Raw genomic sequence first — 125,518 nt, forward strand, 5'->3', positions numbered from 1 at the left:
GGAATGCTAGATAAAACACTTTTAATCAAAATCAATTTACCTCCCTTCGAAAGATAGTTGGCTTGCCACATTGCTAGCTTCCTTTCGACTCTTTCCACTATCGGGTCCCAAATAGCCACCCTCCTATAAGGGGCCCCCAGAGGCATCCCCAAATAGGACGAGGGAAGACTAGCCACCTGCCATCCCAATGAAGCTGCCAGAAGAATTGCATACTTAACCAACCCGACCGGAAGCACCTTGCTTTTCCTCGTGTTAACTGGAATACCTGACATTGCTTCGAAACAACAAAGCAAGCCGCCTAACCTCCTTGTCTGATCTATGGAGTCATCCAAGAGGATTAACGTATCATCTGCAAATTGGAGATGCGCAATATTAATCGTGCCGGCTCCTGCTGAGAATCCTGGAAAAAAACCATCCGCTACCCCTTTTTCCATCATCTTTCCAAATGCTTCTGCCACTATGATAAACAAGAAAGGTGATATAGGGTCCCCTTGTCTGAGGCCTCTCGTACTCCTAAAGAATCCGTGAGGCGTTCCGTTTACCAAAATCGAATAAGAGGGGGACGTCACACACGCCATAATCCATGAGATCCACTTCCTACCAAAGCCCATCTTTCCCAACATAAATTCCAAAAAAGGCCAATTGACACGGTCATAGGCCTTCTCAAAGTCCACCTTGCACACTACCCCCGCTTTCCCAGATTTCAATCTAGAGTCAATGCACTCGTTAGCTATTAAGACTCCATCTAAAATTTGTCTCCCCTTGACAAAAGCGCTCTGATTACACCCTATAATTCCTTGAATGACCCCTTTTAATCTTTTGGCAAGGATGCTCGTGATGATTTTGTAACTAGTGTTCACCAAGCTGATAGGCCTCAGGTCTTTTATATCTTCCGTTCCCACCACCTTTGGAATTAGAGCTATGAAGGTACAATTGGAATCACGATCTAGTGCACCCTCTCTAAAGAATTCATCAATTAGAGCCATGAAATCACACTTGATGACCTCCCAGCAAGTTTTGTAAAATTCCACAGGAAAGCCGTCAGGACCCGGCGCTTTGTCACTCTTCATGCTTGAGATAATATCCCAAACCTCATCTTCATCAACGGGTCTTTCTAACCATTCGCTTTGTAACTCAGAGATTCTATCAAACTGTAACAAATCAGGTGTCGGTCTGTCATTTGCTCCTTCGGTGTATAATTTCGAATAAAAGTCTACAATCCCCTTAGCAACCCCTTCTTCCCCTTCCACCCATTCCCCATTCACGCACAACCTCGTGATGTGGTTGTTCCTGTCTCGAGCATTGGCCATACAATGAAAGAATTTCGTATTACCATCCCCTTCTTTAAGCCATCTGATTCTGGACTTTTGCTTCCAACTGATCTCTTCTAAAAGTGTCATCCGTTGGTACTTCTCGCGGAGGTTCAGTCTCGTTGTCCTGTCATGTGTCGAAATCGGATTCAGCTCTTCCCTACGATCCAGATCTTCGATTCTCGCAAGAATATCATTTCTCTGAGTATCCACCCTTCCGAAAGATTCCTTGTTCCATTCTTTTAAAGTCTTCTTTAAAGCCTTTAACTTCTTCCTGAACACTTCCCCTGCTGTTCCTGCAAACGAAAAGCTCATCCACCATTCGTTTATCAATTCTTTGAATCTATGGTGTTTCAGCCACATCAATTCAAAGCGGAATGGGATGGGGCCCCTAGTGAAAGGCCCTGTTACCAATTGAATAGGGCAGTGATCAGATATCGGGTTTGGGATAGCCGTCTGAGAAATCTGACAAAAGATCAAAGACCAATCATGTGAAACCAAAAATCTATCTAATCTGTTGAGGGTGGGTACAGCTTGATGGTTGGACCAAGTGAAGCTTCTACCTTGAAGTGGAATGTCCATTAGGTTGTTTCGATTCACGAATTCCCCAAATCTTTTCATCTTTGTTGTTATCCTCGATCCTCCTTGTTTCTCGCAAGCAAACCTAATGACATTAAAGTCTCCTCCCAAACACCACGGACGGTTCCAAAAACTGCCCACGTCGTCTAGCTCTTCCCAGAATTGCTGTCGCTCCCAGTCTCTAGTGGGACCGTACACCCCCGAGAAAACCCAACTGTCTTCCTTCCCTATACAACGACACAATATAGAGACAGAAAAAGCTCCCACTAAATAATCATCCACCTCGATCAACCTCTTATCCCATAACACCCAAACGCCTCCTGCTGTTCCGTTTGCTGTAACGTGCTTCCAACCAAGGTTTCTCCTACCCCAAATGTCACGCACTACCACCCTATCCACCTGGTCCAATTTCGTTTCTTGCAGTGTGACGATGTGTGGTTTGTGAGATTTTATTATTGCCTTGACCGAGGCCCTTTTGGCCCTATTATTGAGACCGCGCACATTCCAAGAGAGAAATCTAATCGACATTAACTACCTTAAGTTTTCTCCCGCTTCTTAGAACCAAAGATGGACCAGCCTCAACCATAGCCCCTGACTTGTGCAATTCCTGAACCTCCTTAGCTAACCTGACTCTTATATTTTTCGTTCTATTGTCATCCGTCGTGTCTACTCCCTTCCCTTTACACAGACAGTCTTGCTGTCCTGTCTCTTCTTGGTCCACCTCTTGTCTAAGAATTAAATCCATCTCATCCCGTATACTGGCTTGTCCCTCTCCTACCGGCTCTTCCTCATCGATCACTGTGTCATAGCAGTTACCAACCTCATCCCGTTTCTTGAGTGCCAATTCGAACAAAATGCCCGTTCCTTCTGACTGTCCTTCTTTAGGTAACCCAGCAGCCCAGCTGAGCTCGCTCAAATTCCGTAGGATCCAGTCAGCTAGAATTACTACTGTCTGGTTCTTCGATGTATACTTTCCCCAGCCCCTTGAGTTCTCTCCATCTACCATGGCTAGTGAATATGTATCCGATTTAGTAGCCAATTGCAATACCTCTTCTGTGGCAAACCTGAGGTGTTCTTCTCCAACCGCCAAATCCCCACTGCCACATCCCTTTGTCCGAAGATTTGAGTTTTCAACGGTCTGAAGTAGTTGTAAGAAACTTCCCTGAGCCAAGGTCCCATGTTCTCCACATCTCCATACATCTGTTAGATCTTGTTGCGATTCCACATACCCTTCTGTTTGAGAACCACCTCCCAGTAATCGATTACTCAATGTTGGCTCCTCTTGAATCAGTGCCATGGCTCCCTCTATGGATGGTATTATCTCTGCAATTTCTCCCTGACAAGCCTCCTTAACTGGAGCTCCAGCCCCAACAGTGACCGACTTCATCATGTCTTGTATTAGTTCTTCTTCTGAAAATTCATGGCTCAAAGGTTCTCTCTCTACCCTCTCTTTGTCGTTGCCCCTTGCTGGAGACCCCTCTCCTGGGTTTAATAATCTATCTCCTGTGTTCAAATGTCCCCCTGGGCTAACTAATTGAACTAACTCAAGAGTGGGCTGAGGTCTTACCTTTAAGCCTGTTGGGCCGTCTAGATTAGGTGTTCGATCCAACATTCCTACAGGCCGAAGGGAACTTGCTTCAGTCGGTGTAGGAATTGCTTGGATAGATGACTGACCTATCTCGCAAATGGGCTGGATTGGAGAAAGTGGGCCATCTGTCCTAGAGATCAGATCCACCTCGAACTCATGCTGAGTATTGAGCCAATATGCTGATGGGCTGCATGGCCCAACAGATTGTTCCTTCTCGCAAGAAGGCCTTTTCTCACCCACGGGCTGTACAAGAAGATCACACATAGTTGGGCTATCAGGCCCAAATGCACGATCCAACTCGTGGAAAGCCTGTGCGCTGCTCCAGCTAGCTTGAGCCGATTCCACCAAGTGACAACCCAACTGCCTCGGCTCAGCCGATGTACCATTTAGGATGCTAACCCCTGCTGTCCCTACCAACTCAGCGCAGAGACCATTAGAAAAGCTGACTTTGCTTGCTCCACACTCTATAGCAGCCGTCTTCCCTTTCCTAGGATCTGACGGTACTGCTTTATGTCCATTAGAATTGGCCAACACTATAGTGGTGTTAGCTGCAATTGCATTAAAAGATTCTGACATCATTGGGCCTGCTATTCCCACCCCTTCTCTACTAATGCCAGGCATCATCTTCTCCGATCCATCCTCCCTATCCTCATGCAGATTGATCCCCACTGTCACCATTCCATTTCTTGCTGGAATTTCAATCCATCTGGGTATGTCAATGGCCCTCTGCCTTACCTTGATTCTAGCTACTGTGAGATCGACCAAAGAGCGAGTACACTCCTTAACCTCAATAAGGCCGCCTAGCATATCCCCGATGAGATTAAACGACTTCGATTCCCACCTATGGAACGGGAGCCCGACAATATCTATCCAAGTTCCTTCCTGTGACCAGCTCCCAGCAAAACTATTACAGTTGGCAAACCACGTTCTCAAGCTAACCACAACATCCAGGACCTTAAGTTGTTTTAGATTTTTGAATACATCGAACTCTCTCCTCTTTCGGCACACAAATATTCTCTTACTAGTCCCACACGGTTTGAGGATAAGTTTACTAGAGTTCGGGACTTTGGAGTTAATCACCCTCTCTACTTCTTCCCAGCAAACCAAGTTCTCCCCCATTTCGCAGATGATGGCCCACCTCCAAACACCAAAACTTTCTGTTGTGTCATTCACAATGGTGGGATATGACTGTTTCTGAAAAGCATTCATTCTCTTACCAGGCAAAAAACTCTCAGTAGCCTCTCTCCTCCAAGGACCTATGTTAGCAACTCCACCTCTACTTAAGGCCGCCCCAAGGTTCTCCCATCCTAAGCATTCGTCTCCTTCGGGGATCAACAATGAAGGATACCAACCTTGCCCTGAATATTCCGAAATTTTTAGAAATCGACCATATTCATTCACATAACCTCGAGCCATCTTACAGTGCCCCATATCCGTCGATTTCTTCCAAAACACTCTGTCTACTTTCCAGCTCTTAGCCTCCTCCAATGTCTGTGCCAACCACACTCTTTCTTTTTCAAACAGCACAAGCTCTGACCCTCCCTTATCTCTTCTTTCCACTACCCTTACTGCTTGGTTATTCTTCACCCAGCATTGTTGAATCTCGAAGACCTTCTGATCAACTTGAACTAACGTAGCCCTCCCCACCAAAGAATAATTTGTGCGTCTCCTTCCTTCCGGCATGCTTTGTGAATCTAAAATAAGTCGAAGCTTCTTCTATACTCTGTTATACCCTGTTTCCCCTGTTTTGTTGTTAAGTCTGCTCGACTTCGTCTCCCGGATAGGATGCCTTGGTCGGAGAAGCGAGCACTTATCGAGAGTACTATTGTGGAAATGGGTCTTCAAGATTGCTCTGATACAGTAATTGGGAATTGGCATTTACGTGGGATTAGTGGAGGAGAGAAGAGGAGAGTCAGCATTGCGCTTGAGATCCTTATGAGACCCAGATTACTATTCCTCGACGAACCCACCAACCGTACCATTGATGTTGTAGTTTGACTTACTCCTATATTTAAACGATTGGATGTAATCGTCTTGATGATACGGCACACCCTCAAAGGTTGATATGGGCTATTAGGCTAAAATGTCTTGTCCTTTATGGCTTTGTAGCGTGTGTTTCTCAGGATTGGCCAATTCTAATTGAGGTCTGGGCATTGTTATCTCCTAGGTTGAGGAAGATCGATCTGGGCCCTTGAATGGGTACTAGATACTTGGGACTCAGATCATGGATTAGGAGGATCTAGCCCTTTTTGTTGAATGTCTAAGATGAGCTGGCCTTTAATCTAAGCTATCTAAGGCAATTAGGATCAATTAAGATTGGGGATTAGATGACTATATAAGGTTTGAATTTTGGCCATTAAAAGTACGTAGTTGAGAATAACTGGAACTGGTTTTTGACTAAATTTGAGCTTTTGGTTGGAAGAATTAAATGTTGCTCAATTGGCCCGGAGCATAATTAGTAATTCTTTGAATAATTTGCAAAGTATCTCCGAATTTTTCGAATGATACAAGAAATGATTAAAAAAAAATCGAAAATTTCTACCGCTAGATGGCTTCCTAGTTTTAGACTCAAGTGCCCATCCCCACTTGCTCACTCCATAATATTAATATCATCATGCTCAACATAAGTCTCATGTAGCATATTGATCTCGTAAAATTCATCTCATAGACATAATAAAAATGCAATCATGTAAATCATATCTAACACCATCTCATAAATCAAGAAACAAAGAAATACCTAACATTTATTCATTTTTTTATTTGTATATACTAAAAGACCTGATGGTAGATCCTACCTGCTGCGAAACTCAATTTCTTCTATAGAGCTCTTTGATCTTCTCCAGTTAATTAGGAATTTTGTTCAAGACTTTCGCCATTTTGATCATTGGTTAGATTGAAAAGAATCATAAGGAGAAGTGATAAGAAGAAGGGCCAATGAAGGTAAGTGTATGTGTGTTTGTTTGAAAGAGCGATAGTTGGGAAGGTATAAAAATAGGGTTGAATGTCCATGTCACACTCTCTCTCTCTCTCTCTCTCTCTCTCTCTCTCTCATGAGTCTACCAAGCTCTAGATTTATTTTCCGTCTAAGGTCCATTAATTAGAAATCAAAATGGAATTGGATGGAAATTCCTCCATGGCACAATCCGAGTTGATTTGATAAGGAAGAGGAGGGGTTCGAGTTTGCCTTCAAAATGCCCCTATTATGGCAATGACAAAGAGACCCTTGTTCATTTGTTCTTCGGATGCGAGCTAGCAAAGTCAGTTTGGAAGTTTTTCAGGCTACTATTTTTTTATTCTTGTATTGCTTCATCAACGTTGAATATGTTGATGCCATGGGGTATTTCCTCCTCTTCTCAGTTGGGTGTGATTAAAAATATGATTCCTTGAATTCCTTTATGGTGCATTTGGCTCCATCGCAACGCTTTGATCTTTGAAGGAGGGGCCCCTTCTCCTCAAGTCTCCTTCTATTGCCGAAAGCTTGAGGAGCTTAATATCTCCATAAGGTTTCCCCCTCCTAAGAGAATTATGATGTTTTGTTGGGATAAGCCCGAGACTGGCTAGTTAAAGCTCAATGCTGATGGTGTTTCTAAGAACAACCCTGGTGTTTCTGATGGAGTTGTTTTTCTTAGAGAGCTGATATTCTAACTAAAAAGTCTTCACTCAATCAATACTAGGCTGATGTGGCACGTACACATAACAATAATTTTTCTTCGGGATACACAACTGTAAATCCCCATAACATAATGCAGTTGTGTATCCCAAGGAAACATATCTATGATTCCCGTGCCATATCAGCCATGTATTGACCGATTGAAGACTTTCTAGTTAGAAAATCAGCAATCTTTTTTTAAAACAGATAAATAAACAAGGAAATGAAATAAAATACTTTCTTACTTACAAGGAGAATTACTAAAACTATCCAGTTAGTTCCTTTCCAAGGTTTTCTCTTATCTTTCCAATTCATTCTTCAAAGTACTTCTAAATAAATAAAGGATTTTGTTAACGTGTGCCCTTAGTGCACACGTTAAAGTGCAATAACTATACCTTGAGAATAAGCATCGATCTGAGGGTCTTTTGATATATTAAAAAAAAAAAAACATTTAAAGGCATTTTCAATACAAAATCCAATTTCCAAAGTGTTGTTATTGCATTTTAACATGTGCCCTTAGGGCACAAATGAAGAAGAACATAAATAAAATTTCTTCGTGACTAACAACTATCAAAACAAGTAACTAAACTTAATATTCAAAGTTTCAAACTTAGGAGGAAAACGAGGGACTTATGACATTTTTCATAAATTTGGGACAATATGGGACTTTCCCTCTCTTTTTCTAGCTCAGTAGTCACTCGCCTAAAAGACTGAAATGCCCCTCACAAAGAGAAATTCCAGTATTCCACTTTATGAGATTTACAAGCATCCCATGACATTAAGCGAGTAATTGACCCTACAAATTTTTGTTGATGTTGGGCCCACCCAATCAATGTATAGGGGCCACGCACATTAAGTAATAATTTAAAGCTATAAAAAATAGGTTAAATAATTACTTAAATATTACAAAACAGTCCGCACAATTTCTGTCTCAGAAATTTCCTAAATTTCGATATTAGAAGAAAAATAATGTTTCGAGTAATTTCTGTTATTCTGATTCCAAATTCCTTCATTTATAATGTGTCCCAAATGGCAATTATCTAAAACAATCATTACCAAGCTACCATTGGAGTCATCAAAGTATTTCGGATTGTGTTTTTCTGTTTCAAGTTCATGGCCTTAGGTAAATCTTTATAGAGTCAGATTCATTATTGATCGTAAATGATCTTAAAAGCGCAAAAAATCCCTTGGAGATTGGAGACTTTCATGAAGAAAATTACATCTTCCATGGCCATAGTAAATTGGAGGGTCCAACACTCTTGGAGAGAAAGCAATTCGGTTACGGATGCATTAATTAGCTAACTTTGCCATTACAAGTAGATCTTCCAATTTTATAAGTTCGGCTAATAACCTCCCCCTAGTAGTTAGTGTCTGCCGGGAGATAAGTTAGCCATGCCTAAAGTGAGAATTGTAAATTGAAGCAAATATATCAAAAACATTGTTGGTTTTTTAATTATTTATCAAAAAAGTAATAATTTTTAAAAAATTACAAAAAAATGATTTAAGACGTTGGATTTATGCCTCCACATTTTTTTGGATTCCAAAATGCCCTCAAATATCTAAATCGACCAACAATCCAACGTTTCTGTATAAAATACCGAGTTACGCTAGCAGGACTATCTTAATAAGATTTGAAATCTTACTAATGGATGTTGGACCCACATGATTTACCAAATTGGTAATCCAACACCAGAGACATATCTTTCATTGAAATATTGATGTTAAAACAAGAATATCAAAACGGAAAATCATTTTTGGACTTGATTTGAGATGTTGAAAATGGACAGTCACCGAATTTCTAAATTTAAATTAAAATACAAAGGTGAAAAATAACTTTTTTTTGTCCTTTATATCCAAAGTATTTAGAATTACATTTTGTACGTCCCTGTTGCATCGGATCATGTTTTTCGATGCCACGTGCAGTGGTAGTTTGGAAACTTTCTTTACTTGGTGTGAAAATAATTTTTTTTAAAGAAATTTAAAATGTGAAAGGAATAAAAGGCTGGACCGTCCAACGATATCAAAAGACGTTGAACAGTCCAATGTATTAAATCTTTTTTTCATAATATTTTAAAAATTAGTATTTTTTTTATAATTAATAAAAATAATAATCCTTTCCATTAAGCAGTAAAACATAAAGATAAAAAATTCAAATTCAATTAATTAAATCTAATACGCGTAGAACAAAGCTACAACATTTGTCTTTTCTACATGGGTTGGTGCATTGGTTCATTCGTAGGGCTGTTTCTCATTTTGGGGTCAACTTTATTGGGCGCTTAAAATGGTATTAATTTGACTGAGTTGCATGCGATATTCAAAGATTATAATATCTTCAAGTTTGTTATGAACAAAAAATTACTTTATGAATTAGGCTAGCATGACTAATTAGTAAGATTTCAAATATTACTAAGGGTCATTGGGCCCACATGGATTGTCAAATTGGCAATCAAACACTACATCCTTTTAAATTTCATGGAAAAACTTAGATTCTAAAGAAGAAAAAATTAAAATTTGTTTTTTTTAAGCTTGATCGAAGGTATTGAAAATGGATTGTTACCGAACTCCCAAATTTAAAACTAAAATACCACAGTTAAAAATAATAAAAAAATTCAATATATTTTTTTCAAAGTTCTTAGAATATTTTCCTTTATAACCTTGTGTCGGCTGATCATGCTTTTGGATACCACAGATTGATGAGGTTAGGATCTACTCTAATGTATGTTAAGTAACAAATTAACTTACTAATTTGAATTTTATGATGTGTATCCCCACTCGTAGGTTTGTTATTAACAAACTTGATGAAAGAAGGTTTGGTGAGTAACAAAAATCATAAAGTAAGGTTCCTTGGAGTTATCAGAACTCCAAGAGAGTTTTTGTAATAAAAATGTAACAATTGGGTAAAAGCCTGAAACGGTCCAAGAGATTTCCAAAGTTGAATGCTGACTCAGTGGTAAGGTGGTTAAGGACATCAAGTCTTGCAAACAAGTTGATTTATATTAGAGTCGTCATTTCTGACTCCCCCCTCTAACATACTCCCCTATCATGGCATGTGCAATTGTGTATATCAAAGAAAAATCTATGGTTCTGACACAAGACACGTCAAGGGTGTATGTTAGAGGGGTGTCAGTCATCATTATTCATTATATTATGATTGTAACAGGCATTATTCTCATTTGCAATATTATTTTAGAATAATGATGAATGCACGTGATAAATCATATGTCGTTTGTACGCGGTTGATGCGGCAAAGGCCCATAATTGTAGATCTTTTTCTTGTGTATCCAGAAGAAAAAGATCTATGGTTTTGTGCCTTTGCCATGTCAACCGTGTATGATTTACCGTGTGCATTATGTTGTGTATGTGAACACCTTTGTGAAGCTCACTTAATAATTTGATCTAACATCTATTTGGTGTTTCACCAAACATCTTATATGCAACATCTTTCAAAACCTTATTTGATAATGACAATGAAGGATAAACCCAACTAATAATAGCAAATGCAAAGAAGATAAATAAACACACAAAGAAAAAATAAGAACACAATACCCATAATACAAAATTTTACGTGGTTCACCCAAAAGCTACGTTCACGGAGATATGAGCATTGGAGCTCGATTTCACTATGAAGAAAATGGAACAAATCTATACAAGAGAACACTTCTATCACTTAACTTCACCTTCTTCTAGATCTTAATCTTTCCAAACCTCTCAACCTCTCCTCTCTTGGGTTTTCTCTCTTTCTCTACTCAATTTTTTAGAAAAAACTTAAAATTAGAGTTAGACTCCCAATAAAAGGAAAAAAAAAAAAACAAAACTCCATCATTTTAGAAGCACCATAAAGTGGGTCACTTAAAAAAATTACAAGCCCAACCCAAAATACCTTGGCCTAATTGTTTCAAGCCATACTTCAACACATTCATCACGACTATTTTTTTATTATTGATAAAGTGTGGTCCAATTAAACACACCAGCTTACCAATAAAATAAAATAGAACAAATCAACAAGCAAACTAATTAAACTATAACTATTCCATACCTTAGTTGGTGTAAGTCTTCAAATTCAATTAATTAAATATAATAGGTCTATTAAACTAAAATTATACCTGCCTAGGTCATTGTGAGTCTTCAAATTCAATTAATTAAATATAATAGGTCTATTAAACAAAAAGTACACTTGCCTAAGTCGTTGTGAGTCTTCAAATTCAATTAATTAAATCTAGTAATTGTAGAACAAAGCTACAACATTTGTATTATCTTCAACTGGTTGACGCAATGGTTCATTTGTTGTGTTTTCATTTCGAGGTCAAATTTGTTGGGTGCTTAATATGTTCAGTTGCATTGATAGATACAGGGAAGAGAGATTTATAAAGAGAAAGAGGAGGTTTCTTTTGAATTATACAAGAAAACAAAATGGAAGCCAAGTTTGCAAGGATGAGAAGATGATAAAGGGCAAAGTTTCTCCACTCAGCTTTTAAAGTACTCCAAAGTGAAGCTTGGAAATTCCATTGCTTTTATACTGTTCTCTTTACCAAAAGGGAACCCGTTTGGGATGCTTCAGATTCCACTTTAGGCAGGTATTAGATGTGCTTCCACTTAAGTTTGAGTCGGGATTTCAATTTACGTTCTAAACTCTCTTTTTACCCAAAAAGAGAGCTTCTGTTAAGACACCAACTTTTACTTATAACCATACAATGGCCATTCAAGCCCCTCGTTGGCCACCCATAAGGATTTATCGTTGTTTACCTCTATGTGTGGTTTGTGGGCTATTGCATGTACTGGGGGATTTGGGCGAGATATGGAGTTCTAAAAGGCCAATTGCCTCGCCCCTACTAATCTGGCCTACAGTTCCAAAACCCCATCATCAAAATACATATATATATATATATATATATATATATATCTATAGGGTCAGGTTCAAGGGTCATATGAGAAAACATATGATAAAACTTTCGACGGTAAATAAAATTTTAAAATATGGGTTAGAAATTTTGGATTGAGCTGATTTTTTGTGAGGATGATCTCTATGATGGAAAGATCATCCAAAAAAAAAAATCAGCCCAATCTGAAACTTCTAACCCCATTAAAAGTGATTTAGAATGTGGACCGTCGATTTTTTACCAATTTTTATCACAAATTTGTAAATCACTTTTGATGGATTTAGATGTTTCTGATTGAGCTGATTTTTTGTGAGCATGATCTTCTCATCATAGTGACCATCCTTGCAAAAAATCAGCTCAATCCAAAACCTCTAACCCTTACTTTGAAAAACGAAAGTTTTCTCATATGTTTTCTCATATGGCCCTTGAACCTGACCCATATATATAACCACTCTATATGCATATAAGCGTTTAATTTCATAAGGATAGGTGTCTTTTAAGTAAAAGTTCAGGTGCCAATAGAATCTATCTTTAAAAAGAATTTATAACCCTACTTCCATGAAAATCCCCATAACCCTAGTAAAAAGCAAGAAAATTCCTATAACCTTGATTTACATAATAAATACTTATCTTTTACATAATAAATGTTAAGGTATTTTAGTTTAAGTCAAGATCCAGAACAGTGTGCCATTCCTATAGCAAAATAAGGTGTCTACGTGACAAGTGTTTATTGGAAAATAAACACATTGGGCTGCTTGCCATCTCAAAAATCGGCTTGGTTAGGAGCCCTATGTCTTAAACTACTACTCAAACACACCACGTAGACGTCGCTTCTATGCTATAGAAACAGGATATCATTCTAGATCCTAGCTCTTTTAGTTTTTGGATGTAAATAACTTGTTTGTTAAAGGCATTTATATAAACAACTATTTAATATATAAAAGACCATTATATCCTTGTTTTTGTTACTAAAAGACAAGGTGTGTAGGGGTATTATTGGAAAGTGAATGTGATGGAATATTACCCATTATATATATGATCATGTATTTTAATGTCATTTTATTAGTGAATCGCAGCACGCTAATTCATTTGACCTTGATTTATATAACAAATACTTATCTTTTACATCATAAATGCTAAGGCATTTTAGTGAAGGTGCCAATTAGCTAGGTGGTGAAGGTTTGAAGAGAGTTGATCCCATGAGTGACCAAGGTTCAAACCCTGGTGAATCCACTTTCACCTCCATTACTCATCTCATGTTTCTGCATACACAACACTTCTCGAGTGTGGTTTCCAAATTCACATTTTTTGCAACATCACTTCCCTGCTTCTTTTGATAACACTCCATTCTCTTTTAAATTTGCAGGTTTTGTTCCTCCAATTAAAACAGAAAGGACAATTATAGGTTTGCGAAAAGCAACCTAATTCACAGAGAGTTGACAATGGACACAGATAATTCAGTCCCAAAATTTGGCCACAACGTTAGGAAATGGTTTGAATCCTATGTAGGTTTCTGCAAGGCTGCCATTTTCATGATGGGTAATTGGGACAGTACCTTGGCATTTTTATTTTTTTTTATTTTTTTATTTTTTACCTACTATGATACCTGAGCATTTGAATCGTGTTTTTGAGTTCTAACAACTTAAATTGGAACCCAAAGAGAGCACAATCTATAATTTGTTCAAGGGAGAAACTACAATTAATGTGGCTGGTTTGAAGAGTGGTTTAATTATTGGTATTGCATCTCTACTGTAGGTTTAGTATTCAGTTACAGCCTAGTGGAGTATGGTTTTGTGTTTATCATTATAACATACTTCGCGGACATCTTGGAAGCTACACTGCCAAAAGCTGTAAAACTAACGAACATAAACGAGGGGTTAACTGCTATGATGATGATGCTCAATGCTCACATTGCAGATGCTTATGTAGGCCGTTTCGCCATGGTTATATTCTCTACTGTCTCCTATTGCATTGTAAGTTCTTTCACTTCTTATTTTCCTTTTTAAGTTTACCAAAACTCAAGTGAGTAAACAATTCTAAGGCATATAATGATACACAGGGAATTATTCTATTATACATCCTAGAGTTAAATCGGCATAGAAAAGCGAAGAAATTGCTCCTGTTCATGGGGTTGGTCTTAATTGCACAAGGTGGAGCAAATCGCAAACCCACATTTAAAGCATTTTTCGCTGACCAATTTGAATTCAAGGATGATAATGTTAATGAGATGGAGAATAATGAGGATAATAATAATGAGAGTCGAGCAGAGTTCCGGGCAAAAGTTTGGTGGGGCTGTTTCTCTTTCCTAGGCATCATCATCGGCACCTTCTGCATCTCTATGTCTAATATGACTTGGGCAAATATCTATAAAATCTCAGCATTAACCACGGGGATATCTTGTTTTGTATGCTTCTGTGGTTTTCCTTATTACAACTGCCGCAAACCAACTGGGAGTCCATTCACTGTTGTTTTTCCTGTCTTCGTGGCAGCAACATTGAAATGCCGTCTTGATTACCCACTCGACTCTAGCCATTTCTTTGAGAAAGATGGAAATGTATTGAGGCTTCCACGAACCCATCACTTCAGGTTTAGTGTAACATACCATTATCTCACTAGCTTGTACAAAAAAGATTATAGATATCACTTTTTAAATGATATCCATAAGAGTGATGTTTATTCTTCCGATGAAAAAGTGTTCATAAAAGGGGGATTTTAGACATCGATTTTTCAAAAACTGATTTCTGAAGTCCTGCACATTCTGACACGATCCCTTCAACTGTGAAAATTTAAATGTCATTTTTTTTTTCAAAAATCGATGTCTATTTAAAAATATGTGATGTCTAAAGTATTTTTTGTAGTAGTAACGATGATCTATTCTCAGAACTCTATGCTCTCTCTATCTCAGAAAAGTAATTTTGATGGAATGCAGATGGCTAGACAAAGCTGCAATCATAGATGCATCCTCTCACTATACAGAAGAAGAACAGGAGAAAAAATGGAGGCTATGTACAGTTACACAAGTGGAAGAAACTAAGCTTCTATTGGGAATGTATCCAATGTGGTCAACCCTTTTAGTTTATAGTTTGGTGAAGTCTACAGGGAACACCTTCTTTATTGAGCAAGCATCATTTCTGAATCCTTCTATGGGAAATATAAAGTTCCCACTTAGCGGCTTCATGCTGATTATGTTCTTGTCGATGATAGGAGTCTCCAATATCTATGACCGACTTTCAAGAAAACTATCGGGCTCACACCAAAAACACATGAAAACAAAAGTTAGAGTGGGGCTTGGAATGCTCTCCTCAATAATTTGTTGCATGATTGCTTGGCGGGTGGAAGTGCGAAGGCTGGGCCTTGTTAAAACATACGATTTAGTAGACAATCCTGATGTGTTTGTACCCATGAGTATATTCTGGTTAGTTCCCCAATATTTCATGCTAGGTGCAATGGATGGGCTTGCTGAAGATGGCATACATAATTTCTTCTATTATATAGCACCAAAATCAATGAAGAACTACGGGCCTGCAATCAGTGATTGTGTGCTCGGATTCGGAAACTTCCTTAGTGTGATTTGTGTGTATGGATCAAGAAGCTGGTTCGGTGACACGTTAAATCAGAGTCGATTGGATAATTACTACATGATGTTAACTATATTAAGCTTTCTCAACTTGTTATTGTACCTCAAAATCTCGCCTACATACAAGCACCCTGGACCAGCAGTAGAAGAGGAGCAACCAACAATAGAAGAGGCAGCACTCGAAGAGATCATAGGTAATGATACAATATTGAATCTTGGAAAGCAGTTTTAGTAGAATTATGCAACATATTTGTTCTTCTTGTGTTACACATTTTTTTTTTTTTTTTTTTTTTTTTAACATTTTATTATTTCATGCTAGCTTGAAAAATATTCGGGTTAAAGTTTTAAGCACCATCAGCACCTGTTATGGTAGCTTGAATGTTCTATGGTTTAATATTTCAATGCCGTTATGACACCATGGTAGGCTCAAGGACAGTGTTAGTTCTAATCCATGAGATTCTGTTGGCTTTCAGATGTTGCTCCTTCGAATTTTATTCAAGAGAGGCAAATGGAAGCGCCTACTTTTTAGTTACATCGGGTGTTGGTTATAGTGAGCTTTCAGTGTTTCTACTTAGATCCAATTTGTATTTGATGACGGGCAGGGGGTAGTGAATCGAAACAACAATGAAGGGAAAGACAATTTAGAGCGCGGACATCACCTTTAGCCCATTTGTCTCTATTATTTTGTAAAGATTTTTAGTCTTAGGTAGAGATTTAGCTCCTGTTTTGGTTTGGGGTCGATTGGTCTTCGAACAATCCCCAACTTTGCTTGTATTTCTGCTTATTAGTAGCCCATATCTATATAGAATTATATTTCTGTTTTGTGGTGTGCAATTTCTTATTAGTAGTTAACTGGTTTTTGACTAAATCTGGTTGTTAGAATTAAATGTGGCTCAATTGGCCCAGAGCATGGTTAGTAATTCTTGGAATAATTCAACAATTATATCGGAATTTTTTGAATGATACAAAAATAATTAAAACTTTTGTCCAATTCTGCTTCTTGTAAAAATTCTCGATTTTTTAACCTTTATCAAATTATTCACGATTTATTCTTTTGCTGAATTAAATAAATCAAAAAAACTTTTTGTAGAGAGGTCTAAAAATTAATTTTATTGAGAATTCTTGTATGATGATATGATTCAAATCTAGATCTTTAATATATGTGATGAGATACAGCATGACATTGATATAATGCATCTCATGTACAATCAAACCCACGACCTCAAAGTTGCTTTGCAATGTGTCAAACCACTGAGCTATGCGTCTAAGCTCTCATGTACAATATTGATGTTATTGAATTAGTGAATATTGTACTGCATAAATAATTTTTCTCTATTAAATATTCCATTATCGGTCATTTTAACAACTTACAACTATTTGTGATTGAAATTGCATGCAATGACAGACAAAGAATCAATAGTTCCACTTATAGGTAATAGGTTAGCGTATATATGTCTATGAAAGATACTTTTGTATATAAAAATAGTTTATCAAAAAAGAATTATTTATGATTTTCTGTATTATCTATCAACTACTATTCAGTGGGAATTTTTGAAACATAGATATCTTGTTTAGATATTTATGTGCCAAAGTGATGAGTCAATGGCATGACATCATGAATATTAAACGAGGGAGAATGATTGGTTAGTAAAGAGAAAATTTTGGAGCAGTTTAAGTATTTTATTTTTGTGTTTTTCAATACACCTAGAATGATCATGCCATTGGCTCATCAGCTTCACGCATATATTTCGAAATAGCTAACTTTTGTTTGAAATTTTGAGAGCTACTTCTTAGCATTCACAAAACACAATACAGTAAAATTTTATATTTTACAACATTATACATACGAAGTACCAAGGAGTATAAATGATTAAACATTTTGCGAGTTAAGGTAAAGTGGTAAACGTACAAGAATCTTGACTTGAGAATATATTATTGAGAGATTTATCAGACAGACCTATCTGTTGCAATTTTATTACAAAACTCCCCTTCTTTAACAAGTTTGTTATCTGCACAAACCTTACTTTATGAATCATGCTTCCATGACTAAATTAGTAAGATTTCAAATCTTACTAAGGGTCATTGGGCCCACATGGATAATCAAATTAGCAATCTAACAACACTGAATTCTCACTACGTGAAAATTGGACAATTCAACAGAAAAAATTGACGGGTCAAGGCCCACGAATTTTAGAAACTGAATTTTGACGGTCTAGGACAATCGAAATTCTTGAAGTTCCCAGATTTGATGGCTTAAAGTTGTTGAATTTCTCTCATCCTTCATTAATTTGACAGTTTCAACCCGTCTAAAAAATAAATTTGACAATGAAAAATTTGACCCCTTGATCCGTCAAATTTGGGCTTTTTTCACTTTGTGTCTATATTGCATGTAAAAACTCAGATTCTACATAAATCATTAAAAGAAAAAAAAATCTTTTTGATCTTGATAGTAGATTTTCAAAATGGATGGATATCGAACTCCCAAATTTAAAATTAAATTCAACTGTGAAAATTAATAGCTTTTTTTCAAATTCTTTTTTTAACGTTCTTAGAATTTTGTCCTTCATAAAAAAAGAAAACTTTATCAAATGGACTATCAAGCTGATGCCGTGCAGAATAGCGATTATTCTGTAGGCTAGTTTCAACAGGAAATTCACAGAAAAAGAAACACAATAGGATCACCAAAAAAACACAGAGAAACACCTCTGATGTTCCATTCAAATTCTGCAATCTAAATCCTGCCAAAATCACCCCACAAGACGAACTATACAGCTGACAAATCGTTATTATCAGAATCTTACCAAAATTAGAAAAAAAAAATCCTCCTAGTCATGCCAAAATGAAATACATAAATAAAGAAATAATCTGCCAGAAATCTAGCCTAAATTGGATTTAGAATCACGTCCTAATTTAGGCAAAGATCACGACTACTTGCCATCTTTGCGCTGATCTGCCAACTCAAGGTATCTTAGAGCCTGCAATGTGTCATCTGACAACTCAGCATCATCATCATCTGATTCGGATCCTCCTGCATCACAAGCTAACACCCAAAACTTATGGATTATTTAGAAAGAAATCACACTATCGGAGTCTTTTAAGTAATTTTCCCTAATATGTAATTGATTGCCTAATTTACTAAGACCACTCAACCTATGTTGAGGATCTCTATCCAATGGTTGAGATGCTACAGATCCCAAAAAAAACAAAAATTGTCTCTAAAAAATATTAATTATATAATTAATCACTAATAAAAGTCTGTTTTGAGTCAGGCCAGACTGAAGTAAGATTTCAAAATCTTAAAAAGGATCATGCCATTGGGCCTGCATAGATTGTCACATTAACAATTTAACACCACAAACCCCTAGATTTCATGGTAAAAATCCAGACATTTCAGACTTAAATCCATGATTTTGAAAATGTTCTTAAAATTTTATTTTGTGCATCATTCTTGCATGTCGTGTTTTTTAGGAAGCAGATCCTCTGTAGCGCACGAGCACCCTATAGCTTAGATCCAAGGGATGAGAGAGCACCACATCAGCTATACACTTAGAATCCACACTTAAAATATTGGATGTTCAATAATCTTTCGCTTTCAAAGGCATGGATCTGAAGGAAATAAACTGTTTTTTGATTTATTTATTTTTTAAATCATGATCACAAGAAGTTGAGATGTTAATTTCTTTATCAAGATAGATCTCTCTCCTCCGTTGGATCTATGCTATAGGGTGCTACACGAACCATGTGCTACAGAAGATCTGCTTCCTATTTTTTAATGCCACGAGTGGTACTATCAGGAAACTTTCCTTACTCAGTGAGGAAGGTGTTTTTTCTTTTGTTTTCCACACTTAATATATTCTTTTCCAACATTTCATTGTTACATAGGTTAGACAAAACATTTTCAATCGGTGGGGGCGCTATAAGCTTTTTCCACCCTAAAAATTCAAGAGTCGTGATAAAGGGATCAGCTAAAACATGTGCAGTTTGTACGCGGCTGATGTGGCAAATGCACAAAACCATAGATCTTTTTCTTTGGGATGCACGAGGAAAAAAGATCTATGGTATTGTGCACTTGCCATGTCAGCCGCATATAAATCACATACATTTTAATGCGTCATTTTATCATTAGTCGAAATTCAATGATATGTTAGTGTGTAGCAGAGAAGAAACTAGATAAACCTAATCTTGTATTTTGCAACGGGTAAACCTAATATCACCCATTTAACAGGTGGGTCTTTCTAAAATACCTTTTTAAGAACTTGGAAAAAAAAAATTAAAAGACAAGTTGAAATTTGGGAGTATACCGCCGTCCATTTTCATAACCATGGATCAAGGTAAATCATGTGGGCCCAATGACCCTTAGTAAGATTTGAAATCTTGCTAAGTTAGTTAGGCTATCCTGACTCCAAATAAAATTATTTAAAATATTTTTAATTTAAGAAATTTATTTAATTTTTGAAAACACATAAATTATAGGGACTACAACAAATCTCTCTCCTCCTCCTGGGAAGAGAATGAAATGGAAAAAACTGATAAGAGAATACCAAATGCACATAATTTTTAATTTTATTTTATTAATTATATTATTATTATTAGTTGCGTTGGATCTACAGGTTTGTCTTGTTGTTGGGTTCGACTCTTGAAGTTTCCAAGAACCACGACCTTGATAGAGAACGATGGATACAAGACCAAAAAAAAAAAAATGGGAAACGCGCTTTGTAGGAGGACACGGTATGAGATGATCACAATACCTCTCTTCTCTCGTATTAAAAGGATTTCAAGTTCTCCCAACAAGTTTCATTCAAAACTTGTTCTTGATTTATTTCATTATAATCTCATTTTATTTTTATTTACTTTTTTTCCCGGGAAAGAGGTATCAAAGAAGAAAACAAGACAATCAGCCAATCCGCACCATCATATCTAACTGGATCTAATGCTAAGCTAGTTCAATTTATTACAGGTATATAAAACTTTTTTGGAATTCTGATTTTAATAAATGTTAGAGAGTAAGATAGGTTTAATTAGTATCAGTTTGATTTTTATGTTTGAGATCGACACTTGAAAATAAAAAATAGAGTCGTTCTACACTGCCTGCATGGCACACTGGGTCCACCACTGAGTTTACTTAGAGTGCACAGATAACCATAGATTCATTTTCTTGAAATATGAGTTAAAAATCAACGGTTCTCTATGCACTGCCAGGTTAACTCAGTGTCGAAAATAAAAACTAACACCTCGAACTTGTAAGGATTCAGATAACAAATTTGAAAATGAACATCCCTGAACCCTTGTTCGCAATCTCCCATTTAATTCGGTTTTTTCAATGAAAGTATTATTCTCTGGATTATTGAACTATTCTGAATAGTTCACGAATTTTAAGTTTGAAAAGAAGAAAATGTGATTTTTACGAATTTTATGACTTTTGTAACTCATTAATCAATCCTCAAATAATATTTAAAGATCACTGATTATATGTTTGCATAATAAGTACTAACGTACCATGTATCAGTAACCTTCAATGAATTGAAAGAATTCTGATTCTATAATTAGAGTAGGATTTCTTTTTCATGCGTCCCTTATCAAATTGTATCTTTGATCATTTGTTCCGAGGTCTTAAGATGTTGAACTTCTTTCTATTTTAAAGTTACAGGAAAGAAAAACTTACAGGTTTGAAGTAGCAATTCTTTTTTAAAAAAATTACTTGACAATGACCATAGTGAGCATTCATGAGCTTGGTTACACCATCAAAAGCTGGATCAGGTACTATGTAGGTTCCTACAAAGCTGGCCTTATCATAACAGGTAATCGGCTTGATATAATTGCTTTTTCCAACCTTCTATGATATCGACAATTTCATTAGAGATTTTTTTTGCTAATTAAGCTAGATAAATATTAATGAACAAAAAAATATAACATGAAAAGAAGGGGTAATGTGAAAAAAAAAATGAAAAAAATCGCACAGAACAAGAGGATTTACTGTTGAATTATGGCTTAAAAATCAATTAGGCCCAGTTCAAGTGTGTATATTGTTAGGTCGATCCAAGGTAATTTGGGTTGAACTTGGTACTTATGTAAGTGACTCACTTAGGTAGTGCTTCTAAAAAGGGTTTTGTTTTTTTTTTTGTAAGAAGTCTAACGTCAAGTCCAAATCTTTTCTAGAGAATAGTGTAGAGAAAAAAAAAAAACCCAAGAGATGAGAGGTTTGAGAAGATTGAGATCTAAAAAAAGATAAATCTAAGTGATAAAAGGGAGTCTTCATATCGATTTGTCCCATTTTTTTTATAATGAAATCAAGCTCCTACGTTCATACTTCCGTGAACGTAGTCTTTGGGTGAATCACGTAAAATCTTGTGTTGTGTGTATTGTGTTCTTACTCTTTTCTCTGTGTGGTTATTTATCTTCGCATTTGCTACTATTAGTTGGGTTACCCTTTATTTCCATTATCAAACAAATTCTTGGAAGGTGTAGCATGTAAGGTGTTTGGTTAAGTACTCAATAGGTGTTTGACCAAATTACTAAGTGAGTTTCACAAGGGTGTTCACATACACAACACATTCATGGTTCAAAGTCAATCTTAATATTATAGGTGTTTGACCAAATTACTAAGTGAGCTTCACAAGGATGTTCACATACACAACACATTCATGGTTCAAAGTTAATCTTAATCATATCTCACCCCTAATATATCAAACGTATAGACCTTTTCTGAATTGGGTAAAATAGACATTAGATTGAATCCAAGGGCTTGATTTAAACCTTATTCAATCTCGAACTCAAAATCAAAGGCACAAATCTTTTCTAAAGCCTAAACCCTAGCCCCAAACTTAATTACACCCTTGGGCATCGATACCTTTTATAGGCCAATTCCAAGTACCTCAAGACCCAATCAAAAGATAAAATCGCTTCAAAAATCATTACTAAGGCTCCAAAATCACAAGACATGTACAAAGCTTAGAAAAACTTCTCCAGGCTTAGAAATTCGTCCATCCTCCTAAGGGCCTCGACAAAACACTAAATACTGATCTTTTTAGCCAAATGCCTCTAAAAAATCATCAACCCCTTGAGATAACCCAAAGTCTTTTAAAATACCTCGACACTTTTTACTAAATAATAAAAAAGGTATCTGACAGGAAAATTAGGAAATTTTTGAGAATTGGGAGTTGCCACCTAATTTAGATGGTTCGACAGTGTGTCTACGTCCATGGATCAAAACAAGAACAATCACTATTTTCTCTTAAGTTTTACAGTCCTAGAGATCTCTATTTAAAAAGCCGGGGCTGCTAAAACACGTTTATCTTCCCCAAAATAGAAACCCCTAAAAATAGTATACAAGACATCTCACACACAACAGTATACCCATTATATTAATTACAAAATCGAATTCTGAAGTTGAGCAGACCCTTTTCTCTCTGAATGAACATGATCATTCTCCAAAATAAATCAAATTCAGAATTGAAGATCTGATTATTCTTTCTTCTAAAATCCATTGCAGTCAAATGCATATACTACTATTTGCCATCCCAAAATTGTTCCCTATGAACCAAATTTATCTTTTAGAGTATCCTTAGTTAATTTTATTCATCCAAGGATCCACATCCAAGGAAAATTCCCCCTACTAGCGTCTTACAAAATAGCAAAGAATCTGATTCAATGACTATTTTATCCATTTACACCAACAAGCTTACGACCTTAAGCTAATAATCTAAACTCCACCTCATTCTTTGAAGTTTTACCAAAGAGAAAACTGAAAGCTAGCAATAAACTTCCATATCGGAACCCCTAACTACTTCGCCTCCATCTCCTATAACTAGGTTCTTCAAGCAAGGTCCACCAATGTTACAGATGGAAGCGGAGTTTACATCACTCAATGAAGATCTGACTTGAGTCAACTTGTTGAGTTTTAAAACTTTAATTTCCAATACAAAGGGCATACTACAACCGATTTGTTGCTTTTAAAATATCGACTTAGTGGAATTGTCATGCATACCAGTTTGGGTGTCGTCTAATTATTTTTAATGCATTTCAATTGTAGGTATGATTTTCAGCTATAGCTTAGTGGAGTATGGTGTGGTATACCTCTTGATAACATACTTCATCGATTTCTGGGGAGAAACATTACTAAAAGCTGCAGCAATTTTGAATGTGAAAGAGGGAGTAACTACGATAATGGCAGTTCTTGTTGCTCACATTGCAGATTCTTACCTTGGTCGTTTCACCATGGTTATCATCTGTGCTCTTGCTTACATTATTGTAAGTTCTTTCAATTTCTTAAAACATATAATTTCTACTTTTTTTTTCTTGTTTGAAATGTATCGAACTTTCTAAGGCATCTAATATTATCACAGGGATTAATCCTTTTATACATTTTAGGGAGGCATCCACGTATGATTGCTGGGGAGTATCTCTTCTACGCGGGACTGGTCTTAATAGCGTTAGGCAGATCAAATAGCGAACCCACATTGAAAGCATTTTTGGCTGATCAATTCAAGGTGAAGAATAAAGATGAGAGTCGAGTCAATGCTCACATAAATGTTTGGTGGTGGATCTAAGGGTTTGTTGGCCTCGTGATCGGCACGTTCTGGCTCTCTATGAATGCTGATATTAGTTGGGCAACTTCATACAAAATTTCAGCAATAGCTATAGGGGTAGCTTATTTTACATTGTTGTGCGGTTCTCCTTACTATTCCTACAATAGACCTAGTGGGAGTCCACTCACTAATGTTTGTCGAGTTATTTGGGCCGCTACATGGAAGAGACATCCTGATTACCCTTGTCAGTTATACGAAAAAGATAATTTTGGAAATGAATTAAGGTTGCAACAAACCGATCGTATCAGGTTAAGTGTAAAATTCTTCTTATCTCTTTAAATCCATCGATCTCTTATTTTAATTCTCTCTAAAATGTAATTTTGATGGATTGCACCTGGTTACACAAAGCTGCCATCATTGAATCATCCTCTCAATCTCTACAAGAACAGCAACAAAATTGGAGGCTTTGTACAATTACGGAAGTGAAAGAAACTATACATCTATTACAAATGTATCGACTGTGGGGAACCTTCCTCGCTTATGGTTTGGTGAAGTCTACAGGGATCACCTTCTTTATTGAGCAAGGAAGCATTATGAATCCTTGGACTATCAACAATATAAAAGTTCCACTAATCTCCCTCTTTGTGATTAAGTTCTTCTCAAATTTAGTGATCTCCAATTTATATACGCTACCATCCAGAAGATTATCTCCATCAAAGGAAAAATATGCAGCCAAAGTTAGAATGAGGTTCGGTATGCTCTTATCGATATTTTGTTGTACAATTGCTTGGAGGGTGGAGGCACAAAGGCTGAACATTGTTACGAAACTTATTTCTACAGGCAAGCCTCCTGAAGAGCTTATAAATGCCATGAGCATGTTATGGCTAGTTCCCCAGTTTGTGTTACTAGGGGCGATGGAAGGGCTTGCAGAACCTGGCCTGGAGGATTTCTTCTATGATCAAGCACCTGAATCAATGAGGGACTACGGGCCACCATTCAACGACTGTATAGTCGGAATTGGAAGCCTACTTAGTGTATTTTGTGTGTATACCTCAAGAAGCTGGTTTGCTGACACCCTAAATGACAGTCGATTGGATAAATATTATAGGATGTTAACTATATTAAGTTTTGTCAACTGGTTAATCCATCAATATATCTCAACGACATACACATCCAATGAACCAGTAATAGAACAGCAACTGGTAGAGATCATTGCTGATGCTACAGCTTGAAGGAAATTTTGATAGAACTATGCAGTAAAATCATTTTTGTTGTTATATATATTTTCATTTTTGTAAAAGGTTTTGTTTGAACTTTTAAGGAGCAACCAATGTATTGGAGGATCATCTTAACTATTTCCTCGCATCGTTGTTTTTCCCCGTAACTTCCGTGACTGCTATTATATACAAAATACAACACAGAACCTCACCGATTTGTGTGGGGAAACTTTTTCAATATTTAAGCTGTTTTATGGTATCACAGCAGTAGAAAAACTCACATTTCTTTTCAATCCTTTCATGGCTGATCTCCACACTTCCTCAATGACAATGCAAACATCACACCCAACACTCCCAACTTCCAACATTTCCAAACTATTAAACTTGATCAACACAACTACATACTGTACAAATCACAGTTCTTACCTCTTCTTCGAGAATATGACCTCATAGGTTATATCGATGTCTCTTTGCCTTGTCCACCCAAATTTTTTCCCGATGTCACTTCCAAACAAGCCAAATTAAACCATGCTTATCTTGTCTCTGACAGAGAGCATCCACACCAAAATCGTTGGCCTGATACAACTTCCAAAGATGTTTGGACAGTTCTTGAGAAACAGTTCTCGTCTCAATCTCGGACTTGGTTGATATTACTTCGTCTACAATTCCAAGCAATTCGTAAAGTATCTCTCCCTATCTCTGATTATCATCATAAGATTAAGATCATAGTTGATCACCTTGATGCTGCTGATCACAAGATACCCGACAAAGTGTTTATGTTGTATATCCTCGTTGGACTTGATCCTAAGTATCATAATGAGAAAACTGGAAAATTCGACAGGCTTGGCCCAAGAATTTTAGAAATAGAATTTTGATGGTCCAGGGTCTTTGAAATTTTGATGTTCACCAAATTCAACGGCTTAGAACCGACGAATTTCTCCCATCTTCCATTAATTTGACGATTTTGGGCCCTAGAAAAAAAATAATTCAACAATGAAATATTCGACAGAGGTCCAAATAAAATATTAGACTATCACCACAACAAATTTGTATCTTGAGTAGCAAAATCTTTCTACCTCATCAACCAAACAATATTATTGCACAAATCATCATACAGTTCCTGAGCACTTAATTTTGTTATGGACACAGGCACGTACTGTGACCGCCACACTAATCTTGGTCAGTTGTGCTTGTTGTACAATGAACAAAACCTAAACCCTAATTTACCTTATGGCAATCTCCTTCACTTTTAACAACCTAAATAGTTTCATAAACCCTCAAAAACACCCATATCAAGGCCCACACATCTTCCATCCACCAAATTTACATAAAACCTAGCCCCAAGTCTATGGCCCATAAAAACAATAGAAAATTATATTTGTCTGAATGCACCTTTACATATTTGACTCCAAATGTATTTTCAAACTCCCATTCTGTTAAAGTATGGCTCAAAAATCAATTAGGCCGGATCCAAGTGTGTGTATTGTTGGGTCTGTCCAAGGTAATTTGAGTTGAGTTTGTAACTTATGTAAGTGGCCCATTTATGTGGTGTTTCTAAAAAGGGTATTATTCTTTTGTTATAAGAAGTCTAAGTCTTTTCTAGATAAGAGTGTAAAGAAAGAAAGAAATCTAAGAGAGGAGAGGTTGAGAGCTTTGGAAAGATTGAGATCTACAAGAAAGTGAATCTAAGTAATAAAGGGAGTCCTCGTATTGATCTGCTTCATTTTCTTCATAGTAAAATCGAACTCCAACGCTCATACCTCCATGGACTTAGCCTTTAGGTGAACCACATAAAATCTCGTGTTATAAGTAATAAGGTGTTCAACTAAATTACTTAATTAGCTTCACATGGGTGTTCATTAACACAACAAGTGGTATCAAAGCCTACATTATCTAGGATGTTTGAAATGACAAAAAATGGTACAACGATGACCAAAAGTTTCAGTGGGTTGAAGTTTGAGGTGAAACCATTTGATGAAAAATCAAACTTTACATTGTGACAAAAGAAGATGAGGAATATTCTTATTCAATAAGGACTTCATAATTGCACTCGAGGCATTGAAACAAAGTCGGAGAGCATGTCTTATCTTCTGAGAGTGTTATTGGGTATGTCGATTCTGATTATGTTGGTAATCTAGATAAGAGAAAATCTTTAACGGGTTACATTTTCACTTTTTGTAGTAGTACCATCAGTTGGAATGCAACTTTGCAGTTAACAATCGGATTGTCTACCAAGCTAAGTATATGGCAACTACAGAAGCAGTAAAAGAAGTAATATGATTGCAGGGCTTGGTTACTAATTTGGATTTGGAACAAGGTGTTACTACGATATTTTGTGAAAGTCAAAGTATCATACATCTAACAAAAAAACAGATGTATCATGAGAAGACCAAGCATATTGATATTAGATTGCACTTCATCCGAGATGTGATTGCTCAGGGTGTTATTGTAGTGAAAAAGATTGATACAACGAAGAATCTAGCAGATTTAATAACTAAGGTCATCTCAAATATTAAGTTTAAGGACAGCTTGAACTTGATAAGTGTTTGCAGTTCTTGAGGCCCTAGTGGGACAAGGCGAAAAAGATTTCTTTTTGGGAATTGAAGCTAAGTTGGAGATTTGTTAGGTTATGTCTTATATTCTTGTATATGGAGAGTTGTCGTGGTTTCAACCAGAATCTTTTGATGATCTGTTAACGACTCCGTTTAATTGATAATGTGTGGGGTTTCTCCATCATTATCGAGGGTCCGGGGGCGAAGCCCCCGAAAAAAATATTGGGCCCATTTGATTTGGATCCGACTAGTTTAATCTCTTTATAACCCTAAGTATATAAAGGGTAAGAGATGAACCCTTAAAGGGGTGAGAGAGATATATACGAGAAGCAGAGAGAAATTATAACTTAATTCTTTTTTGGTTATCATAGTGAAATCGTCGTTTTCTCCCATGGACGTAAGTCGATGCTTTGACGAACCACGTATATCTTGTGTCTTGTAAGATTCTCGTGTTCTTGTTGATTTATACTTCGGATCATTGGGTTTTTTTATCTAAGTCAATGTACACTACAAAATAAATGCTTTCAAGCCACGGTTCAAATAATTTAAACTCGTTACAAAGTCAATGAAAATCGTTATTTTTGTAGTGATGGAAATAACTTAAACTCGTTACAAAGCCAATGACCATGATATGTTGCGATATCTCATCACTACAAATCATGACATCTACTTTGTTTGATCGATAAACAATTGATGGTTAAAATTTTTACTCCATCATACAAGCATAACCATGCATCAAAATCGCTCAACATGGAAAGATTTGTTCCCTATTACTGGTTTGGGCTACCTTTCTTAAACTGAGGTATCTTCACACATTGGCCCACCTTACATGACAGCTTTGATTTTCTCGATTATTGAGAGTGTTTTAATTAGCAAATCCTAGCATATTAGGAAACACTCCGGCTTAAGATAAGATCTACGAGGTATAAAAGGAATAACAAGGCTTTTAATCTATAATGACTAAACTATCCTCTAAAAATACTATATTAAGCAAAAAACCCAATGGATATTTTCGGTATTTAGCTTAATCTTAGGCGGCCTACCTGTTTGCAGCTGTTATACTTATTGTTTGTTTTATTCGGAAAATGTTAATTACACAGCCAGGTGTTTGAATCTTATCTTAACCATCATTTCCAACTCATGGTGATTTTGTAATGTCCCTCCACTTTTTGGTCAATATTAGAAAATGTCCCTATGGGTTTTCAAAATGATGACATGTTCCCTTGACCTAGGTCTTCTTAGAGAGACAACCGAAAATACCCTAAATGCCCTCATTTGCCACCTCTAGCCGAAGAACCCTTGATTTTCTCTTCAGAAATCTATCATTTTCAAGATTACACCTCTAGCCTAAAGTATGAACTATTTTTACCAGCATAGCTAAAATAAATAAATAGATAAAGTAAACTATTTTGACCTATTCAATCCATTGTTCTCAAAGCCTCGTAGAAAACCCTTGATCTTTCTACCCAAAACTTTATCCATCTACTTCTTCAAAAATCTCATATTGTTCTTAAGGTTTGAAGAAGATAGAATCTTTTATGTCCTCAAGTTTTTCACTACTAAAAGCATATTCCAAAAAAATCCATCTTGTTGTTGAGGTATCTTCAAGGTGATGAATCTTGAGATTGAAGAAGGGTTGAAGAGGACTGATAAGAGTTTGAATATGAGGATATTTAGGCCATTTTAAATTAATTTCCCATAGAAGACCTAAGTCAAGGGGACAAGTCATCAGTTTGTAAACACGGAAGGTATCTCTACTATTTACTAAAACGTTGAGGGGGTATGTATAAATCACCCGAATTTTGCATTTCTCTCTTCCCGAGGACATATAATACCAGATATGACGTAAGCCCTAAAAACCATAATATTGCGTCGACTAATGATTTTTGAACTCAATCTGACGGAGGTATCTCATATTGTCTGAAAGAGGCAACTTTAGATATTTTTTCTCTATTTAAACCACTGAGACAAGCGTCTGGGACCCCTCTCTCTCTCTCTCTCTCTCTCTCTCTCGTTTTATTTTCTTTTTTCATTTTAATGGTGAGTAAATGTAGGTATTTTTATCCCCCATACTGTAGCAACAATATTGACCATTGATGTTCCTCGATTTTGAAATATTGAGGATCATCAAAGGGTTTGCATATCGGGGTGATGCTGCTAGTACACTACAGTAATATATTTTCCTTACTCATGTGTTCTTTCGTTTGTTTTCTCTTCCTTGTAGGAGTGAGTCTTGGAAAAAAAAAATTGATATCTCTCAAGCTAGCTAAAGCACAAGATCGATTATTTGGCTCAGTGAGATTGATCCAAAAAGGTGAGCACACCATGTATATCTTTATAGCTTGATGGTTAAACCCACTGGTCCCACTAGAGGCAGTGGAATTTGTTAATATCTATATTTCTAGAACCTTCCTACTGTTTTACTGCTGTTGTTTTCTTGTAAAAAATTAGGTTCAGTTAGTTGTAGTTAGTTAAAAGTAGTTCTTTCTGCTTTACCAATTTATCTTTAGTTTTATAAATAGCCTTGTAAGGCTCTGTAATCATTAATAATATAAAAAAATGAGAGACAAAGTTCTTCTCTTTGTGTCTTCTTCTTATATTTTTTCAGAATTAACAACAAGGGTTTGTAGCCGTCGGATGGAAATAGTACTCCTTGTCATCTGATGATCAATCCTAAGAGAACCCATCCCTACCGTTCGATATGAATCCTTGCTCAAACATTGAGTAATGGGCTTTCTTCAATGAAAATTGGGGCTTAGGGTTATTGCAGATAGTGGGTCTTGATATAATTTCTCAGTTTTTTTTTTTTTTTTTTTTTTGTATTTTTAGGGAAAATAACTGAACTCGAAGAAAGAGTAAGGGTCCTGGCAAACCAACTACTCTTTTCTTCCATTATTACTTACTTGATACCACAACAATGGAAAATCTACTCTCTTTTTTTTTGTTAATCAAATATATAAGCTTGAAGTAGATTTACTGTGTTCAATCGTAATGAAATCCATGCATGATACCACTTATCTCTATTATGGCATGAAGAAAATAGTAGCCTAGCCTTTCCATTGATGGAAACCCTAATTATTCTCCGACCAAGCAAAGCCATTGGTTAAAACTCATTGATTCGACTCGAAACTAGACTAAGTCAACTATTTCAAGGTGACGACCCCAAATCTTGATGGAGCCGGCACAAAAAAAAAACCTTCGAGTCTTTCGGCTGAGCCATCCCAAATATCCACTGAGTAGTTTGGCAATGTATAATATTTTGTGGAGAACATGAATAATTTTTTTTTTTAAATATTAAAATTTATTTTTAAAATATTTTTTTCAATGTATTCTTATTTGAATTATTTGAGTTGACTCGTGAGTTTTTGGTGACTCAATGGACATTTGAATCAAGTTTTCGAGTTTTAAAACTATGGTCCGAAGGATACATATCAAAAAAGAGCCTATGAACCCCTAGTGGCTAGGGTTGTCAATGGATCGGATCAGGGTTGATTTGGTACCGATCTCCAATCCAATAAGGATTGGATCTGGAACTGATCATATAGGGGTATCAGATCCAGAACTAATCCAATAGGTATCAAATCTAACCTTTATTGGATCTAGTTTTTTATCGGAACTCAATATTGAGATCCAAATCCGATCCATTAACAATCGGATCGGGCATGGATCAAGCCAAGCCCAAATTTATGTACAAATTCTAAATAAAACTTCATTCTTCTCAACCAGTATATAATATAATTTATATACTTTCTATCATATTATTGGATCGGGACATGGTTGATTGAGATCCGAACCAATAAGATATGAGATCGAATCCTTATCGGAATCCAAACCCAAAGTTATCAGAACAGATTGAATTTTGGGTCTGATCCAATCTATTGATAGTCCTACTAGTGGCCATGTTCCTCTTTGTCATTGAGAAGGACATCTATACCATTAGGTGTCGTTGGTCATTGTTGTACATCTTTTACAATTAATACAACTTTGCTAACTTAGGGGAAAAAAAAGTATTTAAATAGAAATTTTAAAAGAGTCGTGATAAAAGGACTCACCAAGTAGCATACCCAATCGACTCACTGACATGTAAAGTTTGGAACCGTAGATCTGTACGCCTCAGTATACACGATTGCACTTCCCCATAAAAAGTGTATCCCAAGGGAGCCATGTATCCCAAGGCAGAAAGATCTACAGTTTCTAACTTATCCACATCAATGAGTCGATTGAGTATACCACTTGGTGAGTCATTTTATCAGGACTCATTTTAAAATTGTATCTCTCTTTGGGCCATTACTGGAGCGAATATACCCAGCTCTGATTTTAACCCTATTCTTCTTATTAATTATCCATCTCAATTTAAACATTTCCACAACTTATCAGTACCAAGTCATTCAAGATTTTGAGCCCAACGTCGAAGATGTTAAAGATCAAATATCAGCTCCAATGAAAATTTATATTTGTTTCTCTTTCCAATTTTCCTTATTTAAAAATATATCAATATATTAATATAATTAATAATATAATAATAAAAATCACCCTCACCAAAATTATTGATCTCATTAAAAATAGACTTACTCCGTGCCAACACTAAAGTTGATCATGTAGTTGATATTACCTATCCTAGGTCCCTGGTCTACAAAAATATGTTACTTGAAGTGAATTGAAATTTAAAATTTTACTTTGCATAAAATATTTTCTCTTCCTCTCCCTCTCCCTCTCCCTCTCCTTCCATCTATTTATAAAGATATTACAAGCGGATGAAGTCTTTTGTGACCTATCCTATGTCACTGTCTCTGTAGTATATTGATGTTCATCAAGATTCTTCACATTATATATATATATATCTTGAGGACCATTGTCTAATGATGGCGCGGACCTTGCGATGATATTGCAATTGTTATGATTTCCTTGGTGTATTTTTTTCACTTTTATTACTTTGTGTGCAGGTGTGAAATTGTTAAGAGATAATGGAAGACACTAATAAAATGATGGAATTGGCATTCGAACCCAACCATGGAAAGGAACTAGATGGGTCCACCTCAATGGATGTGTCACTTGGCACTCAAGCAACAGAGAACATTTCTCCAACGTCCGATATGAAACCAAATTCAGATAATGGAAAAGCTATTGTTCAGGCCTCTTCCATTGAAACTAGTAAAGAGAATGACACAAAGACCAAGGGGGGTCATAAGCTAGAACCCGACATGGACCCAAGGCTGAAACGGTGAACACACCTTTCTATAAACTTGATATTTTTTTCATAAAAATGATGTTAAGGTTTTTTTTCCTAATTAATGGTTAATTTCTACATATTTAAATGAAAAAACTATTAATTTTTTATATGCATTTGCTTGAAGTATCATTTCAAACCGACTTTCCGCACAAAAGTCACGACTCAAAAGGCTAGAACGAACCGCTGAATTGGAAAGAAGTGCAAAGACATTACAGGTAATTTCTTTTATGTCTTTTGATTTTCTATGGTTGCTTATATTATTCCCTAATAATGGAAAAAACTTAAACATAGTTATTCCTCCATTTTCTTAATTAATCTAATATACACAGGCAGAGGTAAATTTGCTCCATTCACAATTTACTCACTACAACAACAGAAGAATGTTATTAGAGATGGAGAACCGCACATTTAAGGAAAGGCTAGCCCAACTCATGAATGATGCAGCATCAAGGGATGGTAAACATTTGCTCTCCCTTATTTTTCTCTATTATTGTTAAATGACATATTTTTTTCCTTTTTTGGCTATATGATTGGTTCGTCTTTAAATGACTAATCACTATATTTTCTTTTGCTAAGCAAGTAAGGTAATTGTATTTAGAGGGTGGAGGGATACAAATGTTTATAAGAGATGACTTTGTTTCATTCGGCGTTTGGAAGAAAATACATCATACACTCTGTTAACATATATATATATATATATATATATATATATAGGGAAATGTTCCAAAACTTCTAACCCCATCAAAAATAGTTTACAAAATATGGACGGTCCACGATTTTTCAACTTGTAAACTGGGGCTAGAAGTTTTGGAATGGGCTGATTTTTGGTGAGGATGATCTCCTCACCGTAGGGATCATCCTCACCAAAAATCAGCCCATTCCAAAACCTCTAACCCATGTTTTGAAAAATGTTTTGCCAAAATGTTTGTTGTTGAACGGAACCCTATATATATATGTGTGTAATAGATTGCTTGTATATATAGCTAAATTGACATTTGATTTATTAGCCTTGAGTCCCTCCCTAATTTGATTGTAAAAAGTTGTTTAATGGGAGATAGGCTTGGTCTCCTGCCCTTTCTAATTTTTTCTCTAACATATGCTTTGCTTACTTAGCAAATTAAAAAAAAAAAATTGACATTTTATTACTGTAAATTATTTCTTGGTGTTATATGAGAGATCTTATGGATCTTCCAATTTTTTTATTTTGAGCTTGTAAAGTACGGGGAATTTCTCTAAGTATATGTAATACAAATCTTTCTTGCTTAAAAGGAAAAAAAAAAAAAAAAAAGGATGCGAACTATTTGCAGGGTAATCAATGAAAGGACTCCATGTTCGTTATGATTATTTCCATGCAGAGATGAATAATCATAAAAAGTTATGTCCATTACGAAATTCCTAACAATGTCAAATGTAGACATAAAGAATTTCAAAATCTGTACTATATGTTGCAGATGACCATTTCACTTTTGCCAAAGTGCTATTTGTTACTGTGGTAATCATAGGCCATTTGTAGTGTATGTCATAGTTCTTTTTATCGATGTTCTGTTATATTAACACCTATTGGACTATTCATACATTTTGTCGATGATAAAATTTATTATTTTTACCATTTTTAGTAGTTCTAGTTATCCATCTTAACCTTTTTCAAATTAATGGTCATCTAACATGTTCTTTCTTGAAATATTTAGATCTATAAAACTTAGTTAATATTATGTTTGTTTCCTGAAATTTTCTCTTTAATTTGATTGTTCTATGTCGAATCACTTAATACTCAAAAAAGTATCCATTTTAGTCATCCAACACTAATTGTATGATATTTCTTTCTCAATGAACATAAGTGGTGAATAGCCCATATGATTATTTACAATAGTTTAGTGAAACTAAAATAGTTTGATGGGTTGATGTAGCTCAAATTGAACTGCTGAAGGAGGAGCAACAAAGACTGATCCATCTCCAATTGACTCAAGAACTCCAACAACCACAAATCAATAAAGAATGGATGGATGGATTTGGAAGCGTTCAACAACCAAACATCAACATGAACTCTTCAAACTTCTTTATGTGATTGACTGCTAGTTTGAATTATTCCGTAGCTTCGGGTCTATGGAATAGGAAGTCAGGATAGCTTATTCAATAATTGTTTAGTTGCTATGTTGGTGCAGCTAAAACTTTTTTGTTTGTTTGTTTATTTTGGGTATTTGAGACACCTTGAACTTGATAATAAACAATTTTCCTTGCTTTTATTGAACATGAAAATTCTCCTTCTACAGTAAAAATAATAATTTTTCTATGATGTTTTGAAGGTGATAATTAAAATGGAAAAATGCATGGTAAATAGATTGAAACTATTCTTTTTGTCAAATATATTTTAGACAAAATAAAATTCATATCTATAGGGCAGTAGATCAATGGTCTTCAACCGTCAGTGATGAATCCATTTGATCTTCCAATTTTTTTGTATTTTTAGCTTGTAAAGTTAGGGGTACTTCTGTGAAATTATATTGTCTTTTACGAAACTAATACAAATCTTTCTTGCTTATTAGCCAAAAAAAGATGTGGGCCACATGCAGGTTGGTTAAACAACTTACTTTTTATTACGAATGATTTCCATGGAGGGATGAATCGTCCTATAAAATATAAGATCATTATGAAACTCCTAACCCTATCATATGTAGAGAGTTAGATTTAGAGTATCTTGATTACTTTATCTTCTAATTGAAGATGGAAAATAGAACAACTTAGTAAGGAAGATCAAATCGTTTGCTGGAGTGGTGGAGAAGGCAAGCTAAATAGTAGTAGGCGAAACATGAAATCGACTGATCATGATGGTGAGGAAGCCTAAGGGAAGATTAAGTCAACTTCTGAACCTCCAAATATTGAAGCAAATATGAAGGAGATCGAAATCGAAACTACATTTCTCGAATGAACATTGTAAACATGGAATTGGAGAATAAAATACACAAGTTGATCAACAAAATATTGATCAACTGGGAGATCGAAATCCAAACTACATCTCTCGAATGAACATTGTAAACATGGAATTGGGGAAACAAAATACACAAGTTGATCAACAAAATATTGATGAATTGAACGAAATGAAAGTGTTCCTAAAGGAAATGAACTTCACACAATGCTAGAGATTTGGAGGAGCAAGAAAAATTAGATTACAGACAAATATGTAATTATACTAATTTGAATATTTTTTTTTTTAATTAGTTACCAAACATAAATATCATTATTCATTTATTTTTTATAAATAACTGTGGTGGGCGAAAATTTACTTTCCCATTTTGTTAAAAATATGATTCACTTGGAGAGTTCTTGTTTTAATTGGATTTGGACTCCTCATTAGAATGTAATAGGAAGATTTGGGAATTTATTTTTTTACCGTGTTAGAATTTTTTTTTTTTTTTTTTTTTTTTTTCAGAAGGGACTCTAGGCACTAATGAAGGAAAGGAAGATAGCTGGGGGAGAGGGTTGGAGTAGAAGAGGGGTTGTAAAATGGTAAAACCAGATGGGTAAAAAAGGTGACATGAAGTCCGAGCTTTATAATCAGAGATTTGTAAATGGAAATATTTGGAATTGAGATCGAATATTACTGGATTGACTCACTATGAATCCGGGGATGTAGTCCACGATTTTTACGATAAATCTAATAAAGAAAAAAAAAATTATGTTCTCTTCTCTTCTTCTTTTTTTCGCGTTTATGATTTTTGTTCTTTGGAAAGAATGGAGATTTGTAAGGGAGAAAATTGATGAGAAAGAGTACGGAAGTGTTACTCATGTGGTTGAGAAGGTAATGGTTAGGGTTAATGAAATTCGTTTTGTTTTATTGTCCTCCTATGTTATTTATAAATAAGTGAGATTGAAATGGTTAAAATACCCTCTCAAGAGGAAAACACTTGAAGCCCGCTTCAAACCCTCTCCAAGATTACATGTGGCATTTTCATAAAGATATTAATAAATTAAAAATTCCACATGTCTTGTAAGGAGGGTGTCTTCAAAATTTTGAAAGAGACCTAACTGCTTCAAAGTCAGACTCCTCTCAAGAAGAGTCCAAATTATCTGTCAGCTCTCTCACTTGTATGTAGTTTTCCATCTCACTCATAATTAATCCATGGACAGCGTTTATTCTGCGTCGTATACAATTTAAAATTCATTTGGAAGATACTTTGACCAAATGCATTTAATATTATATATATAACTATAACGTTCGAAGTGGGCTGATCTCTTATGAGGATTTTGTGAAGATGATCTCTATGGTGAGGAGATCATTCACTAAAAATCAGTCTATTTTGAAATTTCTAATCCCATATTTACCAGTTGAAGAATTATGGACATTCATTTTTAGTAAATCACTTTTGATGAGGTTAAAAATTTTGGAATGGACTAATTTTTTGCAAGAATGATCGTCTCACCATAAAGATCATCCTCACTAAAAATTAGTCTATTCCAAATCTTTTTGTCCGTATAAGACAAAACACATTATAGCTTTATAAGTAGTTTTATGTCTGCGGATCCTGATCCTATATATATCACAACGTTTATACATTACAGCTACAACGATAACAGCTCTAAGTCATTACACCGTTACAATGGTCCATTTTAAGCACTTTTCCAAGGACACCTCTCATTCAATGGGGACTGGCCATTATGCAATATGTGCATATTCTTCTTTGCATCTAGTTTAACTAATTAATTAAGGGTTTTGTTAATGTGTGCCCTTAGGGCATACACCTTGGGAATAAGTATTTAGGGGTATTTTTGAAAAAAAATATAATTAATTATTTTTAGGGTATCTACAACACAAAAAATCAAATTTTCAAGTGTATTTAATGAACTTTAACGTGTGGCGTTAAAAAACCCATTAATTAAGAAGGAGAAAATCTCTCATTCAAGATGTATAATTACGACGTTAACACCCTAGTCACCTTATATAATAATAATACCATTTAAAGTTAGTTGTCTACTTTCCTAAAAACCATTATACGATGTATTTTTTTAATGAACACTTTTTTTAAAAGAAAATTACCAAAACATTTAGGTATTGTACCAAAATTAATGAATCAATCAATTTTTTTAATATTTATGAAAATAGTTTTATGTTGAATTAGGGTTTTTTATTTTATTTTTACAAAAATGATTATCTGATATATAATAATTAATAAATTTACACTTATCCCTTTAGTTCAATGTAGATTCTTAAGAAGAGTAAATAAGTAAATCGCAAATGTGAACATACAATATATATAACCATCACTTGCGCGCACCACGACTAATCTCGGGGAGGAATATATGACCATTTTGATAAATTAGCAATTATGAAATCAAAACATATGATCATTTTCCTAATATTAAAAATTAAAAAAATTAAAAAAAACATGATTGATGCAGTAATTTGCCATTTTCCTAAATACCTTTTTTTTCAATTGACCACTCAACTTGTGCATATATCATCCACTTGCATCTTTTTTAACTAATTAATTGAAAAGGAAAAAAAAAAAAAAAGTCTTACATTCAAGAAGAAGGAATTATGAAAATAAAAATATGAAAATTAAAAAATTTAGCAAATCTATCATAGTAGACGAATATCTGAATGATTAAAATGTATTGTGTTTATAAATTTTTATTTTTTTCAACTTGGGATTAGAAAATGATGAAATATTCCTTTTTGTAATTTTTTATTTGGATTATTAAATGATAATAGTACGCTTAAGACGTGTTCAAAGATCTGGATGGAGCCAAATAGTAATTAAATAAGAAGAGTCCGACGCTTCTGAGCCAAGACCTATTCTATACAATAAATGGTCTTGCTCAAACCTATTCTATCCATAATTAATGGAACTGGTTCAATGCTTTTTCTCTTCATTTTTGACTATATCTTTTTTAAACTACACACTCATGACCCATTTTCTAATGGATCAGGTTCGGCTGTCAACGTCAGAAAGTCAAGACATTAATCTTACGTGGCTTACAAATTTTAGATTGAATTGATTTTTGGTGAGGATGACCTCTATGATGACGAGATCATTCTCACCAAAAATCAACTGAATCTAAAACTTTTAAATCTATCAAAAAAAGTTTAGAATTGTGAATCGTCAATTTTTTATCAAAAATTTGTAATTCGTTTTTAATGGATTTAGAAATTTTTTATTCAGCTGATTTTGGTGATGATGACCTCCTCAACGTAGAGATCATCCTCACAAAAAATCAGTTCAATCCAAAACTTTTAAATTATATAGGACAAATGTGTTGGCTCCCTAACATTGGTTGTCGAACGCCACCCTTTATTGATAATTCATTATATATATATATGAACTATTTGATGAAGCTAGGGATAGGGATTTTTTTAAATAACCCTAACTTTTGGGTGGTAGTTTATTGTCTAATAAGTAAAAAAAAAAAAATTTAAATACCCCCTCAAACCCTGTTCCCCTTATTATATTTTTGAAAAATGATTAGCTTTTACACTACCCATACATTGATGACTCGCTCTGAAGATTTCGAACACCAGTGATGGCTCCAACAATCCACTCCAATGATCAATGTTGTGCTCTGATGGATTTAATTAAACAATGTACTCAAACAAACATTAATTGAGGTGCATCAAGGTTTTTATTTTTTTATTCTCAGAAAAGATGATTCAAAACCAAGTTGAAGAAACAAGGCTTAATCATCCAAATCAAGTGGGTTTTCTAGATTAGAAGACACGCTTCAATGATTTTCAGTGTTGAGGTGCAACATTTTCGATTTCGTAAGCCTAGGGCAAAACGGTTAAATTAAAGTTTGGATGGAAAAATCAACGTACATCCTAGACGATTTAACTCGATCTATCTCGATGATTCAATAGTTGAGCTAATTTGTCATTTAAGTATGCTATATATGTTTTTTAATATTGATTATTTATACTTAAAATTTGTATTATTATTATTAAGGGTGTTGGCACCCGTTTAACCAAAAATGAATTAAAATCAAATCCTAAATTCTCAATGCACTGGATCCCTTTTTTCTTTACCTGATTTTATTAGGGACTAGAAAGAACTCAACCGAGAGGAACTGAAATTGTTTTGATCTTATGCGGCAAGTATCCAGTAGAATCACATGTTCGTGGATGTAATTATCGATGTACTCTCCTTGGGATCCATGTTTAGGTGAAAATTGAAATTAGGAAAGCGTTGGTTAGGTTGTCTCTGAAGCCTCAGTTCAAGCCCAATAAAATTTTTGGTCAATCAAAATGCAACGCCCAGACCCAACCACGCTTTAAAACTTGCTGCCCATGGTTGGATTAGACTCATAAATATTGAGTTGAACCTACCAAAGTATGTTGCAAATAACCGTAAAATAATCAAAATTTTCAAGTATGAGAGTTCTAGATCTCAAAGGCAATTATTTACGTAGTTGGCAAACTCAATTATAGATAATGGAGGATTTGTGACCGTAGGATGATTTTGCAGTTAATCACAATCAAGAACCTAGAAACTACCCTAAAGTAAAGGAAGTGTGTAGAGTATTATGTCATAGAAACATCAAAGGGACCACTTTAAGTGCAAGTACAAACTTCTTGACAGGCATGACAAAATTACCAAATCTGAGTCAATCGTTGCCAACGCTTCTTTTTCGATTCCAAATACATTCAATCCACATACTTAATCCTTAGTAGTAAACTATTGAAGTACCTTAAATAAAGTTGAACTCATTTTTAAAAAAAAAATGGTTTAGGCTATACTTCTCATCCATAACTCTAATGGATGCAATACAATGTTAGTGTCGTTTCTAGTTAGGAAGGCAATGCAGGTTATATTAGTCTTCGATGACTAGAAATGCAATGCATTGAATTTAGATGGATGCAACCCATTTTTTTTTCTTTCAAAAAATGAATTCAAACACTAAGATGAAATTCAATGTTGCATATTTGTTTCATTTGTTAAATATGAGTTCAAGCAATCAAATATTATACAATCCAATGTCGACACTGTGTTGTCGAAATGACTCTATGTTGACAGGGCACACCCAACGTGGAGAATTTTTTCAAGGCTAAATCCATGTTGACTAGAGCCTATTGACATGCACAAAACCATGTCAATAGGTCATCCAACATGGCACATCTGGTACATGGAGTTTTTCAAGGCAAAACTCATGTCAACATGAGCCTGTCGGCATGCATAGAGTCATGTCAATATATGCCAAAAAAATTGCCAAGTTCCATGCAGGTCGACAAGTGCCATCGTCAAAAGTTACCTGAGTCAATGAAGTTGCCGTCAAGTGTCCAAACACATTTTTATTTTATATATTTAATTTAAAGGTGTCCTCAGTAATTCCTGGCATATTAATAAAATTTCCTTAAGACTATGTTTGGATTGAGAGAAATGGAAAGAAGAGAAGAGAAGAGAAAATAAATGAGTTTCTCTCCATTTCTCCTGTTTAGATTGTTAAGTGGGTAGAGAAGAGGAGAGAAAAAAAGGTGAGTTTTCATTATCTCCAAAAATTGAGATAAAAGGAGAGAAAAACCCTTTTAGAATATTTTATAATGCCAACTTTGCCCCCAGATCTCTTTTAAGATATTTTAAATTTTCAAAGTTGTCTGAAGTTCTCTCCTTTTAATACAAAATGGTGGTGAGAAATTGAGTTTATCTTCTCTTCCCTTTTCTTCTCTTCGCTTAACGAGTTTCTCTTCTCTCAACTTCTCTCAATACTAACATAGCCTATGTGAAATTGATACTTACCTTAGATTATGATTTAAGAGAACAAATGATAATGATAATCTTAGAAGTACAACTCCATGAATCATATAGACTCTTTTAGGTGTGCAACAAAGTAGTTGTCAAACAATAAGGGTACGATGCTCCTAAACCAAGACCTATTCTATACAATAAATTGGTCTTGCTCAAACCCAGCCAGATTTGACCATCAATTATTAATGGAACTGGTTCAATGCTTTTTTCTCTTTTTTCTCTTCTTTTCTTACTATATTTTTTTTAAAATACACACCCATGACCCATTTACTAATGGGTCAAGTTCGGATGAAAGCGTTTGGGAGCCAACATGTTTGTCTTATGTGGCTTAAAAGTTTTAAATTGAATTGAATTTTGTTGAGGATGATCTTTATAGTGGCAAGATTATTTTCACCAAAAATCAGCAAAATCTAAAACTTTTAAATCCATCAAAAGCGGTTTAGAATTATGAATCGTCAATTTTTTTATTAAAAATTTGTAAACCGCTTTTGATGGACTTAGAAATTTCAAACTGGGCTGATTTTGGTGAGGATGACCTCCTCAATGTAGAGATCATCCTCACAAAAAATCAGTTCAATCCAAAACTTTTAAATCACATAGGACAAATGTGTTGGCTCTGTAACGTTGGCTACCGAACACCACCCTTTATTAATAGTTCATTATATATATATATATGGGTCCCGTTCGGCACCCTAAGTTTTACCACACACTTTAACAAACGCGTTTTGTCTTACATGGGTTAGAAGTTTCGGAATGAGCTGATTTTTGGGGAGGATGATCTCTATGGTGAGGAGATCATCCTCACCAAAAATCAGCTCATTCCAAAACTTCTAACCCCATCAAAATTGATTTACAAAAAATGGACGGTCCATGATTTTTCAACGTGTAAACATGGGGCTAAACATTTCGGAATGGGCTGATTTTTGGGGAGGATGATCTTCTAATCATAGAGATCATCCTCACCAAAAATCAGCTCATTCCAAAACTTCTAACCCATGTAGGACAAAAAACGTTTGTTAAAGTGTGTGGTAAAACTTAGGGTGCTGAACATTTCCCTATATATATATATATATATATATGGGGTAATTATTTGATGAACCTGACATGGATTTTTTTTTTTAAATAACCCTAACTTTTGGGTGGTAGTTTATATTCTAATAAGTAAAATCATATTTCTAAATGCCCCCCTCAACCCCGGTTCCCCTTATTATATTTTTTAAAAATGATTAGCTTTTACACCACCCATACATTGACGATTTGCTCTGAAGATTTCAAACTCTAGTGATGGCTCTGACAATCCACTCCAATGATCAATGTTGTGCTCTGATGGATTTAATTAAACAATATACTCAAACAAACATTAATTGACGTGCATCAAGGTTTTTATTTTTTTTATTCTTAGAAAAGATGATTCAAAACCGAGTTGAAGAAACAAGGCTGAATCATCCAATTCAAGTGGGTTTTCTAGATAAGAAGACGCGCTTCAATGATTTTCAGTGTTGAGGTGCAACATTTTCGATTTCCTAAACCTAGAGCAAAACGGTTAAATTAAAGTTTGAATGGAAAAAATCAACGTACATCCTTGGCGATTTAACTTGATCTATCTCGATGATTCAATAGATGCGCTAATTTGTCATTAAAGTATGCCATATATGTTTTTAAATATTGATTATTTATACTTAAAATTTGTATTATTATTAAGGGTGTTGGCACCTGTTTAACCATAAATGAAATAGAATCAAATACTAAAACCCCCATTCTCCGGATCCCTTTTTTCTTTACCTGATTTCATTGAGGACTAAAAAGAACTCAATTTATAGGAACTGAAAAAAAAATTATTTTACTCGGCAAGTATGCAGTAGAATCGCATGTTCGTGGATGTTTTTATGGATGTACTCTCCTTGGGATCCATGTCTAGGTGAAAATTGAAATTAGGAAAGCGTTGGTTGGGTTGTCTCTGAAACCTCAGTTCAAGCCCAATAAAATTTTTGGTCACTCAAAATGCAACGCCCAAACCCAACCATGCTTTAAAACTTGCTGCCCATGGTTGGATTAGACCTATAAGTATTGAGTTGAACCTACCCAAGTATGTTGCAAATAACCGTAAGATAATCAAAATTTGCAATTATGAGAGTTCTCAATGGCAATTATTTACATAGTTGGCAAACTCAATTATAGATAATGGAGGATTTGTGACCGTAGAATGATTTTGCAGTTAATCACAATCAAGAACCTAGAAACTACCCAAAAATAAAGGAAGTGTGTAGAGTATAATGTGGTAGAAGCATCAAAGGGGCCACCATAAGTGCAAGTACATACTTCTTGATAGGCATGACAAAATTACCAAATCTGAGTCAATCGTTACCGCTTCTTTTTCGATTCCAATTCCACTTTTTAGAATCATCGTTGAGCCCTTGAAAACTGTAATTATTATATATATTTTTGTTTATTTTTACTATAAAATGAACCAAACTATTTAATCAAGCTAACAAATCTAAGAAAATTGAAAAACAAAGTATCGCTTCTTACCCATATGCAGTACCTTCATTGTAGAATGACAAACCTCAAACCCAAATTTGAATTGATGGAACAAGTAATATTAATGTCCTTAACAACTACTTTGTTGCACACCTCAAAGAGTCTATATGATTCATGGAGTTGTACTTCTAAGATTATCATCATCATTTGTTATGTTGAATCAGATTCTAAGGCGAGTTATCAGTTTCATTAAGCAGTGTTTGGATTGAAAGAAGTGGAGAGAAGAGAAACTCAATTTCTCTCCACCGTGTTTGGATTGACTGGAATGAAATTGGGACAACTTTGAAATTTTAAATACCTTAAAAGAGAAGAGTTAGCATTATAAAATATTTTAAAAGGGCTTATCTCCGCTTTTGGAGAAAATAAAAACTCACCTTTTTTTCCTCTCCTCTTCTCTCCAATTCTTTTATCTTCTCTGCCCACTTAACAATCCAAACAAGTGAAATAGAGAGAAACTCATTTATTTTCTCTTCTCTCCATTTCTTTCAATCCAAATACAACCTTAAGGAAATTTTATTAATATTCCAGGAATTTCTTAGGACACCTTTTAATTAAATATATAAAATAAAAACGTGTTTGGGCACTTGACGGCAACTTAAGAAACTCCGACAACTCCATTGACTCAGGTGACTTTGTGTCAGATGGCACCTAGCAACCTGCATGGAACTTGGTAATTTTTTTGGCATATGTTAACATGACTCTATGCATGTCGACAGGCTCATGTTAACATGAGTTTTGCCTTGAAAAACTCCATGTATCAGATGTACCATGTTGGATGACCTATCGACATGGTTTTGTGCATGTCAATAGGCTTTTGTCAACATGGGTTTAGCTTTTTAAAAATTCTCCATGTTGGGTGTGCCCTATCAGCATGCATAGAGTCATTTCGACAACACAGTGTCAACATTGGATTGTATAATATTTGATTGCTTGAACTCATATTTAACAAATGGAACAAATATGCAACATTGAATTTCATCTTAGTGTTTGAATTCATTTTCTGGAAAAAAAAAATGGGTTGCATCCATCTAAATTCAATGCATTGTATTTCTAATCATCAAAGACTCTAATATAGCCTGCACTGCCTTCCTAACTAGAAACGACACTAACATTGCATTGCATCCATTAGAGTTATGGATGAGAAGTATAACCTAAACCATTTTTTTTAAAATGAGTTCAACTTTATTTAAGGTATTTCAATAGTTTACTACTAAAGATTTAGTATGTGGATTGAGATTTTTCATTTTTTTGACGAAATGTAGCTTTTTCTAGTGGGATTTAAGTTTTTAGCGATTGATTTTATAGCCTAAACTTTTCAACTTACGATTGCTTCATAATAATAGAAGGTGGTGCAATCAATGATAAAAGAGTTTGATGGAAAATATATTTCCTGTCTTTCTCATTCATTTTCAAAATCTTTATAGAATGATGTACAATCATGAGATCCTAAAATTATGGGACAATTACAAGCTAAATTTAAAATACAAAAACTGTACAATTCAAAATAGGCAACAAGTGATCAAGATAAGAGAGATTTTAAGAAAGAAATATAGGCGAGATTTAAGTGACATGAGTTGACTCTTTTGAGTCTTTTGATACTGATGGTCTTTGAGAAATCCTAGGAAAGATTTCCTCTCTTGAGTTATCACACCCCCGCAAATTGATGGGAAGATCCTGTACCAACAGTTTGGACTTCAAAAATTGAAATCGTAGTATACTAAGTCCCTTTGTGAAATATCGGCTACCTAATCAATGGTGTTGATGGAACTACTAGTTCTTGTGAACGACTTTTTCCCTAATACAATGGTAATCAACTTCTATGTGTTTGGTGCATGAATGAAATATAGGATTGAAAGGAAGAATAATGGAACTTATATTGTCACATCAAAGCACCAGAGGTGAAGATAGAAAGACAAATAAGTCTCGTAATAATTGTCTCAGCCAAGAAATTTCAGTTGTTACTAAGGCAAGTTGGTGGTATTCAGATTCTATGCTTGATTTGGACACAGTCCTTTGTTTTTTTTTAACTTAGGAAATAAGATTATTTCCTAAGTAGATGCAGTATCCTCCCGTAGAACATCTATCATCCTGATCACTCGCATGGTCTGAGTCTAAAAAACCTTGAATAGACAAGTTTCCATTTTGAAAACGACTACCATCAGTAATGGTTCCTTTGACATAACGCATGATACGTTTAACTATTGTCCAATGAATTGTAGTAAGCCGATGCATAAATGGGCAGACTTGATTCACTCAGTAGCTGAGATCAGGTCATGTGAGAGTTAGGTATTAGAGTGCTCTAACAATACTTTTATATTTTGACGAATTTGTAAGAAGTTCTCGTTTTATAGCAGAAAGCTTTTGACCACGAACGGTAAGAGTTGGCAAGGGTTTTGCGTCAGCCATTTTAAGACGAGTTAGTAGATCTATGGCGTACTTGACTTGAGATAGAACTAAACCATCCTTGGTATATTTGGCTTCGAAACCAAGAAAATATTGAAGTGGGCCTAGGTTCTTCATGGAGAATTTAGTATTGAGAGCATGAAGAAGTTAATTGATATGCTTTGAGCAATTACCTATGACAAATATGTCATCTACATAAATGAGTAGGTAGACAAGAATTCCATGGTTATTGTAAACAAATAAGGAATAATCAGCTTTGGACTTTGTGAAACCCAATTCAGCTAAAAAATCTGAAAACTGTTGAAACCAAGCATAGGGTGTTCGTTTCAAGCCACAGATTGAACGCCATAATTTGCAAACATAATTTAGGAAATTTGGATCTTCAAATCCCCATGGTTGCTTCATATAGACCTCTTCTGTAAGAAATTCATTTAGAAACGCATTTGTGAAAATATCGGCTACCTGATCAATGGTGTTGGTATTGAAACTATTTGTGATCCATGTTTCAACTTTCCCAAATCGAGATGAAGATACCACCATAGCAGCCAGTTTCTTTGTAGGTACCCGCCCTTCATAGGAGTAATCAAATCAATGATAGCAATTGATTGCAATATGACCCATGTGATGGTAGATTTGACAAAGAATCCGAAGTGCATTTGGACCAGTTTAAGATCCATGAGAAGGTTGGCCAGGTGGACCAGGTGATGGTAATAGGCGTGCATTATTGCAAGATGGTAACTGATTTTTGTTCATTGGAGTATATAAAGATGTAGTGGTTTGTTTAATAGAGAGAACATTGTGTTCCTTCATGCGCATTTCAACACTCAACAAAAGACTAGTAAGATCATCAAGAGAGACAAGAGTATCTTTAGTTTACATAGAATTAACAATACTTTCATAAGTATGACCATCACCATTTAATATCATTTCAATCAGTTCTTCATCAAGTATTCTTTTTCCAACAAGAGCAAGGCTACCAGCTATCATGTTCATCTTATCAAGATATTCAGTAATGGACGAATTACCTCTCTTGGTCTATTGAAGTTGAGTCTTCAATTGTAAAATACGAGTTCTAGACTGGGAAACATACCATTTCTCAAGGGATTGCCAGATATCCTTTGATGTAATGAAATGAGCAACAGTAGAGAGCACTTGTCGAGTCAAGGTAGAATTGATCCAACCGAGGATCTGTTGATCTTGCTTATGCCACGTACGATAGAGAGGATTTTCCACATAAGCTTCATTGGTACCCCGAAGATGCTGATTTGGAGATGGCTTTGTTCCATCAACATAGTCAAATAATTTGTTTATCTTTAAGAAAATGTAAGAATTGTGCCAACCATAAGGTATAGTTGGTTCAATCAAGTTTGATCGAGACCAACACAGAGAGATTTGAAGAAATTGTCGTGAAAGCGGATTATCAAGGATTTTTTTTTTTTTTTTAAAGATCATGAGTCAAAAACAAAGATCAAAATCGTGAGACTTTGGCTCAGATACCATAAAGGAGTTTGAAGAAAAATATATTTTCTATCTTTCTCATTCATTTTCAGAATATTTATAGAATGATGTACAATCATGAGATCCTAAGATTCTTGGACAATTACAAATCAAATTAAAAATACAAAAAATGTACAATTCAAAATAAGCAACAAGTGATCAAGATAAGAGAGATTTTAGGAAGGAAATATAGGCGAGATTTAAGTGACGTGAGTTGACTCTTTTGAAATCGATGGTCTTTGAGAAATCCTAGGAGAGATTTCCTTTCTTGAGTTATTAGAAGAAGGTGTTCTTAGAAAATTGATTTTTTTGAACTTTATTTTTAAAATTTGACCCACCCTTTAAGAAAGAAGTTCCGGTCAATATAACCTCTCTTCACTCCATAAGAAGATAGTCTCACTTTCATAGGTAAAGACTAATACCACCTTAAATAGAAGGAAAAAAAAAAAGTCATAATAATATGATGTCCCCTTACACCCTCATCAGAAAATCATAGATCATTTGCCTCGAGATACACAAGAAAATAATTTTATGATTATGCATATCCCAAGACAAATGACTTACAGTTTTGTAACAGGGACGTGTGTCAGAGAGAGTATTACAAAATCATTAAACTAAAAAAAGGAAAAATACTAAAATAACATTGACATATTTCAGACATGATTGACGTGGAAGTGTCTATAGAATCATAATTACTTTTCATCGAGATACAAGTGAAAAATATTTATGATTTTGTGCATGCCAATGTGAATGACTCTAAAAGAAAAAATATATACATGAGCTACAAAAGTTGAATGGTTCAACTTTCAAAAGTTTAGCCTTTCAAATACGCGTGTATATATAATGGTTTCTACTGGTCATCTACATACTAGACCACTCTTAATATATTTTGAATTTACTTATTAAAAAACCCCGCACGTCTGACGTCTCTAATAACTTCTCTGTCTTCCCCAACTCTACAAATAGGTTCAATAATTCTTTTGGTTGGTGTGCATTGAAGTGAGGCGTTGTGCTTTAATAATATATTGACACGTGTAAAGATTAACATTTATTTAGAGAGTTACTAATGCCACACCAATTCCTATATAAATCACATAAAGAAATGCACACAGTTGGTGAGAAGTTAGTAAAATTTGGTGTGGCAATAGCAACTCTCCTTATTTAATATGTGTGAGATTCAAATTTTATGGAAGTTTCGACCATTTTTAATTCATAAAGTACAAATCAAAGAATTAAAGTAGTATGGTTAAGTATGATACCACTATCATTCCAAGTTGGTTTGGCATCAGTGGGCCCAACGACTTTCTTGTTCACATTATTCAAATCTTTTTTCTTTTGTTCCGAATTTTGCACCCCTTGACTTCCAAGTAATAATTACGAAAAATTAGAAAACCACGAAACAAGAAGCAAACAAGTTTTAGATTTAAGGATGGGTGGTGGTGGTGGTGCAAGAAAAAACCTGGAAAATCAAATTAGGGTTTTTCTTTGTAAATTAGGGTTTCACTTCTGTATAATTATACCAACCTTTGTCACACTTTCTAGGGTTCTTGATTCTCGTCTTCTTCACTCTAAAAAGTCGAATCGATTTCATCACAGTTTTGAAGTATTTCGATTTTGTGTTAGGGTTTTGGATCTAATAGAATAACGGTAAACTTCTTTGAGCTAATTCTGTTTTGGGTTTGGATTTTTTTTTTTTTTATTCAATTATGAATTTTTGTTTCATTTGATGGTTGGATGTTAGGGAAGAGAGATCGAATTGGTTTCGCGATGAAATTTAGCTGCTTTGGTTCATTTCGATTGGGTAAAGAGAAGAGACTTCAATCTCCAGTCCCAACAGAAGGTAAGAATTTGAATGGATTTTTTTTTTTTTTTTTGTAAATTTGTTCTTATAATCAGTCTATGTAAGAGTACTGCATTTACAATTAAAATTGAAGAAATCGATATCGAATTCTTGATTGGTTTGAGTGTCATCAAAGGGTTTTCTTGATTGGTTTCAAGAATTTTAAAGAACCAGTTAGGGTTGGTAATTAGTGTAACCAAATTTCACCATTGCTTGATTTTCTCTGTAATTTACATACTCAATTAGGTGCAAAATTAAGCTATTTTTAAACAAACTAGATTGATTTTTTTTTTTTTTTCGGGAGCTAAGGGAAGTTTCAATTTGGTCTAATGGTTCAAATTGGTGAGTCAAAATTGTAGATAACCATTTGGATGGTGATTGATTCAATCAAAAGGGGTGCAAAGAATGGAGTTCCTCGCCTCTTTGGTGGACACCTGTCCATGAGGGTGTTGTAGTTACCATTAATCACTTACATGGACAGGTGGTAAACAAGGGCTGGAGTACTCCTTTTTGGTGTCTTACGTCAATGCCACTAACATTCCTTGTGCAATCAAAATGCCACTATTTACATTTGGCGCCCTTTTTCTTGTATTGGACATTACATGCTTTTCTTGGTCGTGGCGTCTCCTTCGGCCAGCATAGATTATTGACACTAGCCTTTTCCCATCGAAAGAGTTTAACTCTAGTTCATATAACATCTGGAATGAGAAAACAGGGTTGATAGTTGTGTGATAGTGTTGTCTTTCCTTTATTAATATGCAATTTATCATATTTGCATACTAAGGTACTTGTCTTCTGTTTTATCTATTTTTATGTGGTTTAGAGATCAGTACCGACAACATCAGGGTTTTTTCCTATAACATGTTGAGATCTGCAACAAGGAATTTCCATCCATCAAACAAATTGGGTGGAGGCGGCTTCGGAGTTGTCTATAAAGTGAGCTAATCACACATATATTCATCCCCTAACAATGTCTGGCCACATTTATATATATATATATCCTAATTTTGTAGCTTTCAATCTCAGGGAGTTTTAAGGGATGGAACCCTGGTTGCAGTTAAGTCTCTCTCTGCTGAATCTGCACAAGGAACACACGAGTTTTTGACTGAAGTCGACATGTTGTCAAATGTTACACATGCGAACTTGGTTCAGCTCATTGGGTGTTGTATAGAGGGAACTAATCGGATGCTAGTATATGAGTATCTCGAGAACAACAGCCTAGCAAATGCTTTACTTGGTAATGTATTTGAATATCATTAATGTGAAAACTATGCTTCTTGGGCAGCACAGAACAAACCTTCTTAGTTGGCATAGCCCTGATGGTCAAGTCAACAATAGAGAGATTTTATTGACACGCCCACTTTTGCTTATGCCAAGCCAATTCATTTGTAAATCACCAAAGAATTAGCACACATCTAGGGGTGGCATTAGCACAAGTTGGTGTGGCAATAGAAGCTCTCAATTTTTACTATCCCTGATAACTTTTTATATTATTAAATAGTTCTACTAATATCCAAGTCACAATGTTGACTGAATGGAGATTTGTATTTCAATATAGACAAATAGATTCCAAAATATGAATTTTCACTTGCAACTGACTTCTTACATGCCATTTTTAGGCCCAAAGAGTAAACAGATTGTTCTAGATTGGCCTCAAAGAGCTGCTATCTGCATAGGTACTGCTCAAGGGCTCGCTTTTCTTCATGACGAAGCACGTATTGTCCACCGAGACATTAAAGCTAGTAACATACTTCTTGATGGAAACTTGAATCCAAAAATTGGAGACTTTGGGCTCGCTAAACTTTTTTTGGACAATGTTACTCATCTTAGTACAAGAGTGGCAGGAACAATGTAAGCATACTTATTATCCAATTTTGTCAAAATTCCAATGCACGTTAACTTTTTTCCATATTATAACTTTTTTATTATTTATGTGCAGGGGTTACCTGGCACCTGAGTATGCCATATTAGGACAACTGACGAAAAAAGCCGATATCTATAGTTTTGGGGTGCTTATACTTGAAATAATCAGTGGCAGTAGTAGTAGTAAGTCGGCATGGGGAGAAGAGCTAATGCTTCTTCTTGAATGGGTTAGCTCTCTGAACCCTGTTTTCTAATTATATGGAAACCATTAAAAGGAATAAAGCCTAATGCTGAAATCCAAGGTTTAAAATCTTGTCCGAGACTGAGATTAGTCACCCGAGTCATCTAGGCATTTTTCACTAACGAGAAGGATTTACGTCATTTCTCAGGTTTCACACCATCTCTTAAGAAAAACGAGATGGCTTGAACAATATTTTGAAAATCTTGGCTGAGTCAGTTTAACTCGGCTAAATCAACTCGGATTTGGTATATTTTTGTTAAGATAATTATTTTTTATAATTTAAATATGGGAAAAGGTTGTATGGACCAAGGGACCATGTAGAACCTGGACTGAGGTCCGTATTTCGGCCATGTGGACTGCCCCGTTGGTCCAAATGACAACTCAGCCCTCTTGTTTGTGGTCTAGATTGGATTTGAAAAAAATAAAAAAAAGTTGGAGCTAGTTCTTGAGTTTAAAAATGGACAGCCATTGAAGTCGCAGATTTAAATTTTAAGCCTAATAGTGAAAAAAAAATATCTTTTTTTAATTCAGTTTTTTTGGGAGTTCATAAAATTTTGTGCTCTAGATACGTATGGCTCTTGATGGTATATTTGGGAACCACGTTGACATGTGGTCCATAGAGATAGATGGTCCTTTGGTCCATTCAATCCCATCTCCTTAAATATTTATTAGTTAAATAAAAAGTAATCTTGTAAGTTGTAAGTACTTGTTTTATAATCTACCTTATATTATAAATAAATAAAAATTATTATTAAAAGGTAAATATAGTCTAATAAATAATTGTAAATTGAGATAAATGATTTATCTAGCCCAAGACCAGATTATTTTTCTGAGACGAGATGAGACATTAAACCAACATTTGAAATCATGATAGCATGGTGACTTACCCCTAAGAAACGTATGAATCTCCTTGACTCAAAGACCAGGAAAATGTAAATAATTATTCCAACTTCATTTTCACTGGACCCTAAGAAATGTGTGGATCCCATGAAATGAAAGGGAGATCTCCTTGACACAAAGATCAGATTTTTTTGGTGAGGATTGACCCCTAACTTGGTCTCCTCCATGTTCAATTTGTTTTATTAGGGGGACTGACCTGGTTTCTTTGTTTTCTTAGGGTCCTAACTAAAATATCTTCCATGCCTAAATAGATTAAACTGGATTCTTGAAAGAATGTATTCTTGGGCACTATTTGGTGTAGAGGAATTGGTGGAGACCTCCAGATAAGAAAGAAAGTTAACAAACCTGGGTTATCAGTATTTGATAAGATTGATTTTGAGACCTGCTTTTGGCACCCCACCTTTTACTTATTACACCCAAATTTGAATATATAAAAAATCAGTCAATGGATGAGAATAAGTAAAAGTTGGGGTGCAAATAGAAACTCTCTCGTTTTTTTTTTTTTAAGACTTATATTTGTTAGGTTTAGGGTTTTATATGGGCCTAATATTAATTGTAAATGACTGTTGAAGTTGTTTGATTGAGTTATAATGCTTTGTAATGTTAATTGAACCGAACTTTTGTAATGTTTGCCTGGTATGGTTTAATCATTAACTAGGGAATGATAAATAATTTAAAAAAATTGAGGTGTAATAAAGTTGGGGTGCAAATAGCAGCTCTCTTAATTTTTGGCTTAAGAAATCTACAAAATTATGGGTTACAATCCCACCTGGAATACTTTCATTTGCTTGATATTTTCTGTTTCCGAACCAATAAATACCAAAATGAGAAGTCCCTCTCTCTCTCTCTTACATAGAGAATGTTTTGTTGAATTGTTCTGATTGAATCATACGGATGATATTACAGACATGGAAACTGCACAAAGAAGATAGGCTGTTGGACATAGTGGATCCAGTGCTGGTTGAGTATCCCGAGGATGAAGTGGTGCGATTCATCAAGGTGGCACTCTTTTGTACCCAAGCAGCATCACACCTGAGACCCTCCATGAAACAAGTGGTGGAGATGTTGTTGAAAGATCTGGCCATCAATGAGAGCACACTTACACAGCCTGGTGTGTACAAGGGCCATGGTAGTACTGCCCAATACTCGGCTGGTAGTAGTTCGCAGGAAGGCTCGACTTCACAGAAGCCTAAAAACAAAAGGTCGATGATTCCATTTATTGCTTCCACACATTTCAACAGCTCTTCTGAAAGCGTGACTCAGATGCAACCAAGGTGAGCCTAGACTGCCTTATGAATGGGTGTTAAAGTGCCTTATATTCTGTTTAGTAGTCTAATCTGACATGTTGGTTCGTTTTCTTCGAACATGTAAAGGTAGAAAGGATACCTTACACTACCCAAAGTTGGATTTGGATCGGTCTGTATACAATTTTAGTAATTGAGTAATTAAATATTCTTTTTTTTTTAATCGAAGTTGCAGGGTCCACCAATTGGTGAATGAAGAACTAGTAGGATGAGTTCATCACTTTTTAATCTTATACCCTTTCGAAGCATTTTTCTGCTGTTAATGTCTTAATTCATAATTCCAAGCATTTCTCTTTGAAGCAAAGTTGATTATGGTGGGAAATTTGTTGGTATTCGATCGCCTTATTTATTCTTATGATGAGAGATTGAATGCTCTCTAGTGTCCCTTTTTATGCTACGTTTCCAAAGCCAACTTCACTACCTCCCTGGATAAACAATGGTGGTCACGTCGTGTAAAAATTAAAATTGGTACTTCAGTTCAGAATGGAATATTATTAAACCACATTGGATCTGTTTCTGTTTTTATTCCAATCTACTCTTCGAGTATCTCAATTTGATTGGAACATTTGTCTCTAAAAATGAAAAAAAAAAAATGTGATCTCCTTCAAACAGGTTTTTGAAAAAATTCTCCCCTCAACTCAATATAAAAGAAAGGATATTTGTAAAAGCACTCCATGAATTAATAAGGGCAACTCATTCTATAGCTGAATTATTTTGTCTTATATAGGTTAAAAAGTTTTGAAATGAATTGATTTTTGGTGAGGATGATTTTTATGATGAGAAAATCCTTCTCATCAAAAATCTGTCCATTTCTAACTCCGTCAGAACAAGTTCAAGATCTGCAAATCATTCATTTTTTTTGTAAAATAATTTTGATGGGATTAGAAATTTTAAAATGGGCTGATATTTTATGAAACGTGTAACACATATAAGACAAAACAAATTCAATTCAGCCATGATGTAAGTTGCCCTTATTAATTTGTGGGGTGCTTTTATAATTACCCTCAAAAAATGAAAAAGTCTTCGTCAAACAGAGTTTATTTTGGTCGTCTATTGAAGCGTGACCCCATGTGTTTGATCCCCTATATTTACGCCAGAAAAATAGGCCACGTTTTCAAGACTCAGGTCTTGGTGGGTTGGTTCATTTACTTACTATAAAATTACACTACAAATACTCTTTCTTGACTCTAAAGTGCAATAAATACACTTTGAAAATTAAATTTCCTACCAAAAATACCCTCAAAAATTTTATTTTACCAAAAATACTCTCAAATACTTATTACCAGAGGGTACTTAATGCAGTTTAACAAGTGCCCTTAGGCACTTGTTAACAAAACCCTTCTGTGATTCTCGCTAGTTTGACGTGGACATGCATGCATAATCGTAGATGATTTTTACTCATATTGTGAGAAAACACATCTATGATTATGTGCACATCCCACGTCTGACTTGTGAGAATCGCAATAAATACTTCTTGTCATTTCGACATTTTCCTATATTTTTATTATAGTTCTGATTTTAAATTTACTGAGTGTTTAGGACGTGTAGGAAGATAAATTACCACTTCAGTTATATAGGTGTAAAGCGGGCCGGGTCAGGGTTAGATCCATGGGTTATATACAGTTATAAACTGCCTGATCCAATTCCAACTCTGGGTAGTAGAATCGAGTTGGACTCTTGGGCTTTGCACACCACCACTCTGATAAAATATTGAAGTTTAAGGTTCTAAGAGAGCAACCGAGCTACAGAACATGGACTGGAATCATAAGCACGTATGGACTCTCTATAAAAATAAGGAAAAATTACTTACAGTCCTGGGTGTTAACTTTTCTATCAATTTAGTTTTATCAAAATAGACCATTTAGTAAATCCTTCATTTCAAAACAGTCCCTGAGCCCTATTCTAGACATTTCTCATGATTGAAATGTAGAAATTGCCCTAATCATTTAAACTCACCATTTTTCATCTAAAAAAAATTAAATTAAATTTCAGGTATCCCGGTCAAGTTTTAAAGATTCCATTCCGATGAGAAGGATTTAAGAAGGAAGAAAAAGTCATTTTCAATGATTATTTCAATCATTTTGAAGATGTATATAAAAAACTATGATTTTTTTCAATTGTTTGTGCTTCCTTTTTACATGGAAATCGATCAATGATGGTTCTTTTGATTTCAAATCATCTGCGCAACTCGTTATGTCAAGTTTGAAGTAGATCTTTCCATATATTTTAGTTGGAAAAAACTCAAATAAATAAAAACATATCGATTTTATAACATCCAGGTAGACAATTTTTATTTTTGAGTACAATATTTTTATTGTCAATATTGACATTTTTTAAAACAAAAATTGCCAGTCTCACCAGTTTTAATTATTGTTGAATTTGACAATTTTTCTTAAAATGTTGATTTCTACAATAAAAATATTAAACTCAAAAATAAAAATTGTTGACCTTGACACGGTAAAATTGACTCATTTTTGTTTGTTCAAAATTTTCCAACTAAAATACATGGAAAGATCTACTTAAAACTTGACATAATGACTTGTGTAGATGATTTCACACCAAAAGAACTATCATTGATCGATTTTCATCCTAAAGCAAAATACAAATAATTGAAAAAATCCTAATTTTTAATACACACACATCTTCAAAATACTTGAAAAAAAAATAAAAAAATAAAAACAAAAATAAAAAACCCTTGAAAATGACTATTTCTTCTTTCTCAAATCCTTTTCATCATAATGAAATCTCCAAAATTCAACCGAGATGTCGGAAATTCAATGTTTTGAACGAAAATGATGAATTTGAACAATTTAAGCAATTTCAACATTTCAATCATGAGAAATGTCTAGAACGAGATTCAAGGATTGTTCTGAAAGAAAAGTTAATGCCAGAGACTATTGAGTAATTTTTCCTAAAATTAAGACTGACTTTGAAGAAAGTGGAACTGAGAAAAAAGATTGGTTTAGACAACCAATATCTTTGGTGTAGGGCTTTTGTTTGCTGTTATCCTGGGTTGTCAATGGATTAGGTCTTGATTCAACAGGAGCCTAATTGCTACCAATCTGATAAGAAATTTATTAGACTGGCCTTACCAAACTATCAATTTTAAGTCCATACCCGATCTAATTTTACTATATTTCTTCTTTTATCCCTTTAACCCATTTTATTATCTTTTTTCATCTCCCCTTTCTTAATAATAACTCTCCAACTTTATTATTTTTCTTCTTTTATCTCCAAAACCCTAAAAAAGAATAATAATAATAATAATAATAATAATAATAATACCTTTTCAACTTTTATTTTTACCCCCTTAACCTGAAAGAGGATGCTCGTGCCATAGGCATAGGCAACCTCTAGTTTATATGATAAAACACAATTGAACCGACTTTGCTAGAGGGGGAGGGTTTAATCGTTACATCCAACTACAATTTTTTAAGATTCACCCTACTCATTTTATTGTCTTCAGTTGTCTCCCCTTCAAATTTATTATCTTTCCTCTCCACTCTCCCCCTTCTTTTTTTTTAAATAATAATGCCACTAGTTGTTTATTTATTTTTGAACACTATATGATCCAATCCATTTGACAGCCCTACTTTTATCTGCCAACACGCTATTCATCTCCAAATGTCATCGTACACCAAGATCTAAGAAAAATGGTATTTTGAGGTAGTATTGAATACTGAATATTATCAACTATAAACAAGATGCCCTGCTTATCCTAACCCAGTTGAAGAGTTACACCAGAAAACTACTCCCAAATTCCACAACATGAGCACATTCCATGGGTTTCCACTTGAAACAGTTCACGATTTCCAAAACCACCACACACCATAACCATCATCTGTTTTGAATCACAGATAATAGAAAGATTAAAAACTTCACTTCAGTTCTGTGCAGGTTCAATAATAATCTTTTAGAAAAATATATGCAAAAAAAAAAAAAAACTCGAAGAAAACCGAACTCTTTAATTTCCAGTTACAGCATTTCAAGTTTGTATAAGGTAAGAGTTCATGATGCCTCATAACATAGATAATGAACCAGATGGAAAGGTCCGGCATGTACCTAACATATTCTAATAATAGTACAAAAGCCCATGAAAAAGACAACTTAGCAGCAATCAGTCATCTCCTTCAGGAAATTAATTCTCTTTCCAGTAAATTTCTGGTTGAGTTCCCAAGAAATTATAAAAGATGGATACATTAAGAGCGCACAAAGACAGCTTAGATATCAGGAGTGATTTACCTGCCATGCATGCCTGCAGGAGAGGATCGACCTCTCTCAATGCCGAGAAGAAGATCATCATCTAATTCATTCCCATCCAAACAAAGGATATTGTTATTGACACTCTGCTCGGAGCTGGCATTACTGCTTGTCGCAAGAGGAGAGTCTGAAACACTAAGAGTCCTGCATCTTGCTGGCCCAGACCTCACACTGTACATAGACGAAGCTGGAATGTTTGTCATAGATGGACGTAAGCTACCTGGAACACTTCGTCTTATATCCTGCTCAAATCAAAATGAATATTTATTATCACCTTATAAGATCACTCTATGAAACGGGAAACGTAAGACCCCTGGATAGTGCATCTAAAACACCCCCATGTGCACGACAGTGTGTGTTGCCTTGCCTTAGGTGTCAGACTTGCCTGACCTGTATATTTTTGTGTACAAGGATCATAGTCACAAAATTCTCCGAATTTTTCAAAAATTTCATAAAATTCTCCGAATTAGGGGTTAGCCAATTAATCAACAAATTAATCGATTATTCTTCAATTAATCATGTAATATGGTAATATTTTTACCCTATCATCTTCAAAAAAAAAAAAAAAAAATTCTCTTTAACATTAAAACATTAAGAAGAAGAAGATGGGGTTTTTAGAGAGGTTGAAGATATGGGTTTTGGTAAGAAACCCAAAAAGAAGTTTTGTATAATCTCTGAAATTTTTTCAATTTTTTTACGAAAATTTTCCGAATTTGGCCAAATTAACCAAATTGAAGACCCACCAAATAATTGAAGACTCTGAACTTTGTTACTATGACAAGGAGACCCAATATTTTATAATGGGATGAAATATTCAGGTGAACCGTATCCAGAAGCAATCCTTGGATACCTATGTCACATTGCATTAATATGGATAACAAGAGAAATTTTTGGATTTGGTTACCATGTGTACTTGCACGTTGGTAGATCATCCTTGTTCTACCTATCAGGTGCAGTTTTTTCCTTGCAAGGAAAATGACACAAGAAGAGAAGGGATACATACCATATGCCTCAGCGCCATATCTAATGATTTCTTTGAGAGCGTTCTTCCAAAACCTGAGCTATCAGGAGATGAAGATGATTTTCCCGTAGGGTTGTTTTGGCTAGAGTGTTGGTCGACTTGCTTCGGTGGTGCCAGTTTCCGCATGTTCACTACCCTCTCGACCATCTTTGTTCCAATTAAAACAGGACTCACATTGTCAATACCATTGGAACGTGTTCGAATAACTGCAGGAACAGAGCTCCCACTGCTATGAATGCTGCCATTTGGCGCCCTTCCTCGTGAAGGAGAGCACGATTGCCTTCTTGGTCTTCCATTGGAACCAGCTTCAACAGAAGAAGATCGAGCACTAGGTGCTCCAGGCCTACCCCTGGAGGCAGAAACTGGCCTTTCAGGCATTGATGTCCTTAAATTTGGGGGAGCGTCGAGTGAAAACCCAGGCATCTCTGAGGGCTTCCATGGTCTGGACTTTACCGTTGGAGAACAACCGCGAGATGGTACCGGATTTTTTGTTACTGTGGGACCCGATTTGATCACCGAAGATGACCGAACAGGAGGAGCAGACACATTAGATACACTTGATGGGGTTGACGGTCGTCGAGTTGGTGTTGATGACCTTGATAATGTCTTTGATGGTGGCATGATGGACTTGGATGATATGGTTGGCCTCGATGTTGGTGTAGAAGATCTTGCAGAAGGGATTGAAGATCTTGTTGGAGGAGCTGTGGGCTTCGACAAAGATAAGGTGGCCCTTGAAGTAGGCGTGGAAGGTCTCGAGGGTCTAGCCGTGGCTGGCAATGTGGGGCGTCCAGTTGGTGTTGCAGGTCGAGATGCAGTTGAACCTAGGCCACCAGATGATGAGGATCTGCGAGTTCCTACACCCGAAGTGTTCAACCCAGGGGACAAAGTTGGCTGCCTAGATGCTAAGTTGCCCCTTGAAGTAGGCTCTGCCTGGGAATTCGCTAACTGCACCCGCAAAAGATAAATGACTTTGCAACAATAATAGGCAATAACTCGAAAAATGCCGAACAGAAAATAAACAAAGACAATTCTATGAGCACCTCAAAGAAACATTACAAGCAATTCTCATGGGTTTTAACAGTACTGCAAAGCTGCCTGTTTGTCACTAATTACCCAAGAATAAAATGAATGGAATGGTTATGAATTGCGATCACAAACTACAAATGTAAACAAAAGAAACTAGATTGCAGATAGGATGACCACACCAACTGACGGGTTCCAAAATATCTGATAATTAAGACAGTTTTGATTCTCCAATCACAGTGACATCTTTCACTCACATTTTTTCCACCAAGACCATTTTATGAAACTCTTTGACCCCCCGAATTTGGAGTTAAGAGTATATACAATGGTCAAGTTTGTATGACAAATAGAAATGTTCAACTTTATAGACCACCCTACCAAATATCAAACAACATATAAAAGTATCAGCAGCTCAATTAGAGTGTCTGATATCAAGTATCAAGATTTTAAATTAGGTACAATTCTTACCCTAGATTTCAGTGAAGAGGGTCGTGGATTAGGAGTTCCAATCTGACTCATAACGGTTTTATGAGATTCCATCTCTAGAGAAGGAAAAAGAGGAGTGCCAGGTGGGGTCAAAAGCCTGGAAACAGAAACAACTCAATAAGTACAATGGCTAAAAACATATCCATTTCCACTCTTTCAGATCAAGCATGATACAAGAATATGAACCCGATATGATACATTAATAAGTATAGAAGTCTTGTTCAACTGTGTATATGCTTTCAATGATCATAGAAAAGCACTTCACCATCTTCAGCAGCAATAAGATATATTGAAATTTTCTTTTTTTGATAAGTAACATAGATTGAAAAGTTATTAGTCAATATTGTGACAATCCTCTCCTTGTAGCTTCCATATAGAAGTTTGTGGATATTTTGAGTGTTCACTGAGAGCCAATTCTAAAACTCTTCACAATGGAATGGTGTGATTCAGGAGGATGGTTGATCAATTTTGAGGGTTCTGTTTAGTCCTGCATGGATTTAGATAATTCACTTCGTAGATTTCTTTGTTTTGCCCCAATTGTGGAATGTAGAAGGAACAAAGCACTAGAAATTTCCAGGAAAAGCAACTTCCAAAAAATTCTTTTCAAAGGGGGTACAAGATGCAACATTTTACAAATGTTTTGGAAAAACCCAGACCATGGATCAAACTGAAAAAAGGGCCGAAATGGGTATATCCAGTACAATCAATAGGTCATCCAGGATAAACCCACATGTGAGATGATTTATAAACATCCTCATCATCTATGCCTTATCCCAAATATTGGATTATCAACATGAATTCTATTTAACCATTTCAAACTAGTTAGGGCCATAACTTCAGTCAAGGTCATCTATATTCTTACTGCCTCCACCCACATCACACTTGGCCTTCCTCTCACCCTTTTAGAAACTTTGACTTCCACCGTAGTGCTCAGCATCACTATTGACATTATTGGACTTTTTTGGACATGTTCTTTATCACTCCCTTTCAGAAAATATACCACATTGCATGAGGAAAAAAACCTCAAGGATGGAGCACACCATGTGAACCAACATCCCAAAATGAGGAGTCGCCATATCTAAGCTTAAAGATGAAGGACACAACTTTCTTTTTGCTGAAATGGTCCTCGCAGAGACTAAGTCATTGGAGACCACAAGGAGACCAACCAAGGATACAAAGAACAAGACACAGAACTCACCCCAAGTGACTACTCCAGATAAATGCTACAAACCCAATCTCTCAATTTTGGAAATCAATGTCACCATACACTTCAATCTCTCGATTTTGACTTCCCTGAAATTTAAGAAAATAAAAAAACTAACAACTCAATTGATCAAAACGTTGAGATCATTGAAGAGACGGGTCTTAAGAGGAGGCTTTTGTCCCTGTTAAATACTCAGATAACACAAGATTTGAACCAAGTTCCTTGATGAGAATTTGATCCAATTAGAAGTAAAACTCCCATACAAGGGGGTATAAGTGGATAGTAAAGAAAAGAACAACCAGTTGAGATTTCTAAGGTGTGAGTTATACTATTTTGAGGTTTTTTTTGTTAACTATATTGGGGGAATTTTCAGTCTTCAAATTATCCTATCCCAAAGCAAGGTCATTGAGACAGGAGATATGACCAATTCAGAAAGCATTTTGGGGTGCAAATTTGAGAGCAATCCTCCTACTCATTATATGTAACTTCCATTAGGTACAAACAATGAAGCAATAAGATATGCTATTTTCTTGTTATCTTATACACCTTGATAAGATAAAACCCGATAACGAAGAGATTCCAGAGGAGATTGGCTTCTTGAAAGAAGGTTTACTTGTCGAAAGAAGGGGAAGTTGACAAAGGTTAAATTACCTTAACAGTTAGTAAGTTTTCTAATATAGTAATCCTGTCCCTGTTGGGGTAGCCTTGAGATGGAAACATTGATAAGATATTTCATTTGGACAAGTGGGTGATGTCGGGGCAAGTTCCATTTGGAAAAATAGGAGATATGTAACCCTCTAAGATGAAATTTGATGGAGAATTGGAATCATGTATCTTAAAGTAATCAACACAACCCAAGGGAAAAAGGATTTGGAGGTTTGGAGAGGAACTAGAAAGTTCTTAGAAGAGGATGATCATGAGTAAATATAGGTGTTGCAACTTTCAGGTACCAAAGCGATTCCTTCATCTACTCATGGGATAGCAGTTCGGAGGAGGGTAATGAGTAAATGACATCATTTCAAGGAAGGAGGCCATTATGAGGTCGGAGTTGGCAATTTGATAAATTTTTGGGAGGATATCTGGTTGTGAAGAATCAATGTTTAAAGAGTCTTACACTATGACTTATATGTTATCTTTAATTTGAAAGTGTTGGCAATTGGTAATTGCTTAGTCATGGAAGATGAAGACTAGAAACTTTGAAATTGGAATTTAAGAGGATCTAAACGGTTGGGAAATCAATAAGCTAGCCTGTCTAATGGGAAGATAAAGATGACAGTTTCATACATCTCAAATCCAAGCAAGAAGATTTGGAGATGATGTCATATTCAAACTTCATTTCTGGATTGCTTTGTGATATACACATATTAATTAAACTAAAGGAAAAAAAAATTATAAGATTGTAGTAACACCAATTATGTTTTATGAAGCTCTATGTCTGGTAGTCAATAAGCATCATGTTAGTAGATTGAGCGTAACAAAGAGAGAAGGTTGAAATGAATGAGTGGAAAGACTAGAAAAGATAAAATTAGAAATGAATGCATACGAGAAAATGTAGGAGTAGCTCAATAGGAAATAAACATAAAAAAGAACGTCAATTTAGATGATTTGGGCATGTCCAATGAGGCTTATTATTACAGCCCCCATTAGAAAAAAAAATCCAAGTTGAAGTCTTCAAATAGTGAATGGAAGACCCAAAAGAACTGGATGAAAATAGTAAAAGCAAACATGAACTCACTTCCAATAACAAGAGAAAGAGACTCTGGATAGGGTGAAATGGAGGAACAAAATTTGTTTAACCAATCCCAAATATTTACGATTAGGCTTTGGTGTTGTCATCGTTGAATCTCAAATAGATGTATCTTATGTAAATCAAGTATCGAAATGATGGATCATCTCCTTCACTGCAATGTATAAAGGAAAGTATGAAGCTCATTTTTTATCCTATTTGTGATGTGATGGGGTCTCCCTATCCATATTCTTGTTCTCCAAGACTCCTATGTAAGAAAGGCTTCCCCTGAGCGAGGAAAAATTATTTGTCACCCTCTCCTTTTTGTGGTGTGTTGGAATATTTGGAATGAGATGAAAATGTGTATCTCTGCGAACATAGAGGTTCTTTTGGAGGTCATCATCTCGAAGATTAAGGCTACTATTTTCTTTTGGATGCCTATCATTCCCGACATCAATAGATATTTGTTTTGAAGATTTTGTATTTCATTTTGGAGCCGATTATTCAATACTGAAGTTTGGATGTGTCATTGTTGCCTTCTCTTAGTGAGGCCCTTCCTAACTCTCTCTTTCATTTTCATATGTAAAATGAGCTATTCCCTCTTCGTGTTATCATATTCTCGTTTAACAATAAAAATAGTTGTTTAGTACCAATAAGGAATGTCCAGATGCAGATCTCGAATGGTTGGAAGATAGCTCTTGCTGAAAATTTGAGGGAGCAGGAGAGGCAGAAGAGACAAAATATTCATCACCTTCTAAAGTTAAAAGGACTACAGGAAAAGAGAGTGAAATATTGAAATATCTGATAAATTCCAAAGGTTTATTGATAAAAGCATCATAGAAGTTGAAAGAGGGCAAAGGGGAGAGAGGAGTGGAAGAAAGAGTAAAATCCTATTCATAATTAACTTTATATGCAAAATAAATTGGTTTTCATATTAAAGAAAAAGAAAAGAATAGAACCGGGTGGTTTGACACTAGACCATGTGGTTTGAAACTTTGAATGATTTGCAATACTTGAAAAAAAAAAAGTTGGAATGAAAAAAATGCAAGCTAAATGTTTGATGTCCACCCAGGCTGTTGGAAAGGCCGGTACACAGGATTACTGGCTCACTGATTGAGAAGTCCAGAATTCAAAACATTGATCTGCAGAATAATTAATTTCCATTATACCATGAATAAATAAGATATTATCTAGTAATAATTTAGAAAACTGATGGGTGGTGAATAAAAATAGAGATATGTCCACTCAAAAGAGGAAATAAGTCAACGATTCAGCTACAGCGTTGAACTGGGTGGTGGAAGATCAGACGTAAAACCTTTCTGCTGCCATCAGTGACGTACTAAGGACCATAGCCATTTCAACAATGCAACTACAGTGACGTCAGGTATCTCCATGACTTTCTAATATCTTAGAACCAAATACCCCCAATTTCAATTCAATCACATTCCAGAATGACAACAAAACACATTACTAACTGGAAAAGAATGTGCCCATCCGTTGTTGGATATTATTTAGAATACTACATGCAATTGATGTTCTATTCTCCTTTGATCAATAAAGTATTGAAGGGCAGAAATGCATTAGTATAAACAAAATCTATATACTCTAAAGTTAGATATCATCTGAGACTAGCAAATATTAGTAGAAAAAGATAATAATAATAAAGACACTTCAACATTACCAATCATAATCATTTTTATCATTCTCAGAATTTAGGAAATCATCTGTAGGTGTTGTCTTGCGTGCAGGGGTAGAGTGCACAATCTTGAATATGGGGGAATTTCCAGGTTTAGACCCTGTAGCCATGCAATACAGTAAGAATGAAACAAAAGATAGGTCAAAGGACAGAAGATTTATATTCCCAGACTTCATTTTTCATTAGTATCATTTCTATCTGTTAGTATATAAGAAGGATCTAACACATGATACTGTCAACCAATACAGTTATTGAAACCTAACACCAGAAGAAATCACTCTTAACCCAAGAAAAATCCATAAATGAAGTTTGAATACGAATTTGAGAACTTAAAAATCAATGAAACAAGGAATTTACAAAGCTACTCCAATTTCATTGATATAAACAATATTAATGTTGAAAGTGGAAACCAGTGGTCTCTTTGGACAATAGTCACCAAATTCTCCAAATTTTTCCAAAAAATTTGTAAAATTCCCGGAATAAAGGACCAACTGATTAAATTGGCAAATAAATCAGGGATTTATCGATTAGTTTTCAAACAGGGTACAATTTTACCCTTCAACTTCAAAATGTTATCATCTTCAATCCTCAATCTTGAGAACAAGATAGGGTTTTTAGGGAGGTTGAAGATTATGTGTTTTGGGAAGGAACTCAAAAACATCATTTGTATAATTCAGAAATTTTCCCGATTTTTTTAGGAAACCTTCACGAACTTATCTGAATTAACCGAGTTGAACCTTCTCCAATAATTGCCAAATCCGAACTAGGTTACCATGCTTTGGATTTCCATTTTTACGCCAAAAACTGATATTTTTAAGAGATCTTATTAGTAAAATTTTATGTATATTTGTTTCCAGCACAAAAATAGCGATCCAAACAAGTTTCAAAATTCTAAATTATCTCAAATTTTCTTAGTAGATCCATAAAGAAATTATCGTAGTTGTATAGAATAATAGAATCTTATCTTAAAGTAACAACAGTGGAACCATAACTAAAAATTTAACACTTGGAACAGGAAAAAAACACCAAAAGATCCTAACTTCGAAAACCTAATGTCCCTGAGGCCATTAACAACAGAAGCCTTACCTAGTGGAGAATCAAACTCGTCCGGATTCTGCAGAAGAAGAAGATTGTTTCGCTCCTTCTCGCGTTTACGCATCTCGAGGAACAAAGCGAGCTCCTCTTCCTTCTCATTCATCATGGCTCCAATCTGATTCCTCTCTTGCTGCCTTCTTTTTACGGCCGCCTGCATTTGCGATTCCTGAGCCCTAAAACTTCGATTCATCTTCCAAAAATGGAGAGATCTCCAATTTAAAAACCTAAATCCCCCAAAAATGACAGTTTTCAAACTAAAAGAACCATCAGATTTCTCCAAAACCAAGGACGAGAGCGACAGATCTGAAATCAAGCTCGAAAGCTGTATAAATCGAGTGAGAAATTTGAGTGAATCTGACCAACATTTCCATTTCTATCACGAATCGAATATTTCTATAAATGACAAAACTTCACAATCTCCACCTGAAACATGACTCTTTGTCTACTAATCCTAGCAAGTCCGTTAGCTCGCCGTTATATGTCAAACGGTAACAGTTAACTTAAATCGACCGCCATTGTTGCAGAAACGAGAGAGAAAGTGAGCTACGAAGAACATCACATGTGAGAGAGAAGTAGAAGAGGCAGTGGCATTTTGTGTAATTTTGTGGTTAGTTTTGGTCTGAAATTAGAGAATTGTGCGTAAGAATAGGGGGAACGAAAGACGATCAGATCAGGGGCCCGTTTGTTTTGATTGGGTTTGACGGAACAACAACAACAGCTCTATGTCTCTTAAATTCTACGTTTAATTGAAGTGTTTTTGGGTGAGGAATTGTTCGTGTACTTCCGGGGGTTGTGTAACTATTTACACGCTACGTGTCACATTTTCTGACCCAATGACTAACTAGTATCTGACACAAAACTAGACGGTAGATCTAACGAATGTTTATTTCAGTTGACTGATAATAAATAGGAGGAAAAAAATTGGGAAAATTACTTTCAGGACCCTGACTAAAGGATTTGTTTTTTAAATAGTCCCTAAGTTTTGGACAGTCTCTTAATAATCCATTTAGGAAACTTTTCTTTTTTTAACAGTCTCTAAACCTCGTCTCATACATTTCTCACGATTGAATATCCTAACTGCTCAAACTCATCATTTTCACAATAAAAAAAATGGATTTTTGTCATTTAAGTCAAATTTTAAAAATTTCATTCCGTCGAAAAAGATTTAAGAAGGAAGAAGGCACTATTTTCAATGATTTTTTTCAAATATTTTAAGGGTTTATGTAAAAAAATTAGAATTATTTTTTTTTTTTTTTTAGCTTTTGGATGAAAATCGATCAATAATGGTTATTTTGGGTTGAAACCATCTAAACAAGTCGTCATCTCAAGTTTTTTCTCAAAAAAACTCCACTTGAAAATGGGTGAGTTTTACCAATGTCGAGTTCGACAGTAAATAAAAAGTGATGAATTCAACACTAAATAATAATGAGTTTGTCAATAAAAATTGTGAACTAGACACTAAATAAAAAAGTGTCGAGTTCAACAATAAATAAAAAGCTATGAACCCAATATAAAATAAAAAAGTACTAAGTTTGTCGATAATGAGGGGACTATTAAGAAACAAAAAGTTCATGAAATGTCTTATCAAGTTACCGTGCAAAACTTAGGGACTATTTAGAAATGAATCCCATCGCAAGGGTCTTTCGAGTAATATTCCCCTAAAAATTACTTTAGAGATGAGTGGGGACGTGTTTCTAAATCCACCCTGACTTTTTGAGTGGTAAATCAACAGCCAAGTGAGTAAAATTATTTCTTTTTTTAATTCCATCATTCCCATAAAAATAAGGGTGGTAATCTTAATATGACCCATGAATACGACTCGAAAAAAGCACAAAATTAGTGGGTTTGGATTGAACCTAAGCGGGTTTGGATCACAATCATGTTGATTAACTCAATTAGTTAGGGACATCGACCCGCTTAATCTGTGTAGTTAATGTGTCAATAATGTGTTGTGTTGACTCAAGTACAACCAGACTTGTATATAACCCATTTAAATCATGAAAGAGGAGGGATTTCTCAAATATCAATAATTATTTAAGGATTTTTATTAATATTCATTTAGGACATTTTTTGGCATATATTTTTCTATTACATTTTTCTTCCAAAATTTTAAAAACATAAAAATTATTTTTCAAATAATTAAGGATTAAACCTTTTTTAAAGAAATCATCACTAATCCACACAAAAAAAAAAACCTTAAATCCTTATTTTCTTGGTTGCATTTCTCTAAGATAATGTCATTCTCTCTAACCTACTCCGTTTACACAATTCATGAACATCACCATCACAGCTGATAGGTACCTCTCTCTCTCTCTCTCTCACTCTCACACACACACACACACACACACCACCCATCTTTCTATCACCCTCTCTCATCTTTTTCTCTTATAATTTTTTTTTGTCACAGGTGAAGACATATAAGTTTTGTACTTAGTCTATGGACATGTTTTTTTTCTTCTTTTTCTATACATCCCTTTAATTAGTTGTGATGCATTTTTTGATGATGAAATTTCATATATTTTTTGTGATACTTAATTCATGTTGGTGAATATTGATTTATGATAGTGAGACTTTATTTTTAATAATAGTATTTTATTTTTAGTGATGGAAATGAAATCTATTTTTTTCACTTAAGTTTAGACTTTTATTAAATGAATTAAATGAGTTAGGTTAAGTTACCTATTTAATAAGTGGGTTGGGTTTGGGTTTAGATTTTTCACACAATTATTAAAGAGATTTGTTATTAGCACTCCAACTTTTGCTTATTACACCCCAATTAAAAATAAGAAAAAGTTGAGGATGGCGTGCGGACAGTAGTATTCCTTTAATATTAGAATATTTCGCTCGCGATATCTCTCCCTCTTTTTTTAGAGAGAAACAAAGAATGGAGACAAACAATAAATAACATGAAGAGTCAACAACAACATCAAACTCAGAGTAGATCATGGCTAGCATTGACAAAAATCATGGTGTGAAACTATTAGTTTCTAATTTAATTGGAGTGTTATATTCATTATTCGGGTGTGATAAATTATTTCATTAATTAGGGTGTAATAAGTAAAAGTTGGGGTGCCAATAGCAACTCTCTTATTAAATGGCTTGGGTTTGGATTGGGTAAATTTTCATAAGATCCTTACCACAACTTGACCCATTGCAACCCCTACGAGAAAATGATAGAGTCAAATTATCCGAATCAACAATTCAAATAATCAATTTCGACAATTTGAATAATTGATATCAAACAATTCATATTCAAAAGTTGAGATCGATGATTAATTATCAGTGATCTCGATAATTGCAACATGTCAATCACGACGGTTTGGAACAACGGTTATCCCGAGTGAGAAACATTAAGCATGAAAAAATTGATTAATTGAATTATCGAAAGACATCCAAAAATTAGGATATATATGGAAAGAAATCCCTTTGTTAGGATTTGTTAAGTAGTTTTATCATTTTAATAATACCCTTTGCATAACTAACAATATTAGACCATCTCCAATGACAAAGCTATATTTGCCTCTTTCAATTTTAAATTTTGAAATAATAAAGTGAAAAAATATCATATTTGACATATACCTCTCCAATACTTCATTTCTAAAAGATGTCATTTATATGCTTTTGACATAAATGTGTGCACAAAACTATAGATATTTTTCATCGTGATACAAGTGAAAAGTATCTATGATTCTGTGCACATCAATGTATGAAATGATGTCAACTTCAATGTTATTCCAACATGACTCAAAATTTGGAATTCCCACCAAATTTTAAGATGTTATTGAAGATATTCTTAGTAAGCGAATTCAACTTAGGTTCAAGAATGGTATCACGAGACAGGGTGTTAGATGAAGTGTGACAATCAGAAATTAATTTTAATAAATAAGATTATTTCATAGGTTGAACAAAACTCAATGGACCATGGTCAACCAGCTAGACTCAAAGATGCCTTATTCAAAAATAAATAAAAATATAAAAAACAACCTTTGGTCCAAGATAAATCTAATATTGCATTTTTTTTTGTTTTTCATGGGTGAACCTAATATCACGAATTTTGTCAAGTAAGTTTAAATGCTTCTCCCACATTTGGACAAAATCAGAGATACACCCCATGTTTTTCAAATCTTGATGACGTACTATTGATTTAGTGTCACTGTTCATTGAAAACAAATGTGAAATTGACCGAAATGTTGTCATTTTCAATCTATTTTGCTGAAGAAAAAACCTTGATTTTTTTTATAAGGTGATTTAAATGCACACCTCCACGGTTTGGTTAATACTATAGATATCCCTGTGTTTCCAAAGTCGTGACATGCCCCCTTGACCCACATCTTCTTCCCTGAGACTATTTTAAATGATTGAAATGCCCTTGTCTTCCATCTCAAGCCAAAAAAAAATAAATAAATAAACTATTGCTTTGTTGTTTTTATTTTTAGAAAATATATGTCATATTCAAAGCTGTTAACTAAAACATATGGTTTTCTCCACCCACCCACCACCCCCCACCCACCCCAAAAAAAAATCCATTATCTTTAAACTTTTTTAAAGTATGAGAAATTATTTTAACTTATTTATCTTCAACTTTAATCCATCATTTTCAATATTATCTAAAACACTTGGAGAAAATCCTTTTATTTTTTTTACCCCAAAATCAATCATCTTCTACTTCTCCAAAAATCCTATCTCATTAGTGAGGTATGCAAGTTGAAGATGAGGGTAAAAGATTTTATCCAAGAAGTTGAAGACAACTTGTTTTGGCTACTTTTCAACAAATCATATATGCTAATTGAGGTTTAAAGGTCTAAAAAGATGATATCTTGAGCTTGAAACTAAGGTAAAATCTTGAAAGTTGAAGGTGAGCAATGATTTTGACTAGAAAATCCAAGAGGTTGAAGATGATTGATTTTGAGAAAATCGATCATTTTACTTATAATAATAAATAAATAAAAATCCTATCTGATTAGTGAGGTTTCAAGGTTAAAGAAGATAACATCTCATGATTGAAAACAAAGGGTAAAATCTTAATCTTTGAAGATGATTGATTTTGGGAAGAAAATCAAAGGGTTTTCTACTAAAAAGTTGAAGATGAGGGATTTTTGGAGCCAGTTATTTTGTTTTTTATTCTATTGGAGAAAAGTAAGTCAGGGAGGACATGTCATTAGGTTGAAAACACATAAGGTATCTCTAATATTGACCAAAAACATATAGGGGTATGTCTAAATCACCCATTTTTTATTTTTACAAAACCCTCTCTCCTTTACCATGTGGCCAAGAGATGTTTTCCTTGATGACAAATTCTATTAACTTTTTGTCTCGTTCCCATAAATACTTTGTCATTTTTGGTATAGTTACTTTGATATGATAGTTTTTTTCTTCAACGAGGTAGTTTTGCTAGAGATTTTGGATATAAGTGTGATACCGAGTGATGCCCAACACCGGTTTGACATGTGATGTAGATGACGTAAGTAATAAGAGAGAAATTTTTTCCCTCTTGTTCGCACATCCTCTGCCCACAATACTTAATTTAAGATTTCAAATCTTAAAAATGGTTATGAGGTCCACATTGATTATTATATTAGTAATCGAACACCACGATCTTTATAGATTTCATGAAAAAACTCATGGTAAAAAAAAATTCAAGTTTGATCCAAGGTGTTGCAAATGGAAGGATATAGAGTACCCAATTTTAAAATTAAAATTCAACAGTGAAAAGAACTTTTTTAATTCATAGAATTCCGTCCTCTACAACACTATGAACTATGGTATTGAATCATGTTTTAAAATGCAACAAGGTGTTTTAATAAGGACAATTCTCATTTTTCCACCATGGGTAGGAGAGAGAAAATTTATCTCTTATTGCTTACGTTATTTGCGCCGCATGTCACTCAAACCAGTGTTGGGCTGTGAGCAAAAAATCATTCGTGTAATGCCTACCTAAGATACCTTGATGAAAGTATATCCAAAACATATTAGCCAAATCCCTCCCCCCCAACCCACAAAAAATAATTTTATTCAACTTACTCAACCTATAATAGTTATAGGATTATTCTATTTGCACCCACCATTTATACATAATGCACCCACTTAAACACAATTTTGGAGTGAGATGTATTGTGTAATAGGGGTGTCAATGGGTACACATTTAAACGAAATTGATTTGGAACTGAAAACCTCGGTTCCGATTTTCTTTTTATTGGAATCAATTAGAGCAGGATCTAAAATGAAATCGAACCAATAGAAATTGGAACCGTTAAGTTCTATCCAATGGGTATCCACGGGTACTCAAAACCGATTTATGTTGTCATTTCTTTTTAAACGATGGTGGCAACCCAGGCATGTTGCATATAATCAGGTTTATGTTCTCAACTGTGGTAAGCTATTTCAAGTTCACGTTTTGCTTCAAAAAAATTAATGGTAGCAACAAGTTGTAGAGCATAGACATCACATCAACAATGATAAAGGTAGGTGATAGTTCTAAAACCAGGTTGATCCATGTTGCTCCCCACAGTCAATGGTAGCCATCGTTTGCTAAAGCCCTGTAATATAGCCACGGCATACCAGGTTGATCTATGGTGCGCCCAATGAAGGTAGTGATATCATCAGGATGACTCGTGATATAACTAGGTTTATGGGTCAGGCCATACTGGTGATATATGCTACTCCCTCCACAGTTTTAAAACTAACATGGAATGGAGATGCTTGGGTGTGTCATCTCTATCTCCTAGGCTGTGTTGTGTTTGCATTGAGAGAAGAGAAGAGAAAATAAATGAGTTTCTCTCAATTTCTCTTGATTGGATTGTTAAGTGGGGAGAGAAGAGAAAGAATCGGAGAGAAAAAAAAAAGGGTAAATTTTCTCTCTCTAAAAGTGGAGAGAAGAGGAGAGAAATGGAGAGATTTCTTTTAAGATATTTTAAAATTTCAAAATTGTCCTAAATTCTCTCCTATCAATCCAAACATGGTGGAGAGAAATTAAGTTTCTCTTCTTTTCTCTTAATGAGTTTCTTTTCTCTCAACTTCTCTTAATCCAAACACAGACTTAAGAAAATTGGGAGAGTCAAAATCCGAGATGATTCACCCAATATTTTGAAAATCTCAACCAAAATTATGGAAACTCGCCGAGCTTACTAGGTCTGACATTTTTTGCTAAATACTTATTTTAATGATTTTAATATGGGAAGTGTTGGGAGGTCCTAAAGGGAATTAAACATTATGCCAAACATTTTTTAAAATAGGGGTTAAAAGTTTCGAAATTGATTGATTTTTTGTGAGTATAATCTTTATGGTGAAGATATCATCCTTACCAAATATAGCTCATTCAGAAACTTCTAACCTTAGTTTACAAATTAAAGAATTGTGGATCATCTGATTTTTGTAAATCGTTTTTGATGGGGTTAGAAATGAAATGGACTGAATTTTGGTGAGGATGATCTCCTCATCATAAAGATCATCCTCCTAAAAAATCAGGCCATTCCAAAACTTCTAACCCATACATTGAAAAAAATGTTTGGCTCTCTTTTGGGCCTCTGAATGTCACCCTTGAAATATATGTAATCTATATAAAAACAATATTGTGCCTAGGTCATGGTTTTTAAACTTGTCTGAGACCGAGACGTATCGCCCAAGTTAACTTGGTATCGGAGCCTAACAAGACCAACTCACAATGTGTCATGAGACGACCGCGTATCGTGAGATAAGCGAATCGTCTCGGACGATATTTTCAAAAAACTCGGGCAATACAAACGAGATATACGAGACAACGCAGATATTATGTTAACTCGCGAGATAAACGAGTTATATCGGACGAGATTTTTAAAATCTCGTCCGAGTTAACCAAGACAATCGAGTTTTACCTCAATCCTCAATTATTTACCCCCAAATCGATTTTCCTCCATTATTTCTTCATCTTCTCCACCAAGGTAAGATTTTGGGAGAAAACTTCATTTTCTCCAACCAAGTTAAGCCTCAATCCTCTATTATTTCACCCCCCAAATCAATTTTTCTCTGTTATTTCTTCATCTTCTTCACCAAGTGAACAAAAAAAAGTCAAGGTTTTGAAGAAAACTTCATCTTCTTCATCTTTTGTGGTTAAGTTGATGATTTTTAGTGATTAATTGGGAGATTTGTGTTTCTTAATTTACTCTCAATATTGACATACTGAATTGGAGTATTTTATTTATTGTTCATTTATAGATTAGATTCAATTGCAGAACAGTACCCATTATCTGACTTAATTATGAAGACATAAGGTCAATGTTATTGTGTTCGGTTGTACTTCATAATCAACCATCAAGTCTTTAGGTTTCTTATTAAATTTACAATCCCAAGTAATTTTTTTGGTTTTTATCTATCTTGGATTTGAGCTTGTTTGGTAGGTGCATTAGTGCAAGTGGTTTTGGTAATTTTATTTTCATGTTTCAATAAATTTTGTGTTAGTTTCTCTTAATTTAGATATTGAATTTATAGAGAGCAACTAGAGAAGGACAATTCATGGAGGTCCCCATTTGTCAAAAAGCATTAAATACAAGAAAAAAAATACTTGCTAAAATCATTAATTTTGGATTGATCTATATGAATTTGTTTTACTCATTTGTTTGATTATTATAAATATCATCACAGATGAATAATATGTTTCTTATAGATTTTAATGGTGGTGATTTAATCTCTGTGGTTCAGAATCAAGATCTATGGTTAATTTCCAAGATGTTCATGGAAGAAAGACTTGTAAATATTTACTTTATTTATTTTGATAGGTATATTATGAAATTTTTTTTTAATTTTTTATATATATATTTTTTGTTGGGTTCATTTTTTAATAGGAATCATTTATGAATTTTCCTGAATTTTTTAGATTTTTTAAATGGTTAAAAATCATTGTCTCAATGTCGAACGAGACGAGACATATTGTCCGAGTCAACTTGGTATCAGAGCTGAACGAGACGAGACGAGACCAAATACCGAGTTTAAAAACCATGGACTAGGCACCTACAATTCGATAGAATAAATAATAATTTTTTAAGTATAAATATAAATTTAAACCAATTTAATTGGTTCCACTCGTGAGAGATATGTGACTTAGACGAGTCGAGATCAACCATTTAAATTGTCGTGACCGACGATTTGAATGTTTGATCTCAACAATTCATGTCCAATTGTCGTGATCCACAATTGCAAAAAAGATAGATCTCAACAATTAATTGTTGATCTTTATGGCACATGTTCAAACTTTGACTGATGATTTACAATTGTTGAAATTCTGGACCTCACCAATTGAAAGGAGGGTGAGGGTGCATTAAAAAAGGAAAAAAAGTTTACTAAAATGGACTATCAAGTTAGGACTTTGGAGAAAAAAAATTAGGGAGTGTTTAGAATGAAATTCCTCCCTTAGGGTTCATTAAATAATTGAGAAAATTACTTAAAGGATCCTCGCAGAATGGTTTTTTTCTAAATAGTCCATAAGTTTTGCACGATAACTTAATAGGACATTTAGTAAACTTTCTCTTTCTTATTGGTCTCTCGTTATTTGCGAACTCACCGCCGTTTTATTTATTGTTGAGTTCACCACTTTTTATTACTGTAAAACTTAATGCTTTTTAATTTAGTGTCGAGTTCACAATTTTTATTATCAAACTCATCACTATGTGCTGTTGAGTTCACCATTTTTTTAATAAAAAGTGGTGAACTCGACAATAGTAAAACCCATCCTTTTTCAAATTTTGAGTTTTTTCGACTAAAATGCATGGAAAGATCGACTAAAAACTTGAGATAAAGATTTGTTTAAATGATTTCAACCCAAAAAAAAAAAAAATCATTCTTGATGGATTTTCATCCAAAAACTAAGATAAGAAGTTAAAAAATCTTAGTTTTTTACATACATCTTCAAAATATTTGAAAAAGAGTTCTTCTTCTTTCTTAAATCCCTTCCGATAGAATAGAGTCTTTGAAACTTAACTGAGATGTCAAAAATCCAATTTTTGGATAAAAATGATGAGTTCAAACAGTTAGGGCATTTGATCATAAGAAATGTGGGAGATGAGGTCCAAAGACCATTTAGAAAGAAAAAAGTTTACTAAATGTCTTGCCAAGCTACCACCGAAAACTTAGGGTGTATATAGAAAGAAACCCTTCCATGAGGGTACTTTAAATAATTTTCCCAAATTAAAACCATGTCTACGTAGTGTAAACGGACCGGGCCTGGGTTTGGGTCAATGGACAGCTAACGGGTCGGATCAAACTAACTTCACGGATTGATACCGACCCGCTAACACGCTGAATCCTTCCATGGCTTTCTTGTGCAAAGGGCTACAATAAAACCCACTGGTATGCTCAAATCAAACCTTTAACGACACCATTTCGTAGTTTCTCCCGCAGATTTAATCTAAGAAATGAGTGTAAAATCTCTCAAATGCATCAATCTGTGTCTCTATTTTTTTATTTTTATTTTCTTGTTTGAGATTGTTCTTTGAGATAACTTCTCATGGTTTTTGCAGTCGGTCGAAGCTTTACTTAGCTCTGAAATCGAGTCAGAAAGAACACTGTAAGTCTTCAGATTTGATCTTTTTTGCTTCATGTGTTCCTTTCTTCAGATTCAGTTCTTTTTAATAAGGATTTGTAGATTTATGAAACCTAGGGCATTAGTTGTCTGATTGTGAAATTAATTTGGTGAGTGGGGTTGGCCAGTTAGGGCATTGGTTGTTCAATTATGAAAATTACAACTAAGGTTTATCTTTCACAAATTTGGAATTTTTTTCTTCTAATTTTTGACGTTTTAAGATCAAACTGGTTCGAATTGTTCACTTTTTAATAGTTGTTAATGATTGGAATCTGCAAATTTGTAATCAAGATGCGATTTTTCGTATAGGTACCCATATGTGACGGGTACGTCTGTGATAGGTATCAAATACAAAGATGGAATTCTGATGGTTGCTGATATGGGAGGTCAGTTGTTAAATTAATTACCAATATTGCTTTCATGGGCTTGCGGCATCATAATTTATTTTCAGATAATTATTATTAGTTATATAATATATTGGTATAAGTAAGTATTTGCAATTTCATGATCTTGTAAAAAAGTTTGGTTTCACGATCCGTATAGAAGAAATGTGTCACTTGCAAGAGACAATATGTTCTTAGTGAATTTTCTAATTACATGTCGAATGGTTAGGCCCATTAATGTTTCTCTTATTTTAGAGAAACAAATGATGAGAATGGAAAACATAAGGAGCGAAGGGAGAAGGATTTCTTAGGTAGATGGGATTGGGTTTGTAGTTTACCTGAGTAATTGTGTCAGGTGTGGGTTTTATGGTGTCTTTGAGGCTTTATTCTACAAGGTTTAGCGGGTTGTTCATCTTTTATGTGCCTTCCCTATAAAGCTAGCTTGGGAGGGGTAGACCAGACTTCCTTTCATTATTGTATTTCCGAACAAGTTCCTGGATGACAGGCCCAAGGGTTTTCCCTTCTTCTTTGTTGGTCTCCTCGACTGCTTTTTAATAAAATTATTTTACCTAAAAAAATAAACCCTTGAGAGACATACTAAGAAATGGAATGAAATACATTTGCATTTACATTTATACTACACAATAGGAAGCTTTGGAGAGGAAGCCGGGAAATTTTTATGAGTGGACTTAGGTGGATCTTCCATAGAGGAAGACTACAGTGGATCACGCAAATTAACTTCGACAAACAATTGACTGATCGTTTTCTAAGAATACATTTTTATAGGGGCTTGAACAACATGGTATGAGGGTGTGTCTTTTATGATATATATTTTTTTTGATAATCAAAAGATTATATCAAAAACCAAAAGAGAAAACGCAAAAAGGCTCTACTATTGAGAGGACACGCTGACCGAGCAACTACACGCAACAAAATAAAATAGGAAAACATGAAAGACCCTTAACTAATTCTTACAGAAAATTAAATCCCATTCAAAGAACAACCCTTTGTACTCTTTACAAACCGAGGACTAATGATATAAAGCATTTGTTAGAGAAATATGTATTGCTTGTTGTAGAGGGACATGGAGTGATTGAGTTGGTGCCTATATCACAGCTGATAATTTATCCATATTTTAAAGTTTTCTGCATGTAAACTCTAAACTCCAAATATGGCTTTCTAGTAGTGTGCATGTAATATTTTAAATTTTCTTTACTTACTACTTTATAATTCTAAAAAAAATGTTTTTATATTTTGTTCTATGTGAATTCATCAATGGATTGTGATAGGTTCCTATGGATCAACTTTGCGCTACAAGAGTGTGGAGCGAATGAAACCCATTGGAAAACATTCCCTTCTTGGTGCGAGTGGAGAAATAAGTGATTTTCAGGAGCTCTTACGTTATCTTGATGAACTTATGTAAGTATGTGTCTATATGTTTTATGCTCAATTGTAAGGAGTTGAAGACTTGATTATAAAATTCTTCTGTTTTCCATTTTCTATGATTTCAATTTCAATTTGCAGTATGATCATCCTGCATTTGGAGGCTTTCATTATAATAATTGATTGATGATTTTGGGCATTTTGGAAATTGCAGCATATATGATAATATGTGGGATGATGAGAACTCATTGGGCCCTAAAGAAATTCACAACTATTTAAACCGGGTGATGTATAATAGGCGTAACAAATTTAATCCTCTTTGGAACTCACTTATTCTTGGCGGAATAAAAAATGGACAGAAGTATCTCGGCACGGTAATGTTATAGTAATGTTGTACTGTTCATTGATTTTACAATCTTCTGAACTTTTGTTCTTTTTAATTATCAGATATATTTCTCTTTGACGTGACTAACATGGAGTCCTGATTGTTGTAAATGTTGTATAGGTCAATATGATTGGTGTACATTTTGAGGACAATCATGTAGCAACTGGATTTGGAAATCACCTTGCACGGCCAATCCTTCGTGATGAATGGAAGGAGGACTTGAGCTTTGAAGATGGTGTTAAACTGCTAGAGAAATGCATGCTTGTGCTTCTATATCGTGATAGGTCTGCCATCAACAAACTTCAGGTGTGGTTGTTTTCTCAGTTTGTTTTGCTAGATTATTTCAGGTTTTTTTGGTAATCCTTAAACATTAATATGATAAGTTATGAGTTTTGAAATGGTTATGGTATAAAAACCTTGTAAATCAAATAAAGATATGCTATCTCCATGAAATTCTGCATTATTTTTCTTTTCCTTTTGGCTTTTGATAAGGAGGAAAAACTAATTGAAATTCACATTAATTTAATGTACTTTTGTCACATATGCATGGGACATGCCCATTGGCATCCATGATGAAACTATGGACGCAAGTGCAAGAATGGTCTATGTGACTCACCCAACAACATGACACTAAGGTCAAATGTACCAATTTGCCTTTTCCACATTGTTTAAATATTGCTTCGTTTATATACATAAATACATTATCATAAGGTATATATGCATGAAGGTGCACGCTTGCTAAATTGTTTTAAGTCTGTGAGTGTTGATACCATGACCTGGGTTTAAAAGCCGCTTTCATTGTCTAATTACTAACCACTAACTCATTTGTTTATATAAAATAAAGGTATAAATGCACCATTTTTATCTTTGATCAGTTTTTAATTTTTATTGGTATTATAGGTAGTTTTTTCTCGAACAAATTATTATTTGTTTTTGTTTGTTTATTTATTTTTTTTTAACTTTTAACCGACGAAGACTGGAAATTTTAATTTTCAATTATCCAAGCAATTGTTTTATGAATTTCTTTGTGGTGATGTATCTTATGTTCAGCCACTTGGCTTTATGGACAATTTCCTAGCAATCTGATTGATGGATGACCTGGGGTTTGAATCCTATTAGCCACATGGATTGGGTGAATGTGTGCCTTTTTGTGTAAGAGACTTGATCCTATTCTTAACTTCTCATTCTGGTTGGAGCCATAGAGGTAGGGGTTGTGGCTAGTTCCAAGAGAAAAAATTTTGAAGTCCAACATGTGCTTTAATTAAATGAATAAATGTTGTATTAGATAGTTTCTTGGATGTGGAAGATTTTCAACAAGCTTTGGTTTCATATTTCAGGTTGATTCTTCAATCATTCTTAATAAGCCAAAAATTGGGAAAAAAATCTTCCTCCCAAATTACTGGTGGTTATGAAACCAATTAATTTTGCAACTCCGTTCCCCTCATTCTCATCATTTCTTCATTTGCAACTAAGCTGACCTTTGGGGTAAATGGAGGTTGTATTGGATTACTCAGTTGTTGCTCAGGAATGGGTTTGCTTCATAGTTCTTGCTCCTATTCACCTAACTAGGGTACTAGTGTGTTTCCTTCTTTGAATGCAACAGTGAATTTGGTTGCACACTGGAGTTTTGATTAACTCATCGTGGATGGGTCTCCCACACTCCTTGAATATCTATTAAAAAGTAATTAAAATATATGTGACAAGTGAACACATTTGTGAAACTGTTGAAGTAACGGGATAGACAATACAGTGAGGTAGAGTTGATTGAGACAGTTTTGTCATGTGCAACAAAGACCAATTACAGCATTATTGAGAAAAAAAACATGTAGGTTGAAGGTTTTGAAAGATATGGGGACACTTAACGGAAGATATAGCTTTAGATAGAATTGAATGTAAGAACAAGATTCAGTGAATTCCCCTGGTTATTGGATATGGCTTTGATGATGATGAGTAAACTAATCCATTTGATGACTAATAATCTATCTCTGATAAATGGTAACTTTTCATGTCATCAAAGAATTTATTAGCTCTCATAATTTTATTTTTTGTATAACCTACATATATTTGTGTGGTGTAAGAGAACAGGGGATTGAGTTGGGTATGTTTATTTTTTATTGGGTCCATTTGTTATATAGTAAAGATCACTTAGGTGGGTCCATGGATCCTATTAAATTTGGACCATTCGATCTTACCAAGTGTCATACCTAAATATTCTCATAAATACACACCTGTAAGTAGAAGGTATATAGTGTTGATCATAGGCATGTGCACACAATTTTTCACTCTATGTCATGTTTCGTAATGGATCTAATCTTTATAATGGTTTATTGATCTTTGTAGATCCTTGTTTGGTTAGAAATAATTGAATAGAGTTTGGTATTTTGATTTGTAGAATCCTTGTAAAGGTCACCTTGGTTAATCTTACAGACTGATTGAAAATTGCAGATAGCAAAGATCACTGAAGAAGGAGCGACTATCTATCCACCTTACGCCTTGAAAACTTTCTGGGGTTTCTCTGCTTTCCAAAATCCAAGTAAGGGTGCTGAAGGATCATGGTAGTTAGCCAGCTCGATAGGTCCCTTGACATTCTCAATTCCCAGATATAAGTAGTAAATGTGAAAGAATTATTTATTGAAACTTATGCGGCGTCTTGATGTCTGTTTAGACGATAGATTCCTTCTTCTTGATGTTGAGGTTTTATTTTCAATGCATCTAAAATTCTCTAGGAAACATTTTCTACTTTGATGCAGATGCTATTTCCATACCAGTACACCCAGCAGCATGTCATCTTATGCAGAACAAACCAGTTAGATGGCCATGTCAGTTCATTTTATTGCATTATTTAGGCTCATAATTGAATGCTCAGGAAAGACTATATATATATATATATATATATATATATATATATATATATATATGGGTAAATTCCCAAATAATTACCTAAGTTTTCAAACATGTGGCAAGTGTTACATGTGTTGACACGACACCACATAATGTTTGACAAAATGTTATCAAATTGTCAACATTAGCACGACTTTGGAAATATCAAAAACTTTTGTAATTATTTGGGGATTTACTCTCTCTCTCTCTAAGAGGAAGAATTTTTGAATCTGATAAGGTCTAACAACACCCACTATCTTTTAAAATTTTGATTGATGAATCGACCTACTATTAGTAACATGGATTAGCTTAACAAGTATTGTGTTAATTATGACCAAACAATTTTTTATTGATATTGTTATAGATTAGTTATACATCTCTTTAAAATAAAAAGTTAGATGTTTTGATTCTAAAGATTGATCATTTTACATTAAATGAGAACTGTATGTTAGGGTATTCACTTTATTATAATAATATTTCAAATATATTGGATATGGATTGATTCGCAATCTTCTTCGTGGGTGTTTGAACGTTTTAAGAAACCAGAAATATTGAACAAAAGGACCATTTATTACATTTACAATATATACATTTGAAACAGGTGATGATGATGCACCATCACCTTATATTCAAGCATCATCTGCATCACTACCACCAATCTGAGATTCATTACCGACCCAGTAGTGGCTCCCATCAGGGCTCGATATCTTATACCTGCTTGAAAAGAAAATCCAATCTGAAACACTCGATAACAATTAAATTTTGAAACCAATTATAACAACTTGTTATCCTACCCACCTCTCAAGTATGAATTTCCCTTCTTTGTACTTTTGTTTCATCTCATGGGCAGCTTCCTGAAATAAATAATTACATACAAATCATAATAATAATAATAATTATTATTATTTTTGGAAATTATATTTAAGTATCTAGCCAGGTTTTTGATCCATGGTATGTGGTGTAAACTAGGGCTGCAACTCGATCAACTGCCCAACCCGACCTCGGGCATAAAATGCTCAACCCAACCCAAGTCAGGATGTTTCAGTCTTCATCAATACTAGATAATTTAGTAATAATAATAACTTAAATAAAGATAAGAGGTATGAAAAAAATAAAAATTTACAATTATTTGTCCCAAAAATGATAATGATGATTAACTATAATTTGAAATGTGAATTGTGAATGAGAAAGAAACAAAAATATTTTATAACCATATTAAGTTAGGTTCGGGCAAATTGGGCAAAGTTCAGGTTTGGACAATCCGATGTCTTAAGCCCGAACCCAACCCGATTTGAATTAGTCAATTATTGTTTTTTTTTTTTTTTTTTTGCATAAACCCAAGACCAAATCCTAAATAATTGTGCCCAAACCTAACCCAAGGTCGGTCAGAACCCATCAGGTTCGGGTTTGGCCCACCCATGCAGCCCTAGTGTTACCAAACACAAAGACTTCACCACCTTATTGACGTGGCTCCTTCAAAGGTGAGGAAGGTAACAAAAGATTGAACCTTTACCAATTGGTATACAAATCTTAACTTTTAAAAGCTCTGCTTCCTAATCTTACATATTTCCACCCAAGATTTGATCCACAGCCGACGCAGAATATGTCGGCAACAGTGTGCATCCCCGTTAGCATCATCCGCTCTTCTTTCTCTCCGACCGAGACATTCACACTGTCAAGCATTGGGAGGGAGACAATGCATCAATCTTATCCTCCAAATGTGCAAAATAGATAACAATGCTTCAAAGACATGAACAGACTATATGTTTTGTCTAGGAATGCATGGGACTGTGTTACCTTTGGTGGTGTAAGGTGTGAGAAAGAGCATATATAGCTTATTAGACAACATTAGGTGTTTGATATAGATGTAAATGAGCACATCAAGTAGCTTAACGAGTTATTAGCATATACTTCTGACATGCAACACTCGTACGAGAAATAAAAACCCTGTTTCTCATACGATAGAAACGAGAAACTATGCATATGTGAATCAACTTAAATGGCATTTAACATATGTGAAGCACATAGAAAATCTAGAAATACTTACACGTTATTGAAGAGATAAGCCTTCCCATGCTTGCTATGGAAGGCCTGTATAAAGGAGAGGCAAAACAGTGAGTCAGAATGTTTGCCCGTCAATCAACTAGCATGTACTAGACACTGAAACACAAGTGAAAAGAGAGAGCTGCTATTAGCACCCCAACTTTTAGTTATAACTCACCAATTCAAAGGTAAACAACTCCTTATAATTACAAAAGAATTGGTGTGTTGTAAGTAAAAGTTGGTGTGACAATAGAATTTCTAAAAATAAAATAAAAATAGACATCAATATGCAAGACAAGCATCATGTGGTTAATACATGTCAGTTTCAATTTCAAATAAAGTTTTGTCCTCTACAATAATAATCAGAAGGATTTAGACACAAAGTACAAAATAAAAAAACAACAACATACAATTCAGTAGCAGCTTGCAATAGAAGAGAATGGGATCATGCTTTAAATTCCAGCAAAAGATAAATGTAAAAGTCAGAGCACAACATGATCAGTTGAGATATCCACTTCTAAGAAACAACACATAAAGTAAAAGCAACAACATTATTATTTTTATATAAAAAAACATTGTACAATTAAAGCAACCATTTTGCATGTATAGTGGGTTCTTCAAGGATAGAATACCAAGGTTTATGTTTTTGTCAAATTTTTTATGTTCTAGTTTTCATAACCAAGGGTGGCACAATGCACGACTTCATGAACGAATGGCAAACTGGCTTCTCATTCGCTCAAACTTTATTTGAGTGCCCAAGCAGGCTTTGTCTTTCCAGCATTATCTACTTATTCATCCAATCAGAAGGCAAATTTTACAAATAAATTCTCTATTAACCTAAGTAGAATATTCAGCTGTGACGATTTTTCACATCAACAGTTCGCAACATATGTAAGATCAGAAAATGAAGTTTGACACAAATTTGGTTACAAAAATAGTCAAAGACAGGAACGTCACAAGAACGGTGACTAAGTTTAAAAATGGATACATATAGATACACACGCCCATGGTTTGATATAAACCCATCGTAGGAATTAGTGACAATATACCGCAAAGCCAGAGTGTAGTAAGGTTTCATAAAAGCATGGAAAGCTTTTTTATTTTGAAAAATATTTAAAGACGGAAAAACGTAACATGTATTATAAAGAAGAGGTTCTATTTTGCGTTTTCGTTCTTTCCAAATGCCCCAGTTCATGATGAGAGACTTGAATTTATTTACTCTCTTAGCCTCTTGAAGTCTAGTCTCTTAAAAAAGACTTAAAAACACAAATTTTCAATGATTTCAAAGCTCTGGGGCAAGTACATCACAACTAGTGATCAACACCATAACTACCTCTTAGTAAAAATTATTACTTTTCTACAAAAACTACTGCAACATCTTCTATTTGAATTCAAATAGTAATTACTAACTTTCTGCTCTATAGAGGTAGTTATGGTGTTGATCACTAACCAAAGAAATTAATAACCCAGAACACTGACACAAACAAAGTATCACAAAAAGAGACCACAAAAGCCAAACTCAAATCAAACAATTCCAACTATTTTGTTATTTTTTGACTCTAGTTGATAATTCTGCACCAAAAAATAAATAAAAATGAAAACTAATTTAATTCCCTCAATTCCCCTAATTTTATTCATTTTTTCAAAAAAAAAAAAAAAAACAAACACACACACACACACACACACACACACACACATACACACGCACACTCCTCTAGTAATAGAAAAATGAGGAAAATGTAAAGAAACCTGCAACAATCACAAAAGCCTAAGAACAACCCAACAACTTAACCAATTAAAAAGGAACTAATCACAATGAAATTGTCTACAAAGAGACAAAACTCAAGATGGGTTTTCTCCAAATCAATCAAAGAAACATCTAATAATCACAAAAATCCATCCCTTGAAGGAACCCCGTGTATAATAACAGAAAACTATATAAACATATAAAGACTTAACTTTTAAATAACAATTTTTTTATATTAAAAAAAAAAAAAAAAGGACTAATGGATTGTCACAGTAAGAGGAGATGAAACCTTGGAATAAATGTCCTCGCAGAGAGCGAGATTAGTCTGACAGTGTTTGCAACTGTAGATCCTGCCTTCTAGATTGATCAAATAAAGCAAACCCATGTCTCCTCTCCCTCAAAATCAAGCAACGAATCTCCACTTGTTCTCTTCTTATCCTCTCAATAAAACACAGATACTTATAAAGGGAGAAGAAAAACAAAACCCAGAAAGAAAATTTTCGAAAAAAAAAAACGAAGATCAACGCTAGTAGATAATCCAATATATTTTTCTATTAATTATCTGAAATGCCACGTGTCAGTTCATGATTTTTCCCTTATTGAAAAGTTGAATTTCGGGGTAATCCTCGCAATCCATGATGAAAAATAATTAGACCAGATTAGATCAAGCGATTATTGATGCATTGTCATAAGGTGCACTAAGATTCACCACATCATTTCTATGGAGATTAGAATCATATTATTAGGGATTTGATTTGATTATGATTAGATTTGGATCACATATGCCGGATTTGTTTTTCTTTACAAATCCGTTGATCAATTGAGTTTTATCCTTCGTTATGGTATCAGAACAATCCATTAATCTTCTGATCAAAATCTAAGATCTTGGTGTCCTCTTAATGGGAGGTGCCATCGCTACCTGTCCAATCAATGAGTTTAGCATCACCACCCTATGGATTTGAATGCATGGGTGTCACACTCATGTTTCAAATTCTTTCACTAGAATTACATACATTTTCAAAATATTTGAAAAAATTCTTGAAAATAGTTTCTTATTTCTTAAATCTTTTTTGAAAAAATAGAGTCTTCGAAACTCAATTGAGATGTCAAAAACACAATTTGTTGATGAAAACGATGAGTTTGAATGGTTAGGGCCTTCAATTGTGAGAAATGTGGGAAATGAGGTCAAGGGATCATTTATAAAGAAAAAGTTTACTAAATGCTTTGTCAAACAATCGTTGAAAACTTAAGGACTATTTAGAAAGAAGTCACTTTGCAAGGGCCCTTTAAGTAATTTTCCTTATAAATTAAGGGTCTTGTTAACATGTGCCTTTAGGGTACACATTAAAGTGCAATAAATACACGTTGGAAATTGGATTTTGTACTGAGAATGACTTCGAAAAAAATTATTTTTTACCAAAATACCCTTAGATTCCATTTTCAAAGTCTATTTATTGCACTTTAATAAATTAAATGTGGTGTTTGGGTGAGGATATTAATCATTCTCTTTGCCTTTTTTTTCTTTATTTTTTAAATTTTAATTTTTTTGATATAATAATTTTTTGTAAATCATCCTATCAAACTAACCATATTAACCTTCCCCTCCCTTCCTTTTTTCTCTCTCTCTCTCTCTCTCTCTCTTTTTCTTTTTCTTTTTCTCTTTTTTTTTTTTTTTTTGGAATTTTAGTAGACCACCTCACAACTTTAATAAAAGTTGGGGTGCTAATAGAGGCTCTCTCTTTATTTTTATTTTTTTGGGTTTAAGATTTTATATGAATCCAATCATAAATGTAAACAACTATTGAAATTATTTGAATGATATAATGTTTTGTAAAGATAATAATTTAAGCAAAAGTGCAAAACATTTGTTATATTTGAATGGTGTGTTAATCTTTAATTGGGATGTGATAAATACTCTTATGAAATTGAAATTATAGAAATGCCTATAATTTAAATCACCCTCACCTTATCAAGCTCATCATCCTCAACCTCAAATCTCACTGTTCTCAACATAACATGTAAACTTATTATAAAATGTTCCTTTTTGAACTAAACCCAAGAAAATTGTAATCACACATCCCTAAAATCATGTTGGGTACTTTCAAAATTATAAAATTATCCTCTTTTTTTTTTTTTTCTTTTTAATATTTAAAATCACCATTTAATTAATATTTTAAATTACAAATAATAATTAATAGATTATCATGCTTACTATTGTCAACTAGGGACTTAAACACTTGAGCAATAACGCCATAACATCATTGATCTTGTGATTTAGTTCCCCACACTGAAATTAATCTACGATGAGATTTTTGGAATAAGTCATTGATGATAATTGTCAATTTGAGAATAATCTTTAGAGTTGGGAGGAATCAATGTCGATGATCATCTTAGAAACATATATAAACAATAACATTACGCTTTTCGATGTCAAATATTATAGAGTTTTTACAAGATAAAAATACATAATAGATCGATCAGATGCATCAAAGTCTCACTTTAAGCAAACAACAAAGATAGAAGCCAAACTTAAGAGGAAGAGAAGGTGTCAAAGATGGTAGTATGAAGTGGGTCACTCAAGTGGGTAGCCCAATTGTTAAGTGGGCCTTTTCCGGTGGCAGCGGCTTGGACCGCGAACCCAAGGAAGCCAACCATGGCTAGCCTAGCATGCTTGATCTCTGCCAATTGAAGTGTCTCCTTCTTCTCTGGGTCAGCGGCTAAGCCAAGTGGGTCGAAGAATGGTCCGCCCGGGTACAATCGCTTTTCTGGGTCAAGCTCCGCATTCCTTTGGAACTCGATGTATCCGATAACGAGGACCTCGATCCATATCAATGTGGTCATGGAGAAGGGAAGGGGAAGGCCCAAGTAGGAAGAACCCTCAACCAGCTCTACCTGAAAATTTTGTGAAACCAGAATCAATTTATATATAGGGATGTCGGGCCTACATTTCCTGGCCCACCAAAAAATAGTTTATCTTTTTTCTTTTATTATTTTAAATTAAATTAAATAACCTGATTATAATGTTCCAACACTAGAAATTCTCAAATAATACTATTAATGGAATCCCATCCAATCCAATATTAGACTAAAAATACTTTCGTGTGTAGTTCATGGGTTAAAAAGGAACTAAGTCAAAGTCAACTAATGCTGACCAAATGAGTTGTTCAAGAATTCATATCCTCTTTGATTGGGCCCAAAAAAAAAAAAAAATTTGTTATAATGATCATTATTTTGAAAATCTGGTCCATATCAACTCGTTTAAAACAGTTTTTGTAATAATTTAGTTTATAATATATAATTTTTACTATTTTTAAGAGTAAATTACAAACAAAAAAAAAAATTGAGAAAAATTATAAAATTCCCATTCTATTCATTTGCATAAATTATCTTTTTTCAGACTTAATTTTTTTTTTTGCAATATAAGAAAAAAAAAAATGTTTAAAATGATTGAAAGACCCCCTTAATATTTAATTATTTATTACTAGCCATCACATTTTGATAAGGATATTTTTGTAATTTAACCTTTTTTTTTTTTTTTTTTTTGATGAAAATGTTTAATTTCTTTGCTGGAATGGGAGTTTTATAATTTCCAGCGAATGTCTTAGTAAATTAGTCAATTTTTTTAAATCTTTATAATATTTTATCAAACTCGATTTAGAGAGTTTGACTAGGCAGAGCGGATCGGTTGATTCAAACCGGGCTCGATGCCGATCCCAAACCATAGTGTAGACATCAAACCAAGGATCTTTGTTTATTGGCATAATATAATGCCACGTGGATCTTCTATCCAATCAATTGATACCTAACGATTAGAAGCAAAAAAGTGTGCACAATATGATACCACATTACACTATATCATTATCTCTAAAATAAACAGTATATTCGGGTTCCGGTTCAAATTCTCGGGTTACAATTACATACCTTTCCCGCGTCTTGCCAGGTAACACCAGTGAGTGACTCAACAGCGAGTGCACCGAGTGTAGCAAGCATGGCCCACCTCCCATGAATGAGTTCACACTCACGGAATCTTTGCAACCCAAACACCTCTGTGTAAGGTTGGAACGGAGTCGATTTCACATCAGCACTCTCGAACCGAGTCCCAATGACGTCACCCGCCAAGTTCTTCGCTATGTTCTGGTCCAACGAATCCAAATCGTACTGCAAGTACTCAGCCGGTTTACCCAACCCAAATGGGTCAAACCCGTAATCACCCACTAAACTCCCATCGAGCCACTCGGGCGCTTGTGCACCTGGAAACCAAAGTGGCCGATCCGTACTCGGTTTCGAGATCTTCTTCGGAGCAGCTTTTTTCTTGCTTCCGAATCCGAATCGGGCTTGGAATTTGCCCGAGTTCGAGTGGACGTCGTACAAGCGAGTTCCCAAGAAGGATGACGTGGCAGCGGCTGTAGTGGTAGCCATGAGTGGTGGTTGAAGATGAAGGGTTGAGAGGTTTGATTGTGGTGGTCCGGATTATAATAGGTGATCGGATTATAGGTTTTATGGATTTTATGGTTTATCCATGGTGGTGATTTTTGACCGTTAGATGTGATGAGCGTATCCATCTAATGGATGTAAGAGTCTCAGCCTTATCTTTGCCTTATCTGTTAGAAGAGGTTATTTTCTTGTGTGTGTGTGAGTGGCAAGGCACGTACGTAGGTTTTGTGGTTGTGGTTGCACGCTTTGAGAAGATCTTTAATCATTCAATAATGCTCGACTGACTTCACAATTGACGTCGATTCACACTTTGATGACGTGGATATTACTCTGACTTTAGACTAGATTGAAACTAGATGGATGTTATAAATCCAAAAATGATTTAATAATCAATTGATTTCAAATAGATCAATAAATGGGCTCAATCTAGACTACATTATAGGCTCGAACATTGGTTAGTCCTTCAATTGGGCCTGAAAAATAAAATATGCTTTTACGGGCTAAGGTGAGCTTGATCAATGAAAATTTATAGATTCAAGTAAGGAGATTGATCAAGTTGATCTCAACCATTTGATTTAAGCTAAATGGGCCCTTAACATGGAGATTGGGTTCATTTTCAGCCAATGGGCTTGGATTGTGATACCCATAGTAACAGCCAATGATGAGAGTTTTTCTCACTTTTTTTTTTTTTAACCCAAAGAAAGGAAAGCTTTAGGGCTTCTTGATCCAGGGCCTGAGTAATGTAATGGGCTAATTATTTAATTAAATTTTCTAATCTTAGTTCAAACAATTTGATGAACTTACCTTTATGCCCTTGAGTTGAATGTAAATTTCACATCAACGTTAAATAGCAAATTTTGACTCAACAATATATAACCATTTTAGTAAACAAATAATTGTGAAAACAGGCATTTGATTATTTTCATAAATTTAAAAAAAAAAAAAAAAATGGCACGATCAGTTGTTTTTTAGAAATATTTGTCATTTTCATAAAGCACCCTAAAAATAATATTTAACTCAACTAAAACAGTCCCAATGTACCAAGGTGTGCAATATGCTCTAATTCACTGAAATTTTAAATGTAACCATGATCACAATATTTGCAAGCTGAACAAGCAATCATTTGAACTGAAGGATCATGTCGAGCCTACAAAGCTTAGAAAATGTTACAGATAATTAAATATAAAATGTGAATGATGAAGACCATGATGAGATAATCTTGCTCAGGTCCCATCAAATTCCCCTATAACATAAATGTTTATGTACAATTGCCTATAAATCTCGCCCACCATAACGTCTCTGCCTTTGTTGAAACGAATGTAGAGCCTCTAAAAAGTCGACCTCTCCAAAATCGGGCCATAGTGATTTTACAAAGAATAGTTCTGTGTAAGCCAATTGCCACAACATGAAGTTACTCACCCTAAGCTCACCACTAGTGCGAATAAGTAAATCTGGGTAAGGGAACTCTGTACAATTTGTTTGTAGTTCCTGTTCTATTAGGGACTCACTTATTTCTTCTGGTTGAACCAAACCATCCTTGACTTTGTAAGCTATGTTTTGGCATGCTTGCATTATGTCGTACTGCCCACTATAGCTTACCGCTACAATAAGTTGAAGTCGAGAGTTGTTCTCGGTCATCTCCTCTGCGTCGGTTATCAGTTTTTGTAGGGACTTCGGAAGCTTAGAAGAATCCCCAATTACAGATATTTGAATGTCTTCTCTGTGCCAAACCAAACCAAACCAAACAACCAAAACTGGGCTTAATGTCATTGCTACAGAATCTCCCTTAGAGAGGAACAAGAACTCAATAATCTTTCTAGAGATGATATACAACCAAACAACAGCAACAATAATGGCAAAGATGATGGCATATGATTATAACGAACACAATGTCCATACATAGATACCAATGTTGAAGAATTAAGTCCATATACACTAAAATTGAAATCTAATTGAGATCACATTTGCACTTCTGATGGAACCTAATGTTATGGTTGTGGAGCGTGATGGTACTGGTCATTAAGGAGGTTCTCTTCATCAAGTCACGCGTGTCCCTGGTCGAGCTTGGTGTTGAGATTGTTAGGGTGTTGGAGGGTGCTAACACACCCCTGCCCGGAGGTGGGGGTGTGGGTGTGAAGCCCCAAAAGAAATTTTCCTGCGGGTATTTTTGTAACTTCACCAGTATTATGTAAAACCCTAGTTATGTGGACGTACCTTAGTCTTGAAGGAACGACGTAAAAATCTCAATTTGCAATTTTTTTTTTTGGATTCGTTTCTTGGTTCAATGACCCGTGTTTTTCTTAACACCTAATTCAACAGAACAAGCATACAAGCATTGGATTTCATTTTCATATGCTGCAGACATTCAAATCCTACTAAAACAGTCAACAACGATAGCTTGAATGATTCGGTTCTGGAATATCCACCTGACTGATATAGTCATCTGCTGCAGCAATTGATTTCAATTACTAAATTTATCGAAAGCTGTTTATTTCGATGTAAATGACTAGTTTTTAACCATTTTCCTAATTTTTGGAAAAAAATTGAATTTTTTGTTAGGGGTTCCCTTAATTACTTGACTTCATATCACATATAAAAACCCATTTGATATCAATAGCTTTCAACAGAAGTACTAAACCAAAATTTCCCAAAACATAGCAAATTTTAACTATCTAAACCATAAAAGTTTTCAGGTTTAGGAACTAATTTACTACCCTAAAACCCCAAATTCAATCCAAATAAAACAAACCCATTTCAATTCAGTAGTTTTTTCAGGAAATTACCTCATGAAATTCTTGAGCTCAGCTTCCACCACTCTTTCAAACAATCTCATTAAGAATTCAACCTCAACCTGTGTAACACAATTAACCAACTAAACAAAAATTCAACAAAAAAATAAAAAACAAATTAAACAAACAGAACAAAATACTGACTTTAGGGCGATTCCAATTATCATAGGAGAATGCGAAAACGGTGAGAACCCTAATTCCCAATTTACAACAATTCTCAATTAGGTTTCTAAGAGCTCGAACACCTGATTCATGACCCAAAGATGATGGCGACCCTCGCCTCCTAGCCCACCTCACGTTCCCATCCATGATTACAGCAACGTGTTTTGGCATGAATTCTCGATGGAGACCGATTGGCAAGATTCCTTCCACAGCATCAGAGATTCTTTCTTTGGGTTTTTCTTCTAATTTTTCTGGTTCTTCAACGATTAAATCAGTTGCAGAAGCAGAAAGACGAGATTTGAGGAGAGAAATTGAAGATTTTGTGCTGTCGAGAAATGGAGGATGATGGATTGATGAAACTGGTTTCGATTTGTGAGGAGAGAAGACTCTGGTTTCGATTGGTGGGAGTGGGAATTTCAGAGAAACCATTCTAATGGTTAGGGTTAGGGTTTAGGGTTTGAGCTCTGGAGGAGCCCAAGGCCAACTGATTGTCTGTTTCTGCTCTCCTAGGGCATTTTCCTGTACGATATCCAGTGATTTGTACGAGAAGTTATATTGCCACACCAATATATTATTATAAAACACCAATTTGATATCTAAGTCTAACGTCCCATATTCGCTTTATTTGAATTCTTTTGGATGAGATTTACAAAAATACCTTTTACCACAAATCACGCCTACGAGACAACTTGTCAACTCGCCTCGTTGGTGGACGAGTCAAATTGTTTTGAATGAGATTTAAAAAAATACCTTAGAATTAGAACAAATCATGTCTATACGACGACTTGTCAACTCGCCTCGTTAGTGGCTGATACCGAGATAACTTGGACGAGTTGTCTCAATCTCGAACGAGATTTAAGACCATTTTCTCAACACTATTAGTCAGTTGCTATTACTCCAAATATCGCACAAAAAATGAATGATTTTAAGGGTTGAAGGAGTAAAGAACATGGTTTCGAATCTTGTTATTTGTTATTTCATCTTCAACTTCGATCTAACAACCCTCGATATTTCTTCTCAGACCAATCATCTTTAATCTATTTGAATAAAACTTTGTAAAATTTAGACGTTAACTTCAACATCAAGATTCTATTATTTCAAGTTTTTAACTTACAAACCTAAGATTTTAAAAGAAGTATTAAATGATGGAACTTTAGGTAGATTCAATCACTTGTTGTCGTTACTCTTTAGTTTTCTATTGAGGTTTATCCCGTAGAGGAACTCAAATTGGATTAGTGATAAATTTTTAGGTTTCTTTGTAAACCCTTCAACACAATATAAGTCATCGAAAGGTCTCAGACAACCCACCAAAGTACGAAAGTCAGGATGTTTCATTAAATAGATTCCTTTTCAAAGAGTACATAACTACATGGACAAGCTCTAGTATTTTCCACAAAGAGTTAAGGAAAAATAAAAAATCATTGAATTGAAGATAAGGTTGAATATATTAAATTAATTTACCATTGATTTTAGTTTGAAGAACTTGAAGCCGACTAGGTTGGAAAAAAAAACCTATGGATTTTCGGTTGTTGAAGAGAATGACATTCTGGTCATTTTCATTAGATTGAAGTCAAGGGATCATGACATCAATCTCAAATTCAAAACTCAGGGTATCTCTACTATTTACCAAAACTTTGTGAGATTCTACACAGTTGAAACGCGATGCTTATGATACCATAATCAATTTATCAAAAACAACTCAAGGAAAACTTTCTCAAAGGCTAAACCCCATCTTTAATCGTTGATTGATTCTAATATAATTTCTCTAACATGTTTTGTTTTTTTTTTCATTTTTTGGATGAATGGTTCGGAATATTTTTTTCTACTAAGATTATTATTATTTGTACATTTTCTGTCGAGCCCATATTTATTTTTATAAATATTATTCAAAGTAATATATTTTTTCAAAAATTTTAAATTGTAACATATAGATATTACATTCAAGAAATCAGGACCAAATTATCAAAACTAGTAAAATTGATGAACATCTCAAACTGAAAGTTTCTCAAAAAAATTTATCTTCTAAAAACTGAATTAATATTTATCTTCTAAATAATTGAAAAAATTAATACTTCATCAATTAAAAATAAAAGTAAAAAAAAACTAAATAAAGATGAACTTTATAGTTTGATGGGCACAAACAAAAAGACTCCTAAAAGATTAAAATAGAAACACGAAGGTGTTGTCCTTTCATGGTAATATTTGGCAGAGTTCGATACTTCTTCACTTGCCGACTGTGGTAAAGGTGGTTTGGTGACAATCTTTTAAGGGTGAATTACACTTTGACCCCCGTAGTTTGGCATAATTCCATGTTGATCCCTTAATGTTTTTTGTAATTGCACTTACCTCTCCTTTCATTAACGGTGTTAAAATTCAGATGTTGTTTTACCACTTTACCCACTCATTTTATCTTTTCTTTCCCCTTAAAAATTCAAATTTTAAATAATATTTAAGGTGCACCCGTCTCAGCATTCACAGTCGTGGGCATGAACCCATCTTTACCAGGGATATTTTTGTTTATCAGAATATAAACATTCTAGAAGGGTAAAACGGTCTTTATAAAAATAAAAAATAATTTTTTAGTAGATGGAAGGGGGTGTAAGTGAACTCCTTAGATAAAGTATAAGGGAGGTAAGTGCAATTGTCAAAACATTAGGGGGTTCAACATGGAATTATGCCAAACAGTAAGGGGTCAAAGTGTAATTTACCCAACTTTTAACTAGGCACACAGACTGGAAGACCCAACATGATTCAAATGGCCCATGAAATAGGTTTGGCCCTGGACTAGTCTAGGCCCAAAGTGAGTTGGGCCGGTATGAATTGTGAATTGGTCTAGTTTCACCCCTTCTTAGGGTTGTATGGATCATTTGGATGGGATCTTCCCACTCTTGACCACTTAAAGCAGTTATTGATAGGCAAGACTGATTGGGTTAGTTTTGACCTATTATGCGAGTTGGTGAGTTGATTGCAACTTGGGAAAACCCATTCGGTTCGGTTTATGGCCTAGTTGGGACTTCAACCTAAGAAAACCTTATGTTACCCAGTTCGGTTCTACTTGCCAGTTTGAACCACAAATCAGTAGGAAGTGATACCAATTCGTGGTGCGGTTCATACTGAGTTTGTAAAATCAAGTGAACTACAAATCCATCGAATTTTGATTGGGTTCGACATACCAAACAATTTGGTTCAGTGAATCAATCCAATTTATTAAATTTTTTTCATTGTGTATATCTACAATAAATTAATAAAATTATCAAAAATATATATATATATATATAGGGTCACGTTCCTAAGACTCATATTGAGACTCACATTGCGACACACCGTTTTGTCTTATATGGGCAAAAATGTTTGGAATGAGCTGATTTTTTGTGAGGATGATCTCTGTGATGAGGGGATCATCCTGGCAAAAAATCATCCCATTCCAAAACTTCTAACCCCATCAAAATTGATTTACAAAAATTGGACGGTCTATAATTTTTCAACAAAAATTGGACGGTCTAGAAGTTTCATAATGAGCTGATTTTTGGCAAGGATGATCTCCTCACCATAGAGATCATCCTCACAAAAAATCAGCCCATTCCAAGTGTTTTTGCCCATATAAGACAAAACGGTGTGTCGCAATGTGAGTCCCAATATGAGTCTTAGGAACGCTGTTCATATATATATATATATATGCACTAGCCATGGTTCACTCTTCTTTAAATACTTGAAGGGATTTTGAGAATAAAACGTGAGGAAACTAGTTGACAAGTTAGACTAGATAAAAAAAAAAGAGTGTCTATTGTGGTTTGTGGAGCCTAAGAGTACTGGTCACCAAGGAGTATTGTTTATCATTTGACATAATGTTCGTTGACTGAGCTTGGCATTGAGCTCACAGGGGTTTGCAGGGGGGCGTGGTCTCCCTACCTAGAAGGTGGGGTTCGGGGGTGGTACCCTCAAAAGAAATTTTCAAAGGTATTTTTGTAATTCTATTGGTATTATGTAAAACCTAGTTAGGTTTTTCTAGGATATACATATTTCTCTTTTTAGTTAAATGGTATAATATGTAAGTGAGATTCTTCTCTTCATAGTGAACTCGACGTGATCCATGAACACACCTCAATCTTTAGTCAACAACGTAAATCTTTTGTGTTTTATGTGTATGATTGCATCTAGATCTATACATATTTTTTAATTGTTCCTGAATCAATTTCTTTACCATGTCTACACAATTAGAGGAAGAATATGAAGGACGAAGTTTGAGTTCCTAGTATTAATTAATGATGATCTTGGTAGCTAGTATAACTCAACCGTGTCTAATCCAAAGTGCATTTGCAAGCATTTTGACGAGACATGCGGAAGACAAGTATGTATAGGTTGTATGAATTTTTTATGCCAAAAACCTATATATAGGGTAGCGTTTCAGATATATTGCTTAAAAGATCAGCCCAATGTTGTGGGAGCCAACCATGTGTGTGGTGATGAGATCATCTTCACAAAAAATCAGTCTAATATGAAACTTATAACCCCATTAAGTATGGTTTACAAATTAATGATTATAAAATCAATGACCCAAAAAATCAGCCCAATCCAAAACTTCTAACCCATATAACTAAGACAAAGGTGTTGGCTCATTGGCTGCCGAAGGGACCCATATACATATATCCATATGTATATATGTTGTTGTAGTACTCGTTTTTCTTTGATTAGTAAAGACATTTTCCAAAGGAATCCCAAGGAATATATCCCATCTCAGCCATACGTTTGATGGTCTGCCTCAAACACTCTCGACATTGACTTAGTTTCTTTCCTTTAATTTTCACACTTTTTTCTTGATCAACTCCAGTGGAATAAAACCTAATTCCATGGCATATCAAATGTTACACAAAAGTTCAAAAATAAACTTTTTATTATTATTATTATTGACTATCATAAAAAAGATACATAATTGTAGCTTAGAGAAGACTAGTAAAAGAAGACAAACCCATTTGACCATTATTTATTAGAAGAAACTAACATATAGAAAACCCATGCAAATTGCCACCACTCAAGACTAGAATTATAAACCAAACCACCTAGTATACATGACCATCCTCTACAAGAGATTTCTGTTCTTCTTCAAGCTTCAAGGGTACCATATGTCTCTATCTCAACTTTGATGGCTTGGCACTCATTCTGATACAGTTGTACCACAGAAACCTCCATTGATAAAGATATTCAAAGCTCTGAAAGAATGACAAATGCATGCGCCCATTCGCGAAAAACATCTACAATGGCTAGTAGATTCATTGATTGGTGGTTCCATCACCCCTCCCCCCTAGCCCAAGACCTATCTCTTAAGCTACCAAGACTCCTGATGATGATGATGATTCAATTCCCAAGTTGAGTACATTTGTTGGCTCTGGCATTTAGAATTCAAGAACACAATTAAGTTGGGGAATATGAGCTACAACTTGATTTTCTTGTTTAAAAGAACCATTTTTCGGCTAAATCACTTACTCAGTGGAGTCTTGAGGACGAAAAAACATGCCCCGATGACAACGTAGCATACTAGGAGAACAAATCCTTTCATGTAGTGTGAAGTCCCATCCTGCAAATAACAGTATTAAGATTTTTTTTCAATTTTTTGGAATGATTATAAGAATCAGGAATTCTAATTTTAGACAAATATATATGTTGAATAAAAAGGAAAAAAAAAATGGACAATGCAGATAGGATCATACTTGCAAGGTGAAGGAGGTTATCAGAATTGATAAAGCTAGCGAACCAGTCTCGATGAGATTAAAATCAAGATCCATATTGATACCCATAATCCACGCTACGATCACAGTCAAGGGAATCTGAATTTCGTTTAAAGATTAATTATTAGATTTTCTTTTCAAAATTTAAGATACAAAAATCAAAATTTCTTGTCTTGGGTAACTTAGAATCTCACCACAAACATAGAAATTTGAGTTGCAGACCCCAAAGCTACACCTAAAGATATATCCTGCATTATGTCCAGAATATAATTAATAATTATGTTGAAGTCGTGAAACATCGTTAGTAAAATTATGTTAAAAATTTAATTAAGAATTACATACCAACTTGTCCTTGAAGGCGAATATGATTGCTCCAGCGTGTTCTGCAGCGTTTCCCACAATGGGTAACAAGATTATGCTAATGAAGCTCACCGATAAGCCCCAAGAATTTGACGCTTCCTGATTAGTTAAGGCGTATTCCCAATTAGTGAAAGAACAGTACTAATGAAGTTAAATGGTTAGAGTGGAAGTGCGGTTCTGGAGTGTCATATGATTGCATCCCAATAAAATTAAAAGAAAAATTTTACACGACGGGATTAATAAAGACTATCCTTTATAAAATCGAATGTTGGACGATTGAGAAGCAATAGATCAAGCGTAAGAGTAACAAAGAAGAAAAATAAAAATGAACAAATTATGGAAATGTTGGAGTAGCCCAATAGGCAATAAACCATGAGAATTGAAATTAAGTTGATTCAGATGGTGTGATCACAAGCGACAAAGGCTGATTACTATCTGAGTGAGAAGGAATGGGTAAGTTAAATGTTTTAAGAGAGTGAGAGTGAGTCCCAAGAGATTGTGGATTGAATTGTAAAAGTGGATAGGAACATTTGAATGTATTTACCTCGATTGTACCCACAACATACTCCGATAGCACTGCTATAACGACTGTCATTCCTACCAGCCAAGCAAATCCGCTCCAAAATCCAATTACTGCTACTTCCTCACTAGCCACGTCATCACTGTCTTCTTCCTGATAAGTTCCATCACAAATAAGTTAGCATATTTCTTTACCATTAAAGCCTCATTTGGCTACAAAGTAAAAATAGAACTTGTGGGAGAAAAATAATTTTTAGAAAGTAGAAAGTAATTTATTTCCACCTCATAAGTTTTAAAAGTTTTTAAAAAAAAAATTACTTTTTTAAGTGTATCCAAATTGAATAATTTAAAAATAAAAAAATGCATATAACCATTGTAGTTATGAATTCTGGTACAAAGATTGAATTAAGTTTATTTATGGTGCATGCGATGTCCCTTTTTTAGTATAAGGGTATTGAAATGGTTTTACCAAGCACAATTCTAATTGTACATGCTTTTACTTAAACTTAATGAGTTGTGATAATATGACTCGCCAGGTGGCATACTCAATTAACTCCCTGACGTGGATAGGTCCGAAAACCGTAGATCTATACACCTTGGGATACAAGATTGCATTTCCCCATAAAAAAATGTATCCCAAGAGAGCCGTGTATCCACATCAGGGAGTCGATTGAGTATGCCACCTGACGAGTCATATCATCACATCTCAAATTTAATTTTATAACTTTATTTTGAACATTTATTTAGTCTAAAGTTAAAAAAGAAAAGGAGGAGGATATACAAGTAAATTTAAATCATTGGTAAGAAACTTTCGTTATCACACAATGGCATCCCCTATCTTCTAAATATTTCAGGAACATATACGACATGATAATTTTGGCTTCTTTCTTGCCATACTTTCTTTGTACTTATCTCAAGGAAGTTTGTGGATATTACTAAATTTAATTTAATTAAAATAGATTAAAACTTGGTAGTAATCACCTCTTGTGTTTCAAATAGTTGTCGATGTGTCTTCAATTGGAAGAAGAGATAAGCTATGTACACAATCAACATGACAATGCTACTTGCCCTCGACAACACGAGAGTGGAGCCGATAGTCTCACTGGATGTATTAGCTGTGTATCTGAACATCAATGGTAGCAAGTGGCACAACAAGCCAAGCAATAGGAGTTGTGAATTTACGTCGGCTTGTTTCTGTCAAATCAATAAAGACGAAGTGATGAAATTACAAACAACTATGAATTAGGTTTAATTGTGATGAATTGAACAGTGATGGGCCTTACTCTATCATATTTTTGTTCTTTTTTTAGGTTGGCTAGGCCTCCACAAAAGAGAGATGTCCCAAGAACAAGAAGAAGGTTTGATATGATTGAACCCAAGAGAGAGTACTTCACCACATCGACTTTTCTATCATATAGAGCAAATAATGCTATTATTAGCTCTGTTGCATTACCACATGTTGCATTAAGAAGCCCCCCAACTGCAAGTTCAAATAATTATAAATTACCACTTCAATTTCCAAAATAAGAGAGAGAGAGAGAGGTGGTAGAAAATACCTGTTGGACCAGTATAATATGCAAGTTGTCTGCAAAAGTAACAAAGAATTAAACAAAAATTCATATAAAAAAAATCAAAATTTATATTTAAATATACAATTCTTTGCTTGATTAGCAAAAAAAATGAAGACTTACTCAGTGAGAAAGCTAACTCTTTCAGCAAGTGGAGTAAGCCCAAGCAAACTCAAAGCAAATATCCATGGCTGTTTGGAAACAAGAATAAAAAGGACCCATTAGAAAAAATAAAAATGCTATTTAACCTTTTTTTTTTAAATGGGTAAGTGCGAGCCCAATGTCGTTTTGCAATATGTCAAACCAACTGAACTATGAGTCTAAGCCCGCAATCTTAGGGTTTTGAGTCTCACATCTTTATTTATTTTATTTTATTTGATAAGTTTTGAGTCTCACATCTAAAAATAACATCTTGGAATTTTTTAATTATTTTATTTTATTTTATTGATTGCCAAGCTTATTTTTAATGAGTTTAGTAAGTTGGCACGTCAGGATTTGAACCCAAGTCTCTGGGTACCATAACCCAAAGGCTTTACCAATTAAGCTAGTTGACACTTGTAATTTTTTTTAATTAGTAAACACATTTTTAACGAGCTCAGTAGCTCGGCGTTGAAAGGATTTTGAACCCATAATCAACAAAATAATGAAATTCCAACTAACAGTTGGAATTATGGTTTTTAAACTCGTTAGAGATCGAGACGTATCGCTTGAGTTAACTCGGTATCAAAGCTGAACTAGACTAACTCACAAAGTCATTTTTTGATTGAGATTTACGAGTCACGTTCAATTTTTTGATTTGTTTCACAAGACGTCCCAAACGTATTGGAAAACTCGTTTGAGACGACTCGGTATCGAAGCTGAATGAGACGAGATGAGATACGGAATTTAAAAACCATGGTTGGAATCGAAAAAGAACAACACTCACTTTTCCAAAATTGTAACACTGAGCAATGATTGCCAGAGGAATAGCTGGGAAAAGAATAGAGAGTTTGGTTCCTAAGATGACTTCCTGCAGATTCATCAGGAATTGTCTGATGAACCCAATTTTCACTTTCGACACAAGTGCGAGGTCTGACTTCTTGCGCAATGATGAGGATGACATGTTATGCGCAGTCCGTCCAGGACGAATTTCCTTGCCTGAACCCTTAATGTTGCCATTTTCTAAGGGACGGATTTCCTTGCTTGAACCCTTCATGTTGCCATTCTCTAAGAGCCAAGCAGGGTCATGGGAGGCCATGGTTTTTGCTCCTAAAATCAGAGAAAACGTTTAAATGGCTAAAGAAAGCTTTCTTGGTGCAGTGCAATTAGAATATATCAAAGCTTTCAGTCTCTCTGTATCTTTTGATGAGAGATTGGAGAGGATGTTATATACACATATATGAGTGTCAGTAGGCTTCAATGATATCCTACATATATTTCCAGGAAGCTTCATAATTTGTCGTTCCTAAAATTATGTTTGCCATCAGCACCACAAATGCATGAAAGTACTTATTTACAGTCAGCTAAGTCGGTTAAATCTTCTGCTTGGGCTTACGCCTATAGCACAATTGGTTTGTCATGAGGGGGTTGTGGTTAAAGTCTGGTTTACCCATAATTAAAAGAGTTGGGAATAATATGACTCGTCAGGTGGCATAGTCAATGAATTCTTTGATGTGAAAAGTTTGGAAATCGTGCATCTGTATGCCTTGGGATACACTATTTTATGGGGAAATGCAGTCGTGTATCTTGAGACTTACAGATCTATGGTTCCCGAACTTATTATGTCAGGGAGTTGATTTGAATGCCACCTGGCGAGTCATATTATCACGACTCTTAACAAAAAAAAAAAAAAAAAATCTTATGTCCAATGTGAGGTACCAACTAATAAGTTAAGATTCGACAATCATTTGACGAGAGTTTGGTTTAGTTCAAAAGAAAGAAAGAGTTGTGCTGTAATGACCTCAAGAGGTACCTCAAAGAAAATAAGTGGATAATAAAAGTGATGTTTTTAGCTAGAGTGCTGATTTTGAGTGAATTTTTTTTTAACTCACACATAACCCAACAACAATTTGACATGTGGCATGAATCATATTGAGCCCCCCCGCCCGTTTTAGTTTTTAAGATTTCTTATCTTAAAAAAGGTCGTTAGGTCCACATTGATTATTACATTAACAATCTAACAACACACTCTTCTAAATTTTATGAAACTATTCATATTAAAATAATAATAATAATAATAATTTAAAATAATTATTTTTCGAACTTGATCCAAAGTGTTGAAACTAGATGATTATCCGGCACCGAAATTTAAAAGTAAAATTCAACAGTGAAAAATAACTTTTTTTTCATTTTTTTACTATTATTTTAAACTTCATATAATTTTGTCTCTACAATCCTATTCCATCAGATCATATTTTTAAGGGTCCCGTTCAGCACCCTAAGCTTTACCACACACTTTAACAAACGTGTTTTGTCTTACATGAGTTAGAAGTTTTGGAATGGGCTGATATTTGGTGAGGATGATCTCTATGGTGAGGAGATCATCCTCACCAAAAATCAGCTCATTCCAAAACTTCTAACCCCATCAAAAATGGTTTACAAAAAATGGACGGTCCACGATTTTTCAACATGTAAACATGGGGCTAAACATTTTGGAATGGGCTGATTTTTGGGGAGGATGATCTTCTAATCATAGAGATCATCCTCACCAAAAATCAGCCCATTCCAAAACTTATAACCCATGTAGGACAAAAAAACGTTTGTTAAAGTGTGTGGTAAAACTTAGGGTGCTGAACATTTCCCTATTTTTAAATGTCACGAGGTGATCAGAACAGAAAGCTCTCTTTTATTCACTATGGGCAGGAGAGAAACTTTATATATCATTGTTGATGTCACACCACATGTCAAACGGCTGTTGGATGTGAGCAAACTCCACAGCACTGTGAAAAAAAATCACTCCAATAATGCATGATAACGCAGACAAAACCCCACTTGCGTACACTCCTATATAATGCATGCATGGTAAAATGTAAAATGCGGAGAGATTTTCCGGGCAGACTTATCTGTTGTAAGTTTATTACAAAAACTCCTTTATTTTTATAAAGTTTGTTACTTAACCAACCTTAATTTATGAATCATGCTAGCATGACTAACTTGGTAAGATTTCAAATCTTACTAAGAGTATTTGGGCTCACATGGATCATCCAATTGGCAATCAATCCAACAGTACAATTTCTAGAGTTCATGGAAAAATCCAGATTCAAAAAAAAAAAAACAATCATTTTTGAGCTAAATCAAAAGTGTTGGAAATGATGGTTATCGAATTTTCAAATTTAAAATAAGAACTCAACGGTGAAAATTAATTTTTTTTTTTCTAATTTTATTTCCAAAGTTCTTAAAATTTTGTCCTTTATGACCCGTGGCATCATATCAATGTTTTGGATGCCACACAGTGATGCCATTAAGATTCACTCCAAGGTATGTTAAGTAATAAATTAACCGCATCAATTTGATTTTTTTATGAGTTGGATCCCTCTCTAAGGTTTGTTGGGTGACAAATTTGAGAAAATAAGGTTTGTGAGTAATAAAGAAGTCCAAGAGAGTTTTTATATTAAAATTGTCAAAATTAGGTCTATCAGATAAATCTCTTTAGAATGTAACTTAAGCCTAAAGTCTAGAGATTTTTTTTTATTGCTCAAGCACCCCAATCATTTGACATGTGACACGAAAAAATTTAGATTTTGTTAAATTTTAATTTTAATATTTTAAATCTTACTAAGAGTCGTTGGATCCACATGGATTACCACATTGGCAATCTAACACCACAACTTTATAGATTTCACGAAAAATCACATATTAAAAATAATATATTTAAAAAAACTTTTTCAATCTTGACCAAAGTGTTCACAATAAACGGCTACTAAATTTCAAATTTTAGAACTCAAATTCAACGTCGAAAAATATTTTTTTTTTTATATAAATAATTTCAAAGTTCTCATTATTTTGTCTTTTACGAGCTTGTGGCATTGGATCATGACAACATGAGTATTAAGTCTTTTTTACTTATATAATTTTTTGGTCATAGTGCTCTAATTCCTCAATACTTGCTGCGTCAAGCATAAAAAGTTAATTTTGTAACTAATAAGAGTACTTTTGTAAACTAGAAATATCATTCAATGCATGTGATTGGTGGATCCCAATTTTCTGCGAGCAAATTTTTTTTTTTTCGTATATTTTGGATGTGGTCAGGAAATTATGGGCAAGAGAGAATTTTTTTCTCTTTTTGATTTGAGTGATGATAATTTGACTTAGGCAAGTGGCATATTCAATTGACTTACTTGACATGACAAGTTTGGAAATAGTGGATCTACTCTCCTCGAGATACATAACTGAATATTTTTACGAAGAATCGTAATTCTGTATCTCAAGAAGAGTACATCTTCAATTTCCGAGCCTATCGCGTTAGATAAGTCGATTGAGTTGTCACGTGCCTAAGTCCAGCACTCTATTAATTTTGTCTTTTTCCACCACATGCATATCAAATTGTTGAGGGAATCGTGAGCAAAATATTTCTCGAAAGTCTAGAACCTTTTTTTACCGATGAGGCCAAAAGTTACACTTTGTCGCCTTTCCAAGATGTTATTTTCTCAATTATTATAGGGAAATGCTGAAATGACATAAGGTATTAACTGCGATCCTTACAAGTCTGACGTGTGATGTACACATAACCATAGATGTGTTTCCTTGGGATACGAGTAAAAACCATCTACAGTTATTATAAGCGTTTTTATGACTTAATCTCTCTCTTGTAATTGTAATTTGTTACTTTGCCAATTTTAATTTTTTTTTGAAAAATGCTTCAATGACTTCCTTAGACACTGAAATCAACATTGTGATGATGTGATAGTAGTCAGATAACCGTAGATTTTCTTCCTTATATCTTGAAGAAGAAAATCTATTATTCTTTGTAGTAGTGTCGAAGGAAGTCAGTTTAGAATGACTCTTTTTTTCTACTTAGTTTTGATATTTTCATAATTCCCTCTCTTTGGAGCAGATACTCTGTAACCATATTTTCATGTAACGCCCTGGTCCCTACTACACATGTCTAACACTCTTGATCAAAATTGGGTGATTGGTGCCCACCTGTTGTGGATCACATGTGGCGAAAAGTTGGTCGGTTAGGTATTGGTAGAGAATTTTCCATAAGGTTTGGTACTTTGTATTTGCGCTCTCAAAGAAGAAAATTTACTAACAAACACGTAACCTTTAAATTCTAAAATCCAACGGTCAAGATTTGTCTTAAAGATACATGATATATTTCTCTCAATCATCCCAAATTTCATATTTTTAGGGTTGAGTTTATGTGTTTTTTTTTTTTCATGAATCCACACCACTCCTCAATCGTTTTCAAAATATTAATAAAAAGTTGAATGTTTTATCTTAGTATAATGTTTTAAGAATAAAAAAAATGAATATATAAAGAAAATTTGTCAATATGATCATATATTGGATGGACCTTGGCTTAATTTGGCTGGACCAATTTACATTTATTAAGAATTTTGTAATTAGTGGTCAGACACTAATGTGAATATCTATCAAAGATTCTCTGAAATTTAAATAAGAACAAATCTTTAATAAAATAATATTTTAAATAGTTAGGTATCCTCTTTTTTCTATTAATAGACCTACTTTAAAATCTAATTAGATAATTTTCTTTTGTCTCTCTCCGATTTTTCAGAGGCTCCATGATTGTCCATTTTTTGGATTCTTACAACAAGTTACGTTTTTAAATTGACATCCCATACAAGAAGACACACTGTCCTGTAGAGGTAGTCAAATAAATCTCTCATGAGTTCATATCTAGTTCCTATTCTTACTAAATTATTTTGTACTAGTTGTACTCCTATTCCGATTGAGATAATCTCGAGGAATAGTATTTCTTCATGACTAGTTTCGTATTTTTATCGATCCAACATAAAATTGGTGCATATATGCTTTTATACAATTAAGTGGGTGAATATGATACCTTCAACCTACCTCAAGACACAAGTGAAAAAGTATCTATGGTTCCTATCCACTTTCATGTCAAGATGTGCGATATGAGATTCACTCTTGAGGTCACTCCAGCATGATTTTATAAGAAAATATACAGTAACAAGATTTACACTATGGTTTTAGAGCTTGTCCAAGACTAATTTGATTGACGTGAGACGTGACAATCTTGTATGTCTATCATCCATCGATCACATTGACTTGTTGAAGATTTAAGATGAATTATTCATTATTTTATAATATCGATCGAGTTTATGAAAATAATAAATTGGCCAATGATTTAAATATTTTTGACAACATAAGATAAGAAAAACAAGGATAGACAGAAATCCCACCTTATGATAGAATAAACAAGACGTATAATCAAAAATATACAATTAATCATATCGTACATATGTTGTCTTGAGATTTATATTAGACAAAAATATGAGCAAATCCCACATAGAAGACGTTGATAAAATTAGCACCCTCGAGAAGAGAGGTACTACACGAAAAACAACTAAGGCTAACCTTTTAGATGGATTAACGAGATTATAAAACAAAATTGTTGGGATTTTTAGAGGATAGACTTATAAAATGCATAAGGACCTGAATTTAAGGACTTTCACATCATAATGATATTTGTTATTTGATAATGATAAATACATAGATGAGTGAATTTGGTATAAGGTGAGATGTGAGACGAGAAAAAATATTGAATTTTAAAATCATAATTCATACAACACCAATTATGAAGAATATTCACCAAAATGAAATATATATATATATATATATATATATATAGGGTAGCGATCCATGGCCAACAGTTTGGCAAACATTTTGGCAAACACATTTTTCAAAACATGGGTTAGAGGTCTTGGAATGGGCTGATTTTTGGTGAGGATGATCTCTACGGTGAGGAGATCATCCTCACCAAAAATCAGCTCATTCCAAAACTTCTAACCTCATCAAGAATGGTTTACAAAAAATGGACGGTTCACGATTTTTCAACTTGTAAAATGGGGCTAGAAGTTTTGGAATGAGCTGATTTTTGGTGAGGATGATCTCCTCACCGTAGAGATCATCCTCACCAAAAATCAGCCCATTCCAAGACCTCTAACCCATGTTTTGAAAAAGTGTTTGCCAAAATGTTTGCCAAACTGTTGGCCACGGATAGGGACCCATATATATATATATATATATATATATATATATAAAATAAATTAATAAATAACATACAAAATAATGGAAACATGAAAAATAAAAATAAAATGCAATTATGGAAGAAAACAACATAAAACCATGTGTAGGAACCTTCGAGGAACCATCATATACTAAAAACACAAAAAATGACCAATCGCTTTTCTGATTGATCTGATCATTTGAAGGGGTGGGAGGTGGGAGGAAGTTTCCTCTCTTAACTTATTAAATGACGTGTCAATAAATCTTTCAAGAAATTATTGCATCAGTTCACTCCACAAATAAAAATATAATAATAATAATAATAAAACAAAAATAGCCATATTTTCTATTCAAATCGTCTCCAAACTCTATCATATATACATCTACTTCAAAGCTTTATGTGTAGGAAGCTTCCTTAGATATTAGTAAGGGTAGTTGATGGATTGTATTCGGATCGGATCAAAGTTGATCGATCTAGAAATGATCTGATAAGATTATAATCGGATCCTAATTGTATCCGATCCTTATGATCATATTTCAATATTTGGGTCCAGATAAGATCCACTGATTCGATTGTAAGGGCCATAATTCTATAATGAAAAATTTAAATCAATTATGTTGTAGTCAACCTTATTAAAAGTTTGAATAAGGCTGAAGTGACTTCAAGTTATTGCACTTCTTGACATGTTTTCTGCATTTGAAAAATATAGATTGTTCATTTAAACAATTAATTTACAAATTAAATATTTGAAGAAAACATAAATTGGGAATATAGATAAACTGATCCGGATTCGACCCGATAAAATAACGGAGCGGGTCTCTAATAAAGCCCAAATCTTGGATCCGGATCTTAGGCTTTTGTTCACAATCGTTTGCCAGTCCTGACATTATCTTCAAATTGTACATATCAGCAGCAATACATGTTACGTTTGCTGACAAAAGACTGGAAGGTGGACACGTGAACAATTTGATAAACCCTAACGCTATTATTGGATAACACGTGAACAAGAATCTTCGAGGAAGTTTCTTTGTATCGGAAAACTAACGCACGTGAGTCACGGAATGTTCGATGTAGACAAAAGGTTTTGTATGTACGGAAGTATTTGGGGCCACGAAATACATTGAGATAGACATTAGCGACCTCATATCTCACTTTCCTAACGTGGAAGTGTGTACGAACCATAGATTTTTTTCGTCCGAAATGAATAATAATGGACTGACCTCAAAATTAAACCTCACATCGCACATCGCACATCTGATGACGTGAAAGTGTATGAAAATCATAATTGTCTTTCTCGAGAGACGAGGGACAAAGCGTTTGTGGCTCCTATCCATTTTCATGTCAAGATGTGGGATATGAGGTAAAATCTCAAGGTCACTCCAACACGATTTTGTTCTTTAATATAAGTGATGTAAAATCCTTACATGGTCATTCTCAAGTTTAATATTTACACTTGACTAATGATAAATCAACGTGGCAAAACATACGTGGTTTATATGTACGTGGTTAACATTTCAAGGGCATAGAACTATTGATTTTTCTTTTGTCGGGATAGTTAATCTTTTTTCTTATAAATCCCGAAGAATAAGAACTATGTTTATGTGCCCTTGCCACGTTAGCCACGTATAGATGGCATGTATTTTGCCGTGTCAATTTATAATGGTTTCTTACATTTTTAGACCAATTGGTAGGTTATGGTTGAATGTACAAGATTTTGAGTATATTTCAAGATTAGGTGTCCATTAAATGAATTTTGTTCCTTCATTTAATTTTGTCAATAAAGCATATTGATTTGTAAGTGTGGGGAAGCAACGTAAATCAAGGAAAGTCTACTTGCGCAACTCTACCTAGAAAGGAGTCATCGGTTCAAAGCTTACATGTGTTAGTCCTGGTTAGTTTACAGACGTGTATAGGTTGGGTTACTTAGTAGTTCAAAAAACAAACACGATACAAAAATAACTAATATTTGTTGAAATCTTTGCTTATATTATGAGAGTTTGCAGAGTAAAGTGATTCGGCATTAAAATTTGGAAGAATGTGAGTGTAATCCGGGGCAGAGACCATAGAGCTAGTAAGGGACCAATGGAGGCAATCACCCCCACTCAATGTTTAGATGATTCAAGATCCAAAGTGATGTCTTGTTCCTATAGAATAGAAACAATATCTACATGTCATGTCTTGATTGGAGTTTAAAACACACTAGGCTTCTCATCAGGTTGTTTTCTACTTTTCTAGGCAACATTGTGTGTTTAATATCCAACCAAGAAATGCCACATAGACACTATCCCTAGCTATAGGAAATGGACACCGCTTTAGATCACAACTCTTTTTAGTAGGGGGTTGTCAACGAATGCTTATCAGTTCGGATACAACAGTATTTGAATCCGAAATTTTTATCTGATATCTAAATTCAAATTTGAATCCGATGGATATTCTAAAACTCTATCCAAATTCAAATATGATTATCCTATCGAATATCAAATAATATCCGATTAGAATTCGAATAATTTGCTTATTAAAAAAAAACATAATTTTTCCTTATCCAATTGATTTTTTATTATTTAAAAAATCTATTATATATATTATACTATGTATATAATAAATAAATCAAATAAAATAATATATATTATATTATTTATATAAAAAATAAATCAAATAAAATATTATATATTATATATTATTTTGAATTAGATATTATTGAATTCTAAATGTTAATATCTGAATCTGTATCTGATAAGGACTCAAATATATAAAACTATCCGAATTCGAATTCGATATCCGAAAATTTCGGATGATATCTGATTTTTCGAATTCAAATTCAAATCGGATTTCAATATTAGACTATCCATTGACACCCCTACGTTTTAGATGCCTTTCCACTTCTATTTTAATTTGAGACACCCTTTATGTGCGCACCTCCTCATCAGTACAGTATGAAACACAGTGAAAAACAATGTCCCCCCAACACGACTCTTGTTTTAGATATGGTGATATACCCTCCCTTGACCTTTTTTTTTTTTTTTTTCTGAAAACCTTTTCTAGACTAATAATTTTTTTTTTTACCCTTAACACCTTCATTTTCAACTTATAACCAAAAAAAAAAAAAAAATCCTAAAATTAGTCATCTTGAAGTAGTTCAACCTTTAATGACATGCTCTTCAATTCATCATTTTGAACATTGTCTTAATCTATTCTATCAAATCTTAGAAGTCTATGTTAAAATTGAGTTGTGTTGGGGTGACCTCAAGTTGGAACCTCATATCGCATTTCATGACATGAAAGTGAATAGGAACCACATATGCTTTTCACTCTTATCTCGATGAAAAGCATCTATGATTCCTATCCACTTTCACGTCATGAAATGCGATATAAGGTTCCAACTTGAGGTCACTTCAACATTAACCATTAAAAATCTCATCATCTTCTACTTCAAAAATCATATTTTGTTCTTTAGATTTGAAGGTTAAAGTAGATCTTTAGGCTGAAAATTAGGATAAAATTTTTACCCAAGAGGTTGAAGATAATTAGTTTTTGGGAAGAGATTGAATTCAAAAGATTTTTTTTATCTCAGATTAAAAAAATTAATAAAACCATTTACATTTGTCTATTAGATAAGATAAGACCGAGATCGAAGGGGCATGCATGCATTTTGGTGGATATTTGTGATAATCTATATTTTTGAAGAAGACATTATCCCTTGACTTGGGCCTTCTCTTATATACCAATGGAAAATAAACCTAAATGACATTTCTTCAGCCTCTAATAAGAAATCTTTCAATGCATTTCCAAGCTCTTCAACCTTACCATTAGCTAACGTTAGTTTTCTAAAACTACAAAATATCCTTTTATCATATTATAATCAAAATCTCCTCAGTTAATATTTTAAACTATCAAAAGATCCTTACAATATGTTAAATGATAAAATATGAAATAGAATTGTATTGTTTGAAATTTTCAAAATAATTTTTTGAATTAACTATAAAAATTTGTAATCGATCGTAAATTCTAATTTTATTAATACATATGCAGTTGCATATTCCATCTACTAGTCTCATTGTAAAATGTGTAAATATCTCATTTTTATTATGCTAATGTTTAAAAATTAAAAGATCATTTTGGATCAAATTACCTTGGCCGATGATATGAAAATGAATAATCTAATCGGTTGTTTGATAAAGGCTTTACTTCTCGTTTGGCTTGATTTGCTTAGTAATGAAAAAGATAAGACTAATAGTGGGAGTGGACTCTAAGGTTGGGATCAAAATTGTTTCAATAAATAATTAAAATTTTAGGTAAATTGGATGTTATAAGAAAAGTTGGTGTGTCAATAAAAATTCACTAAAATTCAAGACGTCACTAATGAGAACTACCATATATGGAAAGAGTCGTGCTAGAGCGACATTAAAATTGAAATCGTTTCACACATTGATGACGTGGAGGTGTGCACATAATCATAGATGTTTTCACTTGTATCTTGATGAAAAGCATCCATGGTTCCATACACACATCCACTTTGGCAATGTGTAAAATAATGTGAATTTGAATGTCACTTCAGCATTTTCCATATGGAAACTATGTTCGTGTTGTAGTGCTGTCTAATGTCATTTTATGTTATATAAACAAATAATGATTTTCTGATGCCCCATCATGGAACCTGTAGATCATTTGCCTCAGGATATGTAGAAGAATCATAAATCTTTTCTAGTGTATCCCGAGGCAAATGATTTACGATTTTGTGATGGGGGTGTATTAGGGGGGGGGGGGGCATCATATTATCATGACTATAAATAAATTTGATGTTAAGAGAATAGTTGGTGTGTTAATAGAAATTCTATAAAATTTAAGACATCCATAATGAGTATGAGTTCAACTTGGTCCAGTTCAAACTGATAACCGAATCAAGCCGATAGCTTTGTGGTGGTTGATTTGGTTTAGAACAAGTTGCGCTTCGGTTCCGAGTTACGAAGAATTATTTTAGGAGTTAAGATATAGATTAATGATCTTTTATGGATAAACTAATAATTTTTTTATAGATAGATTAGTGATTTATTGTATGAAATTTTATATTTATTATATATTTATTTTTTAATTAAAAAATGTTATTATAATTTATAGAATATTGACAACTCATAGAATCGAACCGAGCCAAATCAATTTTAGTTTGATTTGAATTGGTTTGATTTCAATGGGATTTGATTTGATTCTGATTCTTATTTAATGGACCCGACCTATGTTAATTCAATTCAAATTTGAATTTGAACTGAAGCAAGTTACACCCTTGATAATGAGAACTATTATATACATACATGAAAAGAGTCGTGCTAGAGTGACATTAGAATTGAAATCATTTCACACGTTACTGGCATAAAAGTGTGTCCAAATAATCAAAAATGCTTTTCACTCGTTTCTCGATGAAAAGCATTCATGATTCAATCCACATCCACGTCAACAATGTGTAAAACGATGTGAATTTGAATGTCACTTTAGCATTTTCCATATGGAAACCATGTTTGTGGTGTAATGTTGTCTGATGCCATGGACCAAACCTAATATTTTTTGGGTCAAAATTTTCTCAGCCTAATCCAAAATTGAAAGATATCAATCCATCAACCCAAACCCAACTCAAGATCCGGTTGAACCGCCTGTCTTGGGTTGAACCGGGCTTTTGTTAATTGAGAATTAAAATGATAAACTCCATCAAAAGCACAAGTCAACACTGGAAAATCGAAAGATACAGGAAAGGGGGAAAAAAAAAGCCCTAGAAATGGCGGAGAAATTGGCACCAGAGAAGCGTCACAGCTTCGTTCATGGAGGTAATTTCCTCCTCTCTGATCTGTTCGAATTATAATCGAATTCAGTTAGTTTTTAGGGTTTTTGATCTCTCGATTTGCCATCTATTTCGTTCTGATTCATATATAGGGTTTCGAATTTTGTTTCCTCTCTCGTCCCTTCCCGATGTTCGTTTCTAGTGTTTTAATTTTTCAATCTATATGAGATTTTTTATTTTATTTTATTTTAATTTTTAAATTTCTGATTGATTCAGGTCAGAAGGTCTTCGAATGGGATCAAACCCTAGAGGAGGTGAACATCTACATCCCTCTTCCTCCAAATGTTCCTACAAAGCTCTTCTACTCCAAGATACAGTCTAAACATGTCGAAGTTGGGATCAAAGGAAACTCTCCTTTTCTTAACGTAAGTATCACCAATCATCTCTCTTTATGTTTATCTGTTTAATTGTTCGTGGAGACCTTGTTTTGACGATTATTTCTTTGTTTTAATTGATTCTCAGCATGATCTCACCTGCCCTGTTAAGACTGATTCGTCATTCTGGACTCTAGGTATTAGCTTCTTCTTACTTTTCTGATCAAAGAAACTTTATGTTACAGTAATGGATAAAGAATAGAAGTAGTAATTGGATGGACAATGGTTTTAAAAATTGTAACAAACGCAATTTTCAATGTGAATCGGCTTTTTCACATTGAGTTGTACGAGGTCCAATATGACTAGTCTGATATTTTGAAAATATTGGTATAAGTCAACTGGGTATTTGTATTTTTTTTAAAAATAAAAATTATTAATTTTTTGTAATTTAAATGTTTATTATCTTAGCAAGATATGATATTGTGACTAAGCATGTTCTAATCCATCATATTTTATAAGAAAGTTATAGTTATTTGAATATAAATATTGACTAATAAATAATTTAAATTGAGTTAAACTGTTTATCTTGTCCGAGACGAGATGACATGCAAGTCAACTCGGCATTGGTGATGGATGAGACGAGACAGAGTACTGAGATTTAAAACATGCATTTCATAGGTTATGTTGGTGTTCTTATTGTTATTATTTGGACATTGACAGAGGATGGTACAATGCACATAACTTTGCAAAAGAGAGACAAAGGGCAGACGTGGTCTTCTCCTATATTGGGTCAGGGTCAGCTTGATCCATACTCATCTGAACTTGAACAGAGGCGCCTAATGTTACAGAGATTCCAGGAAGAGGTGAGCCTATTTTTTATCCTCATGAACCATATGGTCTAGTCGCCTTAATATCATTACGCAATATTTTCCATAGAGCAAAAAGGGACATTTTAGTTTTAGGTAATACGTATATTACTTAGGTATAATACAACTAACAATTTCAAAATGGCTCCTATGCCTAAATAATCTAACCACCTTGTTAAGTTGATTTGTTGAAGCCCCAATCAAAACACATCTGAATGTGTTGAGATAAATTTGGACATTGACATAAGAAAGGAAAAGAATGACCTGCCTGTACTACAATATTATAGTTAAATGTTTCAGCTTGAGAATTTGATAAGTCCTCCCTTTATTGATATCGGACGGCCAAGGGGTATTCATTAGACATAGAAAAATCTTGGATGGTTTGTTAAGAAGAAGTAGATGCATTGATTAAAGAACTTAATTTGGGGACCTAGGAATGTTTGCAAAATTGATTTGGAGGAGAAAGCATTTGATCACTTAGACTGGGAGTTTTGGAATTTGGATTCTCTCTTTGGAAGGATGGGATTCTACTTGAATTGGAGGAAGTTGATACAAAATGTATTTCACTAGCCTCATTTTCCAACCAATCAGCTTCTGGTTACTGAAAGTTCTAGGGGTCTACGGTAAGGGGATCGTTTTTCTCCCTTCTTTTTTCTTGTGGTCATCAAAGCCCTCAAAGAATGTTATCTAGGGTGGTGGGCATAGATGAATTGTTTAACTCACTAGTGTGGTTGTGTCATACATATTTGCAATTTGCAGATGATAAGGTTTAAAATCTCGTTCCGAGGCAATGTTTTGGCCAGGAGAAAGATTGAAATAGTCTAGATGAAACATTATGGGACATTCTGAAAAATTCTTAAAACATTCAATGTTTCAGGATCAATGTTCCATTTTAGTTTTGGCCAAAGCCAGATTTGTCTCAAATAGAGTGGGTAATCGAATAGTGGGATCATCGTGAACTTTGAATGGGATAGCAAGATGGTATGTTCTGTTCTTCTTCTGGTTGTAATGCATAGACTGGCAATCAGAATGGTCATTTCAAATTTGTAATCAATATGTCGATGGACGAAGATTGGCAGTTGCAGTCAATATGTCGTGTTGGATGATTCTTGGTTATTTCCTTTTATGCATATTTAATTCCTTGGTTTACCCATGGACAATCTTTCCATCCAATATATTATCATCAGCTGTTTGGGGTTCTAAAATTCTGTCCAAAGAGGCTTTCATTGTATTGTGTTCTTCTTTTTATAAAATCCTCACTAGTGGTCATCTTTTAATTGTATAATAAGTATCTTGATTTTTTGCTTTATATGCAAATATAATGGAGAATCCATATATCACAATTTCCAACACAGTTCACTTGCCTTGGAACTGTGGAGATTTCTCTTTTCTTTTGAGGTGTGCTGGACCCCCATACCTGTTTCAATTATAGATCTTTTTGGTTGCTGGTCAATTTCGGCTTTCTCAAACAGGGGATGGATCCTTTGGAGATTATTACCATCTGCTTTGTTTCAGTGACTTTAGAATGAGTTGGAATAAACGAGTGCTCCATTTTGTATGTTCAAAGGTTCAAAATATTGTTTTGCCTTGAAATGTTTGGTTTCAACATTTCAAGATAAAACCAGAAACTTGATTTTTCTGCAATTATTGTCTCGATTATGGAAAAGTTGAAAAAATACTTAATAAAAAAGAATACAATTAAAATTTTCTTGATATATTCTAAAGCCAATAAAAGAAAGAAAGAAAATTGATATTTAAAGGACAATAATAGGTTGATATTTGAAGGACAATAATGCATCAATAGTTGTATTTACAGAGAAGGCTTTATTTATAGACAGTCAGGACGGACTTGAGAAGTCTTGAAGTTTATTATTTTTCTTGGATTCTTAAATCCATGGACTTTAGGGACTCAAGTACTGGTTGGGCCTGTGAATAAAGCTCCAGCAGCTCCAACTCATATTATTTGTCTTGTCCTTAAGGTGGTCGTACTCATACATAAATAAGATAGGGAGGAATCTAGGTCCTACAAGAATGTGATAAATAGTGACCAGCCAGAGAAGTGATTTGTTGATAAGCAGTGACATCAGGGAAAAGTGGCTTTAATTGCGTTCAAATTATTTTTCCTTGTATCATTGATAGAGAGGGGGGGGGGGGGGGGGGGGGGAGAATTATTTTCCTCGTATCATCATCATCATTACCATGACTAATTATTGTCCAACATGTGTTCAGGAAACCTTCATTGTCAATTGCATCTTTAAGTTTTTAGAAAGATCGGAACTACAAATTTTGGTCTTTTTTAAAATTGTAGATTTGAGATGCCTTTGAAAAGTTTAAGATAAGCTCTGTTCATAGAAAATTTTGATAAGAAAAAGGATGATTCAGATTTCTAACCCTACCTTTAGCCTGCAAGGATTCTGGAATATTGTCTGTAGATTTAGACTTAGGTTGATAAGAAAATGGTTCATTTACCAGTTTTTGATGTCGGTATAATTGTTTTTGCCCCACCACTGAATTTTTCTCTCTTTCTGAAGATAGGGAGGAAATAAATCTCCGCAAGAATTTTTGAGAAAGAAAGTTTGGTAGAGAATTAGAGTCACCTTTAATAAACTCAACGTGGAAGTCAAAAATTGATTGTATTGCCTACCAACGAGCAAAAATCAGCTTAGATGCAAAATTTTTCACATCTTTTTCTAAAACTTCTTTCTCATTACTGTAATCAATCCGTAACAAAATTACTTAGTTCAATAGATCCCTTTGAAATTTTGCAATGCTATTTATTATCGACAAATTTCCTCCTTCAAAAAAAAAAAAGTAAAAATGGTAGAATGATTTTCTAAGTATCATCACATGATCCTGAAGTAAACTTCACTAACTTTTTATTATCATTTATTTTTTGTTTTAATATTCTTCGCTATCCATGATCACATGCATTTATTTCTAAAATTTTGAAGGCATCAAGATTAGCAATGTTTAACCATCTGTTTTTTTCGACGGACTGCTAGTGTATGATCATTAGTTCATTCCGAGGGATTTTTTTTTAAAAATCTTTCTTGTGATATTTTCTACCTTTAACAAGGTCTGACACTCATGCCCATACCAATGCAACTTAGCTAACCACTAGATAATTTGGGCACAACAATGTTTATCCATTTGTACTCGATCTCTAGTATGTTGAAAAAGTTACATTTGAGGGGCTCAAGAAAAGTTAACGTAGGGTGTGTTTGATCACGCATGAAAAATGGGTGGGAAATCCATTTTCCATGTGTTTGATTGGATTTTTCCATGAAAAATGGATGTCCACCCTCATCCTAAAATCCGGCAAATGGCTGGATTTCATGTTCCTACCTATACCCATAGGAAAATGAATTCCACCCTAACATCTTCTCCTCCTCCTTCATCTTTCCAACCACCACCACTACCACCGTCACATTGACTATCACCTCCGTCACCTTAGCCTTCACCCTCCACCATTGTATCCACCGCTAGCCAACCACCCTCCCCCCGCCTCCTCCTTCATATTCCCTACCACTACCACTGTCACGTCGACTATCGCCTCCGTCGCCTTAGCCTTCACCTCCACCATTGTATCCAGTGCTAGCCAACCACCCTCCCCTCCTCCTCTCTCTCGCTCTCTCGTCCTCCATCTCTTCTTCTTCCTCTTTGATTTTTTCCATGTAATTTTAGATACAATCAAACACCAAAATTTCTATTTTTCCACACTACCCATTTTCCATCATCATTTTCCCATGGATTTCAAATTCCATGGAAATTGAATGTCCATGCAATCAAACAGACCCTTGGGGAAAATTGACATGAGGACAATATGGTTTCTAAATAGTTTTTTTTTTTTTTTTGTTGCTAAGTCAAAATTTATTTATTGAATAGAGAAGGCATGAACTTAAGAAGCTTTCGAAGAACTTGGTTGAACATTTAATTTGTTGTGTATGACATGGCTTTCAAAAATGATCTCAATGTCACCTCAAAATGTGCTTTGTTAGTTTCCCCTTCAGCGAGGAAGATACATGTACACTGTACACCACACTTGGACATAAACATAGTTTTATTATCCATGCAAAATATAATGGATGTATTCTAAGCTGAGCTCTGCCTCTTGTTTAGGGTGTGCTTGAATTTAATTATTAAGAGAAAGGGATTTAGTGACTGAACTCCTCACTGACTTGTGCAAATGGTAAGAGTCCTTTCTTCCCCTTAGTTGAGTAGACATTGGGAACCATGCATCATTCTTTGCTGGCTGGTCAGGACCCTAGTGGTTAGAATGATTTTTTCATAACTTGAAATCTTACTTGATGAGATAAGTAGGGCCTGAGTCATTGGTTGACTTTGGAAGATGCAGATTAGCTTTAAAAAGCTTATGGTCTAGTTTGTTCTTAAAAAAAAAAAAAATCCTTTCTTGAATACTGAGATTAAGATTTATCTATTATTCTCTTTGACTTTCCAACCTTTTTTTTAAACTCAGTCAAACCTTGATCATTTACAGTTTGGCTAGTGGGGTTATAAAATGGTACCATCCTAATGGTTACATAGAGTCATGGACAACGAGCACTTAGCACTTAACAAAATACTTTTTCTCTTGGTAGGTGTGATCCGTTGGGCAGATGTCCAATTTTTCAACAAAAAAAAAATTAGTCCTTGGATTTTTTTTTTTTCTCGTTCCTGGTTGTATCAAGCAGTCACTGCGCCAGGATATCTTGTCTCCCTCTGCCCAGGAAAATGAATTTTAAGTTTCCAAGTTCTTTCGCTCATTTGGAAGTCTTGTCTTGCTGTGCTGTTTGTAAAGGGATAAAACTGGCCGACAGCACCTAGAAACGAGTTCACATGTGTTCAACAAGTGCATTTCAGACCCAGTGTTTTGCTACCTTTGTTTTTTTTTTTCTTTTAAATAAAAAAAGTGGGTTAGTAGTTTGGTTTAATCTCATGCTTTTAAGACACTTCACGTGTTCAAATTCAACTTAAGTTTCTGCCTTACTGGTTCGAGCTTTGAACTTCCAACTGCTTCTGGTAACCAAATATTTATTGTTCGCAGAATCCAGGCTTTGATTTCTCCCAGGCTCAATTCACAGGAAACTGCCCTGATCCTCGGACATTCATGGGTGGGATTCGCACCGATTGACTTAGCTTGGTATACTCCAGCAAACCCAACTATCTGCTTGTGATCTTTCATCATTTCTCATGACCTGATCTACCTTATTAACAATTATATGCAGATTCTGTAAGATATTAACATCTAGTATCTGCATCTATGTATTCTACCTCTCTTTAGCCAGTGTTCTAGGCTAATTTCCATTTTCATATAAGGGTCTGTTTAAAGAGAGAACATTTTTATGAGAAAATGGAATACTGGTGACCGAATGCACAAGGAAAATTGAGTGAAGATTCAATTTTTGTTGTTTGTTTGCCATCAGAAAATGATTTTAGGTTAGGGTTTGATTTAAGTTGTGTCGGGATAAAATTCTTGTGAACCTTCAACCCTTCCTTTGCAATCTCCCAACCCGCTCTTCCATGATGGGTCCTTATGAAAATACTCTAACAATCAAGTCAGCAACGACGAAGTAATGGTAAGAGTGAGGAAGACCACGTTCCTACTTTGGTCTGAACCTCCATTTATAGATTTTCATGTCTGAGTCCTTCTAAATCCGAACTTCCTAAATCTGTAGTTTCCTTTTGAACTCCAATTTAGATTTTAACTTATCTTCTTGCTACATGGATGAGACATGATATTATACATGATGTCATACCATTGGTTCATCAACTTAGCTCAAATTTTTGTTAATCTCTACTCATGAGAGTGAGAGTGAGAGTGAGAGTGACCATCTCTTCTTCGAAAGCCTGTATTTAATTCTGTAATTATTATTCACTGATAAATTAAGAGGTGGGGAAAAATTGCAGTGGAGGATATAATTGTTGGTTTCAATTTTGGATCTAAACCAAGTTGAATCAGAATTAACAAGAATAATGAGTGTTAGTTACTAAACCAAGTTGGTTTTGCAATCATAGATTTGCAGATTTCCTTCTAAATTATGTGTCTTTGTGACGTGTGACTTTGCTTGCTCCGCCTATGATCTCGAAGAAAGAAACCAGCAACATTGATCGACTTAACTCAGTTGACTAAGTCATCTCAGCACACTGACTTTATTTCACAGGGTCGACCCTGGTCAACTGAGTGGATTGCTGGTTTCTTTGTTCGAGATTATAGGCATGGCAGGGTCACACATCACCAAAAGACGCATTATATTTAGAAGAAAATCTGCAAATCTACGATTGACTAGGTTAATTGAGTCAATTTGGTTTGACCGATGACTGGTCCTCAAGACCTAGCAGTGCTTCTTTATACAACAGCATAAAAATAAACCCTATTAGGGATTTACAATTGGAATCTAAACCTACTCTATATGGCGAATGTGAGAGTTAAAGAGAGAGATCTAATACTTGAGTCGATGGTTGGGTTGGGTTGATTTCAAGGAGTTTGGATTCAAATCCTTAGGCAGTTGCGATTTCCATTTTTCGTCAAGGATTGGACTAATACAACAGTATTAGAAATCAAGTGACAAACCAAAACTACACACAAACGATAGAGATCTAAAGGAGAGAGATTTTTGTTCAAACAGAAAGTTGAAGTTAATTACCAAATAAAAAAGAAAAATACCTCAATGGATAATTGATTTTATTAGTATAAAATCAAAAAAAAAATTTATAGTCTTCTCATATGTTAGTAATTTATGTGAGATTGTTTTTCAGTAATATAGATTGTAAATGATTGCTTATAATTTAAGATACTACAATGACATTTCTGTAATTCAACAAATTAATTAGTTATAGCAGTTTTATGTTTGCAATTTAATTCATTTTGACCAAAATAATCATAATTAGTAAATTTAAGGGAAAATTTTTTAAATGATAAAGGGGTTTCTTTCTAATTAGTCCCTGAGTTTCATGCTCTTGCTTGATAGTCCATTTAGTAAAGTTTTCTTTTCTTAATAGTCTCTCAAAACCTCATGTCCGATAGTTTTCAAAATTATAAACATATCCTTCTTAATATGAAATCTTCTAATACATGCATGTTAGCGTATCCCATCTTCTAATTGAGAAATTTTCAATCTCTCGATCCTATAATCACGTTGGTTAATTTTTAAAATTATAAAAATATCATTTTTAATATATAATCTTCAAAAATCCTTCAACCAATACTTTAAATTACAAATAAGTGATTCGCTTGCCCATCCCACCTTCACATTAAAATAATATAAGAACTTTTGATCAATTTTTTTATGAGGCCAAGCATCTTGATATATGTATGAACAATTCTTTAAATTCAAATTCTTTCTTTGGCCCAATTATCAATTTTTTTTTTTTTTAAAATTTTTGTTAGAGAATCGAATTTTATTTGTCAATACAAAAGTAGGCCACGGTGCAATTAATAGACTATTTGGAAAACTACTTAATGGACTTTGGTGGAGGGATTTTTTTTTTTGGGTGGTAGCTTTATGGTCCATTTAGTAATGTTTATTTCTTAATGGTCCCCCAACCTCTTCTCACGTTATAATATTTTTGAAATATCTAAACTACCCTTTTCTCATCGTCTTTGCATACTTAAGTTTTCCAATGGGATTGAATTCAATTCTAACAATTTTCTTTGCCATGGATGACAAATGGAGAATAATATACTTTTAATTTTCATCATTCAGATTTTTTTTTTCAATTTATTTCAACGATTTATAATAGAAAAAAAATGAAGAATGAAGTTGAAATTCTTGATTTTTTGAAGATTTCATCATATCTTTTTATTTGATGGTCCATTTCACAACTACAATATATGTATTTTAGGTATTTCAAGAAGATATATACAATATAGTAGTTGAAAAAATGAAAAAAAAAAAAAAAAATTGAAAAATTTGGACTATTTATAAAGTGTCAAATTGACCACTTTTTATTGTTGAATTCGACATTTTTAAAAAAATTGTTGAATTCATCAATAAAAAATGTCGAACTTGACAATAAAAAGTGGTGAGCTCAACAATAAATAAAGATAGTTGCTATTGGCACTCCAACTTTTACTTGTTACACCCCTCTTCCTTAAATTATTTTTCACACACTACTTAAAGATTAAAACACTTTTCAAACATTACCAAGGTTTGGCTTAAATTATAAAATCAACATTATAACATTTGTCCAAATAATTTCAATAGTTGTTTACAATTATGATTAAGCTAATATAAAATCTTAAACCCAAAAATTATAAATCTAGAAAAAAAAAAAGAAGAAGAAGAAGAAGGAAGAAAGAGAGAACTCCTATTGGCACACTAACTTTGATTTATTTTCTTAATTTTTAATTGGGATGTAATTAGTAAAAATTGGGGTGCCAGTAGCAACTCTTTAAATAAAAAGTAGTAAGCTCACCCATGAATACAAATTTTGAAATCTCAACGTTGTTCTTTTTTTTTTTTTTTGTTGTTATAAATTGTTCAAATAAATACATTTAAATGTTCAAAAATTAGAAGAAAAAAAAATGATTGCAATCATTGTTGAATATGTAAGTATGTGAAGAGGATGAGAAAAATGGTTATATGGGTATTTCAAAAATATTGTCACGAGATGAGATGAGATGAGGTTAACTGGTTGAGGGACTATTAATAAATAAAAAAATTATTATTAGGGATTATTTAGAAAGAAACCCCTCCATCAGGGTCTTTAAGTAATTTTTCCTAGACTATTTCACAAACTCTGCTTGCTGAACCGGTGGGTCCAGAGTGTGATTTTGTTGACGCACTGTTCGGTGACCGAGTATAACCTCTAAATCCTATTGGAGGATTTTGTGTCATTTTTTATTGAACGCACCTTTTACTATTTTTTATTAAAGGACTCTATTTATTAACTAATTACACATACCTCCAACAGGATTCTATATACAGTGATTTTAAATTTAAAATATCAAGATTTCAATTTGATATTGGAAACAATTCCCTTACAAATATAGTAAGATTTAATTCTTATTAAGGGTCATTTGACTAAAATGGATCACCACATCAACAGTCCAACACCACAACCCTCTAAACTTCGTCCAAAAACTTATAATAATAATAATAATTTATTATGAGCTTTATCTAAGATTTTGAAAATCATTGTGTATATCAAAATTCCTTATAACTCCCAAATTTAAAATTGAAATTCAAAGGTGAAAATTGATTTTTTATTTTAGAATTTCTTCTTTTAAAATACATAGAATTTTGTCCTTTACAATGCTTACTAAGAGTCGTTAGGCTAAAAGGGATTACCACATCAGCAGTCCAACACCACAACCCTCTAAGCTTCATTATGAGAATTGAAACGTATATTATTAGAATCATTGGAAGAATCATCATCACCAATATCAAATCCTAAGACATAATTAAAACTTTTTTCCTTTAACAAATTCTTCTAGAGTATCCTATTGAACTTTTTTCCTT

General features: G+C 34.3%; 11 protein-coding genes across 13 annotated transcripts; 6 read left to right on the forward strand and 5 right to left on the reverse strand.

The window, feature by feature from the left end:
• The first annotated feature begins 13,013 nt into the window (after window positions 1–13,013).
• LOC147395585 (protein NRT1/ PTR FAMILY 5.6-like) lies at window positions 13,014–15,848 on the forward strand. Its single transcript, XM_086452411.1, has 4 exons — window positions 13,014–13,542; window positions 13,759–13,976; window positions 14,063–14,589; window positions 14,933–15,848. Exons 1-4 carry the CDS (start codon window positions 13,446–13,448, stop codon window positions 15,810–15,812), a joined length of 1,722 nt encoding a protein of 573 aa, XP_086308537.1. The 5' UTR covers window positions 13,014–13,445; the 3' UTR covers window positions 15,813–15,848.
• Window positions 15,849–24,488: 8,640 nt separating this feature from the next.
• On the forward strand, window positions 24,489–25,337 carry LOC147395586 (protein NRT1/ PTR FAMILY 5.5-like). The gene has a single exon (XM_086452800.1). The coding sequence runs from the start codon at window positions 24,489–24,491 to the stop codon at window positions 25,335–25,337; it is 849 nt and encodes a 282-aa protein (XP_086308926.1).
• A 4,760-nt stretch (window positions 25,338–30,097) lies between these two features.
• LOC147395587 (basic leucine zipper 2-like) lies at window positions 30,098–35,210 on the forward strand. The gene is made up of 5 exons (XM_086449851.1): window positions 30,098–30,188; window positions 32,818–33,095; window positions 33,229–33,319; window positions 33,434–33,560; window positions 35,012–35,210. The coding sequence occupies exons 2-5, from the start codon at window positions 32,839–32,841 to the stop codon at window positions 35,167–35,169; spliced, it is 633 nt and encodes a 210-aa protein (XP_086305977.1). The 5' UTR covers window positions 30,098–30,188; window positions 32,818–32,838; the 3' UTR covers window positions 35,170–35,210.
• Window positions 35,211–49,618: 14,408 nt separating this feature from the next.
• On the forward strand, window positions 49,619–54,585 carry LOC147395588 (Protein kinase superfamily protein). The gene is made up of 7 exons (XM_086451077.1): window positions 49,619–49,921; window positions 50,016–50,114; window positions 50,938–51,050; window positions 51,141–51,351; window positions 51,734–51,965; window positions 52,054–52,204; window positions 54,025–54,585. The coding sequence occupies exons 2-7, from the start codon at window positions 50,042–50,044 to the stop codon at window positions 54,394–54,396; spliced, it is 1,152 nt and encodes a 383-aa protein (XP_086307203.1). The 5' UTR covers window positions 49,619–49,921; window positions 50,016–50,041; the 3' UTR covers window positions 54,397–54,585.
• A 3,426-nt stretch (window positions 54,586–58,011) lies between these two features.
• On the reverse strand, window positions 58,012–67,650 carry LOC147395589 (uncharacterized). Of its 2 annotated transcripts, XM_086450536.1 has the most exons (6): window positions 66,925–67,650; window positions 65,824–65,938; window positions 61,195–61,309; window positions 59,686–60,648; window positions 58,665–58,924; window positions 58,012–58,263 (listed from the first exon to the last, which is right to left on the reverse strand). In XM_086450536.1, the coding sequence occupies exons 1-6, from the start codon at window positions 67,121–67,123 to the stop codon at window positions 58,260–58,262; spliced, it is 1,656 nt and encodes a 551-aa protein (XP_086306662.1). In that variant the 5' UTR covers window positions 67,124–67,650; the 3' UTR covers window positions 58,012–58,259. The 2 variants fall into 2 exon arrangements, with proteins under 2 accessions (XP_086306662.1, XP_086306661.1); XM_086450535.1 differs by lacking the exon at window positions 58,012–58,263 and having other exon boundaries at window positions 58,353–58,924.
• Window positions 67,651–77,215: 9,565 nt separating this feature from the next.
• On the forward strand, window positions 77,216–82,363 carry LOC147395590 (proteasome subunit beta type-4-like). The gene is made up of 7 exons (XM_086450520.1): window positions 77,216–77,321; window positions 77,421–77,467; window positions 77,792–77,868; window positions 79,155–79,284; window positions 79,463–79,622; window positions 79,754–79,939; window positions 82,079–82,363. Exons 1-7 carry the CDS (start codon window positions 77,316–77,318, stop codon window positions 82,190–82,192), a joined length of 720 nt encoding a protein of 239 aa, XP_086306646.1. The 5' UTR covers window positions 77,216–77,315; the 3' UTR covers window positions 82,193–82,363.
• Window positions 82,364–83,064: 701 nt separating this feature from the next.
• On the reverse strand, window positions 83,065–86,794 carry LOC147395591 (protein yippee-like). Its single transcript, XM_086450521.1, has 5 exons — window positions 86,593–86,794; window positions 84,561–84,604; window positions 84,077–84,185; window positions 83,312–83,367; window positions 83,065–83,227 (listed from the first exon to the last, which is right to left on the reverse strand). The coding sequence occupies exons 1-5, from the start codon at window positions 86,686–86,688 to the stop codon at window positions 83,143–83,145; spliced, it is 390 nt and encodes a 129-aa protein (XP_086306647.1). The 5' UTR covers window positions 86,689–86,794; the 3' UTR covers window positions 83,065–83,142.
• A 1,912-nt stretch (window positions 86,795–88,706) lies between these two features.
• LOC147395592 (chlorophyll a-b binding protein CP29.2, chloroplastic-like) lies at window positions 88,707–90,782 on the reverse strand. Its single transcript, XM_086452121.1, has 2 exons — window positions 90,225–90,782; window positions 88,707–89,195 (listed from the first exon to the last, which is right to left on the reverse strand). Exons 1-2 carry the CDS (start codon window positions 90,720–90,722, stop codon window positions 88,833–88,835), a joined length of 861 nt encoding a protein of 286 aa, XP_086308247.1. The 5' UTR covers window positions 90,723–90,782; the 3' UTR covers window positions 88,707–88,832.
• A 983-nt stretch (window positions 90,783–91,765) lies between these two features.
• On the reverse strand, window positions 91,766–94,199 carry CPT4 (Undecaprenyl pyrophosphate synthetase family protein). Its single transcript, XM_086452120.1, has 3 exons — window positions 93,671–94,199; window positions 93,521–93,588; window positions 91,766–92,457 (listed from the first exon to the last, which is right to left on the reverse strand). The coding sequence occupies exons 1-3, from the start codon at window positions 94,115–94,117 to the stop codon at window positions 92,010–92,012; spliced, it is 963 nt and encodes a 320-aa protein (XP_086308246.1). The 5' UTR covers window positions 94,118–94,199; the 3' UTR covers window positions 91,766–92,009.
• Window positions 94,200–98,561: 4,362 nt separating this feature from the next.
• On the reverse strand, window positions 98,562–103,223 carry LOC147395594 (vacuolar cation/proton exchanger 3-like). Its single transcript, XM_086452119.1, has 11 exons — window positions 102,784–103,223; window positions 101,982–102,049; window positions 101,847–101,875; window positions 101,574–101,770; window positions 101,272–101,484; window positions 100,316–100,444; window positions 99,754–99,870; window positions 99,606–99,659; window positions 99,394–99,510; window positions 99,170–99,260; window positions 98,562–99,071 (listed from the first exon to the last, which is right to left on the reverse strand). The coding sequence occupies exons 1-11, from the start codon at window positions 103,093–103,095 to the stop codon at window positions 99,007–99,009; spliced, it is 1,392 nt and encodes a 463-aa protein (XP_086308245.1). The 5' UTR covers window positions 103,096–103,223; the 3' UTR covers window positions 98,562–99,006.
• An 11,480-nt stretch (window positions 103,224–114,703) lies between these two features.
• LOC147395595 (HSP20-like chaperones superfamily protein) lies at window positions 114,704–121,460 on the forward strand. Of its 2 annotated transcripts, XM_086450677.1 has the most exons (6): window positions 114,704–114,863; window positions 115,094–115,242; window positions 115,340–115,388; window positions 115,912–116,054; window positions 120,177–120,246; window positions 121,102–121,460. In XM_086450677.1, the coding sequence occupies exons 1-5, from the start codon at window positions 114,815–114,817 to the stop codon at window positions 120,198–120,200; spliced, it is 414 nt and encodes a 137-aa protein (XP_086306803.1). In that variant the 5' UTR covers window positions 114,704–114,814; the 3' UTR covers window positions 120,201–120,246; window positions 121,102–121,460. The 2 variants fall into 2 exon arrangements, with proteins under 2 accessions (XP_086306803.1, XP_086306802.1); XM_086450676.1 differs by lacking the exon at window positions 120,177–120,246.
• Window positions 121,461–125,518: the final 4,058 nt, after the last annotated feature.

The sequence above is a fragment of the Akebia trifoliata genome, chromosome 8 (assembly GCF_017979445.1).
Source record: "Akebia trifoliata isolate Shusen 1 chromosome 8, ASM1797944v1, whole genome shotgun sequence".
Taxonomy (NCBI): domain Eukaryota; kingdom Viridiplantae; phylum Streptophyta; class Magnoliopsida; order Ranunculales; family Lardizabalaceae; genus Akebia; species Akebia trifoliata.

Coding starts and splice junctions, on each gene's coding strand:
- LOC147395587 (XM_086449851.1), top strand. CDS start 32,839: ATGGAAGACACTAATAAAATGATGGAATTGGCATTCGAACCCAACCAT. Junction 33,096..33,228: donor ATGGACCCAAGGCTGAAACG/GTGAACACACCT, acceptor ATTTGCTTGAAG/TATCATTTCAAACCGACTTT. Junction 33,561..35,011: donor TGATGCAGCATCAAGGGATG/GTAAACATTTGC, acceptor GGGTTGATGTAG/CTCAAATTGAACTGCTGAAG.
- LOC147395595 (XM_086450676.1), top strand. CDS start 114,815: ATGGCGGAGAAATTGGCACCAGAGAAGCGTCACAGCTTCGTTCATGGA. Junction 115,243..115,339: donor GAAACTCTCCTTTTCTTAAC/GTAAGTATCACC, acceptor ATTGATTCTCAG/CATGATCTCACCTGCCCTGT. Junction 115,389..115,911: donor TTCGTCATTCTGGACTCTAG/GTATTAGCTTCT, acceptor GGACATTGACAG/AGGATGGTACAATGCACATA.
- LOC147395586 (XM_086452800.1), top strand. CDS start 24,489: ATGGATTGCACCTGGTTACACAAAGCTGCCATCATTGAATCATCCTCT.
- CPT4 (XM_086452120.1), bottom strand. CDS start 94,117: ATGGTTTCTCTGAAATTCCCACTCCCACCAATCGAAACCAGAGTCTTC. Junction 93,589..93,670: donor ATAATTGGAATCGCCCTAAA/GTCAGTATTTTG, acceptor TGTGTTACACAG/GTTGAGGTTGAATTCTTAAT. Junction 92,458..93,520: donor GAGCTCAAGAATTTCATGAG/GTAATTTCCTGA, acceptor GGTTTGGCACAG/AGAAGACATTCAAATATCTG.
- LOC147395589 (XM_086450536.1), bottom strand. CDS start 67,123: ATGAATCGAAGTTTTAGGGCTCAGGAATCGCAAATGCAGGCGGCCGTA. Junction 61,310..65,823: donor GATAAAAATGATTATGATTG/GTAATGTTGAAG, acceptor TTCTGTTTCCAG/GCTTTTGACCCCACCTGGCA. Junction 58,925..59,685: donor ATATGGCGCTGAGGCATATG/GTATGTATCCCT, acceptor TGATTTGAGCAG/GATATAAGACGAAGTGTTCC.
- LOC147395588 (XM_086451077.1), top strand. CDS start 50,042: ATGAAATTTAGCTGCTTTGGTTCATTTCGATTGGGTAAAGAGAAGAGA. Junction 51,051..51,140: donor GCTTCGGAGTTGTCTATAAA/GTGAGCTAATCA, acceptor TTTCAATCTCAG/GGAGTTTTAAGGGATGGAAC. Junction 52,205..54,024: donor TAATGCTTCTTCTTGAATGG/GTTAGCTCTCTG, acceptor ATGATATTACAG/ACATGGAAACTGCACAAAGA.
- LOC147395590 (XM_086450520.1), top strand. Junction 77,869..79,154: donor GATGGTTGCTGATATGGGAG/GTCAGTTGTTAA, acceptor GGATTGTGATAG/GTTCCTATGGATCAACTTTG. Junction 79,623..79,753: donor GACAGAAGTATCTCGGCACG/GTAATGTTATAG, acceptor AATGTTGTATAG/GTCAATATGATTGGTGTACA.
- LOC147395585 (XM_086452411.1), top strand. CDS start 13,446: ATGGACACAGATAATTCAGTCCCAAAATTTGGCCACAACGTTAGGAAA. Junction 13,543..13,758: donor GGCTGCCATTTTCATGATGG/GTAATTGGGACA, acceptor TCTCTACTGTAG/GTTTAGTATTCAGTTACAGC. Junction 14,590..14,932: donor CCACGAACCCATCACTTCAG/GTTTAGTGTAAC, acceptor GATGGAATGCAG/ATGGCTAGACAAAGCTGCAA.
- LOC147395592 (XM_086452121.1), bottom strand. CDS start 90,722: ATGGCTACCACTACAGCCGCTGCCACGTCATCCTTCTTGGGAACTCGC. Junction 89,196..90,224: donor CCTGGCAAGACGCGGGAAAG/GTATGTAATTGT, acceptor CAAAATTTTCAG/GTAGAGCTGGTTGAGGGTTC.
- LOC147395594 (XM_086452119.1), bottom strand. CDS start 103,095: ATGGCCTCCCATGACCCTGCTTGGCTCTTAGAGAATGGCAACATGAAG. Junction 99,660..99,753: donor TCGCCTTCAAGGACAAGTTG/GTATGTAATTCT, acceptor GACATAATGCAG/GATATATCTTTAGGTGTAGC. Junction 99,072..99,169: donor CGTCCTCAAGACTCCACTGA/GTAAGTGATTTA, acceptor TCTAAATGCCAG/AGCCAACAAATGTACTCAAC.
- LOC147395591 (XM_086450521.1), bottom strand. CDS start 86,688: ATGGGTTTGCTTTATTTGATCAATCTAGAAGGCAGGATCTACAGTTGC. Junction 83,368..84,076: donor CAAATCTTGGGTGGAAATAT/GTAAGATTAGGA, acceptor TATTTATTTCAG/GAAGCTGCCCATGAGATGAA. Junction 83,228..83,311: donor GGGAAATTCATACTTGAGAG/GTGGGTAGGATA, acceptor CTTTTCAAGCAG/GTATAAGATATCGAGCCCTG.